The 122,789-nt window shown below is 42.3% G+C and overlaps 3 protein-coding genes and 1 long non-coding RNA gene across 6 annotated transcripts; 2 read left to right on the forward strand and 2 right to left on the reverse strand.

The window, feature by feature from the left end:
- Positions 1 to 14,870: 14,870 nt before the first annotated feature.
- LOC137342564 (uncharacterized) lies at positions 14,871 to 29,376 on the reverse strand. 2 transcript variants are annotated; one of them, XR_010967289.1, is made up of 5 exons: positions 29,189 to 29,376; positions 25,628 to 25,713; positions 19,675 to 19,778; positions 18,824 to 18,970; positions 14,871 to 14,993 (listed from the first exon to the last, which is right to left on the reverse strand). It is a non-coding gene; the product is annotated as an uncharacterized lncRNA (long non-coding RNA). The 2 variants fall into 2 exon arrangements; XR_010967290.1 differs by lacking the exons at positions 25,628 to 25,713; positions 29,189 to 29,376 and adding an exon at positions 20,329 to 20,907.
- On the forward strand, positions 20,716 to 34,126 carry LOC137342563 (palmitoyl-protein thioesterase 1-like). Its single transcript, XM_068006525.1, has 9 exons — positions 20,716 to 20,884; positions 23,724 to 23,830; positions 25,002 to 25,129; positions 25,329 to 25,399; positions 26,636 to 26,738; positions 29,206 to 29,296; positions 29,707 to 29,805; positions 31,084 to 31,155; positions 33,722 to 34,126. Exons 1-9 carry the CDS (start codon positions 20,764 to 20,766, stop codon positions 33,842 to 33,844), a joined length of 915 nt encoding a protein of 304 aa, XP_067862626.1. The 5' UTR covers positions 20,716 to 20,763; the 3' UTR covers positions 33,845 to 34,126.
- Positions 34,127 to 42,614: 8,488 nt separating this feature from the next.
- On the forward strand, positions 42,615 to 69,278 carry LOC137342565 (palmitoyl-protein thioesterase 1-like). The gene is made up of 9 exons (XM_068006527.1): positions 42,615 to 42,744; positions 43,742 to 43,851; positions 44,353 to 44,480; positions 44,617 to 44,687; positions 46,952 to 47,054; positions 49,723 to 49,813; positions 62,511 to 62,609; positions 64,024 to 64,095; positions 68,010 to 69,278. The coding sequence occupies exons 1-9, from the start codon at positions 42,624 to 42,626 to the stop codon at positions 68,130 to 68,132; spliced, it is 918 nt and encodes a 305-aa protein (XP_067862628.1). The 5' UTR covers positions 42,615 to 42,623; the 3' UTR covers positions 68,133 to 69,278.
- Positions 69,279 to 70,261: 983 nt separating this feature from the next.
- Positions 70,262 to 120,168, reverse strand: cap1 (CAP, adenylate cyclase-associated protein 1 (yeast)). 2 transcript variants are annotated; one of them, XM_068006528.1, is made up of 13 exons: positions 120,075 to 120,168; positions 108,209 to 108,335; positions 102,781 to 102,881; positions 100,806 to 100,883; positions 93,903 to 94,046; positions 92,304 to 92,389; positions 90,742 to 90,847; positions 87,028 to 87,196; positions 83,835 to 84,007; positions 82,022 to 82,145; positions 80,887 to 80,969; positions 75,090 to 75,230; positions 70,262 to 72,590 (listed from the first exon to the last, which is right to left on the reverse strand). In XM_068006528.1, exons 2-13 carry the CDS (start codon positions 108,324 to 108,326, stop codon positions 72,507 to 72,509), a joined length of 1,407 nt encoding a protein of 468 aa, XP_067862629.1. In that variant the 5' UTR covers positions 108,327 to 108,335; positions 120,075 to 120,168; the 3' UTR covers positions 70,262 to 72,506. The 2 variants fall into 2 exon arrangements, with proteins under 2 accessions (XP_067862629.1, XP_067862630.1); XM_068006529.1 differs by lacking the exon at positions 120,075 to 120,168 and adding an exon at positions 119,918 to 120,039.
- Positions 120,169 to 122,789: the final 2,621 nt, after the last annotated feature.

The raw sequence follows: 122,789 nt of genomic DNA on the forward strand, positions 1-122,789 counted from the left end.
CAATTTGAGTTTTGATTTGGACCCTTCAACTCTAGGTAATAAGGGATACCAATGGAGGGTTGTGATATCATAGCAATGCTGTACATTTTTATTATATTACAGGATGGTTAGCACCACATGCTCAAACACTTGCATCATTTCAAAGTAAATTCATTGCATAAATTGCTTCAAGACAACACTTGCACTGATATAGGTTTTGAGAAGGCTTTTGAAACTGGAAAGAGTGTTGACAAGACAGAGAATTGTAGGGAAGCAGCTTGAGAGCAGGGCCAACACAGTTGAAGGCTTTGGTACTGATAGAATGAGGGACCGTATAGTGAGAAGAGGCAGATTGAAGGGCTGATACATGGGGATGGAGGAGGATGCATAGGCAAGGTGGGTTGAAGCTGTGGTTGGATTTGTAATTGAGAACAAGGATTTTGATTTCATTGCACTGAACACAGGGAGTGGTGTAGATTCATGAGGACAGAGGTGATGTGTAAGTAGGACATTGCGGGATAGCATTTCCAAGGTGTGATAAGGTGGCATTATATAAATGCAAGTTTTTTTTCAGTTCTCTAACAGCCATCCAAAGGCCCCAAGTTACTGGCTTTTGCATCTGTCGTGATTGAGCTGCTGCAGCCCTCAGATTACGCATTGTTGGAAACAGGAGACATTTTGTAATAAGATTTCTGTTTTGGTTTCTCTCTAACATTGTACTTTTCCCCACAATGTTACAGAGTATCAAATGAACAAGTCAGTATCAAGTCAGTCTTTGATTTCAAAAGTTGAGCAAAGAAATAGAATTATTTGCATAATTGTAACAAATCATTTAAAACAACCCCTCTTCCGTTCTAATCTTAGCTCATCATTTGAATCAATGTCTTCAATTTCTGAGTTTTATGTCAATACAGCTACAGAGTTAACATTCTATGCTCCAATGTCAGCAGAAATGTTACATATATATTCTTTCACACCTTAAACCTCACTGTATTTACATTGCTCCTGCTTTGCCCCTCACTACTGTAATTTGAGTGATCAAAAGATTTTTAAAAGTTTCTTTCAAAACAGAATTACTTAAATATATTTTTTTTTAAAAAAAGAAGTGGCTTATTTTCCTAGATTAGGTTACAGGTGATGACTATTCAGTAGTTAACTGGCTGAAGCAGCTCATCTGCAACAAAATGGTTGACTGTGATTTTAAGATCCAAGGTGTGTAAAAATACATGGTTAAGAGGAATTTCTGATTTGCAAGTTGTTCAGCAAAAAACTAGATTCCATACCTCAGTCGGCCGGTTTTTGATTTGAAAAAATAAATTCTGACTCCTTACTGCTGCAGTAGAAGTGGGGGGGGGGGGTCCACAATAGGTTGGAATGAGAATATAATTGGTATATTTTTGATTCCGTTACAAGCCCAGTGAGGACCTGCATCTAAATAAAAACACATTTTTCCATCCATCTTAGATATACAATTAGCATTTCGAACTGGAATGAAATTTCTGATGTGTTTAACTTCGCTAATAAATCCAATAGGTAGTTCAGAAGAAACTTCATTACCCAAAGAGTGGTAAGAACATGGAATGCCCTACCACAAAGAGTAGTTGAGGCATTTAAGGGGAAGCTAGATAATCACATGAGGGAGGAAGGAATAGAAGGATGTCCTAATAGGGCTAGATGAAGTAGGCTCGTGTGGAGCATAAATGCCGGCATAGACCAGTTGAGCTGAATGGCCTGTTTCTGTGCTGTAGTTTCCATGTAACTCAATGTAAAAACAGAATTGCATTGTCCAGATAACATGCAGTAATCACAAGTTAAAGTAAGATCTTGTTTTTACATACAAAATTTATTAATTCTACCCCAAATGAAAACTATCGTCAAAGTAACACAGAGTAGGAGGTTATAAACTTCTAAAACCATTCTATGTTCAGTTGAAAGAACCTCAATTTTTCTCTCAAACTCCCAAATATTCTGATTATCTGAGAGATGGCAAATTCCTTTCCAAATTATGACTTCAGATTGGCATGCTTAACAGTGGCAGTGACAAAGTGGAAATTAAAAGCAAAATGCTGAATGAGTGTAGAAAATTACATGCAGTAAAAAATGTTGAACCCCTTGATTGGATTAATGCTGTGTAATGCACTCTGAAGCCATGTAGTCGTCTCTATACAACTCTTATGGAAGGGCCCGGGTTCACACGTACACATACAGATGAAGCATTATAACTGAAACATTAACGTCTTTTCCCTTCAGAGACACTGACTGACCGGCTGTATATTCCCAGCATTTTCTGATCGCAGTTTGTTTACTTGACCATTTAATTTCCCTTTTGTTGGCTGACTCTATTCCACCTAACAGCACATTCACACAAGTTTCGCATTGTTGTAAGGCAATTTTAGCTTCGCACTAACATTAGACTTATGGAAGCTTTGGGTGCACGTTAAAGTGAACTGGAGTGATACTGAGACTATCTCCTTCAGAGAGTCTCGTTCCTCTTGACTCCAGGCCCAAATTCTGGATTCAGACTCCATTTACACTATATGGTAAAAATTATTAGTAAATTCTGATTTCTCTCCCTGTATTTTAACCAGATACAAGGCTGCCTTATAATAAAGGATTATTAAACTATATGGATTGGGGTTTATTCTTCTGTCTAGGCTGGACAAACAAAGGATCATAACAAAAATCTAATTCTTCAATCCATTCTGTTTGTTAAGACCATAGACATAATTGTTAATATGCAATTTTGTATCAACATTTTCCAGATATTTTCAACTCTGTACAGTTCTGGTCACCCTATTATAGAAAGGATATTATTAAACTAGAAAGAGTGCAGAAAAGATTTATTAGGATGCTACCGGGACTTGATGGTTTGACTTATAGGGAGAGGTTAGATAGACTGGGACTTTTTTCCCTGGAGAGTAGGAGGTTAAGGGGTGATCTTATAGAAGTCTATAAAATAATGAGGGGCATAGAAAAGGTAGATAGTCAAAATCTTTTCCCAAAGGTAGGGGAGTCTATAACGAGGGGACATAGATTTAAGGTGAGAGGGGAGAGATACAAAAGGGTCCAGAGGGGCAATTTTTTCACTCAAAGGGTGGTGAGTGTCTGGAACGAGCTGCCAGAGGCAATAGTAGAGGCGGGTACAATTTTGTCTTTTAAAAAGCATTTGGACAGTTACATGGGTAAGATGGGTATAGACGGATATGGGCCAAGTGCAGGCAATTGGGACTAGCTTAGTGGTATAAACTGGGTGACATGGACATGTTGGGCCGAAGGGCCTGTTTCCATGTTGTAACTTCTATGATTCTATGAACTCTGATTCTTAGAATGTCTGTTCTCACTGCAGTTTAAAGCAGGTTTTTTTAAAAGGCCAAAATAGAAAACATAATTGGTTATTACCACAAGGCTATGAATCACCTGGGGGGCTGCAAGGAACTGTGGGTGTGAGATTCTATATTGCAATTTATTTTTTCTTTTTAAACAACCTTCACTTCAAGTAAACACTTTTGAAAGACTAGCATTTTTTGAATAAAAATAAATGTATGGAATTGCATTGTCTAAATATAACAGGAATCTCTAAAGGAGGATAAGAAATACTCTGCACCAGATCATCTTTAGAGTGCATTTATATTCCAACTATAGGCCCCGATTTTAAAAGGGAGGGCAGTAATGGGCAGCGCACCCGGAGAGTCTGCGGACGTGGACGGCAGGGCCTCATTAACATAAAAGTTCCCAGAGTCCCACCCGACATCTGGCCAGATCCACTACCTGGTCGGCGTGAGAGCGGTAATTTGGCGGCAGGAGGCCACAGCTCGAGACCATGGGAACAATCCCAGGCAGACAGTGGGAGGAGGGGTCTGGAAGCGATTGGGGATTGGGGAGGGCGTTTCCACTGCGATGTGGGAGGCCCAAGGACTCCTTGCGGGACTTGGGGGGAAGGGGGGGGGGGGCAGTACTCCTGCTTCTCCTGGCCCACGAGGAGTTCTAACAGAAATTATTTTTTAAAACTTACCATGGCCTCTTTTGGCCAGTCGGCGCCTCCCACCGTGGTTCTGCTGCCGGTCTGCGGACAGTGCAGGACTCCCCGACTTTGTTAAGATTACGTTGTGGCATCAATGACGCCATCGGGCTGCAACTTTTGAATGTTAAGTAGGCCCCCGCCTGCCTTTAGCAGGAGCCTCAGCTGACTTGAAAGTCAAAGATATGATGATGCCAGGCGAGAATACAGTGACCATGGGCCAGTAAGTCAACTCGGCCTAATTTTAACCCCTCCCATGCACCATTCTCGCTGGGTGAGGGAGGGTTAAAATCCCAGCCAAAGTGTTAGTGCAAAGTGGCTTCATTACAGTGATCGTGTAAATTCAGTCTGAATCTTGAATCATGGCCCAATCCGAAATTGGAGTGAAGTGGAATGAGAAATGAATCTTACCCCACTTTGTAGTGGATCAAGTTGGATCTTAACACAGGAGTTACACTGCAAAAAGTTAACCGTTGGTGCAAAGCCCAAATTTCTTGGCACTGACACTAAACTTGCAGTATAAAAGAACTCGGACTTACGCCCTCGTAAACAATTGCCCAAGTTTATGAATTGAGAAATGCAACACCTGTGCAAGGTTCAAAATCAGCTCTGCAAATTAGAATGCTGATATAAAGCTTTAATAATGAAAAGTTTTAAAAACATGCACACACACATATCCATCCCAGAGCCAATAAATGAAGAAAGTAGCTGTTTAAAAATGGGCCCACAGACAACCTGTAGTTCCAATGTGGCAATCGGATCACGCCCGAAAACAGTTGTGCAGGGGCAGGGCGAAGACTACCTGTGGCAGTTAATACCAATGCAGGCAGCCCACAATATCTTTGCTGCCTGCTGATTAGAATGATTTGTGCATGCAGCCAGCCCTACACGCACTATTCATTGGCTGCATGGGAGAGGGGCGATATTGGGAGGCCAGGACGTTACTTAAAGGCAGCCAGCATCTGAGTAAAGGAAGAGGTAGTAGAGATATTGGATAGGATGAAAATAGATAAAGAAGAGGTATTTAAAAGTTTGGCAGCACTCAAAGTAGAACAAAGTCACCTGGTCCAGATGAGATGCATCCTAGGTTGCTGAGGGAAGTAAGGGTGGAAATTGCGGAGGCTCCGGCCACAATCTTCCAATGCTCCTTAGATACGGGAGTCATGCTAGAGGAATGGAGGATTACAAATGTTACACCTCTTCAAAAAAGGGGAGAGGGATAAACCCAGCAACTACAAGTCAGTCAGCCCAACGTTGGTGGCGGGGAAACTTTGAGACACAATATTCCGGGGCAAAATTAATTGACACTTGGAAAAATATGGGTTAATAAATGAAAGCCAGCCATGGATTTGTTAAAGGCAAATAGTGTTTGACTAACTTGATTGAGTTCTTTGATGAAGTAATGGAGAGGGTTGATGAAGGCAGTACGGTTGATGTTGTGTATATGGACTTTCAAAAGACATTTGATAAAGTACCACATAATAGACTTGTTAGCAAAATTGAACCCCATGGGATTAAAGGGTCAGTGACTGCATGGATATGAAATTGGCTAAGGAATAGAAAGCAGAGAGGAGTAGTGAACGGTTGTTTTTCAGACTGGAGGGAAGTGTGCAGTGGTTCCCCCTAGGGGTCGGTGTTGGGACCATTGCTCTTTTTGACATTTATTAATGACCTGGACTTGGGTATACAGAGTATAATTTCAAAGTTTACACATGACATGAAACTCGGAAATGTAGTAAACAGTGTGGCGGATAGTAACAGACTTAAGGAGGACGTAGACTGGTAAAAAGGAGACACATGGTAGGTGAAATTTAATGCTGTGAAGTGATTCATTTTGGTAGAAAGAATGAGAGGCAATATAAACTAAATGGTACAATTTTAAAACGGGTACAGGAACAGAAAGACCTGGGGGTGTACATACTCAAGTCTTTGAAGGTGGCAGGACATGTTGAGAAGGCTGTTAAAAAGGCATAGAGATCCTTGGCTTTATAAATAAAGGCAGAGTTCAAAAGCAAGGTAGTTGAGCTAAACCTTTATAAAACACTAGTTAGGCCCCAGCTGGAGTATTGTGGCCAATCCTGGGCACCACACTTTAGGAAGGATGTCAAGGCCCTGGAGAGGGTGCAGAGGAGATTCAGTTACGTGGAGAGACTAGAAAAACTGGGGTTTTTCTCCTTAGTACAGGGAAGGTTAAGGGGAGATTTGATAGAGGTGTTCAAAATCATGAAGGGTTTTGATAGAGTAAATGAGGACAGAGATTTAAAGTATTGACAAAAGAACCAGAGGCAACATGAGGAAACATTTTTTTAAAAACGCAGCGAGTTATGATTATCTGGAATGCACTGACTGAAAGGGTGCTGGAAGTAGATTCAATAATAACTTTCAAAAGGGAATTGGATAAATACTTGAAGGGGAAAAATTTGCAGTGCTACGGGGAAAAAGCAGGGGAGTGGGACTAATTGGATAGCTCTTTCAAAGAGCCGGCACAGGAACGATGGGCTGAATGACCTCCTTCTGTGCTGTATCATTCCAAGATTCTAGGTGCATTCTGGCTGCAAAAACTGTACTACAAGTTCTGGAAGAAATGGCTTAAGGAGGGGGCACCGAGGTTCTCTGATGCTGCACTGAAGGCCTTGGTGTAGGCAGTAGAGAGGAAGAGGGACATCCTTTTTCCTCCCCAAGGGGCAGGAAGCCCTACAGGTATCTTCTGAGGAAGCAGTGGGAAGAGATCGCTGAGGACATTGCCCCAAGAACATGGCTGCAATGCAGGAACAAATTCAATGATTCAACTAGATTTGTTAAGGTAAGAAGAGTAAAAAAGTAAGGCTGCCACATCATAAGACACGGACACAAAGTAGAAACACTTCTATTTTATACACTAGGGGACCAAAAATTTGTAGCCCTTCCAGTGCACTCCCACATTTCTGGTGAGTGTGTTGGAAAGGCCAGGAACTAGATGCTGGCTTTTTCCACCATTTTCCACAGGGTCTCATTTGAGGCACAACCTCCATCCACTCCAGAGGGACGCCAACAACACAGGGAGCATGGCCTAGGGAAGGAACTCCTAGGCCAGGAGTTTCCTCATCCTTAGCCTGACAGAACAGTTGCGGACATTACACCCAGCAAAAGGAGGCATACTGGCTGCTGCAGGAACACAAGTGGGGCATACCTAGGAGTTCAGTGCCGGGTAATGGTCTGGATCCATGAAGGTTTTTTCAGCTCCCTCATGAAAGTGGGCCATTTGGTCATATAGCCACCTTTCCCCAGGACTTTTGGCATCTGGAACCTTCCGAGTAATACACCCTACAGAATACTTAAAAACTGTGTGTTTAAAACCAGATGACAACCCTAAGAGTTGGCGAAGATTAGCTAGTCTCCCACAGAGAGATTCATCCAATACCACCACTGCATCATTCAGCATCAAGCCCAAGTACTGTGATCAGGGAGCTAGCAGCAAACCACTTCTATAATTGTAGTTATGAAGAGTCACTCCCATGAAAAACCGAATGACATACAATGGAAATTTCGTGTTCAATTTTCAGAGCGAGATGAATTCTAAGCTGTTTGATAAATTGTTTAACAAGAGCACACGTGCAACACACTGTTAGAAGGAATGAAAAATACATAATGAAATTTCCAATGCTACAAAGCTCATTTGGATGAAGCCAAATGAAAAATACTTGGCAACCATTGGATAGAATTAGCCAACACTGTACTCTTAAATCACCATGATAATCATTTTTTAAAAGAACTATAGCCAGCTGATCTAGTTATCCATCACTGCACATTTGGCTGGGTTAGTTATTGCTTAGAAGGACCAAATGACAACCTTGAAAAATGAGATTCCTAAGCTATAAAAAGCAACCTTTCGACTTTAAGAAAAGATGGAGCATTGTGCAGGACGATCTGTGTTGTTGAAACAAGAGTAGAACAGCAAGTATTACTGAGTATATTTGAACATTTCACTTGATAGCTTGTGACAGAATTAAGACTTATTGGGCTCGATGTTAGCAGGGCTGCGGGTTCTCGGCGGGGGGGCTATCGGGCGCGTGGGTAACGCGCCCGGTGAAATTAGTCAGCTTCCCGCGCGATTGTAGCATCCATTCCACTAATTGGATCCACTTACCTGCTCCTCCGGGTTCCCCACTGCTGATCTGTGCGTCGGGCGGGCTGCGCATGCACAGTAAACTCTGTCAGCTGGAGGAGCTCTATTTAAAGGGGCAGTCCTCCACTGACAGATGCTGCAACAAACAGAAAAAATCACAGCATGGAGCAGCCCAGGGGGAAGGCTGCTCCCAGTTTAATGATGCCTCACTCCAGGTATCAAAAAATGGGGTGAGGAGGAGGGGCAGGACAGAGATCTTCCACACGGCGGGCGGGAGGAAGCGGCCTGCCTCTGCCACCAGGAAGGCCTGGCTCGAGGTGGCAGAGGAGGTCACCAGCACAACCAACATATCGCCCACCTGCATACAGTGCAGGAGGCGCTCCAAGGACCTCAGTAGGTCAGCCAAAGTGAGTACACGTAGTCTTTCCCCTACACTCCGTCTGCCACATCACTGCCCCCACCCCACATCTCCTTCAGCACTGCCAACGCTACTCTGTCACATCACCCCTCATACCCACTCAAACCTCATCCTCATCTTATCTGCACCTACTCACCTCGCCAGTACTCATCCCGCCACTACCACTCAACCCAATCCTCATACAATCTCATGGCTCGATCTCATACTCACCCTCTCGTGCATCTCTTTCACGGCCAGCCTCACTCAACCTGCCACTACCTGTGCTGCAGCCACAGGGCATGTATCACATATGTGCAGTATGCAGCATAAGGCAAATGTGTCGTGAGCATGAAGGGGATGCACAAGGGTGTTTGAGGGTTTGTCATAGTTGTTACTTTTATTGAATTTCTGACCAACTCACATTTCATATTATGTTGGCACCACTACTGCCATGTCTTCGCGAATCCTGTCTGGTTTGTGCAATAATGCCCTCTCCTGAGGATCTCTATGAGGACCCACAACTGATGCCACCCATTGTGTCACTGCAGAGTGGGTGTAGGTGTATTTGCAGGGCTCTTTTGCACAGACGACTGAGAGACATCGGCGATGTCCCCGGTTGCACCCTGGAAGGATGCGGAGGAGAAGTTGTTGAGGGCAGTGGTGACTTTGACAGCGACAGGTAAGAAGATGGTGCTTGGGCCAGCCAGGAGCAGCTCGGCATGAAAGAGGCTGCAGATGGCCACGACTACATGTCGAGTGACTCTGAGCCTCTGTGTGCACTGCTGCTCAGAGAGGTCCAGGAGGCTGAGCCTCGGTCTGTGGACCCTGTGGCGAGGGTAGTGCCCTCTGCAACGCATCTCTCTCTGCGGTAGCCCTCCCTCCTGCTGTACAGGTGGATGTGTCACAGCACTCTTATGTGGAGCTCCACGTGTCAGAGGTGGACGGCGTGGATGGCGAGGCTGTTGATGCTGTTCGCCCTCCGAGGAGGTCATGACTGCAGCTACGGCGGCCCCTATCCGCAAGATGTATATCTGAGGGGGTCCGCAAGGTAGGTACATGTATCCGGACCCCGGGGTAAGTGTGCAGGTTGGTGACTTTGACTGTCAGGAGGAGGGTGGTGGAGGCCAAACTTTATCCCAAGTGACAGAGTGGCCTCCTGCAATGGGTGAGGGTCCCCCCCCTGTCAAATGGACCTTTGCAGCTGCCACAGGCTGACAGCTGCAACAGGTCCATTTGAACTGGGAGTGTTTCTAAAATCCCACCCCTCCTCACATAATCCCTTAATCAGGTCAGTTAATGACCTGAACAGGCAAAATAAATACCTTCAAGTGGAACCCCGCTGGCTTTAATTGCCTGCGGGATTCCCACCAGCGGGGGCTGCGCGCGCACGCCGGCGCGTCAGCGGGGAACCCGGAAGTGCGCGGGTTCGAGGCGGGCTCCGGGATTTCCCGATTTTCGGGGGCCCCCCGCCAGGAACGCACCCGCTGGCGGGTGCTAAAATGCTGCCCATTGTAACAATTCTATGTTTTCAAACAGCATATTGCTCATACAAAACAGACAAGATAATCTAGAATGAACAGGCATGAGCCACACACTCTCCCCAACTACGTTCAGCAGCATAGACGAGACAATGTTAACTTTGTGTCACTGTTATCCCCGCTAACCATATTCACCATCTGAAAATTTTATTAGTCCTCATACAACTTGAATTTATATAGCATTTTTAAGGTAGAAAAATATCCCAAGGCACTTCACAGTAGTGTAATCAGACAAAAATCAATGTCGAGCCAAAAAAGGAGACATTGGGAGAGGTGACTAAAATCTTGGTCAAAAAGGTAGCATTTAAGGAGGTGGCGAGATTCAGGGCAGCAATTCCAAAGCATAGGGCCTAGACAGATGAAGGCACTGCCGCTAATGGTGAGGCGAAGAGATTTCAGGATGCACAGGTGGTCAGAATTGGAGGAACGCAGAGATCTCAGAGGGTTGTAGTGCTGGAGAAGCTTACAGAGATAGGGAGAGGCAAGGCCATGGGCGGATTTAAACACAAGGACAAAAATTTTAAACTCGAGATTGCAGCACCTGTCCCTCAGCACGTTGACTTCAAAATCCTCATTTTCATCTACAAATCCCTCCATGACCTGACTCCTCCCTACCTTTGCAACCTCCTCCAGCTCTACATCTCTGCTTGTACTCTTGTTCTTCCTTCATCTGCAGAATTTTCAGCTATCTTGCCTCTACACATGAACTTTCCATCTTGCTACAACCCTCCACTTTCAAAAGCCTCCTTAAAATCTGTGTTTTGGATCACGCTTTCAGTCACCTCTCAGTGTGACCCCCAGCTGCAAAATCCTCAGACATTTTGCTGTGTTAGAGATGCCAAATAAATTGTTGCTGTGACAGTTGGCTTCAGAAGCCCTGGGCTGGGGAGAGGGGTGAAAAATCAACCAGGGCTTCTGATTACTATTCAATAATATCTTCTGGAAATTATATGCAACCATATGGACAATAGCTGAAGAAAAGATGAGGTGATCACCTTTCACAGTTGAATAGCTGCTGATGAGCATTGTTGAGGCTCATTTGGGTCATTTACCAGAAGGCTGTTATGATCTGTGGAACTATGTTCCAGGATGTCGACTGGAAATGAGGTGAGAAAAACTGAGGATAAAAATGGATTTCAGACATGGGTATAAATGTCAGCAATTAAAATAAAACTGACCTAGAGGTGCCAATACCTTAAATGGGTAGACTGGGAAAAAAGCTTTTTCCATCGAATCAGAGTGACCTTTGCCCTGCTGGGGTGTTATATCCAGATGATTGATGCTGATTCCAGATGAGTTGAGGTCTCCGAAAGTAGATGAAAGCACCAGCAGTGCAACAAGCCAACACATAATTACACCCGACATAACCCATAGCAATGAGGAATTATGCTGCCATCGTCATAGCTAAACAGGAACAACAACTTCTTTATCTAAAGCTGTATAAAAAGTGGACTGATGTGGGATACAATGATGTACGTCACCTCGGTCAGACCCTCCTGGTTTTTAGATTTACAGGAACTGAAATTTTACATACATTTATTCCTGGTCTGTTAACAAGGCATTTATTCACTTTAAAACTAAACATATATACTTAAACAATAACTGAAGTGTGTAAAATTCCAGAGTTCACTGTGCTCTATAAAGATGTATTGGATGGCATTTAAAAGTTTACAAGTATCTCTTACATTACTATAAGCCTTAGAAAAATTAGTTTAAAATGAACCCTTTGAGTCTTCTTGTGTTCATAGTTTTGCTTCCTGTCACATAGTCATTAACACTTCAATAATTCTGTTTGTTAAAAGCACACAGGTGCAGTACAATTCAGATACTCAACATTTGCAAGGTCGTAATATTAAGACACTTCTATCACACCAAAATCTAGACAATTTTCTTTCATACATTTGGATTCCCATAAACAAGCCCTTTAAACCAGTTTCTTCAATGCATAGGCCAGTTCTTCTATTCAGATGTTTAAAAAAATTCTGGCAGTTATTCAATCTAACAAAAATAATATTTTCCTTTGCTCTTCTAAAAATTAGTCTAAAAATTAGAGCCAGATCTTTCAGGAGCGAGATTAGAAAACATTTCTACACACAAAGGGTGGTAGAAGTTTGGAACTCTCTTCCGCAAACGGCTATTGATACTAGCTCAAATGCTAAATTTAAATGTGAGATAGATAGCTTTTTGGCAACCAAAGGTATTAAGGGATATGGGCCAAAGGCAGGTATATGGAGCTAGATCACAGATCAGCCATGATTTTATCAAATGGCGGAGCAGGCACGAGGGGCTGAATGGCCTACTCCTGTTCCTATGTTCTGGTGGTATTAACTTGTTGCAGTATTGGTCAACAGTGAATGTTAGCAGGTCATTCAACCAGAGAAGCATCACATTTGCGCCCAATTCTGTCCTTACCCAATGTTGTCATTTGCACACTTAGGCCCCGATATTTATGGGCAGGCAGAGAGGAAGCGCGGTAGCATGGAGGAAATCCAGCAAGGCCGGGAATGCGGAAGTCCTGACGAATTTAATGGCAGGACCTCATTATAATTTTTTTCCCCATTTCCCGCTTGGCAGCCAGCCAAATTGATGGGCTAGCTGACTGCCGGGAGGGAAAACCAGCGGCAGGAAGCCACAGCCGGGGAACCCTCGGGGACGGTCCCAGGCAATCGCAATCGTGGGTCAGGCATCAGTGGGGTGGGGGCAGCAATCGCGGGCAGGCTTCAGTTGGGGCTGGAGTGGTGGTGGGGGGGGGGGCAGGGGAAGGCCGCTGATCACGGCCTGGCCTAGAGGCCGCAATCGGCAGAAGGGAGGCCGAAAGCTTCCTTGAGGGGCTGGGTGGAGTCCTTCTGCTCCTTCTGGCCCACAAGGAGTGCTATGAAAAGTACTTACCTTCTGGAGCTGGCAGTTCCCGTCTCCATTTCGCTGGCGGGATTCCCGAGCCCCGGGAAACATGGCCAGCTGCAGTTGAATTTAATTCAGGCTCCCAATTGCACTGAACACACATGCGCAGTTTGTCATTATTGCGGTGGCGCTTTTTACAGCAAGCGAACATTTATCCCTCTTCCAGCAGATTAATGGGTCATTCATCTTATTGGTGTGTGCAGTACTGCTGTGTGCAAATTGGGTGCTGTATTTACTTATGAAACAGAGACTACACTTAAAAAGTGATTCATTGGCCATAATGTCCTGAGAACAGGAAAAGCACTATGTGCATGCAGGCATATTCTTTCATTTGTGAGCTTCAATAGTGGGAGGCTGTGTGCCTGTCACAGGAATACCTGGTAGTGTAGCATGGGATGGCTTCATAGGGGAGGGTGCCAGCATTTGAAAACAAGAGATACTAGTTTGGTGATCAATGGGAATACACTTCACCCTTCTTAAACTGAAGTTGCTTAATTTGAATTCATTATTAATTCCAATTGAAATCATGCAAAAATATGGCTCCTGTGCTGTTTTATTAAAATTGTTTAATTCAAACTGCTGAATAATTTGAATTAACAGGAGTAGATCGTATTTCATTTGCTCAGTCTCTCAGATAAATATAGCAGCTGTACAAACACATTACATCTCTTGTTCTGAATGCTACCAGTGGTATGTTAAAGAAAAGAAAGACTTGCATTTATATAGCTACTTTCACATATTTAGGGCATCCCAAAATGCTTCATAGCAAATTAACTAGTGTTTTCAAGTGTTTTGTATGCAAACATGGTAACCAACCTTTGCCCAGCAAGGTCTCAAACAGTAATATGATGAATGACCAATTAATTTATTTTGCTGGCATTAGTTGAGGGATTAATGTTAGCCAGGACACCAGGAGTACTTCCTGCTCCTCTTTGAAAAAATGCCACAAGATCTTTTCCATCCACCTGAGAAGGGCAAGGTCTCGGTTTAACGCCAGATTAGAAGGATTTTGAATTCAATTGTCCAGCATCCATTTAAAATGAGAAAAAAAACCCCATAATTTTGGCCAATTTTACATTTTTCGTAGTGAAAACCTAATTTATAGCAACGCAATATATTTTGTGGACTGGGTTTTAGGAAACATGGAGACCAACGCACATGACGTAAAGGCAGACAGGGCAGGGGTAAGGTATTGAGCTGAGTTTGGATGTTTCAATTGCTGTTAATGAAAATGTCAAAAAAATGAATATTCATATCCATAATACTCAGATTGGAAAAAAAACATTTTAAAGTCAAGACTTTGTTTATATATAACAAATTTTTGGATAACCCACTCAATAACAAAATATGATCTCTGCCTAATGTTACCATCAGATAAATGGAAACTCTAAACAGCAATAGCTATTTTTACCCATATATGTTCAATATTGGTATTCTACTCTTCGTCTCCACCAAACTGGTGTGAAAGATAATGGTCAGCGGTTGCAAAATTCCAGAATATACCTTCTACCGTCCCAGATACCGTGCCAAATTAGATTTAGGAATTATATAATTATGGGTACACACAGGATGTGTGTCTTTGCTGATTTTTAGGATATTGTTTTAAATTTCCTTTATTCTTTCTTGAAAATGGAAACTTCGGTCAGAGGTGCAGCTCCTTTGGTGCTATCTGGTTTCTTGTCCAAGCAGCCATCTCTTACTTATGAGCCTGGATAGTGAGCGTTGGTAGGTTATTCGATTGCTGGTAGCCACCGGTGAGCCTGATCATCCAGCAACCACAGTGGAGAGTTTCCAGCAGCAGTCACTTAAAAACACGAGCAGTAATGCTGGACAATTTTCCCCTTCTTTAGCTGACCTCAATGCATTTATTGGTGATAGCACTAACACTATTGGCTGGTTCAGTTGGGTCAACAGTCATGTACTTACCCAAGTTTGTGAATGTTTTCCGAACAGCAACGGTTGAGAAGATTCTTTGCTTCTTGAGGCAATCAACAAGTTGTCTGCCGAGGACCGCAGCCGGCCACCCAGGTATTGCAGTGCAGAGAGGAGGCCATTCTATAACAGGACACAAGTACAAGTTAAATGGCACAACAGTAAAAAAAAAAGTTATTACAGAACAATGAAACCCATATCAAAGTGTGAATGAAAGTGCTACAAAAAACAGTTGGAGACCAAAATTACATCATGAAACCTATGGAGTGCAAGCATACAGGTTCACACCAGTGATTGCCCACACAATGACTTCTCCATCTTGGCTAAGCTTTGTGGGGAGGTGGAGGAAGAGGTTGACAGCGTGATGTTTGACCAGGGAGGGCATCATAGCAGAGCCTGTTCTCACACATACCTTCCAGAGATCACTTAATAGTAATCAGGAGCAAAGATTTGAACTCCCTATCTCAGGAGCATTGAGGTTATTATAGTTCCCAACTGCTGCTGCAGTTGAAATCAGCCAACTCATCAAAAACAGGAATTGGTCTGGCACCTTCTCATCTATATAGCTTCATGTTATATCAGATAGTGACTTTTAAAAAAAAAGTTTGTTTGGTCAGTCTGGAGCTGCCATCTTTTGCCCATTTAATAGATGATAGGGGTAACACACGCCACTGCTGTGCATTATTGCGTCCAAGGAATCTGCGCACTCCAATTATGTTTTCATACAATCCACTTTGTGGATCATAGTAGTCATCACACTCTTTCAACACACAGGCATCTTATCAAATTCATGAAACCTATCTATAAAATTGCTTGTGGGTGGTCACACAATACAAGTTGAAGCTGGTCTTAAATGTATTGTTGGGACTATCAGATGGTCACTATAACTTGCTGGTGTCTTTAGATAATCCATTTGTACCACACGCCATTTCCAGACCAAAGGGTAAGCAGTTAACCTCCACCCAAAGCTCCTGACAATGCTTTTTTCAAATGGACATTATAAGATTCACAACAGTTGGCATTTACTTGCCTTCTGATTTTTTCCATCAATCGCTCTGTGGAAATGCTTCACCTTGATTTAGCAACTAACCTTCATGGTACTACTGAAACCGGCAATTTACTGAAAAGGAAATGGTAGGCACGAGCAGACTTTTTACCACTCTGTGACATAAAACTCGGTGCTCCAACCCAATTGAGCCAATTTTACATAATTTATCTAGTGAAGTTTAAAAAAGTGAAAGGACCCCATTCGGTTTTGATCAACAAGTAAATAAATCAAACCATAGATTGAGGCCAGATAAGTTCTCTGTAGCAACTTTCATGGCTCATTTGGCAAAGGCACTGAAGCATTTGTGAACCTTGTTCATGAATGTTGACAGGCTATCTGACTGTTGGAGGCATTACAGCTAAGCCTGATCCTGCCCTCAACTTACTTCCACACATGCGGACACTCAGAAGTCACTGGATAGCAATCAGAGCTCTGTCTATTTCTCTCTCCTAACCTAGGGACGCAAAGGACAATTGCAATACCACTGCCCCACTGAGACCACTCAGCTTACACAAGGCACTGAACCTAGACATTCCTGGCATGTGTTTTGTTACTTACTGTATAAATTGACAGCTATTGAGGAGCCACTCTGCAGGAGGCAGGATAGGAAGAAAGTGGAAAGAGGGATGAAATATAGCTCAGATTTAAGATGGCGCTCGTTGGAGTGGTGGTTGTGGTCTGAAACACGGCTGAAAGGAGGACTGGAGAGTCATGTGACCAAGCATATGAACAGGTCTGGCATCAGAAGTGTTAGCTGGCATAGAACTACAAGGGCTGGGTATAACCAGCCACACTGATTATCCTACTGCATCAGTTGAGGTTGTTAGACTTCAGGAATTACTGTATAGAATCTTATGCCTCATATGGCTGGTAAATACTTGATTTTAACCACAAAAAAAAATTGAATAAGTATGGAGTGGAGGGAAGAAAGGGAAGGAATTCAGGCAAACAGGCAGAAAGGGAAACACAGTCAAAATTAATTCTAGATACAAATGCTGCCTCCCAGTACTGCACCTCCAAAAGGCATACTGAACGTGAACACACGCAAAGAAAAGTTGACTTTAAGCTCTGAACATAGTTTATATCACTGGAAAAAGCTGTAAATAAAATCACTAGTTTTATGAGCTGTTGGTCATAATCAAACAGCCAGTAAACTGAAGTCATTTTTAAAGCTGCAGATGCTCTGATAAGAATTTCCACTTCAGTTTTAGAAGCCACAGACTAGCAAGACTGTGTGAAAGCAACACAGAGGAAGCAACTTTGTTTTTGGGGTTGGGGGGATGGGGGAGTTGGAAAGCTATTATCAGCCTTCCTAAAAGGGATTATGTATTTTAACCTGAAAAAAATTATCACTTCATACCAGCTGTAAACTATTTATACACAGCATCACTGCATCCTTGTGATAATAAATATGTTGGGGGCAAAGCTTCATTACCACAAATTCTTGTTTTACCAAATTGCTGTACTTGCAGTCTGTCCTAAAGCCTCGTAAGTACAGTGCTCAACCTGAACCAGGAGAACTGGAACACCTCTATTCCATCCACAAGAGTGACCTGAGCTCTTGGTGGCTCACCACTTTAACCCCCTTTGCATTCTGGCCCCATATCTTTGGATTTGTATGCTTCAGAAACAACATCTCCTCTTACTCTCTGCAGCCTTCTGGTTTGAACACATTTTTAGAACTTGTTTATAAATTGGAGAGCCAAGTGGTGAAGGATAGAAGACTAGAGCCTCGTCTTCAGTTACTTCCAAGCCTTTATTCACAGACCTACACATCACATTCACCCTAGATCAGCTCTCTTATAAATGGATACAAGAGAGTTCCCAATTGATACACACCACCTGAATACAATTAACAGTAATTGATATAAATCACATGGATACAATTAGCAGTTCGATCTTCCATTTTCTAATATTTCAGTTATAATTGCAGACCTGCATTTGGAGGCCTACACTCTCCAATTTACCCCCCCATTTCTCACCTGTTCCAAGGGTAGACCTCTCACTGTCTTAACTATTTTAACTTATTTTGTGTCTTCAACATCTGTCTATTGCCTGTTTCAGAATATCACATTTTTTTCTGACAATCTCCTACTTTTGGAACTTTGGATTTTACAATTCTAGCAATGTTATTTGTTTGTGTTTTGCTTCCTCCCTTTTATTTGATTCTATTTAGAATGAACTCGCATTTAGATAGCACCTTTCATGACCTCAGGACATCCCAAAGCACTTTACAGGCAGTACATTATTTTGAAATGTAATCATTGTTGTTATGCTTGTTCATCTCAATCTTCAGTTGTGAAGGATGTTGTTCAAAATGCTAATATCTTTCGCTCTACAAATGCTAACCTCCCTGATGGGTATTTCCAGCATTTTCTGTTTTTGAGTCAAATTAATATCTTCAGTCTAACTAATGTCTCTGGGCTTTCTGTATTGAACAGTTTGCTCCTTTAGTACTATTGCTCAGTTGCTTTAATTTTCAGTTCCTTTAATCAATTCTGAAAAAGTAGCTATTTGCTATGTAACATTTTTGGAATCAGAAAATATGTTAAGTTTCAATGAGGATTTTAGCAGTGAAATTCACTTGGGATACTGTGACGGGGCCTCTGCTTCGTATTCAGCGATAGCATCACAAGTACAGTACCAAATATGTTATGTTCCCTAAAGTTTTCAGTCACAGTCACAAAGCTAGCTGCCACTATAATTAATTACTTCATTGTTGAATCTTGGCCCTTCAATGTCTGGTGGACAATGAAGGTAGTGTATATAGCTAAGCCATCAAAGGGGCATTTTTTAAATTTTCACTGGTGTGAAATTGTTTTAGGGAAAGCAGGATAGATGTGCTTCAGAGCACTAATGCCACATAATGACCATTACTGCTATCACTAGGTAGTGGGTTATTTACCATTTTTGTATTTAGTTTGGTCGAGGAGTGGACTGTGTTCATCTGAGTCTTGTCTGCGCTGGTAGTCATCTTGTGAATTTTCAGTAGGCCATTGTTTCCTCTCCAGTTTGCAGAGAACAGGCTAAAATCTCTAACAGCATCCTTGTCCTGGAAGACAATCAACACTATCAATGCAATGCAATAGATCTTTAATTAAACACAAAATAAGTTGAAAATCTTTGAATATATTTCAACCTCAGCCCATTTAACTCTATTCCAACCCAAATCAAAAAGAATAGAGCAAAAACAAAACACTATTGTCCCTCCCCTCTCCCCCAAGTTAGCCTCTTACATCCATGTTATTCATACACTCAGCAGATCAGGAAGTAAGCTTAGATGCTGTGAATACTGCTCTTCAATCATTCCAAGTGCCACAGATGGGAAAGGTGATGGCAAAAGGTCATATAAAGCTGTAAGTTTATCAATACGGTCTACTCCGAATGATTCACACTTTTTTGCACTAAAATTTGAACAAATCAGTGTAAATAATGTGGGAATTTAGTCACCCCTCCAAGGCAGATTCAGTATTCCAATGCCTGAAACAGTCAGGTTGCACCTCTCCAAAGCACCATTATTGATTGGTCAGCTCATTAATGAGACAGAGAACTAGAAGTGTAGTTTATTGTTGAGATCTTTGCGCTCAGCTCCAAATAACCCCACAAGCCCATGTTCTAAAATGTAGGGTGACAAACTGCAGGAAGCTTACCAGTGATCTGTACTTCAGATTTTGATTTACCCATAGCTTTGAATCCCCTTTACAATTCTGATTTTCTCCTGCTCATTAAGCATCTCCATGCCAGTTGAAAGGATACCTGCATGTCGAACCATCAGTGGTGTTCTGCAGCCACAGGAACAGAAGAAATTTCCACACCATCCACTTCTTTGAGAAAGTATATTTCTGTTCACTCAAACTGATCTGCAAGAAAGCAGTCGTCCACATTTAAACTGAAAAAAGTGTGAAATCTACCACGATGACCCATTGCACTTAAAGTGTCTAAATATTTTGGCACGGAAATTGCGCTGAGCAGCGAATGGCCATCGCCTGCCGCTCATAAATAACTAACTCATCCACAAACTTTAAGTACAAGTTAACTTTCCCTGGCTTCTCTGAGCTATGAGAGTGGGGAAAGGATCGCTCTCTCCCTTCAACCAATCAGTTTGAAGCATCCTTGCCAAGCCTCGCAGTCAGAGCCAGGAAGTGTCAGTTAGATTAGTAAATTCACCATAAAATCAGTTAGAGAAGTGAAATAAAGAGCGGGTAAGGTTCAAAGACAGAGCTAAAAGAGACAAAGAATAAGTAAAAATAATAATTTTAATTTTTTTTTAAATGTCCACAACAATTAATTTCGGGAGGAATGAGACGCCACATTTTTAAGTTAATTTTCAGCGCCAGAGAGGTTATTTGGCAGTCATTAATATGTACCACACCGTTAGAAGTTAGTTTGTACCAAAAAAAACAGGCGTACCATTTTTATGGGGAGATTAGTTTGTTACCAGCTGGGGAATGCAGCAAGTTCACGCTGGTCCATTCATTCAGCTGGCGAGATCTCTAACACAAAGCTTTCAAAAGTGTAGGGCAAATGGTAGAGCAATTTCCACGTTTGACTGCACACGTGCGCTCTCTGGAACTTGCTTTTCCGTTTGCTCTCAAATAACGGCGAGCCCTGTTAGCCTCGCTGTTATTTCGTGAGCAATTTCTGGGTCATATGTATGTGGAAATTGCCTAATAGACAATTGTGGAGTACCTTAAAAATAACGTTACGGTTAAATAAAATTGTTCAACACCACAACTCCTCCCCCAGTTGAATAAAATGAATATTTCACTTCACAGCCCAAACAATCCACCGGCTCACTGTCCCGAGATCACATGACAACCACGCGGGTCATGTGACTTGTGTAAGATGGCGGCGCAGGGAGGAGGGTGGTTTGTGCTGCTCTTCTTCTTCGTCTTGGAAACCGTGTCATGGAAGACAGCCCGGAACAGCACGGAGCCACCGCCGGTGGTCATTTGGCACGGGATGGGTAAGAAGGAGACAAAAAAAAAATCAAATACATTATTTGTACAATCGAATATACTTTAGAAACGGAGTGAACTGGGAGCTGGCTGATCGTGGAAGCACAGCGACTGTTTCTACCGCTGTTCGGTTCATGGACAGAGACGCGATTCGTTGTTTGCATTAAATGTTTGGAAAAATTGCAATGTCAAAATGCACAAACAATTTTTCTGTTACAGATCTTATGTAAATCGCTGATTCAAAACACACGCAAAACACTACATTGCAATTATTTCGATGTTTGCTTTAGAAACATTCTCGATTTTATATGATAAACCTACTGCTTTACAGTTTTTGAAATAAAAGTATGTCTTAAATAAACTTTTATCAAAGGCATTATGTTACTTCAATCTGCCTCGTGGGATCAAGTCAGGCAAATCCTATTACATTATAATCACACGGTGAGGAGATATGGGACGAAATATAGAAGTGAAAGCGGACTTTGTTTAAGCAGCAGCAGGGCAATAAAAATCTAATCAATTTTTATTGAAAGTACACAAACTATTTTGCATAATAGCTTGGATGCATTGAATCGTAGAAAATTTACAGCACAGAAGGGGAGGGCATTTGGCCCATCATGTCCGCACCGGCCGAAAATGAGCCTAATCCCACTTTCCAGCACTTGGTCTGTAGCCTTGTAAACAATTTTACAACACCAAGTTATAGTCCAGCAATTTTATTTTAAATTCACAAGCTTTCGGAGGCTTCCTCCTTCCTCAGGTGAATGATGTTCACCTGAGGAAGGAGGAAGCCTCCGAAAGCTTGTGAATTTAAAATAAAATTGCTGGACTATAACTTGGTGTTGTAAAATTGTTTACAATTGTCAACCCCAGTCCATCACCGGCATCTCCACATCATGTAGCCTTGTAGGTTGTGACACTTCAGGTGCATATCCAAGTACTTTTTAAATGAGTTGAGGATTTCTGCCTCTACCACCCTTTCAGGCAGTGAGTTCTTGACCCCTACTGCACTCGGTGAAAAATTTTTTCCTAGCTCCCCTCTAATCCTTCTACCGATTATTTTAAATCTGTACCCCCTGGTTACTGACCTCTCTGCTAAGGGAAATAGGTCCTTCCTGTCCACTCTATCTAGTCCCATCATAATTTTGTACACCTCAATTAAATCACCCCTCAACCGCCTCTGTTCCAAAGAAAACAACCCCAGCCTATCCAATCTTTTCTCATAGCTAAAATTTTCCAGTCCTGGCAACATCCTCGTAAATCTCCTCTATATCCTCTCTAGTGCAATTACATCCTTCCTATAATGTGGTGACCAGAACTGTACACAGTACTCAAGCTGTAGCCTAACTAGAGTTTTAAACAACTCCAGCAAAACCTCCCTGCTCTTATACTCTATGCCTCGGCTAATAAAGGAAAGTATTCTATATGCCTTCTTATCTACCTGTCCTGCTACCTTCAGGGATCTGTGGACATGCACTCCAAGGTCATTTAATGTATGCCCTTGCCTTGATTGCCCTCCCCAAATGCATTACCTCACACTTCTCCGGATTGAATTCCATTTGCCACTTTTCTGCCCACCTGACCAGTCCATTGATATCTTCCCGCAGTCTACAGCTTTCCTCCTCACTATCAACCACACGGCCAATTTTTGTATCATCTGCAAACTTCTTAATCATGCCCCCTACATTTAAGTCCAAATCATTAATACATACCACAAAAAGCAAGGGACCTAGTACTGAGCCCTGTGGAACCCCACTGGAAACAGCCTTCCAGTCAGAAAAACACCCGTCGACCATTACCCTTTACTTCCTGCCACTGAGCCAATTTTGGATCCAACTTGCCACTTTCCCTTGGACCCCATGGGCTTATACTTTTTTGACCAATCTGCCATGTGGGACCTTGTCAAAAGCCTGGCTAAAATCCATGTAGATTACATCAAACGCGCTACCCTCATCGACCCGCCTTGTTACCTCCTCAAAAAATTCAATCAAGTTAGTCAGACACGACCTTCCTTTAACAAATCCATGCCGACTGTCCTTGATTACTCCATGCCTTTCTAAGTGACAGTTTATCCTATCCTTCAGAATTGAGTCCAATAATTTGCCCACCACCGATGTTAGACTGACTGGCCTGTAATTATTCAGTCTATCCCTCGCTCCCTTCATGAACAACGGTACAACGTTAGCAGTTCTCCAATCCTCCGGCACCACGCCTGTATCCAGTGAGGATTGGAAAATGATGGTCAGAGCCTCTGCTATTTCCTCCCTTGCTTCTTTCAACAGCCTGGGATACATTTCATCCAGCCCTGGTGATTTATCTACTTTCAAAGATGCTAGTCCCCTTAATACTTCCTCTCTCGCTATGTTTTTCCCATCCAATATTTCACATTCCTCCTCCTTAACTACAATGTCTGCAGCGTCCCTCTCATTTGCGAAGACAGATGCAAAGTATTCATTAAGAACCATACCAACGTCTTCCGCCTCCACACATAGGTTACCTTTTTGGTCTCCAATAGGCCCTACTCTTTCCTTAGTTATCCTCTTGCTCTTAATGTATTTATAAAACATCTTTGGGTTTTCCTTGATTTTACTTGCCAATATTTTTTCATCCCCATTTTATATGCAGCATTTATAACTTATGAAAGGAAACATTGCATAGCGTTTTACTTTTTTGACTTTATAAACATAACTCATCAAAATGCAGTTTTATCATTTGCATATGATTCTACCTCAACCAAGGTAGATACACTTCCTCAAACAACAAAACCCATTTGAAGCATTAATGTATTCAAATAGGTGATACTTCAGTCTTGTTCTGCTTTCAGTACAACTTATTGATTAATTTTAGGTGACAGCTGCTGTAACTCACTTATCATGGGATTTGTCAAATTGGTGGAAGAAGGAATCCCAGGAAGTTATGTTTTATCCTTGGAAATTGGAAACAATCTTTCTGAGGTATGTCTAAATGAGGAATGAAGAGCTTGAATGAATTCGACTAGTAACAATTGTGATGCAAAATTTTAAATGCTGTTGTTATAAAAAAATGTATTGCTCCTAGCAGCAGTATGGCAACTTTTTTTGTTGAATTACTCAAAACAAGTGATCTGGTGCTGTAGAGTTCATTACGGTAGCTCGGCTCTACAATTTGCTAGGGTGGTATACAAAAATATTAGAGTTTTCTAATTGGTTAAGAAGCTGAAAAATATATGTTGTACCAGAAGTTGTGGTTACCTGTTATATTGAGGAACTATTGCACTTTCTTCAGTAGGGTTCCTGCTCCCGATTCCTATCCAGTGATCCCTAGTGGAATTGTGTGGGTGGGATGTATGTTAGAGAAGATCAGGCTCAGCTGTGTTTCTCCCCCTTCCCATTGTGTAGTGTCATTAAATTCAGCCAGGTTCTTCATGAATGCCCATTTGAGCAAGGCACAGGAGAGTGCATGCACATAGGGAACCATGCTTCAGAAAGAAAAGCTGTAGGAAAAATAATTTTAATAAACCCTCTTTTAAATCCACATTTTATTTCCTGTTTCATGGTATCTCTAATGTGAGAGGGGAAAATTCAGATTAGTGTTGGATTTCTGTACCCCATAATTTTCTCCTCTCCTAAAGGTGCTGACTATTACCAGGATATGGTTCCTTGGGCACAGCAATCCTACGTACCTTGCCCAAGTGGCTATCACTTATGTGTGAATCTAGACGGTGTGTTGGCATGGTTTTGACTGGAGTGCATTATAGCAAAGTCTGATGCTTTCATCCATATTTGCATATTGTCTGACACAGGTTACTGGATGGCGATTAGGAGCAAGATCCTTGGACGATCGATTTCAACTGCCTGGTCTAAGTACACTGAAGCCATAGTACCCTGGCTGAGAATAACTAACAGTACAGACAGGGAAGTGGACCTGTGGTTCATTGCCATAGTTAATCCTGCTTTGACAAAGCCAGTGGTTTTTGCAAAACCCAGAAAATCAGACAAAGCATTAATTTCTGTGTGTTAATTATTCAATCACTAAATATCAAGTAAAATACTGATTTTCAAAAATAAGGAACTTGTGGTCTAGACTCATCTACTGTTAACGATACAATCACTCACAGATCTCTATACATTGGAAACTTTTTTTTAGGACGTTGAGAACAGTTACTTGATGAATGTAAATGACCAAGTAGAGCTGGTGTGTAATATATTGTCCAAGGACAAGAAGCTACAGAATGGATACAATGCGATGGGCTTCTCTCAAGGAGGCCAGTTTATGTAAGTGTGACCAAATGGGGCCTACAGTATGAAAGAACGTGCATTTGTATAGCACTTTTCACATCCTCAGGACATCCCAAAGCATTTAACAGCCAATGAAGTACTTTTTAAAAAATTGAGTCAAAAAAAGGGGCTTTTTATGGTTTTGCTGTTTATTTTGCATACAGATCTTTCTCACATGGTTTTCAATCCATTATAGGAGAGCTGTGGCACAGAGGTGTCCTTCTCCTGCAATGATAAATCTCATCACGTTTGGAGGCCAACATCAAGGTAATATTTACTAATTCAGTTTACTCCATTTAAGTGCATATTTGTTCAAATGTATAATTTTCAAAGGCTGAAACCCTTACATTATTGTAGTTGTATGACCAACCTATTGTATTAAAGTGAGTGGCTGCAACATTTCATAGGTATTGCCTCTGAAGGTGGCAGCCAAAGTCAAGTGACTAAGTACAATGGAGCTCCAATAACATTACGCAACAGCCTCACTGTACTTACACTGAAGTCCCTCGTCCTGTTAGAGCAAATCATTGCTTCTCAACCTTTTTAAAATTTCAGCTGAAACTGCCTTCTCCATTACTACCCTGTAATGAAGTTGAAAGTTAGCACAGGGAATAAAGAAATATTCACAGAAAGTTTCACTTCTCAGTTACAAGATAAGATGTTGACATGCATTCAAATATCAGCCTGATACCACCAACCAGCGACTGAACTGCCTGAAGCAGCCTTCATGAAAAATTGGTGCCACTCTGCATCAGCGTCCATTAAGATCAGGTGTCACATCGAAGCATCATGTCTTGTAATCAAGCGCGTACCTGCCCCCATTCAGCTATAAAAATTATCTCTGGCCTCCCCCATTGCTTCTGACCATTATATTCAGCTATTGGCATCCTTGTCCCCTCCCCCACTGACCACTAAAATACAAAATGTGACCCTTCCCACTCCACTGAACATTGAAGTTGGCCCTGGAATACTCTTTTTCTCCGAGACCATGAAATGCAGGCAGCATTTTGAAGCAGCCTCTGATGAAATTGGATACGTCACCCAAAACCTCCAATGCAGCACTAAGTATTGCTACCCAACCCATCTCTTTCCCTCCCTCCGCACACCCAGCATTGAGCAGTAAAATCTGCCCACCTCCCCCCCACTTAGAGGAAAATACAAGCCCATTTTCCTGCCTTTCCCCTACTGAGGTACTTTCCTTATCGTGGCTAATTCCTATCCTCCCCCACCTCTTCCCTCCCCATATCGGCTACTTTTTAATGTGGACTGCAAAGTTTAAAAAAACTATTCCAAAACTAGTTTAACTATTAAATATTTATTATGTGCTAGTGTACAAGGTGACTTGGGGACAGACCTCTGAATAAACTACAGTATGAATACACCAGTATGTTGTGCCCTGCAGACTTCCCCTTGAATCAAGGTTATTTTTAATATGGAAAGAAAAATAATCATTTCAGATCTTCCCTTCAGACTAAGGTCTGATTCTGTTTTTCTCCCCACTAGGAGTGTACGGTTTACCCCGCTGTCCTGGAGAGAGTTCCGACATCTGCAACTGGATAAGAAAAATGCTGAACTTGGGTGCTTACACTAATCCAATTCAAGAGCAGTAAGTATATCAGTATTAAGAGTTTTTAAGATAGTACGGTTGGTCTAGTGTCATTCATTCGCACAGTCAATAATTATGTGAATCGTGTGTCTGATGATTATTTCACAGCGAACTAAGAAACAATCAGTAAATAGCTCTAGTACTGAGAAAGCAAATAGGCTGCTTAATGCCATGTGTCCATTTTCAGTTATGAAGATGAAACAGTAAAAACCGCACTCTGAACAACTAGCAAGAGGTACAATTAAAGTGAATTTGCATAACTACAGTTGTCCCTCTTTTGCCATCTTATTAAAATTCATTGGTTAACAGTACAAAACAGATTTCAGGAAGGAAAATAGTGCTTGACAAACCTGATAAAAGTTCTTTAAGGAGGTGACGGATGTGGTGGATGGGGGAAATGCAGTGGATGTGTACATGTTCTCAGAAAGCCTTTGACAAAGTACCCCGCAGAAGCCAATTGGAGAAGATTCAGGGGGGGGGCGTGCAGAGGGGAGGAAATTTGATTTAAAAACTGGTTACAAAGGAGGAAAGAGAGTAGGAGTTAAGGACAGTTTCTCAGAGTGGTTGGTAGTTGGTAGGGGTGTCCCACAGGGTTCTGTTCTGGAACCGCTTCTGTTCACTATGTATATCAATGATGGGGCAAGAGGGAGTGTAGTCCAAACTTGAAGATACTAAAATAAATAGGAGGCATATTAAATAAATGAGGAGCAAAGGAAACTGCAGGTGGCTGATAGAATTTAATGTCAGTAAAGGTGGACTTGCTTTAAAAAAAGTAATAATTATAGCTTGAATGGGAAAAAGCTGGTAAGGTTGGAGAAGAGGAATTTGGGGGTTCAGGTTCCAAAGACAAAGCCATCAAAAAAGCTAACAGAATACTGGGTTTTATGGCAAGAGGAATAATATATAAAAGTGGAGAAGTATTGATGAATCTAATAGAAAACCCTAGTAAGAATACTCTACTCAGTTCTGGGCTCCACCCCACAGGAAGGATGTTAAGATACATAGAGGGTACAGTGCAGATTCATGAGGACATTGCCTAGTATGAGGAACTATAAATATGAAAACAGACTTGAAAAATTGACGTTTTTGTTAGAACAGCAGAGAATACGGAGTGGTTTGACAGAGGTGTTGGAAATTATGAATGAAACGAACAGAGTAGATAGAAACTTTGCAATGATGGATGAGTCCAGAATGAGGGGGCATAGATATAAGATAAAATATAAGAAATTTAGGACAGAGAGCGAGAAACTTGTTTACACAAGAGCATTGTGAGGCTGTGGAATGCATTACCTGAGTTAGTGATCAAAGCAAGTCAACACATACAAATAGGTTAGATAGGTGGACGCAGAAAAAGGGAATAAAGCGATATGGGGACAGGGCGGTAAGGTGGGATTAGGAATACTCCTTGCGTAAATAAACACCAACACAGACTGGCTGGGCCAAACGGCCTGTTTTAGTGTTGTAATTTCAATGTAAAAAATTTAACTTTTTTTAATGTTTGAGAAGTAATGAATAAAAACTACATTGAAATTAACTTTGTGGAGATGTTCCAACTTTCTTAAACAAACAAATGGCCTACATTCATGTTCATTTCAGTTTTTGTTCAGGACTTCCTAAAGTAAATCCCCATATGCAATGCATGACCACATTTTATGAAATAAATGAAGAGGGACGGGGGTGGGGGAGGGGAGGAAATTACCCAGGTCAGCAAAGGGAGACACGAGTGACTCAATAATGTCACTTCACAGATGGTATCCTCTTGCTTAAATTCTTATTAGTTTAACTCCTTGCATCACAAATCATTTGCAGTCACAACAGCAGAATTTTGAAGAGAATCATTTAATTTTAAGGCATATTCTCTGCACAGGAATTTGCCATGAACTTTGTAAATTCAATCATCAGATTTGGTCATTTAGAATGTATACATTAAAAAATGCCAAACATGGCTCATTAATTTAATGTCTGTAGTTATTGAAATGTATCAATGGCTGGAGAATTATATTGCTCTTGGTGTTAATTAGTTTATGATTTTAGTGCTATGGAGTACTTCTCCACTTTTATATATTATTCCTCTTGCAATTGATTGAGGAGACAAACTTTTTTCACTTGGGTGCTCTCAAAAGGTCCTTGAACATTTTGTAAGCACTTTAGCCATCACTCCCATTTTAACTCGCTTCAGACTGCTTTCCACCCTGTCCACAGCACCTTGTCACTCTCAACTTCTGTAACCACTAATGCAGCACATTATCCCTCTTTGAGCTCCCTCCGCAGTCAACATAGTTGATTATTGCATCCTAGCTCCTCTGTTTCACCTATGAGGTCCACCTGCATGGTACCAACCTCACATGTTTCCACCCCTACTTGTCCCAAAGTAACCATAAAGGGTTTGGTGAATATGAAACTAGTAATTTTTGTAATTGTTTAAGACTCAATTAGGTCCGTTTACTTACAATTGCTTTCCTGTTAGTTTGGTGCAGGCAGAGTACTGGCATGATCCCTTGAATGAAGAGCTGTACAGGAACAAAAGCGTTTTCTTAGCAGACATTAATCAAGAAAGGGTATGTACTCAATGTTGCTTAGTGAAATAAACTTTACTGACTAGATGAATTTTTTTCCCCCAATATGGTAACTTGTATGGGAAATTGTAGGCTGTGAACTGCATCCATTAAATGTCAGCACAGCATTCGGAATCCAACAGGCTGTGCCACCGTCACCCCAATCATCGTATCCTTTCAGAAGTGTAATTTTGCCTTCATTTTTGTCTTTCACTGCATTCCTATATCTGCGTCCCTGGTTGCCACTTTTGCTGTTCATCATTTTAATGGAATTGTTTTGCCAGAGTCTTAATGTACCAGCTGAGTCTCAACATGTGCAGAAATAAATAGAAATCAAATGATATTTAAGCCTGGGTTTTAAGTGCTGTATTTGAGTGGAAATCAAACAATTACTGTCACTAATTTTGTTACAGGGCATCAATGAAAGCTATAAAGAGAATCTGATGAAATTGAAAAAGTTTGTAATGGTGAAATTCTTGAAGGATTCCGTGGTTGACCCAGTTGATTCAGAGGTGAGGATGGAAACTCTTGACTCTTCACCTAACTTATTATAATTGCTGCTACAATTATGGTTGCAGTTGTATCTAGAATTTTAATTCTGTAAATGACAGTCATTAAGACACTTTTTAATTTCAATTATTTTTGTATCAATTTGTTTCCACATTTTTATTATAACTGCTTGTGGGAAGTTACCAAATCTATAATGAGGAAGCTATCAAATCTATAACATAAGGAAACCAAATTGACTCAAATAGACAGATACTGGCATCCATGCATTCAGCTGTTTATCCCCCAAGCTCTGGATATCTCTCCCTAAACCCCTCTATCTCTCCTTCCTCCGTTATGGCTTTTCTTAAAACCCACCTCTTCAACCAAGCTTTTGGTCACTTCTCCTTGGACTTCACATTCATTTTATCCCTTACACCTCTGCGAAGTGCCTTGGGACTTTTTTTCTATGTTAAGGCGCCATATAAATGCAAATTGATGTTCTAATTCCGTGTGCCCACCCTGCTCCCATATCCGTTTATCCCCATTGACTTCTGTTGAGTATGGTACTCTGCTTAAGTGAGGGAACGAGGGGTAAATGAGGTCTCTTTCGGTTTAAAGTGGCTGTATGATGTCACAGCTGGGAATGGAAATTTCAAAGCAAGTCAATCCTCCATGGCAGGCTTGGTAATCCGATACACAAGTCAGGCAGCTCTGCAATGCTTCTAAACACTATTGATGATTGACCAACCAGCCGGCTTGGATTACTGAAGGAACCTGAAGGGTGGATGCATCACTGGGGGTGGGATGCTTTCAGATAACCCAGGAGGCCAAAGCTGTAATGGGTTAGGTAGTCCTAGTTTAACAAGCAAGGGAAGCTTACCCATGATCAATTAGCTGAAACCCTAACACACAGCTGGGTTCCTCTTAGCCTGGGCTCTGCTAACGTGCACATAAACTCTATGGGCATAAGTGGGATATGTCCCAACAAGATTGTTTGCATCTCAGTCTGACAAACAAAAATCCTACAGAGGATTTATCAGTAACTTGAATTGGAAGCCCAAATATGGTGATGCATTTCCATGTGAACCAGACAAAAAAAATTGCCAAACATGTAATTGTCATCCATTTAGAAAAATGTAATGATCTGCTTTTCTCAAAGTAGAGCTGAACAGTTTTAGAATCATACCATTTCAAAACCCAAGCCATGACACAAGCAGTGCAGTAACAACAGTGCCTCCTTAATAAGTAGTTCCATTTTAACAAACCCAACACTAAATTATCACTCTTCATCTCTGTTCCAGTGGTTTGGTTTCTACAAAATTGGCCAGGCGAAGGACACTTACAGCTTGCAGGAGAGTGCTCTTTATCAAGAGGTAAGATTTATTATGATGTTACTTACATGCTTTGTCTCTTCTATGTTGTAGCAAGGCACTTCCCTTGGGGAACTGGATGATATAATGGGTTAACACGCTGTTCCTTTTCTGCAACCTGTGTTTGAATCTCTGACTGTAAAAACCCCATGTGAAATGAGTCTAGGCAGTCTCAAACCAGTTCCAAAAAGACCCACCACAAAGCAAGTTACAGTAAGATAAAAAGGGGGCTATCCAAATGAAATGGAACTGTAGATCAGCAATGGGAAAGAAACAGGAAATGGAAAGGTTACAAATCAGATTTGTACCTGTAAGAGGAAAAAAAGGAATGTATTAAAGACAGAGGTACCATGGATAAATGGGGAGATTAGATCAAATTTGAAACTTAAAAAACAGCATTTAGCACCTACAAAACAGATAATTAAAAAGCTATCACAAATATAAATAAAGGAATGCTGCAAAAAAGATCAGAAAAGCTAAGAGGCAGTATGAAAGAAAGTTAGCAAAAAATCCAAGGACAATAAAGTTTTCTTGTAATAAGAGTCAGGGTTGGGCTTCTAAGTTGAAGGCAGCAAGTTTTCAGTGGAGAGTGAGGGAATGACAGGAATTTTCTCTGAATGGAAAGGTGTGGTGAGTGGTGTTACACAGTGGTCGGTGTTGGGCTGCTTTTATTTACAATATAAACAAGTGATCTGGACCTGGCAATTAAGGGAATAACATCAAAATTTGCCGATGACACTAAATTGGGGAGTCGTGATTAAGGTTGTGAAAGAATTCCAGAATGTCATTAGTGAGTTAGCAGGATGGGCAAATCTAGTTTAAAGTTAAAAAAATGAAGTAATAAATTTTGAAACAGGGAAAGGGAAATCCACCCTAAATGGTAAGATTTTAAATGGAGTACTGGAACTTAGGGACCTTGGTGTGTATTTACACTAGTCAAAAAAAAGAGCCAGTCCAAGTAACAAAGAGGCAAAATGAACCCTTGGTTTTGTAACTAGAAGCATAGAATACAAAAAGCAAGGAGGTAATCTTAAACTTATACAAAACCTTTAGCCACAGTTAGAATATTATGTACAGTTTTGGGAACATTATAAGGAAAGATATATCAGATTCACTATGATACTAGGGTGAGGAGTTAGTTATTTAGAAAGAACTAAATTAGGGCTTTTTTCAGTAGAGCTGAGAAGGTTTAATGGGTGACCTGATATCAACAAGATTATGGTGAGGTAAATAGCAATAGTCATTTCCATTGGCCACTGAGACAGTCCCTTAAAGTCAACATGGATTTCTGAAAGGGAAATCATGTTTGACAAACGTACTGGAGTTTTTTTGAGGATGTAACTGGGAGAATAGATAGGGGAGAACCAGTGGATGTGGTTTATTTGGATTTTCAGTAGGCCTTTGATTAAGTCCCACACAACAGGGTAGTGTGCAAAATTAAAGCACATGGGATTGGGGTAATATACTGGCATGGATTGAAAATTTGTTAACAGACAGGAAACAGACGGAATAAATGGGTCTTTTTCACAATATATATCAATGATTTGGATGCAGGGTCGGACATTTAGGACTGAGATGAGGAGAAATTGCTTCACTCAGAGGGTGGTGAACCTGTGGAATTCTCTACCACAGAAGGCTGTGGAGGCCAAGTCACTGAATATATTTAAGGAGGAGCTAGATAGATTTCTAAACACAAAAGGCATCAAATGGTATGGGGCGAGCACGGGAATATGGTATTAAGATAGAGGATCAGCCATGATCATATTGAATGGCGGAGCAGGTTCGAAGGGCCGACTCCTGCTCCTATTTTCTATGTTTCTATCTATGAGGGTGCAAATTCTGATGGAGACCAGTGTACCAGGTCACCTTGGTTTTAAATGAACATCTTTACCACACAATATTAGAAGTAGTAGGTTAGTCTTGTAAAAGCCATACGGACATACTGAGGTACCAGATTTAAGTTTTGAATTTAATTCTTACCTTTTGGAAAACATTTTGATGTTTCATCTCAGTCCTAAATGTCCTACCCTGCATCCTGAGACCGTGACCCCTGGTTCTGGACCCCCCAGCCAGGGGAAACATCCTCCCTGCATGCAGTCTGTCCAGCCCTGTCAGAATTTTATATGTTTCAAAGCCATACGGACATACTGAGGTACCAGATTTAAGTTTTGAATTTAATTCTTACCTTTTGGAAAACATTTTGATTGCAACATGTGAGAGCTTCTCTGTGATGGAGTTTTGCCACCAATAGTTCAATTCTTAGCCTGTACTGAATTTCCTGATCTCAGCTGAAGTAGTGTTGTGGTGGCATGGGTTCCTGCTTATAATCACCATTATGCAAATCCCGCTGGAAGTGCAGATTGTGCAAGGACAGGATTTGGCTTGGCTGGAATAGGACATGCCAGTCCCTGTTCAGACTCAGACATGAATAATGGCCAGATGAGTAAGGTACTAGGAGGATGACCAGTGCCCACATACCTCTACTGGCAGGAGTCCCATTTTTTTTTCCAGGAAGGGAGAGGTTTGATGGAAAACTCAGCGAGAAAATTAACATTTGTTTTGCTCATAGGATCGATTGGGGTTGAAGGCGATGGACAAGGCGAGCAAACTGGAATTTCTATCTGTGGATGGGGACCACCTTCAGTTCTCAAAAGAATGGTTCAACGCCAACATAGTTCCTTACCTGAAGTGACCCTTTTACTGAGCCAGTAGCTGTTGACTAATTGATTCACCCCAACATTAACACAACTAACATTATGGGCATGATTTTGACTCCGAGCCAGGAAGGAGGCGGGGGGGTCAAATTGCGGACAGGAAACCCGGAAGTTCTGGTTTTTATTTTAAATTTTTTTTGTCGGTTTGCTGTCTGACTGTCCAGCCTCATTGACATGCTGGTCTCAGTCGGACGGGAGAGCAGCCAGGAAGAGGACATGTTCAGATCAGTCTTTGTTTCTATGATGAGCATGGGGTGGGGGGCATAGGTTGGCACGGGGGTAGTCAGTCATGGGGGGAGGGATCAGGGGTCAGTCACGGGGTGGGGGGGAGGAGATCAGGGGTCAGTCACAGGTTAGGGGGGGCTGTCAGGATTGGGGGTTCTCTATCGTTGGGGGAGGGGATCAGGGTTGAGGGTCCACGCTTTTGGGGGGGGGGCTGCGATCATTGTGGGGTGACTACAGGTAGGTTTGTTGGGCCTGGGGGAAGCACTCCTGCTCCGCCCAGCCCACAAGCTATGCCAGAGAGGCACCTACCTGTTAGTCTCGGGCCTTCTTTCATGAGGCGTAAAAGAGAAGGCCCGGGAATCCTGGCCCCCCCGGGATTGAAATTGGAAACTGTGGGAAAATGGAGGCCTAACCCGCCTCCTGAGAGCAGTTTGGTTGCCCACCCCTCGTCCTGCCCCGATGAAAACTGGAAATGGGCGGGTTGGGGGTGGGTCTGAAATGGTTACAATTTTGAATGCCCTCCTGCCCCCAACCCACCTGTTTTTCACTGTTAAAATTGTGCTCCATGTAATGTTAAGTTTTGTAAAACACTGGCCCATTATTCAAGTTTGAAGTAGTTTCAATTCCAAGTAATATGAAACTTTCATAATACAGTGTACTCTTAATTAAAGTCAACACAAGTCAAAACCTCAATTCAAATTTTAGCACTAAATTCATTTTTTTTTGTTATTTACGTTGCTTAACTCAAATTGCTAGATAATTCAATTTGTAATGCAAAAAACTTCGAATTCAGCTTTAGATTGCACCTTTCAACGAAGCTGATGCAAAATGAAGGCAAATAACGGTTTTGAAAACCGTATACAAGAAGTAACAGAACCACATGGTTCAGGAATGAGCCATACCGAACAGAAAGGTGTTACCCATCTGATGAGTTAGCTCATCAAGCATAGCTTTACGGTATTTATGGGCCACAGTCATTAAAAATCAGCCAATGTTGCTGTACCTGATCACTACCCATTGACCCCCACCCTTGCTGAAAAAAGTGCATGTTGGATGAGAAAAGGATCAGCTTTGGTTTTGATGACCTCCACAGTTGAATAACTGACTGACACTCTAAGCTCACACGAGAAAGACAAGACTAGAAGAGGGCATTGTGTTTCACTGGCAAAATTACATTAAACATGGATAATGGGCAGTACCATTTGTTAAAGGTGGACCATGACTATTTCTTCTAAAGATTTTCACAGTAGAAATCTGACTGGATAAAAATATTTTTACATACATTAGAAATCCCAATTTTGACTCTTCCATAGAATATATTGCCAATTCTGTTTATCGCATTAACCCCTTCATATTCAACCTGCCTAACAGTACTAACCTATTCCAGGTTGGACCGATTAGTTATGTAACATTTCTGTAAACAAGATTTTTACAAAAACTTAGTCTAAAGGGCATTAAACATTAGCTGACACTACACATGCCTGCCAGGTGTAATTATAGCTCAAACAATTTAATGGTGAAATTAAGTTTAAGGTGATGCTGAAATGGCACTTGAAACATTTGAGGGGAAGCAACTTTTGTTCGGTAATCCTGTAGTTTGAGGCTGCACACAGTGAATTTTTTGGCAAGGCATTTGTTGTTACTTCCTACCTTTAAAGATTGATTCTTCTCATTAGCAGGCCCTCACCAAGGAGAGAGATTACTTTTACTCTCTACATTTTGCAAAAAATCATTGGACCAGAAATTGATGCAATGGCGCATCTCGCACGAATGACATTACTTGGACTTTTTACCTCACTGTTCACATCGCATTAGTTTTTCGCTGCAAGTTGCTGGAATGTCGAATCGATAGTGGCGCACCTGGGACTTCATGAATGTCGTGCCCAATGGTCTAACTCACTGACCAACCACAAGGCACTGTAAAAAGCTGAAAACAGATTTCCTAACTCCGTTAACATAGAAACATAGAAAATAGGAACAAGAGTAGGCCATTCGGCCCTTCGGGCCTGCACCGCCATTCAAAATGATCATGGCTGATCGTCTAACTCAGAACCCTGTTCCCGCTTTTTCCCCATATCCCTTGATCCCTTTAGCATTAAGGTGTGGCACTGAGAGTTGAGTGACCTGTAAATTCTGAAATGACCATAAATCAATTTTAAAAAGTTACTAACATTTAAAAAAAACCTAGTAATTACCGAAGTAATTAACATTGTTTTGCATATACACTTTAAAGGTATGCATTACTTTTGTCAGTTCTTCCTTAAGAGAATGCACAGTTTTTTTGTTCTCATCTGCATTAATTTGTTGAATGTTGTTTAAACTATTGCACTAAATAAAAGTTCCACCGTTTCATTTTGAATCTTGCCTGTCCTTGCTTTTTGTTCGAGCCACAATGGGGAATCATTCCATGGACACATTCAGGACTTCCTGGTCCACACAATTCTGCTGGTGAAGTCCTGGGGGAAGGGGGAGAAGGCAACTGGTGGCTATCATTGTCCGAATGCCTGAGCCACCAGCTACCATCTAGCCACATCTGCCCTCTGCAGCCATGCTTTCCTGTGGGGAGGGGGGAGGGGGGTTGGGGGTGGGGGGCGACAACCCATGGCCCCAGTGACATCTGGGTTGGGATCTTCCGAATCCACTGGCATCTCATCTGCCAGTTTATGGATTAGCTCTTCCTGCAGTGCAAAATTGTGCAGTGCACAGCAAACCACCACGATCTTTGACACTTTGCTGTAAAACACCCCCCAAACTGTCTAGGCACCGGAAGTGATTTGAGAATCCCTATTGTCTTCTCCACCACTTGACTCGTGTACACGGTTATACCTTTCCTGTGCTGCATTATTTGTGATGCGGAAGGGTGTCAATAGCCACGGCTTCAGTGGCTACGCCTTGTCCCCTAAAATCCATCCACCTCCTCGTCCCTCCCCGGTGAACAAGTCATGGATGTTGGAGTGATGAAGAACGAAGGCATCATGAGCACTTCCCTGATGCTCTGCATTAACACACAGTTGGGCACCGCAGATGGGCATCGCAGGAATAGCAACCTGTCATATTTATGAATGTCATGGCACGTGGGTTCCATCGATGGCCCCCTGCATTCTGGGGATGCCAGCAATCCTGTGGACCTCTCCCGTTGCTGTGCTGGGGACATGTCATACCTTATGAACTCTGATGCCCTGTGGAATATGACATCTGTGACCTCTTGAATGCAGGCACTCGTGCCGCCTTTGGTAATGTTGCAGATGTCACCGAAACCCTTAAGAACAATTTACTACCTGGAGAGAGAATCCACAGTTTCAATGTTCCTTTTCTGGACCTCCAAGGTTGAGTGTCATGTGAGGACCATAAATCATGCCATTGACAGGATCATCTACGATGTGAATTACCAGCCCTAAGTGGCTGCTGTGGGAATAATTTGCATTAACATTGTAAATCCAGTAATTTCATGATCACAATAAACTTCAATGGGGAGCCTCAGGGCGAGAAGATACTTTTATCGGCTTTGGCGCGGCTAACGGTGGAGCCCTGCGAATCGTCCAGCAATTTGTGGAGATTTGGAACTCGTGGCATATCTTTTTTACACGGTAAATTGATGGATTTTTTTCTGAATTAATTATGGCTAACAGTGCGAATGGGTCATTGTTTTCCCAGCAATTTCTCACCCAATAATTTTGGTAATGCTATAATTGATTTGAACGTGACAAATTGATACTGTTTCACAGCAACTGTTCCACTGCACTGAATCCCAAGCTTTTAATTTCTTACAGCAATTACAATGAGGCTTTGCTTAGCTTTTTAACATTACTAACCATCGTGCGGTATTAAAATCATTATTATGCTGTCTCCATTGCAACTAGAAATATAACTTTATTGAGATTATCTTTAAATTTTCCTTCCCAATTATGTTTTTGTAGTTTTCTCCCCAATTACTGCTTAATGAGAAACAGCAGCAGCTCTGGCTTTTAAAATTATTGTAGTTTTTTTTGGAAGGAAAGAGAAAAATTACTGAAGGTATGCATTCTCCCTTAACATCATCAAAATTATGTCCAACATTGAGGATGCTTACTTAAATAGCATCTCTCCCACATATATCTATCCTTTAATTTGAATGATCCAGTAAGAGTATATATATTTCATCCAGACACCGTTGTCCTAAATAACTGCTTTTCAGTAATGCACGTTACATTGGGTATGTGGAGTACATCCTATGGCAGTGACATTTCCACCTCAAACATTGTTAGGACAATTTGATTGAAGTACTAGAGGTGCCATGAGACACACACACCTTCCTGACAGCTTATGCTGTCCAACAGGATCAAGGTGAAAAATAAAATTTAAAATTAGACTATTGTAAACAGTCACAGCCAACATCAAGTTTAAACAAAAACCCTCCAGATTTACAGTTGAGCTGTTTATATTTTATGTGCATCCATTGCAAATTTATAGTGATAGTTCAACTCGAGTGTGAAGGGGTCTGCGCTGGTAATTTAGAGGTGATTGATTGTAATAATGTTGTTAGTTACATGATGGTATTTTTCCAAACCAACTTGCTAAAAGGATGTTACTGTGATGAATGCAGTACTGGTCAGTTTGGAGCTGCAGGAATTTCACACTAACAAGTTCTGCTTCATTCTACAAATCATGACCTATTTAGTGTCCAATATTAATTGTATTTGATCATGTGCTTGTTTTTCTAATAAACTTTCCTAAAGTCATATCTGTTTTGTACAAGTACCATCATTGTCTACTTATTTATAATGTAGTCTATTCCCCTTTTAACTTTTGCTGTATCTCCCCCAATACCACGTTTCATATCTCAGCTGTGAAGGCAGGTTGGTAATCGCAAACTCACTCCATAATCAGCTGCCTGGAGATGTGCAAGAGCTCCCCTCCATGCAGTACATCCCTACAGCTGAGATTAGGACATCAACATGTCAGAAATCTCAAAAGAAAATTCCATGCGCGCACTAATGAACTGCACTATCTTGCCACACGTCTTAAGATAATTACTTGGGCTGGCAGTATATCAGTGATCCAGAAGGAACAAATATTCAGAACCTTGGGTTTCCAAAAGGATTTAGGTTAGCACATTGCCCCAAGTGTTTCAAGCTTTTTGCTAATTCAAGATATCACAGTGGTTAAGGGAGGAGGTAAGTGCATTCAGAACCCTCGAGAATGACAGCTTGTGATTTTCCACTCTGCACTCAGCAGTCTACGATTTTCAATCCATTCATTTTAACTGGCTGAAAATCGCAGGCTGACAAGTACAGAAGTGGAAAAACACGGCTAGAATGGTTTTCTGAGGCAGGAACGAGAAGTGCAGTCCTTTCACTCATGGGATCTGGAATCAAACCCAACCTCATCTAATGGGATGGAAGTCTTCTCTCTGCTAGGTATAATGATTCTACATAGTGAATTTAGTGATTTTGATGTGTTTTAGTTTTACCCATAGCCATAGCTGGTCTGTAGCCTTGTAGAACGTCTGCATCTGGTAAATTCCCACCACCTCCACAAATTTGCAAATTTACAAGCACTGCAAATATCTCCCAACAAATACCCACAGAAATCAGACTTGTAAATACATCATAATCACAGCAGAGTTCAATGGCCCATTCAGAAATCGTAATATTCATCATGTTAGGCCCCAACTACTGCCCCACCCGTTAGCACAGTACAGTACTTTCAAAATAAAAATTGAAATGAAACATAATGCATCTAAAGCTGATGCATGGAATGTATTGAAAACAGAAGCACTAAAATTGAATGCGTGAAATAACTACTCTGCAATGCTTTTTACTGTATATGAGAACAGACGGTTAGGAATTTTCAACCCTGCACCCATTAGCAATCAATGGCATCTCACATTGGCACTCAATCCTCACTGCACTACCTTAGCAATTAAATCAGGCTGATACTATGCTGCAAGCTACTTGTATAGATCATCCATATAGCTTTTACACAATAAAAATGTCATATTGCACAGAATGGATTCATTATGTACTTACTGGGCTTCAACAGGCTGACTTCAGGTAGCAACTGAAGCTGAAATCACACATTTGTTTTATTGGTGTAGACATGAAGTCGATTAAAAGTCGCCCGTTACTTCTCTGGGCTCCTCTTCAGCTGTGAATACCCTTGAAGAAGATAACTTCATTAATTCTCCTATGGTAAAAAGACTTTCCATAAAAATAATTTTTGTAAGATGGTCACTGCTTTGGAACTTAACTGAACTATTTTCCTATCCCTCCCCTCCTAAAAGTTATGATGTGGAGATGCCGGTGATGGACTGGGGTTGACAATTGTAAACAATTTTACAACACCAAGTTATAGTCCAGCAATTTTATTTTAAATTCACAAGCTTTCGGAGACTTCCTCCTTCCTCAGGCAAATGTTTCAAGAGCTCCTTGAAGCCTACGCATTTGCGTAGGCTTCAAGGAGCTTCAAGGAGCTCTTGAAACATTTGCCTGAGGAAGGAGGAAGTCTCCGAAAGCTTGTGAATTTAAAATAAAATTGCTGGACTATAACTTGGTGTTGTAAAATTGTTTACAATCCTAAAAGTTACTTTAGCAAAAATGGGTGATTAAACCTGAATCTTCAGTTGTTATGGGTCAGTTCCACATTGGGCAGCAAATATACCAACTGAACCATTTGCACAATCCTAACTGAAATTTTAAATTAAGCCCTGATAAAATTCAATACCAGATGAATATTTTTTGGGCCTCCCCTGATGGCTCAATAGGAAAATGCAATACACCCTCACAAAGATTAGGAAGGTCACAGCTTGCTTCTGTAATCTGTACTGAGTTAGTTTATCTCAGCCAGGGTGCAGAGTGTTCCCAACCTGGGAAAAAGGAGTGTGGATGGAAGAAGCCAATCCTGGTTCCTGCTCCTGATTGCTGTTCAGCAATACTTGCACATGTATTTGTTGTGGGAGACCAGGATTGTGCTTGGGTGCAAGTCAATGACCTCCCTCGGGCCAAGTAGCCCACCAACTCATTGTCACACATGAAGAATGGTCACTTGGGCAAGGTACCAGCAGGTTGCTAGCCTTTGTGGAAACATATTCCCCCCACCCCCATGACTCAGTCTCCTGATCGCCATCAAGTGACTTCACCTGGAATGTCAATTTACATGGATGCTGGATCAGAACAGGATAAAGCTTGGCAGTGATGCCCTCCAGGTAAGATAACCTACTTATACTGTCTAGTCTCACTTATAAAGAATGGCAACTTGAGTACCTGCTGCTGTTCCTGGAACTGTACTAAAAGGGAGAAACAAAATCACCCATCTTAAATCTATACAAACAAATGCAGTATTAGGATGTATTGCTAAGACTATCCAACATAAAACAATATGCACTATATTGTCCTTATGTAAGATCTTGGTTAGACCTCATCTAGAATACTGTGTCCAGTTTTGGTCCCCTCACTTGGTGGGTCGTATAGATGCTCTGGAAAGGTTTAGAGGAGCTAAAATGATTTTAAAGGCCCTTAGTTACCATGATAGGCTGAGAGAGCTGGTTATTCTTACTCTAGAAAAGCAGAGACTTCAGGGAGATTTGATTGACATTTTTATAATAATGAAGGGACTAGTTCATGTGGATAGACTATTTGAATTAGGTTAGGGAGAATCAGGGGGCATGCAGTTAAGTAATTTAAGCATAGAACTAGGTTAGATGTCAGGATTTTTTTCTTTTCACAGAGGGTCATTAACATTTGGAACAAGTTAGCAGTTCATGCAGAATGTGCAAGTGATCAAAAGGGAGCTGGATGGGTTCCTGCCTGTGGCTATCGTAACGTACCAAGGGTAGGTGGGGTATTGGTTGATGTGCCTCGTGGTCACTGTGGTCTCCTGAACTCGTTTTCATCAACTTCAGGGGTTCGGATTGGAATTTCCCAGATTTTGGCCCCCCATGAATTGTCCTAGGGTTTTTTTCCCCTTTCCCACGAGATTACTTGGCTGCTGGTGGTTGGGGGTGATGGGAATCATGATGCTCAGTTGCACCATGGCTGTGTGGGACAGGACCAACTGGTCTTTCCTGTTCATTTTTGGACGATTGTTCTGTTTATGCTTCTCAAAACATGATAAACCTATGAAAAACAAAAATATAAATACACAACTGGGCTCAATGTTTAGAGGAACCCGAGCTGCTGCTGACTCAATTCAAAACCCACAACTTCCACAACACCTGCTCCTTTGAGAAAATATATTTACGTTCACTCAAACTGATCAACAAGAAAGCAGTAATCCACATTTCAAGAGAAAAAAGTGGAATCTACCATGATTACCCATTGCATTTGAAAAATGTCTAAATAAGATGTGAAACTGCCAAATAGATAATTGTGGAGTATCTTAAAAATAACGTTACGATTAAATAAAATTGTTCAACACCACAACTCCTCCCCCAGTTGAATAAAATGAATATTTTACTCCACAGCCCAAACAATCCACCGGCTCACTGTCCCGATTGAGGGCCACTCAACCAACGAGATCACATGACAACCACGCGGGTCATGTGACTTGTGTAAGATGGCGGCGCAGGGAGGAGGGTGGTTTGTGCTGCTCTTCTTCTTCGTCTTGGAAACCGTGTCATGGAAGACAGCCCGGAACAGCACGGAGCCACCGCCGGTGGTCATTTGGCACGGGATGGGTAAGAAGAAGGAGACAAAAAAAAAATCAAATACATTATTTGTACAATCGAATATACTTCAGAAACGGAGTGAACTGGGAGCTGGCTGATCGTGGAAGCACAGCGACTGTTTCTACCGCTGTTCGGTTCATGGACAGAGACGCGATTCGTTGTTTGCATTAAATGTTTGGAAAAATTGCAATGTCAAAATGCACAAACAATTTTTCTGTTACAGATCTTATGTAAATCGCTGATTCAAAACACACAAAACACTACATTGCAATTATTTCGATGTTTGCTTTAGAAATGTTCTCGATGTTATACGATAAACCTGCAGTTGCTGCTTTACAGTTTTTATTAAGAATACAATTATGGTTTTAAACCTTTTATAAAGGGCATTCTGTTACTTTAAGCTGTCTCGTGGGATCAAGTCAGGCAAATCCTATTACAGTATAATCACGCGATGAGACACGAAATATAGTAGTGAAAGCGGACTTTGTTTAAGCAGCGACAGGGCAACATATTTTGCATAATAGCTTGAAAGTATATACAGCATTTATAACTAATGAAAGGAACCATTGCATAGCGTTTTACTTTTTTGACTTTACAAACATGCTGCACTGACATAACTTGTCAAAATGCAGCTTTATTATATGCATTTGATTCTACCTGGACCAACTGATGCACACTTCCTCAAACAACAAAACCCATTTAATGCAGTAAAACTTCTTTACCCAGAGAATGCTACCAATGTGGAATTGCTACCACATGGAGTAGTTGAGGCGAATAGCATAGATGCATTTAAGAGGAAGCTGGATCAGTACACGAGAGAGAAAGGAACAGAATGTAATGTTAGATGAAATAGGATGGCAGGAGGCTTGTGTGGAGCATAAACACTGGCATAGACTCATTGGGCCGAATGGCCTGTTTCTGTGCTGTAAATTCTATGTAATCTATTCACATAGCTATGGTGATACTTCAGTCTTGTTTTGCTTTCTGTATAAATATTTAATTTTAGGTGACAGCTGCTGTAACCCTCTTAGCATGGGATTTATCAAGAAACTGGTGGAACAAAAAATCCCTGGAATTTATGTTTTATCCTTGGAAATTGGAAACAGCATTGCTGAGGTATGTTTTAATGAGGGATAATAAACTAGAATGAATTATAATTGTGATCTAAAGTTTTAAATGCTATTACAAAATAGTTTTATTATTCCTAGCAGCAGTACAGCAACTTTGTTGAATTACTCAATACAAATGACCTGGTGCTGTTGAGTTCATTACAGTAGCTCTGCAATTCACTTGGGGTGGTGCACAAAAATATTTGAAGGGTTTTCTAATTAATTAAAAAGCTTAAAAAATATGTTGTACTAGAAGTTGTGATTATCAGTTACAATCAGGAACTATTGTACATGTAGCACTTTCAGTACAGACGGGGAAGTGAATCTGTGGTTCAGTGCCATACGTAACCCTGAAAATTGGACAGAAAGCATTAATGTGTGAATGTTAATTATTCAGTGACTAAATTCTGATTTTCGAAAATAAGGAACTTGTGGTCGAGAATCAACTACTGTTAACGATACAATCCTTCACAAAGATCTCTCTGCATTGGAAACTGTTTTTCTTTAGGACATGGAGAACAGTTTCTTCATGAATGTAAATGACCAAGTAGAGCTGGCGTGCAACATCTTGTCCAAGGACAAGAAGCTACAGAATGGATATAATGCGATGGGCTTCTCTCAAGGAGGTCAGTTTCTGTAAGTGTGACCAAATGAGTCCTACTGGCAATTAAATACTTCTTTTTAAAAAAATGCAGGCAAAGGGGACTTTTTATAGCTTGGCTGCTTATTTTGCATACAGAACTTCTCACTTGTAGTTTTGTGTCCGTTATAGGAGAGCTATGGCACAGAGGTGTCCTTCTCCCGCAATGATAAATCTCATCACGTTTGGAGGTCAACATCAAGGTAATATTTACTGGTCCAGTCTACTCCATTTAAATGCATATTTGTTCAAATGTATAGTTTTGAAAGGCTGAAACCCGTACATTGTTATAGTTGTATAACAAATCCATTGTTAAAGTGATTGGCTGTAACATTCCGTAGGTATTGCATCTGAAGGTGGCATTGTCAAGGTCACGTGTGACTAAGTACAGTTGGGCTCCAATAACATGATGCGACAGTCTCACTGTACTTACTCTGAAGTCCCTTATCTTGATAGTTAGAGCATGACCTTTTTAAAATTTCAACTGGAATGGCCTTCTCCATTGCTACCCTGGCATTTCCGCTGTGGATTTGGAAGTTAGCACAGGGAATAAAGAAATATTCGTGTGGAAAGCTTCACTTCTCAGTTGCGAGTGAAGCTGTTGAAGATTGAGTTCAAAGATCAGCCCGATAACACCCCCCAGCGATTGAACTGCCTGAATCAGCCATCACGAAAAATTGGTGCCACTCTGAATCAGTGTCGATTAAGATCAAGTCGAAGCAACAGGCATTGTAATCAAGCATCTACCTGGCTCCACTGAGCTTTAAAAATCAGCTCTGACTGTCCTCCATCCCAACTGACCATGATAATCATCCACCATTGACCCCACCCCCACAGACCATAAAGAACGAACTTGCAATTATATAGCACTTTCTTGACCTCAGAATATTCCAAAGCGCTTTACAGCTAACGAAGTGTAGTTACTGTTGTAATTTAGGAAACTTAGTAGCCAAATTGCGCACAGCAAGGTCTCATGAACAGCAATGAGATAACGACCAGATAATCTGTTCTTTTAAAAAGTGATGTTGGTTGAGGGATACCTATTGGCCAGAAGGAAATAGTTCCATGGGATCTTTTACACCTTCAGTACGACACTGAGGTGTCAGCCGAGATTACGTGCTCACATCTCTGGTGTGGGACTTGAACCCGCAAACTTTCTGACTCAGGTGAGGGTGCTACCCCCGAGCCATGGCTGACACTTTAAAATAAGAAATTTTATCCAGCACCCCTCTGACTACACTGTACATTGAAATTGGCCCTGGGATATCCTTTTGCTTCCTGTAACCATGAAATGCAGGCAACATTTTGAAGCAGCCTCTGGTGAAATTGGATTTGTCACCGAAATCCTCCAATGCAGCACTAAGTATTGCTACCCAACCCCTCCCCTCAGGAAAATACCAGTCTGTTTTCTTGCCTATCCCCCACTGAGGAGCCCCACCTCTTGCTCCCTCGACCCTAGTCCCACCAAATTGCTGATCACCTAACTTCCCTTCCTGGCCCCTATGTCAGCTGATATTGTTAACAGTTCCTTCTCCTCAGTTACTGTCCCCTTCAAACCTTCTTTCCCTTCTCAAAAAATCCACCCTTGACCTCTCTGTCCTTGCAAATTACCGCCGCATCTGCAACCTCCCTTTCCTCTCAAGTCCTTGAACGTGTTGTCGCCTCCCAAATCCATGCCCATCTTTCCTGCAACCAAGTCCCGTTCACCCATCATCCCTGTGCTTGCTGACCTATATTGGGTCCTGGTCCAGCAACAATAACTGTTTTAGAATTCTCATCCTTGTGTTCAAATCCCTCTATGGCCCCACCCCTCCCTATCTCTGTAACCTCCTCCAGCCCTACAACCCTCCAAGATCTCTGCGCTCCTCCAATTCTCGTCGCTTGCGCATCGCCGATTTTAATTGCTCCACCATTGGTGGCTGTGCCTTCAGCTGCCTCGGCCCTAAGCTCTGGAATTCCCTCCCTAAACCTCACCGACTATATCTCTCTTCCTTTAAAATGCTCCTTAAAACCTCTCTTTGACCAAGCTTTTGGTCACTTGACTTAATATCTCCTTATGGGGCTTTGGTGTCAAATTTTGTTTGATAACACTCCTGTGATGTGCCTTGGGATGTTCTACTATGTTAAAGGCACTATATAAATGCAAGTTGTTATCCTCCCCACATCTTTATGTGGACTGCAAAGTTCAAAACAAAACTGCCCCAAAATAAGTTTAACGACTTATTAATAACATGTTGGTGTACAAAGTGACTTGGGGACAGATCTCTGAATAAACGACAGGAAATCAAACTGAATACACCAGTATGTTGCACCTTGCAGATCTCCCCTTGAATCAAGGTGTTTTTTTTAAATACGGAAAGAAAAATAAAGTAATCATTTCAGATCTTCCCTTCAGCCTAAGTTCTGATTCTGATTCTGTTTCTCTCTCCTCTTTCCACCCCCACCCCCAACCCCCCCCCCCCCCCAGGAGTGTACGGTTTACCCCACTGTCCTGGAGAAAGTTCCCACATCTGCAACTGGATAAGAAAAATGCTGAACATCGGTGCTTACACTAGTCCAATTCAAGAGCAGTAAGTAGATCAGTATTAAGAGTTTTTAAGCTAGTCCTGTCTTGTGTCATTCATTCACATGGTCAATAATTACATGAATCATGTGTCTAATGATTATTCCACAGTGAACTAAGAAACAATCAGTAAATATTTATAATGCTATGAGAAAGCAAATAGGCTGCTCACGGCCATGTGTCCATTTATGAGGATAAAACAATAAAAGCCACACTCTGAATAACTAGCAAGAGATACAATTAGTGAATTGCAGAATAGCTGTTCCTCTTTTGCACTCATTAAAATTCACTCTGGTTAATGATACAAAACAGATCTCAAAGGAAAATCGCGCTTGACTACTTGATAAAAGTTCTTTGACGTGACAGATATGGTGGATGGGAGAAATGCAGTGGATGTGCACACGGCACCAAAAAGCCTTTCACAAAGATGTAACAAGCCATTGGAGAATATTCAGGAGCAGCAAATTTGATTTAAAAACTGGTTTGAAGGGAGGCAACAGAGTCGGAGTTAAGGGCAATTTCTCAGCGGTTGGTTGGGGTATCCCATGGGGTTCTGTTCTGGAACTGCATTTGTTCACTATGTATATCAATGAGGGTGCTAGAGGGACTGTAGTCCAAACTTGAAGATACTAAAATAGGAGGCATAGTAAATAAATGAGGACCAAAGGAAACTGCAGGGGGGGCAGTGGTTTGGGTTAAAAAGTGGCAGATAGAATTCAGTGTCAGTAAGTGTGAGGTGGTACTTGATTTTAAAAAAGTAATAATTATAACTTGAATGGGAGAAAGCTGGTGAGGTGGAAGAGGAGGAATTCTGGGGTTCAGGTTCACAAGACAAAGCCATCAAGAAAGCTACCAGAATACTGGGTTTTGTGCCAAGAACAATAATATATAAAAGTCAAGCAGTATTGATGAATCTAATAGAAAACCTGAGCAAGACAACAGTTGGAATACTGTATCTAGTTTTGGACTCCACCCTACAGGAAGGATGTTGAGACACAGTACAGTGTGGATTCATGAGGATGTTGCCTGGTATGAGGAAATATAAATATGAAAAGACTTGAAAAATGACATTTTCGTTAGCATGGAGGAAAATATGGGGTGGTTTAATAGAGGTGCTTGAAATTATGAAGGAAACGAACAGAGTAGATAGAACTTTTCAATGATGGAGGAGTCCAGAATGAGAGCAAGAAAACTTTTTTTTTGTTTTACACAGATGGTTTTGAGGCTGTGGAATGCGTTACCTGAGTTAGTGATCGAAGTAGAGACGATGTCAAAACAAGAATAGGTTATAAAAACAGAAAATGCTGGAAATACTCAGCAAGTCAGGCAGCGTCTGTGGAGAAAGAAACACAGTTAACATTTCAGGTCGATGACCCTTTGTCAGCTCTGACGAAGGGTCATCAACCTGCAAAGTTAACTGTTTCTTTCTCCACAGATGCTGCCTGACTTGCTGAATATTTCCAGCATTTTCTGTTTCTAGTTCAAATTTCCAGCATCTGCAGTATTTTGCTTTGATAAGAACAGGTTGGATAGGTGGTTGAAGAAAAGGGGAATAAAGGGATATCGAGACAGGGCAGGAACATGGGATTAGGAATACGGCTTACGTGGAGGATGAACAGCAGGGCCTGAAGGCCTGATGTAGTGTTTGAATTTGCATAGAAATTATAGGTAAAAACTTAAGTTTTTTTTAAATGTTTGATAAGTAATAAAAAAAAACGACAATGAATAAAACTTTGTGGAGATGTTTGAGTGGGGCTTGCTCTCTGTTTTGATTTTCTCTAAGAAACAAATGGTCTACTTCCATTTCCAATTCAGTTTTTGCCCAGGACTTTCCTGAAGTAAATCTCTCGTTGTCCACAATGACGACCGTTTGCAGTGCATGAGTCCATTTTATTAAATGGGATGGGGCAGGGAAATGAACCAGATCAGCAAATGGAGAGGCAAAACAAGACCAAATAATTTCCATTCACAGTTATTAACATGAGAAATAGCAGCAGGAATAGCCTACTCCCGCCATTCAATAAGATCATGGCTGATCTAAAACCTCAACTCCGCTTTCCCGCCCAATCCCCATATCCCTCGATTCCCCTAGAGTCCAAAAATCTCTCAGCCTTGAACATATTCCACGACTCAGCATCCACAGCCCTCTGGGATAGAGAATTCCAAAGATTCACAACATACTGAAACATATAGTCATTATATTGCTCTTGGGGTTAATTAGTTTATGATTGTAGTGCTATGGAGTATCCATGTGTAATTGGATTGAGGAGACTTGCGTTTTTTCACTTGGATGCTCTCAAAGGTCCTTTGAAAATGTTGTAAGCACCTGGCTCGATGCTCATTTCACCTATCACTCCCATATTGAATCTCTTCAGTCCACTTTCCACCTTGTCGACAGCACTGAGTCACCCACAACTTTTGTAACTACAAACGTGGCACATTATCCCTCCTTGTCCTCTTCAACCTTTCTTTCTGCATTCAACATTGTTGATTATTGCATCCTATCTCCACTGTTTCTCCTATGAGGTCCACCCCCACAGCACCAACCTCACATTTCCTCCCCTACTTGTACCAACATAACCATAAAGGGTGTGGTGAATTTGAAACTAGTCATTTTTGTAATTGTTTAAGACCTATAAACTAATTCAGTTCACTTACAATTGCTTTCCTGCTAGCTTGGTGCAGGCAGAGTACTGGCATGATCCCTTGAACGAAGAGCTGTACAGGAACAAAAGCATTTTCTTGGCAGACATTAATCAAGAAAGGGTACGTACTCAATGTTGCTTAGTGAAATAAACTTAACCAACGAGATGAATTTTTTTCCCCAATATGGTAACTTGTATGGGAAATTGTATGTTGTGAACCATAAGAGATAGGAGCAGGAGTAGGCCATTTGGCCCTTCGAGCCTGCTGTGCCATTTAATGAGATCATGGCTGATATGATTTTTACCTCAATCCACTTTCCCGCCTTTTCCTCATATCCTTTGACTCCCTTGCTGATCAAAAATTTGTCTAACTCAGTCTTGAACGTATTCAATGATTCAGTCTCCACAGCTTTTTGGGGTAAAGAATTCCAAAGATTCACGACCCTCTGGGAGAAGAAATTCCTCCTAATTTCCGTCTTAAATGGGCGACCCCTTATTCTGAGACTATGCCCCCGAGTTTTAGATTCCCCCATGAGGGGTAACATCCCCTCAGCATCTACCCTATCGAGTCCCCTCAGATCTTGTATGTTTCAATAAGATCTCCTCTCCTTCTAAACTCAGAGTATAGACCGAACCTGTTCAATCTTTCCTCATAAGACAACCCTTCCATACCCAGAATCAACCTAGTGAACCTTTTCTGAACTGCCTCCAATGCAAGTATATCTTTCCTTAATTAAGGGCACCAGAACTGTACGCCAGGTGTGGTCTCACCAGCACCCTGTACAGTTGTAGCATGAGTACGGTAGCATAGTGGTTATGTTACTGGACCAGTAATCCAGAGGCCTGGACTAATAATCCGTCAGCTGGGGAATTTAAATTCAATTAATTAAATGAAATCTGGAATTTAAAAAAAACTAGTATCCGTAATGGTGGCCATGAAACTACCAGATTGTCGTAAAAACCCATCTGGTTCACTAATGCCCTTTAGGGAAGGAAACCTGCCGTCCTTACCCGGTCTGGCCTATATGTGACTCCAGACCCACAGCAATGTGGTTGATTCTTAATTGCCCCCTGAAATGGCCTAGCAAGCCACTCAGTTGTAAAATCGCGCTAAAGAAAGTCGTAATAAGAATAAAACCAGACAGACCAGCTGGCATCAGACCACTAGGCACCGGACACGACAAAGGCAAAACACCAAGCCGAGTCGACCCTGCAAAGTCCTCCTCACGAACACCTGGGGACGTGCCAAAATTGGGAGAGCTGTCCCACAGACTAGTCAAGCAACAGCCTGACGTGGCTGAAAGGTATGATTCTGTGAGTATAGCCAACATCCCAGACTCTTCCATCACCATCCCTGGGTATGTCCTGTCCCACCGGCAGGACAGACTGACTGGAGGTGGCAGTACAGTGATATACAGTCAGGAGGGTGTGGCCCTGGGAGTCCTCAACATTGACTCCAGACCCCATGAAATCTCATGGCATCAGGTCAAACATAGGCAAGGAAACCTCTTGCTGATTACCACCTACCACCCTCCCTCAGCTGATGAATCAGTCCTCCTCCATGTCGAGCTCCACTTGGAGGAAGCACTGAGGGGAGCAAGGGCACAGAATGTACTCTGGGTGGGGGACTTCAATATCCATCACCAAGAGTGGCTCGGTAGCACCTCGACTGACCGAGCTGGCCGAGTCCTGAAGGACATAGCTGCCAGACTGGGCCTGCGGCAGGTGGTGAGCAAACCAACACGAGGGAAAAACCTACTTGACCTCGTCCTCACCAATCTACCTGTTGCAGATGCATCTGTCCATGACAGTATTGGTAGGAGTGACCACCGCACAGTCCTCGTGGAGATGAAGTCCCATCTTCGCACTGAGGACACCGTCCAATGTGTTGTGTGGCACTATCACTGTGCTAATGGGATAGATTCAGAACAGATCTAGCAGCTCAAAACTGGGCATCCATGAGGCGCTGTGGGCCATCAGCAGCAGCAGAATTGTATTCCAGCACAGTCTGTAACCGCATGGCCCGGCATATTCCTCACTCTACCATTAACAATCCAGGGGATCAACCCTGGTTCAATGAGGAGTGTAGAAGAGCATGCCAGGAGCAGCATCAGGCGTACCTAAAAATGAGGTGCCAACCTGGTGAAGCTACAACTCAGGACTACATGCGTGCTAAACAGCGGAAGCAACATGCTATAGACAGAGCTAAGCGATTCCACAACCAACGGATCAGATCAAAGCTCTGCAGTCCTGCCACATCCAGTCGTGAATGGTGGTGGACAATTAAACAACAGGAGGAGGAGGCTCTGTAAACATCCTCAATAATGGCAGAGTCCAGCACGTGAGTGCAAAAGATAAGGCTGAAGGCGTTTGCAACCATCTTCAGCCAGAAGTACCGAATGGATGATCCATCTCGGCCTCCTCTCAATATCCCCACCATCATGGAAGCCAGTCTTCAGCCAATTCGATTGACTCCATGTGATATCAAGAAACGGCTGAGTGCACTAGATACAGCAAAGGCTATGGGCCCAGCAACATCCCGGCTGTAGTGCTGAAGACTTGTGCTCCAGAACTAGCTGCGCCTCTGGCCAAACTGTTCCAGTACAGCTATAACACTGGCATCTACCAGACAATGTGGAAAATTGCCCAGGTATGTCCTGTCCACAAAAAGCAGGATAAATCCAATTCGGTCAATTACTGCCTCTTCAGCCGACTCTCAATCATCAGCAAAGTGATGGAAGGTGTCGTCGACAGTGCTATCAAGAGGCACTTGCTTACTCACCAATAACCTGCTCACCGATGCTCAGTTTGGGTACGGCCAGGACCACTCGGTCCCAGACCTCATTACAGCCTTGGTCCAAACATGGACAAAAGAGCTGAATTCCAGAGGTGAGGTGGGAGTGACTGCCCTTGACATCAAGGCAGCATTTGACCAAGTGCGGCACCAAGAAGCCCTCGTAAAATTGAAGTCAATGGGAATCAGGGGGAAAACTCTCCAGTGGCTGGAGTCATACCTTGCACAAAGGAAGATGTTAGTGGTTGTTGGAGGCCAATCATCTCAACCCCAGGACATTGCTGCAGGAGTTGCTCAGGGCAGTGTCCAAGGCCCAACCATTTTCAGCTGCTTCATCAATGACCTTCCCTCCATCATAAGGTCAGAAATGGGGATGTTCACTGATGATTGCACAATGATCAGTTCCACTCGCAACCCCTCAGATAATGAAGCAGTCCGTGCCCGCGTGCAGCAAGACCTGGACAACATCCAGGCTTGGGCTGATAAGTGGCAAGTAACATTTGCGGCAGGCAAGTACCAGGCAATGACCATCTCCAACAAGAGAGCATCTAGCCACCTCCCCTTGACATTCAACGGCATTACCATTGTCAAATATCCCACCATCAACATCCTGGGGGTCACCATTGACCAGAAATTTAACTGGACCAGCCACACAAATACTGTGGCTACAAGAGCAGGTCAGAGGCTGGGTATTCTGCAGCGAGTGACTCACCTCCTGACTCCCCAAAGCCTTTCCACCATCTACAAGGCACAAGTCAGGAGTGTGATGGAATACTCTCCACTTGCCTGGATGAGTGCAGCTCGACACCATCCAGGACAAAGCAGCCCGCTTGATTGGTACCATCCACCACCCTAAACATTCACTCCCTTCACCACCGGCGCACCGTGGCTGCAGTGTGTACCATCCACAGGATGCACTGCAGCAACGCGCCAAGGCTTCTTCAACAGCACCTCTACCACCGAGAAGGACAAGAGCAGCAGGCACATGGGAACAACACCACCTGCACGTTCCCCTCCAAGTCACACACCATCCCGACTTGGAAATATATCGTCGTTCCTTCATCGTCGCTGGGTCAAAATCCTGGAACTCCCTTCCTAACAGCACTGTAGGAGAACCTTCACCACACGGAGTGCAGCGGTTCAAGAAGGCAGCTCACCACCACCTTCTCAAGGGCATTGAGGGATGGGCAATAAATGATGGCCTTGCCAGCGACGCCCACATCCCATGAACAAATTTTTTAAAAAAAGGCCAATATTCCGTTTGCCTTCCATTGGTTCCTCTTTATCCACCCTGCCCGTTACTTCCTCAAAGAACTCGAATAAATTTGTCATACACTATTTCCCCTTCATAAAACCATGTTGACTCTCCTTGGTTGTATTATGATTGTCTTTCCCAATGTCCTGCTACTACTTCCTTAATAATGGATTCTAATATTTTCCCAATGACAAATGTTAGGCTAAAGTTACCTGCTTTCTGTCTCACTTTCTTCTTAAATACGGGTGTTTGCGGTTTTTCAATCCGCTGGGACCTTCCCAGAATCTCATGAATTCTGGAACATTACAACCAATGTAGCCACTTCCTTTAAGACCCTCTGATGCAAGCCATCAGGTCCAGGGGACTTGTCAGCCTTTAGACCCATTAGTTTACCGAGCACTTTTTCTCTCGTGATAGTGATTGTTTTTAATTCCTCCCTCTCCTTTGCCCCTTAATTATCTTCTATTATTGGTATGTTATTCGTGTCTTCTACTGTGAAGACAGATACAAAATATCTGTTCAATTCCTCTGCCACTTCCTTGTTTTTCATTATTTCCCCAGTCTCATCCTCTAAGGGAACAATGTTTACTTTAGCTACCCTCTTTTTATATACTTGTAGATGCTTTTACTGTCAGTTTTTATATTTCTTGCTAGTTTACTCTCAATTTATTTTCTCCCTATTTATTTTCTCCCTCTATTATTCTTTGTCGTCCTTTGCTGGTTTTTAAAGTTTTCCCAATCTTCGACCTTACCAGTAATCTTTGTCATGTTGTATGCTTTTTCTTTTAACCTGATACTATCCTTGACTTCCTCAGTTAGCCATGGTTTGTTCACTCTTTTTGTGGAGTCTTTCCTCCTCACAGGGATATATTTTTGTTACGAGTCATAAAATATCTTTTTAAATGTTTGCTCTGCTTATCCACCATCATACCATCTAATCTGTTTACCCAGTCCACTTTAGCCAATTCCACCCTCATTCCTTTATAATTGCCCTTATTTAAGTTTAATACAGTGGTTTCAGACCCAAGATCCTCGCTCTCAAACTGGATGTGAAATTCTACCGTGTTATGATCACTGCTTCCCAAGAGATCCTTCACTTTGAGATCATTAATTAATCCTGTTTTGTTACCCATTACCAAATCCAAAATGGCCTGTTCCCTGGTTGGTTCCCAGAAGTATTGGTCTAAGAAACAGTCCCTAATACACTCTATGAACTCCTCCTCAGGGCTACTTTTGCCAAATTGATTTGTCCAATCGATGTGAAAGTTAAAAATCACCCATAATTATTGCAATACCATTTTTACAAGCCCCCCTAATTTCCTGATTTATATTTTGCCCTATAGTGTAGCTACTGTTAGGGAGCCTATATACTACTCCCATCAGTGATTTCTTTCCCTTGCTATTTCTTACCTCCACCCAAATTGATTTGACATCTTGATCTTCTGAGCCAAGATCATTTCTCACCATTATACCAATTTTATCCTTTATTAACCACCTTTACCTTTTTTTCCTATCCTTCCGAAATGTTAAATAACCCTGAATATTTAGCTCCCAACCTTGGTCACCTTGCAACCAAGTCTCTGTAATGGCCACGAGATCATACCCATTCGTTTCTATTTGTGCCGTCAATTCATCTAATTATGAATGCTGCGCACATTCAGATAAAGAACCTATAATTTTGTCTTTTTACTATTCTTTCCTACCCCGGCCCTATTTGCTAGTGCGCTCTTATGTTTGCATGCTCTGTCCCTTTCTGACACACACACTTTATCATTACCACCATCACGTAAACGTGACTCCAGGATGGTTTGTTGCCTCCCTGGTGCCAGGGTCATGGATGTCACTGAGTGGCTACAGGGCATTCTTAAGGGGGAGGGTGAGCAGGCAGAGGTCGTGGTCCACATTGGGACCAACGACATAGGTAGAAAGGGAGATGAGGTCCTGCATCAAGAATTTAGGGAGCTAGGTAGCAGGACCTCAAAGGTTGTAATCTCTGGATTACTCCCAGTGCCACGGGCTAGTGAGTATAGAAATAGGAGGATAGAACAGATGAATGCGTGGCTAAAGAGTTGGTGCAGGAGGGAGGGTTTCAGTTTCCTGGATCACTGGGCCTGCTTCTGGGGAAGGTGGGACTTGTACAAGTCGGACGGGTTGCACCTGAACCAGAGCGGGACAAATATCCTTGCGGGGAGGGTTGCTCGCACTGTTGGGGGGGGTTTAAACTAACTTGGCAGGGGGATGGGATACAGAGTGGAGCTACAATAGGGGGTGATGTGCAGCCAAATACAGAGAAAAAAAGTCAGCTTGGAAGACAGGGCAAATGTGAGGGCAAGGCTGGATGGCATCTATTTTAATGCAAGGAGTCTTGCGAATAAGGTGGATGAACTGAAGGTGTTGATAAACACATGGGAGTATGATATTGTTGCTGTCACAGAGACATGGTTGAGGGAGGGGCAAGACTGGCAGCTCAATATTCCGGGGTACAGAATCTTCAGGCGAGTCAGAGGGGGAGGTATAAGAGGAGGGGGGGTCGCAATATTAATTAAAGAATCAATTACTGCTATAAGGAGGGATGATATATTAGCAGGTTCCTCTAATGAGGCCATATGGGTGGAGCTTAAAAACAAAAAGGGGGCAAGCACTTTGATGGGAGTGTACTATAGGCCCCCAAACAGTCAGGGGGAGATAGAGGAACAGATATGTAGGCAAATCTCAGAAAATTGTGCAAATAATAGGGTAATAATAGTGGGGGATTTCAACTTCCCCAATATTAACTGGGATACTCAGAGTGTAAAAGGCTTAGAGGGTACAAAATTCTTAACGTGCATCCAGGAGAGCTTTTTGAGCCAGCATGTAGAAAGTCCTACAAGAGAGGGGGCGGTACTGGACCTAATTCTAGGGAATGTGGCCGGCCAAGTGGAAGAAGTGCTAGTAGGTGAGCACTTTGGTGACAGTGACCATAATTTGGTGAGATTTAAGGTGGTCATGGAAAAGGACAGGGAGGGGCCGGAAATAAAGGTTCTAAATTGGGGGAAGGCCGATTTTAATAGGATAAGGCAGGATCTGGCCAAAATGGACTGGGATCAGCTGCTTGTAGGAAAATCCGCATCGGAGCAATGGGAGTCTTTCAAAAGGGAGATTGAGACCATACAATGGCAACATGTTCCCGTAAAGGTCAAGGGTGGTTCCAAGAACTCCAGGGAACCTTGGATGTCAGGGGATATACGAGAATGGATTAGGAAAAAAAGGAGGGCTTTTGGCAGATACAAAAGGCTAAAGACGGAGGAAGCCCTAGAGGAGTACAAAAAGTGCAGGGGGATACTTAAAAAAGAAATTAGGAGATCAAGGAGGGGCCATGAAATAACACTGGCGAGCAAAATAAAGGAAAATCCTAAGATGTTTTATAAGTATATTAAGGGTAAGAGGATGACTCGGGAAAAAATAGGGCCCATTAGGGACAAAAATGGCAATCTGTGTGTGGAGCCGGCAGATGTAGGAGGGGTTCTAAATGAATTTTTTGCATCTGTTTTCACTATGGAGAAGGACGATGTAGACATAGAAATACGGCAGGGGGACTGTGATATACTCGAACATATTAACATCGAGCGGGAGGAGGTATTGGCGGTTTTAGCAGGCCTAAAAATGGATAAATCCCCAGGCCCGGACGAAATGTATCCCAGGCTACTGTGTGAGGCAAAGGAGGAGATTGCGGGGGCTCTGACACATATATTCAGAACCTCTCTGGCCACAGGGGATGTGCCAGAGGACTGGAGAACCGCTAATGTAATACCATTATTCAAGAAGGGGAGTAGGGAAAAACCGGGGAACTACAGGCCAGTGAGCCTAACATCAGTGGTAGGAAAATTATTGGAAAAAATTCTGAAGGACAAAATTAGTCTCCACTTGGAGAAGCAAGGATTAATCAGGGATAGTCAACATGGCTTTGTCAAGGGAAGATCATGTCTGACTAATTTGATTGAATTTTTTGAGGGGGTGACTAGGCGTGTGGATGAGGGTAACGCAGTGGATGTGGTATACATGGATTTCAGTAAGGCCTTCGATAAAGTCCCCCACAGGAGACTGGTCAAGAAGGTACGAGCCCATGGAATCCAGGGTGCCTTGGCACTTTGAATACAAAACTGGCTTAGTGGCAGAAGGCAGAGGGTGATGGTCGAAGGTTGTTGTGACTGGAAGCCTATGGCCAGTGGGGTACCACAAGGATCGGTGCTGGATCCCTTGCTGTTTGTGGTCTACATTAATGACTTGGATATGAATGTAAAAGGTATGATCAGTAAGTTCGCTGATGATACAAAAATTGGTAGGGTGGTAAATAGCGAGGAGGATAGCCTCAGTCTGCAGGACGATATAGATGGGTTGGTCAGATGGGCGGAACAGTGGCAAATGGAATTTAACCCGGAAAAGTGCGAGGTGATGCACTTGAGGGACTAACAAGGCAAGGGAATACACAATGAATGGGAGGACCCTAGGCAAGACAGAGGGTCAGAGGGATCTTGGTGTGCAAGTTCACAGATCCCTGAAGGCGGCGGAACAGGTAGATAAGGTGGTAAAGAAGGCATATGGGATACTTGCCTTTATTAGCCGAGGCATAGAATATAAGAGCAAGGAGGTTATGATGGAGCTGTATAAAACACTGGTTAGGCCACAGCTGGAGTACTGTGTGCAGTTCTGGTCGCCACACTACAGGAAGGATGTGATCGCTTTGGAGAGGGTGCAGAGGAGATTCACCAGGATGTTACCAGGGCTGGAGCGCTTCAGCTATGAAGAGAGACTGGGAAGATTGGGTTTGTTTTCCTTAGAGCAGAGGAGGCTGAGGGGGGACATGATTGAGGTGTACAAAATTATGAGGGGCACAGATAGGATGGATACTAAGGAGCTTTTTCCCTTCGTTGAGGGTTCTATAACAAGGGGACATAGATTCAAGGTAAAAGGCGGGAGGTTTAGAGGGGATTTGAGAATGAACTTTTTCACCCAGAGGGTGGTTGGAGTCTGGAACTCACTGCCTGAAAGGGTTGTGGAGGCAGGAACCCTCACAACATTCAAGAAGCATTTGGATGAGCACTTGAAATGCCATAGCATACAAGGCTACGGACCAAATGCTGGAATATGGGATTAGAGTAGACAGGGCTGATGGCCGGCGCGGACACGATGGGCCGAAGGGCCTCTATCCGTGCTGTATAACTCTATGACTCTCCTGTACTACTTCCTTGTCTTTTCTCTATCAATCTAAACTTCGCCTCATCTGAACCCTCCCCCCTCTATTTAGTTTGAAGCCTTCTCTACTGCCCTAGTTATTTGGTTCGCTAGAACACTGGTTCCAGCATGGTTCAGGTGAAGCCCATCCCAACGGTACAACTCTTTTTTTTTTCCCCCAGTACTGGTGCCAGTACTGGGAGGAGGCTCTGCAAACATCCCCATCCTCAATGATGGCGGAGTCCAGCACGTGAGTGCAAAAGACAAGGCTGAAGCGTTTGCAACCATCTTCAGCCAGAAGTGCCGAGTGGATGATCCATCTCGGCCTCTTCCCGATATCCCCACCATCACAGAAGCCAGTCTTTGGCCAATTCGATTGACTCCACGTGATAGCAAGAAAAGGCTGAGTGCACTGGATACAGCAAAGGCTACGGGCCCCGACAACATCCCAGCTGTAGTGCTGAAGACTTGTGCTCCAGAACTAGCTGCGCCTCCAGCCAAGCTGTTCCAGTACAGCTACAACACTGGCATCTACCCGACAATGTGGAAAATTGCCCAGGTATGTCCTGTCCACAAAAAGCAGGACAAATCCAATCCGGCCAATTACCGCCCCATCAGTCTACTCTCAATCATCAGCAAAGTAATGGAAGGTGTCGTCGACAGTGCTATCAAGCGGCACTTACTCACCGATGCTCAGTTTGGGTTCCGCCAGGACCACTCGGCTCTCCAGACCTCATTACAGCCTTGATCCAAACATGGACAAAAGAGCTGAATTCCAGAGGTGAGGTGAGAGTGACTGCCCTTGACATCAAGGCAGCATTTGACCGAGTGTGGCACCAAGGAGCCCTAGTAAAATTGAAGTCAATGGGAATCATGGGGAAAACTCTCCAGTGGCTGGAGTCATACCAAGCACAAAGGAAGATGTTAGTGGTTGTTGGAGGCCAATCATCTCAGCCCCAGGACATTGCTGCAGGAGTTCCTCAGGGCAGTGTCCTAGGCCCAACCATCTTCAGCTGCTTCATCAATGACCTTCCCTCCATCATAAGGTCAGAAATGGGGATGTTCGCTGATGATTGTACAGTGTTCAGTTCCATTCGCAACCCCTCAAATAATGAAGCAGTCGGAGCCCGCATGCAGCAAGACCTGGACAACATCCAGGCTTGGGCTCATAATTGGCAAGTAACATTTGTGCCAGATAAGTGCCAGGCAATGACCATCTCCAACAAGAGAGAGTCTAACCACCTCCCCTTGACATTCAACGGCATTACCATTGCCGAATCCCCCACCATCAACATCCTGGGGGTCACCATTGACCAGAAACTTAACTGGACCAGCCATATAAATACTGTGGCTACGAGAGCAGGTCAGAGGCTGGGTATTCTGCGGCGAGTGACTCACCTCCTGACTCCCCAAAGCCTTGCCACCATCTACAAGGCACAAGTCAGGAGTGTGATGGAATACTCTCCACTTGCTTGGATGAGTGCAGCTCCAACACTCAAGAAGCTCGACACCATCCAAGATAAAGCAGCCCGCTTGATTGGCACCCCATCCACCACCATGAACATTCACTCCCTTCACCACCGGCGCACTGTGGCTGCAGTGTGTACCATCCACAGGATGCACTGCAGCAACGCGCCAAGGCTTCTTCGACAGCACCTCCCAAACCCGCGACCTCTACCACCTAGAAGGACAAGGGCAGCAGGCACATGGGAACAACACCACCTGCACGTTTCCCCTCCAAGTCACACACCATCCCGATTTGGAAATATATCGCCGTTCCTTCATCGTCGCTGGGTCAAATTCCTGGAACTCCCTTCCCAACAGCACTGTGGGAGAACAGTCACCACATGGACTGCAGCGGTTTAAGAAGGCGGCTCACCACCACCTTCTTGAAGGCAATTAGGGATGGGCAATAAATGCTGGCCTCGCCAGCGACGCCCACATCCCGTGAACGAATTTTTAAAAAAATCCCCCATGAATCGAAACCCACTTCTCCCACACCAATCTTTGAGCCACGCATTCATCTCTCTGATCTGATTTACCCTGTGCCAATTCGCTCATGGCTCAGGTAATAATGTGGAGATTACCACCTTTGTGATTCTGCTTTTTAATTTAGTCCCAGCTGCTCAAACTCCCTCAGCAGAACCTCTTTTTTAGTCCTACCTATGTCATTGGTACCTACATGGACCACGACGACTGGATCCTCCCCCTCCCACTCCAAGTTCCTCTCCAGTCCAAAGGAGATGTCCTTAACCTTGGCACCAGGTAGGCAACACAGCCTTCGGGACTCTCGCTCTTGGCTGCGGAGAATAGTGTCTATCCCTCTAACTATACTGTCGCCTACTGCAACCACATTCCTTTTTACTCCCTCCACTTGCATGGCCCCCTGAACCATGATGCCATGGCCAGTTTGCTCATCCTCCCTGCACTCGTCCACAAGGGCTGCAAGAACCTCGTATCTATCGGACAAGTGCAGAGGCTGAGACTCCTGCAGTGCTACCTCCTGGATCCCCGTCCCTGTCTCACTCGCAGTTACACCCTCTTGCCCCTGACCATGTGCCAATTCTGCAGTATTTAGTCTTAAGGGGTGTGACTGCCTCCTGGATCAAATTGTCCAGGTAACTTTCCCCCTCCCTGATGCATCACAATATCTGCAGCTTGGACTCCCGCTTCTCAACTTGGAACCGAAGTTCCTTGAGCTGCAGACACTTACCGCAGATGTAATCACCCTGGACAAAACTGTCTGGTAGCTCCCACATATTGCAGCTGCAACACATCTCCTGCCCTGTCAACTATTTTATTTATTTAATTGATTACTTCAATGCCAATCAAATTATTTTTTTTTGGTTGAACCAAGTACTGGCCTTGTTTAATTTATTAAATTAAGTTTAGTTTTTTTTTTAAATTAGTTTTATGCTGTAAGTTACTTAGCCCACAGTCCTAAGAAGAAAATAGAAGAGATACTCACCACCAATGACCTACCTGCCATACCAGTGACGTCACGCTGCAGTTTTGTTTTGTTGTTGCTGTGACCTGCTCTCGGTACGCTCCTCTCCGCTCTGCTGACTAATCAAATACACTTTAACCCTTACTGCACCAAATCCCCTCACTCACCAAATTCCCAATTATAGACTCTGTCGAAACCAGACTCTGTCGATAGCTACTACTCCGTGCTCCCTTACTCTGTATGTTAGCAAAACCCTTCTGAATTTGCGCTAGCTAGAATGTCAATCGCCTGAGTCAGCCCCAGCCCCATTAAATGTCAGCACAGCATTAGGAATCTAACAGGCTGTGCCACCATCGCCCCAATCATCGTATCCTTTCAGAAGTGTAATTTTGCCTTCCTTTTTTGCCTTTCACTGCATTCTTATATCTGCGTCCCAGGTTGCCACTTTTGCTGTTAGTCATTTAGTGGAATAGATTTGTTAGAGTCTTAATGTAGCAGCTGAGTTTCAGCATGTGCAGAAATAAATAGAAATCAAATGATATTTAAGCCTGGGTTTTAAGTGCTGTATTTGAGTGGAAATCAAACAATTATTGTCACTAATTTTGTTACAGGGCATCAATGAAAGCTATAAAGAGAATCTGATGAAATTGAAAAAGTTTGTAATGGTGAAATTCTTGAAGGATTCCATGGTTGACCCAGTTGATTCAGAGGTGAGGATGGAAACTCTTGACTCTTCACCTAACTTATTGTAATTGCTGCAGTTGCACCTAGAATTTTAGTTCTGTAAATGTTAGTAATCATCAGGACACTTCTAATTTCAATTGTTTATCAATTTGTTTCCACATTTTTATTTTAACTGCTTGTGAGAAGTTACCAAAGGTAGCTATCAAATCGATAACATAAGGAAACCAAATTGACTCGTAGACAGTTGTTCGTTGGAATATTTCCTTCCTGGCTCCTATGCTGGCTGACATTGTAAACGGTTCCATCTCAAGTACTTGTTCCCCTCTGTTTTAGAAGTGCCATCACCGCCTCCTCAAAAAAGAACCCTTGACATCTCTGTCCTTGCAGACTATCACCCCATCTCCAATCTCCACTTTCTCACCTCCCAAAGTTGTACCCATCTTTCCCTCAACTCTGTTTGAAACACTCCAATCAGGTTTCCGCCTTTGCTGCAGCACCAAAAGGCTGACAAAAATGGCCCTAACCAGTCACAAATGTCCAGCTAAATGGGGCTACTCTTACTTAGCTGATCCTGGCCATAGCTGTAGGAATGGCTTTTCTTCCCAGCCCTGCGCCGTTAACTCATGTCCCCCAAGGATCTAGCCAAGGTCCCCTCCTCTTCCTCATTTAAGTGCCACACCGTGCCATCATCCGTAGAGATGGGGGTCAGCTTCTACATGTACGTGGACAACACTCAGCTCTACTTGTCCATCACCTCTCAGTACAGAGGCAGTGGAAGTGTCCAGTCAGACTGCTTATCCGACATCCAGTCTTGGATGAGGTGCAGTTTCCTCCAGCTAAGTTTTGGTAAGACCAAAGCCAGAGTCTTCAGCTCCTGCCACAAACACTGTACCCATCCCTCTCTGTAGTCACCGTCTCAGGCTGAACCAGACTGTCAGCAATCTTGATGTCCTATTCGACCCTGAGGTATGTTTCCAGCTCTACTCTCCATCACAAAGACTGCCTGCTCCCAACTCTGTCAGTGCCTACCCCTGCCCATCTGCTGTGGAAACGCATCTTGCCGTTGATATGTCTGGACTCAGTATTCCAGTGCTCGTCTCCCGTCCTCCTCCCTCTGTAAATTTCAGCTTATCCAAAACTCTGCTGCCCATACCCTATTCCACATAAAGCCACACTCACTCCTACCCTTGGGTCCTGGTCCCCCCAATTCCTCAAATTTAAAATTCTCATCCTTGTATTTAACTCCTGTCATGGCCTCACCCCTTCCCTATTTCTGTAACCAGCCCATATTCTCAAAGTAAAGCTGAACAATTTTAGAATCACATCATTTCAAAACACAAGCCATGACAAAAGCAGTGCAGTAACAACAGTGCTTCCTTTATAAGCAGTCCCATTTTGACAAACCCAGCACTAAATTATCACTTTTCATCTCTGTTCCAGTGGTTTGGTTTCTATAAAATTGGCCAGGCGAAGGACACTTACAGCTTGCAAGAGAGTGCTCTTTATCAAGAGGTAAGATTTGTTACCATGTTACTTACGTGCTTTGCCTCATCTATGCTGTAGAAAGGCACCTCTCTTGGGGGACTTAATAATAGTAGGTTAACACAAAGTTCCTTTTCCGTAACCTGTGTTTGGATCTCTGCTGACTGTAAAAAACCCTATGTGAAAGGAGTCTGGGCGGTCTCAAACCACTTCCAAGATGACCCACCACAAAGCAAGTTACAGTAGGTAAAGAGGGCTCTCCAAATGAAATGAATCTGTAGATCAGCAATGGGGAATAAACAGGAGATGGAAAGGTTACAAATCAGATTTATACCTGTAAGAGGAAAGAAAGGAATGTATTAAAGGCAGGGGTTCCATGGATAAATGGAGAGATTAGATCAAATTTAAAATTTAACAGCAGTTAGCACCTACAAAACAATAAAAAAAAGTTTTGAAAACAGAACAGAAAAGCCAAGAAAAAGTTAGCAAAAAAACCACCAAGGACAATAAAGCTTTCGAAACATAGGTACAGGGGTAAACTGTTCAGCCCCTCAAGCCTGTTCCACTATTCAGTTAGTTCACAGCTGATCTGTATCTTAACTCCATTTACCTGCCTTGGTTCCGTAACTGGATGGATATTGCCTGTCAAAAATCTATCAACCACAGTTTTGAAATTTTCAATTGACCTAGCCTCAACAGCTTTTTGGGGGAAGTGTGTTCAAGATTTCCACTACCCTTTGTGTGAAGTGCTTCCTGCCATCACCCCTGAATAGTCTAGTTCTAATTTTAAGGTTATGCCCCCTTATTCTGGGCTCTCCCACCAGAGGAAATAGTTTCTCAATCCACACCATCAATTCCTTCAATCATCTTAAACTCCTCAATTAGATCACTCCTTAATCGTCTGTATTTAAGGGAATAAAAGCTTAGTCTATGCAGCCTGTCCTCATAATTTAACCCTTTTATCTCAGTTATCACTAGTGAATCTGCACTGCAACCCCTCCAAGGCCAATATATCCTTTCTTGCAGTGTCCAGAACTGAAGGCAGTACTCTAAATGCAGTCTAACCAAAACTTTATATAAGTAACAAATTCCACCCCTTTGTATTCCAGCCTCCTTGAGGCAAAGACCAACAGTCTAATAATAAGTGGTAGGATACTGGTGTAAAACTGGGAACAACATGGATACCAAAAACAGAGGGACCTTGGAGTGCATATTCACAGATCCCTGAAGGTAGCAGGACATGTAGATAAGGTGATTAAGGAGGTATACAGGATACTTTCCTTTATTAGCCAAGGCACAGTATATAGGAGCAGAGAGGTTATACTGGAACTGTATAAAACAGTAGTTAGGCCAGAGTTAGAGTACTGCATACAGTTCTGGTCACATTACAGGAAAGATGTGATTGCACTGGAGAGGGTACAGAGGAGATTTACAAGGACTGGAGAATTTTATCTATGAAGGAAAGATTGGATAGGCTGGGGCTTTCTTTGGAACAGAGGAGGCTATGGGGAGCTTTGATTGAGGTATATAAAATTATGAGGGGCCGAGAGTGGGTAGGAAGGACCTATTTCCCTTAGCAAAGAGGTCAATAACCAGGGAGCATAGATTCAAAGTAATTGGTAGAAGGATTAGAGAGAAGTTGAGAAATCTTTTCACCCAGAGGGTGGTGGGGGGTGGGGTCTGGAACTCACTGCCTGAAAGGGTGGTAAAGGCAGAAACCCTAATCGCATTTAAAAAGTACTTGGATGTGCACTTGAAGTGCCGTAACATACAAGGCTACGGACCAAGAGCTGGAAAGTGAGATTAGGCTGGCTTGCCTTTTTCTTTTGGCCAGTACAGACACGATGGGCCGAATGGCCTCCTTCTGTGCTGTAAATTTCTATGATTCAGTCCATTAACCTTGTAATTTTTTTTTCCTGTCCTCTAGCTTTGTGATTTCTGTACTTGGACCCCTAAATCTCTCTGCTCCTCCACAGTTGCTAGCTTCTCACCATTCAGAAAATACTCTGATCTATCTTTTAGGTCCAAAGTGAATGACCTCACACTTCCCCACATTGAACTCTTATCTACCACAATATTGCCCACTCATTTAATCTATCAAAGTCCCTTTGCAACTTTCTGCTCCCATGTACACTATTTACTATACAACCTAACTTAGTGTTGTCAGCAAACTTCGATATACGGCTCTCCATTCCTTCATCTAATCATTTATAAATATAGTGAAAAGCTGAAGTCCCAGTACAGATCCCTGGGGGACACTAGTCACATCCTGCCAATTTGACAGACCCACTATCACTACTCTGTTTCCTACCTCTTAACCAATTCGCCACCCATGTCAATAGGTTCCCTCCAATTCCTTTCTTGTTCTAAGTCGAGGTTGGGGTGGGGCTTCTAAGAGATGAAGGAGGCAAACTTTCAATGGAGAGCGAGGGAACAACATGGATACTAAAATCATTGCTTTGTCTCAATTTTCTGAGTTGGTGGCTATTAGGACTGTGGAACTACCAACGGTGGGAATAAGAGTTACTCGAGGTTATTATTGAAAGCAAAGTAGTACTAAAAGGTTACTTCAATTTACATAAATCACTTGGAATTAATGGTTTACACCAGAGCGTGCCAAAGAAAGCTGGGGAAGAAATTGTGCAGGATCGGGCTATAATTTTCCAAAATTCTATGGAAAGGAGGGTGATAAGTATGACATCTCTTTAGAAAAGACAGGCAAAAGTAATGGTACATGGTTAGAGAAATGGTTGCATGACAGAAAATAGGGTGGGATAAAATGGAATTTTCTCAATGGAAAGGTGTGGGGTTCCACAGTGGTCAGTGTTCGGCTGCTTCTATTTACTATATACACAAGTGATCGGGACTATCAAAATTTGCTGATGACACTAAATTGGGGAGTAATGATTAAGACTGTGAAAGAATTCCAGGAAGACATTGGTGAGTTAGCAGGATGGGCAGATCCAATTTAATGTAGAAGAGTTAAATAATACTTTTTGGAACATGGAGAGGAAAAGTAAACATTTTAAATGGAGCACAGGAACTTTGGGATGTTGGTGTGTATATGTATGCATGGGTCATTAGAAAGAGGCAGTACAAGTAAATAATTCCATAAAAAAAGACAAACTGAACCCTTGGGTTTGTAGCTAGAAGCATAAATACAAAAAGCAAGGAGGTAATCGTAAACCTGTACAAAACCCTCGGCTGCCGTTAGATCATGATGTCGAGTTTTCAGAACATAAGGATTTGAAAACAATGGAGAAGTTGCAAAGATTCACTCGGGTGATACCAGGGTGAGCAATTACTTGGAAATAATTAAAATTAGGACTTTTTTTCTGTGGAGTTGAGGTTTAATGGGTGACCTGATATTGTCTTCAAGATCATGAGGTAAATAGTTTCCATTTGCCAGTGAGACAGTCATGAGGGTGCAAATTCTGATTAGGAGACATGAGGAGACCAGTGTACCAGGCAGCCTTGGTAATTGGAGCAAAATGTAAATGGTTTCAAATGAACATCTTCACCACACTGTATTGGAAATAGGTTAGTCTTGTAAAAGTGATACGGAGGCACTAGTTTTTTTTAAATATAAGTATTACATTTAATTCTTACCTTTTGGAAAAATATTTTGATTGTACAAACTGCATTGAGTGCAACATGTGAAAGTCCCAAGTTCAATCCTTAGCCTGTACTGAATTTCCTGATCTCAGCCAAAGTAGTGTTGTGGTGGCACAGGTTCCTGCTTTTGATCACTATTTAGCAAATCCTGCTGGAAGTGCAGATCGTGCAAGGACAGGATCTGGTTTGGCTGGAATAGGACCAGATGCACAAGGTAACATGGGGATAACCAATACCCACATACCTTTAACTGGTAGGAATCAGCTGTTTCATGGGTGGAGGCTTGACAGAAAACCCAAGGAAAAAGTGAACATTTGCTTTGCTCGTAGGATCGATTGGGGTTGAAGGCGATGGACAAGGCGAGCAAACTGGAATTTCTAACTGCAGATGGGGACCACCTTCAGTTCTCAGAGGAATGGTTCATCACCAACATAATTCCCTACCTCAAGTGACCCTTTCACGGAGCTGTCGACTAATTGATTCACCCCACCATTAACACATCTAACATCGTGTAATGTTGTAAGTTTTGTAAAACAGCTTATTATCCAAGTTTGAAGTAGTTTCAAGCTTCTTGCTAATCCAAGATACCGCAGAGGTTAAGGAGGGGGAAAGTGCCTTCAGAACCCTCGAGCAAGGAGAATGGTTACTTGTACTCTTCACATCTTGCAAAAGCTTGATAATGCTTTAATTGATTTGAATGTCACTAACTTCTTTCTCACAGCAACTGTTCCACTGTACTGAATCGCAAGCTTTTTCCTGCATCAGTTCCAATGAGGCTTTGCTTTTTAGCAGATTACTATCCACAGGACAGCACTAAAATTATTAAAATGTTGTCATTTCAACTACAAATGGAATTTAATTGAGATGATATTTACATTTTCCTTCCCAATTACATGTTTTTAGATTTCTCCCCGGTTAATGAGAAACAGCTGCAGTTTTCTCAATTTCTGTAGTTTTTTTGGGAGGGAAAAAGAATTACTGAAGGTATGCATTCTTCCATAGCATCATCAAAATTATGACAGACATTGAGAATGCTCACTTAAATAGCATTTCTCACACATATACCTACCTTTAATTTGTATGGTTCAGTAAGAGTGTATTTCGTTCATCCAGGCACTTGTCCTAAACAACTGCTTTTGGGTAATGCATCTTGCATTGGTATGTGGAGTATAGCCTGTGGCAATGATATTTCCACCTCAAACACTGTTAAGACAATTTCAAGTACTAGAGATGCCATGACATACCTTCCTAACAGCTCACGCAGTCCTACAGGATCAAGGTGAGAAATCACAATTCAGAATCAGACTATTGGTGTTTACAAGTTTTTAAAAAAAAACTTCGTTCAACATGTGTGCAGGGATCAGCACTGGTAATTTAGAGGTGATTGTAACAATGTTGTTAGTTACATGACGGTATTTTTCCAAACTAACTTGCTAAAAGGATGTTACTGTGACGAATGCAGTACTGGTTAGTTTGGAGCTGCAGGAATTTCACACTAACAAGTTCTGCTTCATTCTACAAATCGTGAACCTATTTAGTGTCCAATTTTAATTGTATTTGATCATTTGCTTGTTTTTCTAATAAAATTTCCCATCATACTTGTTTTGTGCAAGTACCATCATTGTCTACTTATTTATAATGTAGTTTGTTCCCCTTGTAACTTTTGCTGTATTTCCCCCACCCCTCCCCCAATCCATGTTTCATATCCCAACTGTGAAGGCAGGTAGGTAATCTCAAACTTGCTCCATAATCAGCTGCCTGGAGATGTGCAAAAGATCCCCTCCATGCAGTACATCCCTGCAGCCGGGATTGGGACTTCAACATCTCAAAAGAAAATTCCATGCGCGCACTAATGAACTGCACTGTCTTGCCACACGTCTTAAGATAATTACTTGGGTTGGCAGTATATCAGTGATCCAGAAGCAATAACTATTCAGAACTTTGGGTTTCCAAAAGGATTTAGGTTAGCACATTGCCCCAAGTGTTTCAAGCTTTTTGCTAATTCAAGATATCACAGTGGTTAAGGGAGGAGGTAAGTGCATTCAGAACCCTCAAGAATGACAGCTTGTGATTTTCCACTCTGCACTCAGTCTACGATTTTCAATCCATTCATTTTAACTGGCTGAAAATCGCAGGCTGACAAGTACAGAAGTGGAAAAACACGGCTAGAATGGTTTTCTGAGGCAGGAACGAGAAGTGCAGTCCTTTCACTCATGGGATCTGGAATCAAACCCAACCTCATCGAATGGGATGGAACGCTGCTCTCTGCTAGGTATAATGATTGTACATAGTGAATTTAGGCAAGAAGGAAACCAGTTCCTAAAAACCCCATGAATTCCTCATAATTCAGTTCAGATAGTCAGCAAGTGCAGCCAAAACCAACAACTTTTTTTTAAACTTAATTCAGTTACTAGAAGTTGACCAGTTCTAATCAGTCAATGTAGTACCCAATTTCAACTCAGGTATTTAGATGCATTTTAGTTTTACCCATGGCCACTGATTGACAATTCCAACTGTCATAGCTGGCCTTGAACAACTGAAGGAAATGGCAACAATCACAGAGAAAAAGTGTGACACTTAATAAGCAAGTTGGCAAATTTTATTTTGCAGTTTAATTCCTGATGTACATAAGATAGCATAGTAACCACAAGCAGCAAGAACTGTGTTTGATCCCTCTTGTACATTACTGAAATTCTGCAGATCGATATTGAAACATTGATATCAGGTTTGGAACATACAATACAGTAACTAAGTTATCACACCAAAAGATAGGCTGTTAACATCAATCTGCTAGTTGCACGATCGATATCCTGTATGATGGAGGGGCAATAACTTAAGAGCACAAGAACTGCTCACTGAGCAAGTTCATTTTAAATTTATACTCACTGTATTGTAGATTTCATGTAAAATAATGACAACTCATGAGTTCAAGGCAATTATATTAATCTCAATTTAGTTGGTTCAATCTTAGTTTATAATTTGCTGTGGCAGCCTTGTAACCCAATTGCAGCCATATATAAATCACGGTATATATTTATTGCGCCTGGTAAATTCCCACCACCACAAATTTGCAAACTTATAAAGACTGCAAGTATCTCCCAATATATCCCCACAGAACTCTGACATGTAACTACACTGTAATCACAGCAGAGTTCAGTGGCCCATTCAGAAATCATAATATACACCATGTTAGGCCCCATCTATTGCCCCACCTATTAGTACAGTACAATATTGATTATTTTCAAAATAAAAATTGAAAAGCAAAATGCACCTAAAGCTAATGCATAGAATATAATGAAAACCGAAGCACTAAAAATGAATGTGTGAAATAACTACTCTGCAATGCTTTCTACTGTGTGAGAGTGGAATTTATTTTAAATTGAAACAAGAGTCTGAAAGAAATAAAATGACTCATACATAGTGCAACCAGTGCTGAAATGTTAATATCCAGAAACAAAATAGCCTTATCCATTTACTGAAACACTGGAGTAAATTAACACGTTAAGAGAGGAATCCACAGTAATTCAACCCTTTGGGGCGATGGAATGATTTCTAGACTGAACTTTATAGGAGAAGGACCCTCTCACAAGGTAGGCACCAAAACTCAGGGAATGCATTACAGATGCTGTACACAATTCTGCAGGGACTGAACCCTGAGAGAAGGAAGAGCAAAGTTTCAATATTTAATTATTTTTTACCCACAACTGAGGACAAATCATGTCAGGGTCCCAACTGTTATGCTAGGAATAAAATTCAGGCCAAACAAACTGTAGAAGTACAACTAGTGATGCCACGTTGGAAAAGTACAAGATGGATTAAGATTAAGACAATTTTCAAAGCTGAGAAACATTAAAGTTAGAGGATGCATTTTCACTAGAAATGCTCACGAGTTTGGAAGGCATGGAACGCTTTAGAGAAAGTCAGTCCACAATAACCTATCACTGCCCACATCTGCAGGAAATGAGACTGATACATTTTAAATCATTTTCATACTTTCAAAACCAGATCCACAAGATGTGAGAGCTAACGGCATAAAAATAAGATATTCAGGATCTTATCCTATCACTTACAATTTTTGGTCTGGTTCCCAGAGGACCATGGATTTGTTACAATTGTGCACATTGTTCATGTATAAAATGCTACATGGTTTCAAGGATAAAAACAATCCCAGCAGTGCAGTGCTGTTTCACCCATAACTTACAACTAAAAGCAATGGCTGATCCACAGACCAGTCCCCACAGCCAAATTTGTCAAATCAAGAGGCACAGAGTAAAATTAAATGAAAAAGACAAATGTGTAATTGCATATCAGAACTCCCCTATGCCTTGATGGCAGATCTTCAAGATTAGAATGGTATCCGTGCATTGCAAGTTTTAGAAATAATTTCCTGGTTTCTTTAAGTAAGTTGTGAGAGAAAGGAGAAAGTCTCTCTTCTCCCCGACCCCCAGGAAGAGCTCAGCAATTTTAGTTTTTAGTAAAATTGCATTTTGGTGCACTATACTCACATTCATAGGAGCTCTCTCCAATTATTTCCATCTCTAACACTATAGATTCATGAATATGAATTCATACTGCTAGAATCTGAGACCAGCCATCATGCTCTAATCCAGCTACTTTAGGCCATTTTATACTGGAAAGGGTAATCCCAGTACTTTTGAGGTATATGCTGTAGCAGATTAAGTACCTCTCGAGGAGTGATAGGACCAGTTTAAGAGTAGAATGTGTAGAAAGTTAGCTTGTTGCTTCTACAGATTAATCAGGCTCATCATTACTAGCGACGACATTAAGACCACGCCTGTAGTTAAACGTTCCCAGGATCCACACACTTAACAGGATATTTCTGTTACTGTAGTCACCAGTTTCTGCCCATTCCAGACAGTCTTGAATTGTTCTGGGACAGGGCACTCAACCTATTAAAGAAAAACTAAAGTCAACACTTGTGGCTAAAGAGATGCTCGAATTTAATTTTTTTTTAATACATGTATTTTCATAAAGATCAATAATCATGCCCAAGTTATGAAGATTTTCTACTTTACGGCCAGTGACAGCATCATCACATCATCTAATTTGGCTCAGAACACAGAAAATGTAGGGATAATGAAAAGTCAGTCATGCTCAGTCATTTAGGTTCACTTTCAGGGTGTGGGGAAAAAATATTTCACCTGCTGTTAATGCAACAAATTCCAAGGTGTGTTTCACAGTTGAGGACCAAACTTTTATGGGTGGAGTTTAACCACACTATTATGCTAAGTCCTGTTGTGGGACAAAGTAAAAGTAGAGGACAGGACTCTGGTCCATCTGACCAGCCCGAAATCCCAATACCCTTTAACTGCCCACTCAAATATGTATTCGATGCTCCTGTAAATTTTTCCACACCATCTGCTTACCTGGGAAGTCTGTTCAACGTGTTCACCAACCTCTGCATAAAAATTAAAATACAAGCTTTCCTTGCACCTACCCTCTTCTGTTTGAGCCCTTGTTTCCAGTTCTGGAGCTTGGAGCGATCTCAAACACATTACCAGGGTTCAATTCATCTATTCCCTGAAAGTACTTGAATATCTTCCTTGAACCTTCTCTCCTCCAGAGAAAACAATTACAGGCTTTTCAATCTCCCCTCATAGTTCAGATAACTCCAAGGCAGCTATACCAGTGCTTCATACAGCTGATCACTTTCTGGGATTGGAGTTCTATTCCTTGGCCTGTACACCTCAATCCAGTTAAGCTTTCCATTACTGGTGCTGTTCCTTGTGCTGTTGGTTCCAGTGAGCTACCTGCCAATACCCCCTGATCCCTCCCCTGCATTGCATCCTGCAGCCTAAAGCCACTTAGTTAGTATACTTACTATTTCCCACAGCCTCACTGCCATACATTTATTCACATTAAATGCAATTTGCCACTCACCAACCCACCTTCCCAACTGTCCAGATCCTCTTATATTTGGTTTGCCTCTTCCCCATTATTTTGTCCTCAGCTCCAAATCTTTCATATACATTGTAAACAGCAATGCCCGCTGCTATGTAAACAATTTTACAACACCAAGTTATAGTCCAACGATTTTTATTTGAAATCTACAAGCTTTCGGAGGTTTCCTCCTTCCTCAGGTAAATGTAAAGAAGGAGGAAACCTCCGAAAGCTTGTAGATTTCAAATAAAAATCGTTGGACTATAACTTGGTGTTGTAAAATTGTTTACAATTGTCAACCCCAGTCCATCACCGGCATCTCCACATCCCTGCTATGTAGACACAGTTCCATTCACAACTACCTTACTCTTCCCGCTCTTGCCAATTTTCAGTCCACCTCAGAAGCTTGCCTCCTATTCCATGCCTTCCTACCATCTGGACTAATTGTGAGATACGGTACCAAAAACCTTGCTGAAATCTAAACAAAACACATCTACCAGAATTTCTAATGTCAACCTGGCCTGTCATTTCCTTGAAGCACAATTTTTTTTTAAGGTAAGCCTCCCTGCAATAAATCCATGCTGTTGCCCACTTGTGATATCATCGATAGAGGTGTTTCATCATCCCATCTTTTCAGGATGCCATCTAATACTTCACTCAACAGATGTTAGACTCAATAGCCTGGAGTCAACACTGCCCTTTTTTTGAAACAAAAAGGTTGACTCTGTTAGCCTAAGTTCCAATCCTCAGGCATCATATGTTCTAGTAACCTGCCCTCCCCTTGGACCTGAGAGAGTTTGTTCTTCACTCTGGGTCAAGTACATACACAGAAGCAGAGCTACTTTCAGTTTCTGACCTCAATGACGGAAACACTGTGGAAGTTTAATAAGTATGCAATCATTCAATACTTCTCCTTACTGCACAATATTGGCTAAGTATCAGTTACAGCAGGAGGCAAGCAGTAATAACCTCTTACCGTGCCTCAATTCAATAAGATGCAGCAAGCCAATTATGCTGCATGTTTGTGTGCTAATGTTCGACACCAAACTGCCGCCTGTGGGCCATATGTGGCCTTCTAAGGCTGGGCAATCTGGCTATTGAAGTCCAGACGACCATGACTGGTTTGTCTTGTTTGAATTTTGAGGACCTGGAGATTGGGAAAAGGCTCTTGCCTGATTAGTGGACAAGTCCTAAATCAGCAACTTGAGATACATGCAAATTAATGAGAACATGGATTACAATTTGATATGTAGGTCCCCCCCCGCCACCCCAAGGCTCCAAGGTAGGAATCTGTGCGATCTCCAAAGGTAAAAAGCTTGAATACCTGTTCTACACTGGCTATTTCTAAATCATGTCTGGGGTACATGTCACATGGATGGAAAGAAAAATGTGAGGGCACATAAACTGATTACTGTTGCACACTTAATGGCTCACAAAGTCATTGGTTCACCCTCTTCCACCCTACAGAATTTGTGTATATAAAAAAAAAGGCAAAGAACAGTACTTACAAAATCATCCTGAACAGGAACCAAGACGTTCATCTCAGAGGACTTGGCACTGACAATCTCACAACTGAGAGAATCCTTACTAAGGTAGATATGGCAGCCATCAGTCTTATTGACGGATATAGTTGGCACTTTACCCAACACCTGCAGAAAAAAAAATTAGAGAACCACTTTGGAATATGGATTTTGCAGACAAGCAGCGTCTGAATGAGAAACAAGTCAGAAAGGCTATTGGAGATGGTTAAACTGAGAAATTAAATTCATCAATTTCTGCAATGTGTGTATAAAGATCAGTGACATAGCTTGGAAAATTGAATTAATTAAACTGTGCCATGTTTCCTTATGCATCAACCTAATTTGATTGAAAATGGACCTTTTTCTCACTGACAATTGGAGATTTTAGGATTCCCAACAAACCTGAAAAATCACTAGACTGAAATCAGTTTTTAACCAATTTCCATTAATAAATTGTTTGACTTTTTTGGGGCAGTGAATCAGTAAAAACAGATTTCCTCCCCAGTTTGAGGGGGAAAACCCCACTTGGATCTTCGCATCTGTTTCTTACCAAGTATCAGATCCAGAGATGCTCGTGCTTCGGATCAGTGATGTCATTTCACAAGTTACGTGCTGTACAATGTGTTGACAGCACGGATGTGATGTGCACGCATCTCTGGACGTGATTTTCAGTACGAAGTAGTTTTTTTAAAAAAGGGACCTGGATCATCTTTAGCTGTGATGACTAAATTCTTTATACTGCAGAAAATGTCAGTCTTCCATCCCGAGTTAGCTTTGGAGCAAAGACAGCAGTGCACTGACAATTGCCACCAATAGTTCCCTAAAGATTAAAGTTGAAGACTGATGCAGGTCAGAAAAGGCATTGTTTGCTGAAAGCAAGATCGCAACTGTTGCCCACGATTGTGGCTGTTCCCCTTTTTGTAATCTCCAACAATTTTTAATCTTATCATAGTGGTCCGAAATACACCAATAAACAGGTTCTTCAATTTAACTTTTAAGAATAAAATCCATGGGTTAAGTGTGAACCTGATGGTTAGCCCCATAAAAATAGTGCCTGTGAACTATGTGAAAAAGTGTTGTCATTTAGCTTGATTACCACTATTTTTCAAAAAAAGTTCCTTGCTTCTTTTCTTGAGCTTGAGTTTTTAAATTGGCAATTACAACTAATTTGTAATGATCCTTAAAAATCTGGCTATTCATGAGTAAAGTTACATTAGCAATCACAGATTTCAATATATATAACTGCATGCTTATAATAAACTTGATATCAATGCAACCTAAATTAGATTTTCTTATTCAACTCTTTGGCCTATGTAGTTGCATACATTACAGGACAAAATGGGTCACCCATTCTTGCAAACTGTAAGCTTGCTGTTTCTTGCAATGTTCTTTTCCTGAGTTGAAAGCTTGCAAGACATTTTCTTGTCTGTTTTCACCTACGAAGGAAGGGATTCTCTTCTTTTTTAGAAATTTCTTTCCTTCATCCATTAAGGATAATGACTCAAACTGATAAGCATTTCCATAAACACCAGCATCCCTTTGGCACATTAGTCCAGTGACTATTCATGTTACTGGTGGCAGGTTATTTAGCCACAGGGGCATCACGGTGTAGCCTGAACTGATTGTCACCCAATATCTGTACATGCACTTTCCAGCAGTGATCAAGAATAAGAACCTGAATGAATTTTTTTGTTTCCTTAGCTCTAGGCTAGGATAATTTAACTCACCACAGACCAGGATTAAACCTGAGCTGTACATTTAGTACCACATTTTCTCTCAGCCGTCATGAGGATCATATAGCTAATTCTGCAAAATTCTATTCACTTAACTTCCAAAACAGCAAAAGGAAACTAGTATTTGTTGGCATTTCTAATTTCCCCATGTGGCAAACAATAATCTCCATCAGATAATGTATTGGAGATTGTTGCTTAATGTGATGGTAAGTGGAAAGTACCCACTCTTCCATTTCCAAAGTTAAATAGGTGAATCAATTCTCAAGATGGCTTAATAGCTACATGCTGCATATCTGGTATGTTACTAAGACAAGGAGACCAGAACATCCCGGACGGACCACCCGGCATCGGACCACTAGGCACCGGACACGACAACGGCAAAACATCAAGCCCAGTCGACCCTGCAAGGTCCTCCTGACTAACATATGGGGACTTGTGCCAAAATTGGGAGAGCTGTCCCACAGACTCGTCAAGCAACAGCCTGACATAGCCATACTCACAGAATCATACCTTTCAGCCAACGTCCCAGACTCTTCCATCACCATCCCTGGGTATGTCCTGTCCCACCGGCAGGACAGACCCACCAGAGGTGGCGGTACAGTGATATACAGTCAGGAGGGAGTGGCCCTGGGAGTCCTCAACATTGACTCTGGACCCCATGAAATCTCATGGCATCAGGTCAAACATGGGCACGGAAGCCTCCTGCTGATTACCACCTACCGTCCTACCTCAGCTGATGAATCAGTCCTCCTCCATGTTGAGCACCACTTGGAGGAAGCACTGAGGGTAGCAAGGACACAAAATGTACTCTGGGTGGGGGACTTCAATGTCCATCACCAAGAGTGGCTCGGTAGCACCACTACTGACCGAGCTGGCCGAGTCCTGAAGGACATAGTTGCCAGATTGGGCCTGCGGCAGGTGGTGAGCGAACCAACACGAGGGAAAAAACTTACTTGACCTCGTCCTCACCAATCTACCTGTCGCAAATGCATCTGTCCATGACAGTATTAGTGGGAGTGACCACCGCACAGTCCTCGTGGAGATGAAGTCCCGTCTTCGCACTGAGGACACCATCCAACGTGTTGTGTGGCACTACCACCGTGCTAAATGGGATAGATTCAGAATGGATCTAGCAGTTCAAAACTGGGCATCCATGAGGCGCTGTGGGCCATCAGCAGCAGAATTGTATTCCAGCACAATCTGTAACCTCATGGCCCGGCATATTCCTCACTCTACCATTACCAACAAGCCAGGGGATCAACCCTGGTTCAATGAGGAGTGTAGAAGAGCATGCCAGGAGCAGCACCAGGCGTACCTAAAAATGAGGTGCCAACCTGGTGAAGCTACAACTCAGGACTACATGCATGCTAAACAGCGGAAGCAACATGCTATGGACAGAGCTAAGCGATTCCACAACCAACGGATCAGATCAAAGCTCTGCAGTCCTGCCACATCCAGTCGTGAATGGTGGTGGACAATTAAACAACTAACGGGAGGAGGAGGCTCTGCAAACATCCCCATTCTCAATGATGGCGGAGTCCAGCACGTGAGTGCAAAAGACAAGGCTGAAGCGTTTGCAACCATCTTCAGCCAGAAGTGCCGAGTGGATAATCCATCTCAGCCTCCTCCCGATATCCCCACCATCACGGAAGCCAGTCTTCGGCCAATTCGATTCACTCCACGTGATATCAAGAAACGGCTGAGTGCACTGGATACAGCAAAGGCTATGGGCCCCGACAACATCCCAGCTTCGTGCTGAAGACTTGTGCTCCAGAACTAGCTGCGCCTCTAGCCAAGCTGTTCCAGTACAGCTACAACACTGGCATCGACCCGACAATGTGGAAAATTGCCCAGGTATGTCCTGTCCACAAAAAGCAGGACAAATCCAATCCGGCCAATTACCGCCCCATCAGTCTACTCTCAATCATCAGCAAAGTGATGGAAGGTGTCGTCGACAGTGCTATCAAGCGGCACTTACTCACCAATAACCTGCTCACCGATGCTCAGTTTGGGTTCCGCCAGGACCACTCGGCTCCAGACCTCATTACAGCCTTGGTCCAAACATGGACAAAAGAGCTGAATTCCAGAGGTGAGGTGAGAGTGACTGCCCTTGACATCAAGGCAGCATTTGACCGAGTGTGGCACCAAGGAGCCCTAGTAAAATTGAAGTCAATGGGAATCAGGGGGAAAACTCTCCAGTGGCTGGAGTCATACCCAGCACAAAGGAAGATGGTAGTGGTTGTTGGAGGCCAATCATCTCAGCCCCAGGGCATTGCTGCAGGAGTTCCTCAGGGCAGTGTCCTAGGCCCAACCATCTTCAGCTGCTTCATCAATGACCTTCCCTCCATCATAAGGTCAGAAATGGGGATGTTCGCTGATGACTGCACAGTGTTCAGTTCCATTCGCAACCCCTCAGATAATGAAGCGGTCCGAGCCCGCATGCAGCAAGACCTGGACAACATCCAGGCTTGGGCTCATAAGTGGCAAGTAACATTCGCGCCAGATAAGTGCCAGGCAATGACCATCTCCAACAAGAGAGAGTCTAACCACCTCCCCATGATATTCAACGGCATTACCATCGCCAAATCCCCCACCATCAACATCCTGGGGGTCACCATTGACCAGAAACTTAACTGGACCAGCCATATAAATACTGTGGCTACGAGAGCAGGTCAGAGGCTGGGTATTCTGCAGCGAGTGACTCACCTCCTGACTCCCCAAAGCCTTTCCACCATCTACAAGGCACAAGTCAGGAGTGTGATGGAATACTCTCCACTTGCCTGGATAAGTGCAGCTCCAACAACACTCAAGAAGCTCGACACCGTCCAAGATAAAGCAGCCCGCTTGATTGGCACCCCATCCACCACCCTAAACATTCACTCCCTTCACCACCGGCGCACTGTGGCTGCAGTGTGCACCATCCACAGGATGCACTGCAGCTTTTTCCCTTTGTTGAGGGTTCTATAACAAGGGGGCATAGATTCAAGGTAAAAGGCGGGAGGTTTAGAGGGGATTTGAGAAAGAACTTTTTCACCCAGAGGGTGGTTGGAGTCTGGAACTCACTGCCTGAGAGGGTTGTGGAGGCAGGAACCCTCACAACATTCAAGAAGCATTTGGATGAGCACTTGAAATGCCATAGCATACAAGGCTACGGACCAAATGCTGGAATATGGGATTAGATTAGACTGGGCTTGATGGCCGGCGCGGACACGATGGGCCGAAGGGCCTCTATCCGTGCTGTATAACTCTGACTCTATAACTCGCCAAGGCTTCTTCGACAGCACCTCCCAAACCCACGACCTCTACCACCTAGAAGGACAAGAGCAGCAGGCGCATGGGAACAACACCACCTGCACGTTCCCCTCCAAGTCACACACCATCCCGACTTGGAAATATATCGCCGTTCCTTCATTGTCGCTGGGTCAAAATCCTGGAACTCCCTTCCTAACAGCACTGTGGGAGAACCGTCACCACACGGACTGCAACGGTTCAAGAAGGCGGCTCACCACCACCTTCTCGAGGGCAATTAGGGATGGGCAATAAATGCTGGCCTCGCCAGCGACGCCCACATCCCGTGAACGAATAAAAAAAAAGGTTTAACCTCAGTCATATGAATAAGCTGATCTCAGCTGGGCAGTTAGCACAAAATGAGCCTGAATGGCCCTAGATTATGACGTCAAAAATCTGCCAGAGTGCCTGCTCCTGGCTACTATTTGGTGACCGTGTGTTAGAAAATATCTGTGTAAATATCAGGGAAGGACAGTGAATTGGTTTCACCTGCGATAGCTCAGTCCCCTACCTCGGTTCATGTGATTAGCCACCTGCGCAAAGTAGCGGAGGGGAACCAGTGCCCAGGGAACCAGTCAAGTGTCCAAAATCTAGTAACTTGCTTTAAATTGTCAATATAACTTTGGCCACTTCATGTTAGCTCAGTGGCCTCCCTTCATTAGCTTCACACACTCTCCATGTGTTAGCTGAGCAAGTGCTTGCTCTTATTTCTTTCAGATCAGGTTGCTCAGCAAGTTATTTTTCTCCTCGCCTGCTTCAGTTACCTGAATCTTCACATCCCTGGAATTAATGATCTCCACAATTCCAACAACATCATCAAAAACTAGGCCCAGTTTCTTACAGTTATCTGTTTAAAAAAAAAAGCAACAAGATCTCCGTCAGGGTGTAGAAAGCTGCATCACAACAAATACTATGAAATTCCACTAGCATTTGAGGCTTACACAATCTGGTCAGGAATAGCTAGTTACCTGTTACAAAGGTCTTCATTCTTCTTTAACCATTGATTACACAATTAATCCCATTAATAAAGCTCTGTACATTGAGGCCAATTGTAGCACCCCTTTGGGTGGATTGACTTAGGTCAGCTAATTCACCAGATGGCGAGAATTCAACCTAGAACCTCCTTCATCGGTGTGGCTCAGTTACTCATTGGACAAGCTTGCTGAGGTATAGGGAGGTCCTCGTCACCAAGGTGGCCACTATAAACGCTGGCATTATACTCTTAATTTATAGGCTTTAGATTAGATGCAAAAATAAACTTCAGTACGTGGTTGAGCGGTATGGAGATGGAAGTAAACATGAACAACAGCAGTGGTTTTATATAAAGAAGAAATTATACGCAAGCTTTCCATTTGATCAGAATTAAATGTGAAAATTTAAAAATAGTGGACAAAATGAGGCAAATCAAGACAAATTTACTTCAAAATTGTTACAACACTGAAAATGATCAGTTTTTTTTTGCATGCAATGAGTTTCTCAACCTACAGCTGAGATCAGGTGCTTGCTGACAATGAGGAAATTGAGGGAGAAGTCATCTCAGTCTGTAGCAGTGCACCTCCTAGTGGTGAATTACAGCATGGCCAAGCAGCAGGCTGTTCTTGCCAAGGACAATGAGGGAAAGCCCAGAGAGAGAAAATAAATATTCAATTTGAAGTATTTTTTTCTAGATACTATAAGTATATCTGGATTTAATCAGCAATAAGCCAGTGAATGAACTGAATTTGAGAGACAAGTCACTAAACTGACTTACAGTCTATATTAATTCGCTCGCCTGATGAAAGGAAAACAAGCCACCAGAATTTTTATGACTGTTGAGCTAAAGCATTCCTGATATTGGGAAAAATAATAAGGCTTTTAGAAAGCAGCTTGAAGATCTAATCTTTGCCCATTTCTGCTTACCAACAATGATGGAGTTGATCTTGCCTTTGACGTTCAGGGTGCTGTGCGCACACTTGTACACATATGCAACATGCTTCAACTCTGTATCTTGAATCACCAGGTTATTGGCACCCTCATGATTTTCCTACAAGCAGAGAACAATCATATTTTTATTTTTACTAGCTGTCTTGACGATTACTAATGTAAAGCTTCCATGTAACTAAAAGGTGGCGTGGGAGAGCTTTTTAAAAAAATGATCCCATGTACTGGAGGATGGTTACTCATTCATTAAGTAGCGCATGCATGAATGCTAGTTAAATTGCTGGCCAATCTTCCAGTGTTCAATTGAGGTCCTTCTGAAATGAAAAATGTGACTATTTGATGTGAAAAACTGCCAAAAGAACACATCTGTAACATGCAGAGCTCGAGATTACTGGGAGATCCCAACTCCTCCTTTCCTCCAGCCAAAATATCCATAAATGCTGTCAAATTTTTTGCAACGTTGCCTTCTTTCTTCCCCCCGCTCCTGATAGCTCCTTACCGAGGTACAGTTCCATGCTCCCAGTCACCCTCTGGTACCTCATCCAAGTTGCCACTATTCATTTGCAAGTCTGCACAGTGATTGTCAGTTGGCTATTTTACCATGAGGGCCAAGTCAGATCCTTTAGTCACCAGTCTTCCATAGATGCAAACTTCCAGCAGGTGGATCTCTGGATAATCAGGCACAGGGGCCCTGGCCAATTTTTCCAGTGAACCACCCCCACCAAATGTCAGGAATTTAAACTTAGCTGGTTCTCAAGTTTGTTCTTAAATTTACATATCACTCCTACTACAGCCCCATCTGCTGCCTCATTCACGCCAGTCACCTCAGACTCGATTACTCCAACAATCTCCTGGCTGGCCTCCCATCCTCCATAAACGTCAGTTCCTCCAAAACTCTGCTGCTCAGTCTAACCTGCATCAAGTCTTGTTCTCCCATCACCCGTTCCTGCGGACCATCACATTCCAGGTCTCCCAACACCTCAAATTTAATATTTTCATCCTTGTTTTGGAGATCCCTCCAAAACCTTGCCCCATCCCACCTCTGAAAGCTTCTCCAACCCTGCAACTGCCTCCAGAATGCTCCATCTGTTCCTGTTCTCATCTGACATCCACAGATGTACGGTAGCATAGTGGTTATGTTATTAGACTAGTAATCCAGAGGCCAGGGCTAATAAACCGGGGTCATGAGTTCAAACCCCACCATGGCAGCTGAGGAATTTAAATTCAATTAATTAAATCTGGAATTAAAGAAAAACTACTATCAGTAATATTGGCCATGAATCTACCGGATTGTCGTAAAAACCCATCTGGTTCACTAATGTCCATCAGGGAAGGAATCCTGCTGTCCTTACCCGGTCTGGCCTATATGTGACTCCAGACCCACAGCAAAATCACCCTTGCAAGCCACTCAGTTGTCAACAAGGTGGCTCACCACCACCTTCTCAAGGGCAATTAGGGATGGGCAATAAATGCCAGCCTTGCCAACGACACCCACATCCCATTAAAAAAAAACAAATAAAGAAATGTGCACTGACATGGAGTCACAGGAACAACTCTTGGGGCATAATACTGACTACTTTTTCCCTAATTATGTTCACAGGTACTGAACTCCAGTTGCTGTTCCAGCTGAAATCAGCTATCTAAGCAAATACCAGGAATTGAACCAAAGACTCTTTGGTATGCTTCGCATTATGGCACAATTGATGATGCAGTGACCCACGAGGTCCTCAGGGGTGTTTGTTCAATCCTTCTGAAATCATACAACCTATTATCCAAGAACTTTAAGACTTACCACTCTCCATTTCTTTCCCTCCAATTCTAGCATGGGTGGCTCTTTCTTGGCTGCTGGCTTCACTGATGGAACAGCTGCTTTGAATGGCTTTGGGCCAGGATGGACAGGTGCACTTTGGTTTCTCAATGCAGGGTTCTTGTGAGTTTTAGAGCTGTCCGACACGTGCTTCAGTCCTGAATTAATGAACAGATGTTTACAGCATAATCCAACATATATTTTTCTTGACATCTTCATTCATCTCCAGCCCTATGTATCTTAACCCCATTCACAGAAGAGCACCCTCTACAACTGTTCCAGTCCAGCTACAACACTGGCATCTACCCGACAATGTGGAAAATTGCCCAGGTATGTCCTGTCCACAAAAAACAGGACAAATCCAATCCAGCCAATTACCGCCCCATCAGTCTACTCTCAATCATCAGCAAAGTGATGAAGGTGTCGTTGACAGTGCTATCAAGCGGCACTTACCCACTATTAACCTACTCACCGATGCTCAGTTTGGGTTCCGCCAGGACCACTCGGCTCCAGACCTCATTACAGCCTTGGTCCAAACATGGACAAAAGAGCTGAATTCCAGAGGTGAGGTGAGAGTGACTGCCCTTGACATCAAGGCAGCATTTGACCGAGTGTGGCACCAAGGAGCCCTAGTAAAATTGAAGTCAATGGGAATCAGGGGGAAAACTCTCCAGTGGCTGGAGTCACACCTAGCACAAAGGAAGATGGTAGTGGTTGTTGGAGGCCAATCATCTCAGCCCCATGGCACTGCTGCAGGAGTTCCTCAGGGCAGTGTCCAAGGCCCAACCATCTTCAGCTGCTTCATCAATGACCTTCCCTCCATCATAAGGTCAGAAATGGGGATGTTCGCTGATGATTGCAATGTTCAGTTCCATTCGCAATCCCTCAAATAATGAAGCAGTCCGTGCCCGCATGCAGCAAGACCTGGACAACATCCAGGCTTGGGCTGATAAGTGGCAAGTAACATTCGCGCCAGATAAGTGCCAGGCAACGACCATCTCCAACAAGAGTGTCTAACCACCTCCCCTTGACATTCAATGGCATTACCATCGCCGAATTCCCCCACCATCAACATCCTGGGGGTCACCATTGACCAGAAACTTAACTGGACCAGCCATATAAATACTGTGGCTACGAGAGCAGGTCAGAGGCTGGGTATTCTGCGGCGAGTGACTCACCTCCTGACTCCCCAAAGCCTTTCCACCATCTACAAGGCACAAGTCAGGAGTGTGATGGAATACTCTCCACTTGCTTGGATGAGTGCGGCTCCAACAACACTCAAGAAGCTCGACACCATTCAGGACAAAGCAGCCCGCTTGATTGGCACCTCATCCACCACCCTAAACATTCACTCCCTTCACCACCGGCGCAGTGGCTGCAGTGTGTACCATCCACAGAATGCACTGCAGCAACTCGCCAAGGCTTCTTCGACAGCACCTCCCAAACCCGCGACCTCTACCACCTGCACGTTCCCCTCCAAGTCACACACCATCCTGACTTGGAAATATATCGCCATTCCTTTGTCGTTGTTGGGTCAAAATCCTAGAACTCCCTTCCGAACAGCACTGTGGGAGAACCTTCACAATATGGACTGCAGTGGTTCAAGAAGGCGGCTCACCACCACCCTCAAGGGCAATTAGGGATGGGCAATAAATGACGGCCTCGCCAGTAACGCCCACATCCCATGAACGAATTTTTAAAAAAGTATTTGAGCTTTTTAATCTTTGTAGGCCATGACATGTTCAACCATGGAGCCTCATGAACCACGCAAAAAGTTTAAATTCATGTTTTCCATTTATATAGATCTCAAAGTTGCAGATACTAAAAGGTCTTGGTATTTCAATTTAGGATTTATCCACTGATAAGGCACTAGCACTAAACACCCTTTTCCAAATCTCCTGATTACAGGAAATTCAATAAACCAATGAATAATACAAAAATACAAATAGGATGAGTTAGCTCGACTTCATGGGCCAGATTTCCAGGGCTCAAAGGAGGTACAAGCGGTCCATGGGCCTCAATTTGGACACCCGGCTCTAGTGCACGAGTGTGCTATTCTCATTTCCTGTATTAGTTATACGTGCAGCATCTTCATACTAACGTTGTGGGTCCCCACTGAAAAGTTTTTTCCCCAATGGTCTGTGCTCAGTTCAGAGAGGTCCAAGTGAAAGTGTCAACTCACCCACCCTCCATTTCTGTTTTCAAGTGACTGACAATTTCTAAGAGTAACTCATGCAAAGTTAATTCTGCAAATATTTTCACATTTGCATTGTCCTTGTTTTATTAGACAAACAGAATCTCCCACCTTACTGCTTCTCTCCTCAATGTAGCAGCTTATGCTGGAGTCCTGTTCAATGGGTGCTCGCAGAATCGCCCACGTTTCAAGCCTTGAAAGTATGTCAGCAAGCTGTTGAACAGTGATCGCAGCTGAGCCCAATCCTGTTCACACATACACTTTCAGGCAGGGATTATTAGTGATCAGAAGCATGAACATATGTAGGTTTCCTCCCCTCCTTTAGTTTGAAGGATGTGGCCAACTGTAGAGCCTTATCAGTCTGGCTGCAACCAGCTGATCCCACAGCCATCAAACCTGGAAGCTTCCTGTTGTATACAGTTCAGCACAACACCAAGCAGTGCACTACCAAATCTTCAGGGCACTTATCAAACAAGCTTTTTAAAACTTGCACAGAATAGAGAAAATGTATTTTGGTGATAAAACCAAGTATTGAATTATCAGTTAGTTTTAATAAAGTAATATTGGAATTTGGCAACCTCTCAATCTCAGTTTTTGTTTTAATCCAGGGGGCAAGGGGAGGAGGGAGGGGAGAAGGAGATTGGAGGATAATGAGAGCATTCCAGCTTTCACACATTATTCAAATAGATGCTTACTTGATGCAGGCCTACCAGTGTCCATGTCACTTCCCTTAAAGCTAATGGATACCACACACTTATGTAAAAAGTAGTACATGAATTCACCAATAAGCCTTGTTCCAAATAAATCCTAATTACTACTCCTCTCAAACAAGGGAAAACCCTAAAGCTGACATTACATCTGAGCACAGTCTATCCTGTTTATGGTCCAACTGTTAGAACTCAAATGAATACTGTAGCCCAATTACGTCCGGGTGGTGATTTCAGATTAAGTACCAACAAACCCTAAATGCAGTGTATTACTTACTACTTGTAATTCCTGCTCCCTTATTAAGGTCAGCAAATAGAGCTGATCGTGTACTGGTCGTGTCATCCTTGGGAGAAGCCACTGGAGGGGGAGGTGGTCCAGGGGGAGGAGGGGGAGCTCCTCCTGATGAAGGTGGTACACAAACAGAAGGTGCTGTTGCTTTAGGACCCTTGAAAGATGAAAATGGGAAAAAAGTTAATCACTTTTCAAAACCATAGGTTAAGATAGAAGTGCTTCTCCAAGAACACTATTGATGAGATGTGGAGTAGTTTAAAAATGACACCAGGTACAAGGACATATCAATTTCAGCGATCAATTGCATTTGAAAAGTGAGCAAAAGACCCATCCAAAAAAGATAGAGAAAATTCACTGTAATTAAAAATCTACTGCTCACTATTTTCTTTTTTCCTTTGACCCCTCAAATTCTCATAAGGTGCAGATGTTTGCAGGACATTTGTGCTAAGTTCCAGTAATTGCATATTGGCTCAACAATCAAGTATGTGGCTTTGCCCTCACCCCTTAAATGTCACAATTTGGTCACGTGGGTTGAGCAGAGGCAGAAGATTGAGGAGGGGAGAAAGTTGACTGCTCCCAAAATAAAGCAGGTTAAATAATACTCGCATTTTCTTTCAAGTTTTGAACAGCTAACTTATGATTTTCTTTCAAGACATAAATGAGGAAAAATATGATGGCATTTGTTACAGGTCTCCCCCTATAAAAAAAACTTTGCTGGAACTGTAGTAGATGCAGTACATAAAGGCTCAAGATGAACCCTTGATAAAAGCTACCTTAATTTTACAAAGTTGTTTGGAACCAATGAGCATTTAGATTCATTGAATTTTATAGTACAGGTGGCGGCAGTTGGGTCAATCATACCTGTATCCCTTCACAGAGCTATCCACTTCGTGCCCTACCTTTAAATTCTTGTTTCATCCATTTCCCTTTTAAAAGCTATTACGTACTCTGCTTCCACCATTTTTGGTAGGACGTTCCATGTTCTAACAACCCTCTGCTTTAAAAAAAAACCCTCTGCTTTAAAAAAAATCCTCTGCTTTCGCTCTTTTCCTCTTCAACTTATGCCCTCCAGTTACCAACTTAGCAACCAGTGGAAACAGTTATTCCCTATTTATTTTATCAAAGCCCTTCATAACATATCAGATCTCTTAACATTTCCTGTTCTCATGCGAAGAGCCCCAATTTCTCTAGGCTACCCTCATAACTAAAGCCTGCATATTTGAATTTGTCAAATTTCTAAAAGAAATGAGTGCAGTGAACAGAGCTTTTACAATATATCAAGGTTGGGGTTAGATGAAGAAAGTTTTTACACTACACAGTAGAAACACCAGATGGTGCAATCGCAGTGTAAATTCCTGTTACAGGACACCCAGAAACAGCCAATTGTATACATCATATTAATAGCCATGAAATTCATTACTGATTAAAAGAATGAGTCATTTCTAGTGACAACCTAGGGGTACACAGAGCAAAACTGAACAGCCTTTGGCCTGACGATTAATAATCCACCCTCCACAAAACCATACCATAGACGTTTACAGCAGAGAAGTAGGCTATTTGGCCCATTATGTTGGTGCAAGAACAATCCAAAAGTAACCCCAATGCCCTGTTCTCTTCCCACATCCTTGCATCCGGCACTGCTTTAAATATTTATCCTATTTTGTTGTGGGACCTTGCTGTATGCAAATAAGCTACTGCATTTGCCTACATTAGCAGTTGTAAAGTGCTTTGTGCCATCCCGAGGCAGGAAGGTGCTAAATAAATCCAAGTTTGTTCTTTTTTCTGTACAGAACTACGAGGCATTAGTATTGTTCTCAATAAAAACCGATTTAAATGCCCTACCAGTATCAGAGGCTTTCATTGGAGGGGGAAATCACATTTTGCTATCAATTAGCACCAGAGCTCCATAAGGAGAAAGGAAGCAATAACTCAAAATCCCCTATTTGGGGGGGGGGGGGTGGTTGGGGACATGGAGAAGGTGGAAAAAATATTACAGCTATATTGATGCACACTAACCATAAAATGAGACAATTACATCTGATTCATGCTACTCCTGAATTAGGAATTGTCTTGCAATATTGGGGTGGAGCAGATGGGCAACAAGAGCAAGAGCATTCTGTTCCACAGCACCTTATTCCAAGTGAATAGTTCAAATCCCAAGGGCCACTCACCATGATAATATATTGAAAAATGGTCAGTATTGTTTCAACACCTTCAGGTCCACAAATTCATGACTTAAAAAAACTGTATTGAGATTAGTCCAGTTCCATTCATTTCTAACAAAGCCAGTTGCAACAAAGTGTACATTCTCCAGCACTGATCATTTCTCTTACAAGGGCATGTTTAGTATTTTCTGCAATTGAAACCACCTGTTAAGTGATGAAGTTCATTGCACGGTTAATAAAAGTCATGCAAACTGCCACAAACCAGACAAGCTCCCATTCAGAGTATGGCCCCTTTTTCTCTACCTATATCTAGGGTCATTTGTTCAGCTACTAAACTCCTGCTCTTTAATGATCTACCCAGTTCCCTTATATTCCTTGCCACTCCCATCCTTGCTTTCAAAAATCTAGACAAAACCACTATGCTTCTGGATCCCAATCCTCCCTCCATGCTCTGTCCCACCTCATCACTTTCCTCCTCACTGTAAAGTGGTTTGGAGACTTATTGCATAAGAACCACTATATAAATTCAAGTTGTTATTCAAAACTGCCCAGAGCTATAACCAATCTTTTGATCCTGGAGCTAATGCAAGTTTAAACTCAACCAGTTTCAACCCTACAGGTAGCTTATTTCATGCATTTTCCATCGCGGTCAGAGATAATGTATGCAGAATTAATTTTACATGGGGGATTTCGTGAACTCTCTGCTTTTATTGAGAATGTCTAAAAGCCCATACCATTCAAGTTTTATTCAAACCATTATACACTTATAAAAACTCTCATTTCCAGATTAAGAACATTTATTGCAATTAACTGCAATCCATGCTGCCATTCCTGCAAGTAGAGAATGGATCCCCGAAGGATGGTCAGTGTACCTGTTTCCCCATGTGCTCCTATTCCCCCTCCCCCTCCAAACAAAATGTCATTTTTAGATAACTTGAAAGTTCAGAGTAATCATTTACTTAGAAACAAGTCTTTTAGCTTCCCTAGGAGTAAATACACAACAAGCACAGTATTAAACCAGAATATCCCAGGTTTAGTTCCCAAATTTGTACTGTTACCTCATCTTAGGGTAGGGAGTAATTGGAATGCAACAACTGCCTCAGCAGCCTTGGGCTGAGGGGAGGGGAAGAAGTTGTTCCAAGTTGCTGTTCTTTCTGTGTAAGTCTAGACAGCAAATGTTGGCAGGCTATTTGATCACAGCAACTAGGGGCAAGAATGAGAAGCAGGAGCAAGAATGAGAAGCAGGAGCAGCCAAGGATGACATTGCAGTTAGCCCGTATCATCTTTCCGGATGCCCACATGGGAAATTTCAAGCAGGGACCATTGGATAGCAACGACTGCATTAACCATCTGATTTTCCCAATCCCAGGGCACTGAGACGAACTGTAGCATCCCCTTTACTTGCACCAGCTGAGGTCATTGAACTCAGTGCAAATCTGGTCTGTGTGGCTCAATACGATAGATAGTGCAATTATCTAGTGAGCCAGAGGAGTTCAGCAGCAAATGGTTCCATACAGAAAACTAGGACACTTACAGTCTTGCTCCATGAAAGCCCAGTGGTGTGATTTGTTTTGATGTAGGCTTGCAGCTCAGTCCAGAAGCTTATATAGGCCTTAACCCATTCCACATGCCTTTTGTCACTAAAATTAAAAAAGTTAAAGTCATTCGTTAAAATATCATCTCTTTCTACAAGCTTCCCCTTCCCTCTACCTTCTCTCCTCTGTGCATCTCCCACTCTGTATATCTTTGTCAGACACCTAGTATATCTCACCTACGTCAGGGAGGTGAGAGGCAAGCAGTTTGAACTGGGAAGGAATTATGGGCAGAGGAGGGGCACCAGGACCTGGATTGGGAGCCACATGGTCTCCCCATCACTGTCATTCTGTATCTAGTGCCACAGTCCAGACCAATACTGGCTTGCCCTGGAGTTACTGCCACACCACGTGGTTGAGGAAAAAAAGAGCAGTCAGAGCCTCGGAATTAAAATTCTCAAGTGGGAAAAAATTAAAATGTCAATACGTGTTAGATGATCCTGGACAATTTATCCTCTACTGCTGTTGCAGATGGACCCTGCCTTTCCTTTGTAGTTTTTTTGCAATATATTTGCGATTTTGCATTATTGCTCGAGGCAGTTGGGGATGGTTTACCCAAACCCCCTTTTTCCACCCTTCCCCTTGTTGCCCCACCCCGCCTGATATGAGAGGTGTCATTTTCGGAGGCAAGTGGGGAGGGCTGGTCGCAGGGTAGGAGCAGGTTGAAAGCGTAGAAAATGGTTCTGGTATCTACATATGGGAGATTTAATATGGTTTGCACAGATGAATCAGATACGAACAACTTGGCATACCATGAGGGACACAATCTATTTGTGCAGGAATTTATTGAAATATTATACTTCCGTCTACAATAAAGAACTTAATGAAATATTAAATGGAAAAGTTACCTACAAAAAAAAAACACCTTGGAAGCCCAGACCAAAATACTGCTGCCATTTTGATAAGAATCAGATGATACTTGCCAATTTACTATGCTATCCTGGCATTACACCCTGTGAAAGTAACATTATAGATACTGAAAAGTTCTAAAATTAGAATATTCATCTCCAGATCACCATATGCTTGCTGTGGCCCTGCTCAGAGTGACACTGGGTATGGCCTGAGAGCAGACTGGCCACCAACAAGACTGAGGTAGTTGGGGGTGGGGGGGTAGAAAAGAAAAAAAGATGCTTTTATGAATTGGAAGTTCCATAATCATTACAGGGTTATCCAAATTGATGATGTGTATACAGAATGCATCAATTGTGAAAACATCCCAATATTCAAGATATTTAAATTAAGTATGAATTGAACATTTTGGCTGGCTGTTTTACATTGTTCAGCATGTTGATACGTGAAAACTATATATAACTTAGAAGATCTGTGGTTCCTGTTTAAATTATAAAAGAGACAGGGGACGTTTGAAAATTATACAGGAGTTGTCGTTATGCTAGTCTGTGGAAAATTACATGTGCAGAAAATATTAACGGATTTGCACAGCTGATAAACTTTCTGTAAATCCAAAGGAACCCGAGGGGAACATGATAGTAAATGGTAGTCATACGTGTCTTTGTAGTCCTTCAGAACCCTATTGGTGTAAAACATAGCGGCATCGGTCATCTCCTTAACGTGAGGGCCAGGTTTGGGAGTCTAGAAAGAAAAAGTTCTCATTAATTGCTGTATAAAGTGCCTTTGCTCTTTACAACAGGAATGCCACAACTTTACAATCTAATGTACTCAAACTGTATAAGCAATCTTCAAGACTCCAAAGGGAAAAGCATTCCCATACAGTCCCCACCACTTACACCGTCCATGCTCATCGCGGGTAGCCGCCTATATTGGGCAAATAGCACTAACCATTTTCCATTACTTGTCGACTATTTCGGGCAGTTCAAAAAGTTCACACCTCGCTAATCCTCTATTTACAGATTTTAAAAGTTCAGCTGATTTCAGGCAAAATCAGCTCTTCAAGCAGCTGTTCACACCTCATTGAAGTGCGATCACCTTAGTATTAAGATTCTTAGCATTGGTATTGATTCGGATGCAACTGCTAACAATTACAAGAGGCAGTTACTAGATGAAAACTTCAGGCATTCTGAATCAAGGCTGTATTTTTTTTAAAAATCTGCATGAGAAATTTTTCCACCACATACAGAAAAATATCCTGATGGCCAGATGAGGTTTTCGGTGCAGATCACAACAACTTGCATTTACATAGTGCCTTTAACATCGTAAGATGTTCCAACGCTCTTCACAGGAGCGTTATCAAACAAAAGTTCACACCGAGCCACACAAGGAGATATTAGGACAGGTGATCAAAACTTGGTCAAAGTGGTAGGTTTTGAGGAGCCTCTTAAAAGGAAGAGAAAGGTGGCAAGGCAGAGAGGTTTAGGGAGGGAATTCCAGAGCTTTGGGCCTTGACAGCTGAAGGCACGGCCGCCAACGGTGGAGCGATTAAAGTCGGGAGGTGTGCAAGAGGCAAGAATTAGAGCGCAGAGATTTGAGGGTTGTAGGTCTGAAGGAGGTTACAGAGATAGAGAAGGGTGAGGCCATGGAAGGATTTGAAAACAAGGATGAGAATTTTAAAAATTGAGGCATTGCCAGACCGAGAGCCACTGTAGGTCAGCGAGCACAGGGGTGATGGGTGAACCGATTGGTTACGTTCGACCAAGGCATGCTGTTTCATTGCTACAACCTATTATGGTTTTATTGCCCACCGCGTATAGCGGGTGAATCACAATAACACCAATGTGCCCGCTATCGGCGGTGGGGACTGTACTAACAAATACAACAAAGTTGCAGGGTACTTTCATTTTGCTGATTGCTGCTTCTCTCCTACAGACTGGACCCTCTCTTTTCCATCTTACCCACTCAAGTGATTCTCATGTGAGTCCACCTAATCCACAGACAGTGTCAATTTACAACTCCAATACTGAATGCTAAGTTATGAATAGAAATTTATTTTGTTCACTTTGAAGGGGAAGTTTAAGTAAATCTCCAGGTCAAGTAGTTATTAAAAAGTTCAGATTTGAAAAATGAGAAAGTCACTTATCAAAAGCAAAGTAAAAATCATGAATGCATGCGATACCAAATTAGGTCACTGTCTGCCTATTAACACTACTGGACAAGACTGCTTGCTTAGTTGAACAAGTAGAATACTTACAACAGCCAACCATCCCAGACCAGGAATGCTCTCACTAATGGCTGATAGATGATTAAACTGTTTGCTTGCACGGTTTTTCTCTCTGAATTCTTGGATTTGCAGAATTTTATTGGAGAGAGGCTGAAAAAGTTGGGGCAATTCATTCTGCAAAAACAAAGGCAGATAAACAATGCTATCATTGCAGAAAGCATTAGCATACAGCAAAAGAAAAAGAATGTTAGCAAGTCAAATACAGGAGGAGAAAAAAAAGCAAAATACATTTTTTTTTAAAAACGCTGTTCACAGCATGCAGTAAGCCCAGCTGCAGGTAATTATATATTAGATGGCTGCAGACTCCCACGGGTCCCAATTTGAAAACTCTCTGCTCCAAAACAAGTGTGACGTCCTTGCCAAAAGGGAAAACAATTTACTCTCAACCCTCTGAAAAGGACAACGCTAGTGCTTGTTGCTAGCAGGTGAGAAAATGCATTCCAGGGTGACTGGTTTTCATATTCTCCCTCTTTTCCCTGCAACCCCCCCCATCCCTTCAATTTAATAGTCCAGGTTAAAAGGACCTTAACTGGTTACGGTGTTCATCTCACCACATCCTGCTAAGGAAGAATCTATAGGAATGAATAAAGTACATCATCCTGAGCTGCTTCTGGGTTGTTATGTGCACTATTACTATGCATATATAACTATTGCTAGAAAGTCATACCACAAGCAGGTGACAAACAATTTCAAGTTATACACCGCTTCAAAATATGTTGTGGTGCTTTTATATATGATTGTGCTCTAAGACTTGACTAGATTATGAAATTTATACCCTCTAACGCATGGATCACATATAGGGCTCTTAAGTTACATGCATACTGGCACCAGTTTAGGTTAGACTCTGTGAAATCAGCCAAGAGCTTCCTGGTATTTACACTAAATCTGACTCCCTTAACCCCCCTGCAAAATTATGGACCCAGGAAAAATAATTCTGCTGTTAAGATATGGGGCTGGTTTAGTAGTGTAAACACTGGGAGTGAGCTCATGGACAATAGTTTCCCATAAATGGGTACAGTAGCCTAGTGGTTATAGTACTGAACTAGTATCAGAAAAATGATCTTGAAAGCTTGCAGATTGCCATGAAAATATAACTGATTCACTAATGTCCTGCCACCTCTACCCAGTCTAGCCTACATGCGACTCCAGTCCTACTATATGGTTGACTCAGTGCTCTAAGGATAATGAGGGATGAGTAATAAATGATACCTGGTCATTGACGCCCATATCCTAAGAACAAATTTTTAAAATTCCAACCTAAATCAAGCATAGTAAAAAAAACTAACAGCACCACAAACAATGCATATATTACAGGGCATAAATCTCATGATAGTCTTCGCAAAGCATTACTGTATATTACTCACCATTGGTTAAAAATCAGTTTTTATTCAGTTATTGGTTGAATATTTTCATTATATTAGCTGGGATAAAACTTTAATGCTGTTTTAAATAACAGTAATATGCAACATTCTCATTAAAGTTGTTTTGAAATAAATCCCACTGCCGTTCATTAAATCTTCTTGAAAATGCAGACTATAATGGAAAAAATGTAATAAAAAAGGTACTGTGTGGCACAAACAGTAAACGACCCCAATAAACGGTTTAAAAACTCTGGCAAAGGATCATAATGCATCTCAAAGCTGCAACTATAATATTTTCATTACTATGTACAGAACCTAATTTGCAGAGTCAACCTCCAGCAGAGCCTTCACCAATGCAGACACAGGCTAATCCAAACAACACTAATTAGAACTACGTGGCAGCCCACACCAAAAACTGACACTAGGTCACCTCCATTATTGCCTTCTCAACAGCTTTAATTTACAGGAAATTCATTGGTTCTGCTTTAACAATGATTCCCCCATCGGGAAAGGTTGTTTCTTTCTGACTTTTTTTTGCTAGTTAGCTTAGCAAAAACCTAGAAACTCTCAGCACAGCCAGCCATTCGGCCCATCGTGCCTGTGCTGGCTCTTTCAACAAAAATCTCATGTACACGTATTTGTAAATAAGAGCAGCCTTTTATCAGCTTTTATTCAAGCATAAATGCAAGACAAATCCAAACTGATGCCCAAATAAATTTAAACTAAGCTTATGATAGGCCTAAATGAACCCATATTTCAGTAGAAGAGCTTTGTTTGCTAAAACCATGGCTAAACACTAGGTCATTGTTCCCAATATACTTAATGCAAAACTACATCCTGGATACCAATCAAAAGCAAAATACTGTGGATGCTGGAAATCTGAAATAAAAACAGAAAATGCTGGGAATATTCAGCAAGTCAGGCAGCATCTGTGGAGAAAGAAACAGAGTTAACGTTTCCTGCCATTTTAATTCTCCATCCCACTCTGTCCGCAGCCTCCTACACTGTACCAATGAAGCTCAACGGAAGCTCGAGGAACAGCACCTCATCTTTTGAAAGGTACATTGCAACCTTCCAGACACATTGATTTCAATAACTTCAGATCATAACCACTGCTCCCATTTTTTCCAGACAGCAGGAGTTGGTAATGGTTCTGCTGTTACCGTTTACAGCTCCTCCAGACCCATATTTTGTTTCTTTACTTGTCCCATTACCACCCTCCTTGCCTTGCACCATCATCCCTTTTGGTCATTTAATCAGTCCTGCCCACCACCCTATCACAGACCTTCCGTCCCCATCCCCATCCTTCCCCCCCCCCCCCACCTCATTTGCCTGGCTCTGTACTTGCTTAAAAACTGTTAAATCTTCAACAACTTCCAGTTCTGATGACCTGAAACGTTAACTCTTTCTTTCTCCACAGATGCTGCCTGGCTTGCTGAGTGTTGCCAGCATTTTCTGCTTTTATTTCTGGATACTAATGCCACATTGGCACCCTTTCTCTTCCTGTTACCTGCCACTAGGTCCTTTGCAGCAGGAAAGCCACTGTTAATGTCAGTGTTGTTGAAATTTTCATTTAGTAACTGAAGGGGAAAATATCAGTCTATCTTCCAAGGAACTGTAGTCATAAGGCTTAGCCAACACCATACACAGCAATGGAAGGGGAAAAGTAAAAAAGAACAGATGTCACACCTATCGAGCAGAGAGCTTATACTGCCAAACACAGTATCCAATTTGCAAAGAGTTTTGTGAGCATTAAACTCATACAAGATCCAGTTGCAAAACAGGCTGCCATTCTGAAAACTGTTTGTAGATGGAATTTGAAGACAATTTTTGTTCTGTTTTTATTTAATGCATCGTATTGCCTTGTTTCCCTGCAAAAAAAATTGTATTCTATAAATAAAGAGTACCTTTATATACTAGTGTAAAATATAGCTCAGATTTTACAAGATGCAGTCCACCATAATGTTGCTGATTGTTGAAACATTTCACATAGTTTTCATTCAGCAATGAGCATTCTAGGTGAGGTATACCACAAAAACAGACTCTTGTATTTTAGAATTGCCTATAAGGAACCATTTTGAGGTGACCCAACATTTTAGAATGCAATATGTAACCTAGTCAAATGTATATTTTTGGTTTTATTTTAAAAAATCAAATGCATCAGGACATGAAAGGCACTGGCTGAGAGAGACCAGATTAACCGCATCAGTAAGCACTTTACAGGTGATTGTGACTGCAACTCATAATTAGCAGCTATTTTTAGTCTTGCGCTACACCTCAATTAGTCTCCAGTGGGAACCTCGGCGAGGATAAACAACCAAACATTTAATCACAAAGCTCCTGATCAGTATTACAGTTCATTTATCAGGGGTGTCACAGTTTTAACAAGCTACCTGAAAATACTTCCAGTTACAGAATCCCCTGTAAAGTACGCACTGAAGTATGCCCCTGCTGGTGCCTCTCACACTGATGGTTTTTTTTGGCCAATTGCATCATAAGTACACTTACTCAAACAGTTCAACTTTAAAGGCTTAAACCCCCGATTTGTAATGAGATCAATAATTTCCCCTCGCTCGGGAAGGTGATGACTCATCCTGGGGTAGTACAAGAACCAGACCAAGAATGCCCAAATTCAGTTTTGCTTACCAACCACTGCAGCCAGAGTATCATAGAATCAAAGAAAATTTACAGCACAGAAGGAGGTCATTTGGCCCATCATGTCCATGCCGGCTGAGAAACGAGCCACCCAGCCTAATCTCACTTTCCCACATTTGGTCCATAGCCCTGCAGGTCACAGCTCTTCAGGTGCACATCCAGGTATTTTTTTAAAAATATAAAATGAGTTGAGGGTTTCTGCCTCTACCATCCCCTCAGGCAGTGAGTTCCAGACCTCCACCACCCTCTGGTTGAAAAACTTTTTCCTCATTTCCACTCTCATCCTTCTACCAATCACTTGAAATCTATGCCCCCTGCTTATTGACCCCTCCGCTAAGGGAAGTTGGTCCTTCCTATCCACTCTATCTAGGCCCCTCAATTTTGTACACCTCAATCAAATCATCCCTCAGCCTCCTCTGTTCCAAGGAAAACATCCCCAGCCTATCCAATCTGTCATCATAGCTAAAATTCTCCAGTCCTGGCAACACCCTCATAAATCTCCTCTGCACCCTCTCGAGTGCAATTACATCATTCCTGTAATGTGGTGACCAGAACTGTGCGCAGTACTCAAGCTGTGGCCTAACTAGTGTTTTATACAGTTCCAGCATAACATCCCTGCTTTTATATTCTATGCCTTGGCTAATAAAGGAAAGCATTCCATATGCCTTCTTAACCACCTTATCTACCTGTCCTGCTACCTTGAGGGATCTCTGGACATACACTCCAAGGTCCTCTACACTTTTCAGTATCCTCCCATTTATTGTGTATTCCCTTGCCTTGTTTGCTCTCCCCAAATGCATTATCTCACACTTCTCCGGGTTGAACTCCATTTGCCACTTTTCTGCCCACCTGACCAGTCCATTGATATCTTCCTGCAGTCTACAGCTTTCCTCAACACTATCAATCACACGGCCTATCTCGGTGTCATCCGCAAATTTCTTAATCATGCCCCCTACATTTAAGTCCAAATCGATAATGTATACCACAAAAAGCAAAGGGTCTAGTACCGAGCCCTGCAGCACCCCGCTGGAAACAGCCTTCCAGTCACAAAAACACCTGTCAACCATTACCTTTTGCTTCCTGCCACTAGCCAATTTTGGATCCAATTTGCCATATTCCCTTGGATCCCATGGGCCTTTACTTTTTTTAACCAATCTGCCATGTGAGACCTTGTCAAAAGCCTTGCTGAAATCCACACAGACTACATCAATTGCACTACCCTCATCGATCCTCCTCGAAAAATTCAATCAAGTTAGTCAGACACGACCTCCCCTTAATAAATCTGTGCTGACTGTCCTCGATTAGTCCGTGCCTAAGTGACAGTCTATCCTGTCCCTCAGAATTGATTCCAATAATTTGCCCACCACCGAGGTTAGGCTGACTGGCCTGTAATTACTCGGTCTATCCTTCACTCCCTTTCTCAACAATGGTACAACATTAGCAGTCTGCCAATCCTCCAGCACTACGCCTGTATCCAGTGAAATTTGGAAAATGATTGTTAAAGCCTCCACTATTTCCTCCCTTGCTTCTTTTAACAGCCTGGGATACATTTCATCCAGCCCTGGTAATTTTTCCACTTTCAAAGATGCTAATCCCCTTAATACTTCCTCTCTCACTATGTTTATCCCATCCAATATTTCACGCTCCTCCTCCTCCTCAACTTCAATCCCTCTCAGTAGACTGAGGGCTGAATTCAAATGGAAGTCCCAGAGGTGAAGAGTCAGAATTTTAACCCACTTCACCCAGCCTTGTAAGCAGAAAATCAATTCTAATGGTAACAAATGCAAATCAATTATTGACAACTGGTACCCAATTGTGCAGGAGAGCGCTTCTACATTTCTAACCCAAAATATACTTCTGGTATTGCAAATGTCTATACAATCCTTACTTTTCTAATGCTGAATAGTGTGAAAGATTTTACAAACACTATCTGGTATCCCCAGACAGCTGTGTGCGCAAATGAGGCACATGATGCAGTAATGAGCCATATAGACCTGGAAAGGCCGACTTCAATTCTTGATCTGTGCTAAATAATACATGAGAAAAACAAAAGCTTGCATTCATATAGTGCCTTTCACGACCTCAGGACATCCCAAAACGCTTTACAGCCAATGAAGTATGTTTTGAAGTGTAGTCACTGTTGTAATATTAGGAAACACAGCAGCCAGTTTGCACACAGCAAGGTCCACAAACAGCAATGTAATAATGACCAGGTAATCTCTGTTTTAGTGATATTGATGAAGGGATAAATATTGACCAGGACACCGAGGATTCCTTTGCTGCTCTTCAAAATAGTGCCGTGGGATCTTTTACATTCACCTGAATAGGCAGACGTTTTTATTTCTCATCCAAAAGACAGCACCTCAGACTGTGCAGCACTCCCTCAGTGCTGCATTTGAGTGTCAGCCTAGATTTTGTGCTCAACTCTGAGTGGGACTTCAACCCACAACCTAACTCAGACATGACAGTGCTGCCACTGAGCCATGGCTGACACCCTAACAGAAGTCTCTGCATGATTCTCTAACTGTCTCCAGCCTCTATTTTGCACCTCCTTGAATGCACATGATCTTTAAATCATGGTATCTGTACTCTCAAAGATACTTTTACTCTCACCCTACTGGATGCACACCATCAAATCACGTTCAAAACAATTCCAAATAAAGGAATTAATGGAGCGGGCTGGTTATAAAATATTTAACACAATTTGTAAGTGATAAATACAAAATATTACAAAAGTATGAATAAAATGAGAATGATTATTGGATCTGAAAACAATCTGCCAGTTATAGGAAACAAATTTCTAGATTTGAAATGTTACCCCAAGCAGATACAACACCCATCAGAACTTTCTACCTACCACTGGAGGCTGCTGGCATCTGGAAGCAGTCACCAAGAATGCTCTCTCCATTTTCAGAGCTTCAGCCACCATGTCAGCCTAAACAAATAGTAAAGCAAAAAATGGTAAATACTCCACAAAATCTTATCAGACGCTTAATCCTCACTTGCATAAATCTAAGTTTAGGTTCAAACATGTTATGATGGTATTTCGGTTTGTAACGACATGCCAATTTTCTGCCATCAAATTTTATATTGGCTCAGTGTGAATGGGGACACGGATGCAAAACTGAAATCTATGCCCTGATGTTTTTTTGGCATTGAACATCCCAATTTTGCTGCTCAGCATTCCAACCACTGGCAGCTATTTATTGAAAAAGTTCAATCTGATGATTAATCATACTAACATCAAACTGTCTTCATTGCCATTAGAAGAGAAAAGGCTTATAAAAACAAATTTGAGCAAGTACTTTCATGCACAGTTATTTGAAAGGCAAGGTTTATAACACTTTTCTAAACACCAGACCATCCACAATGCCTAGGGAAGGGTACCACTGGCCTGATTGAACAGGCTACTCACCCCGCTAACAGCCAGAAAAGATGACTACTTGTGTGGTCACTGTGCTATTGCCGCACAGGCACTGGTAAAAATTCCATCTTCAGTTGGGTTTCAGTAGCTATACCTCCTTTCATTTATAAAGCTCCTGCTAGCAGCAGTGCTATAGTAAAAATGAAGCATTTTTGTCTATGGTGTATCATGCTGTTCATTTCTTACTATCACTGTACATATGGGTCTAAAAACCAGGTTTGCTCACAGAAACGGTGCAACTTGTTCGGATACAAATCCAGTAAATAAATAAATAGCACTGCTCACAGTGAGTTGAAGGACACATTGCCGTACATCAATGTGTTAACAATACACAATTTCTCATACTCATTTCTGTCAAGCTTCAAGGAGCTCACATTCTTGTGCCTTTAAAAATTGCTTTAGCCCATCAATTTTGATTATGGGCATTCACTTTTCTAATTCTCGCTTCTATCTTTCTTCCCCCAGCCAGGTAGACACTTTAAACCGGTCTTGATCAAACTGAACAACCTATCAAACGATCCGACATAAGTAGGCCAGAGTAACTCCGTGGACAGTCAGCAACATATCACCAAGTAAAGTCTTGTGTCTAGTCTAGGTCACATTGCAGTTTGTCACAGCAGACAATGCTTTGAATCTGCAGCATCTTTGATTTATTTATCCACTTTCTGATTAATATATCAGTTTGTTAGTTTATAGCCTAAGCCACGGCTTAACGAATTGTTGATTTTACCATTGTCTGAAGTGGAGAAGATCACAAGAGTATGTGATAACTAGTAGGCAAAAAACTGCAATGAGGGCTTCAATCATCCTTTTTCCTTTCCTTGAAGGCACTGACTCAGTGGGGTACAGTTCCATAGGCACTCATTATGTACAAGCTTAAATATTGTGTCAGCAGACTGGTCAACATAAGCTGCTATGTCAACATCTTCACAGCAGCCCTCACCGATTACAAAGTGGGCTTGTCCATCTATCCGCACCCCTCCCACATGGGTTACTAGACTGTGATTATGAGCAGGAGTGTTGGATTTTTCACCTCCTTAGCACCAGGCTGCTTCAGACACTGCTCTACTGGAGTTCAATTAACTCAACATATAACAAGGATTGAACCTTCGACTTTTAGTGTGTTGGTTCAATACAACACCAGCCAGTGCATTTACCAACTGAAACATCAGAAAGAGCTCCAAAAGAATGTTTTAAACAAATTTTCCTCAAAGCTACTCATACGAGGTCAACTGCAGTCACTGTCTTGCCTACTTTTACTAGCACGATGCAAAATCAATAATATAAAGTCAGATCGTACGGATGACCACCGCCCGCCCCCAACCTAAATGTTCTGTTATCAGGAACTATTAATGTGACATGGCTGCTTGTAATTCAACAATCACTTTTAAAAAACAGAATTACTCACATGTTTCTTAAGATCACCACCAATCTCTTCGCTTAGTTTGCAATATGCTGCCACTGGCCCAGTAAGCAGTTTATCAAATGCCTCTACATAGGGAGCAACCACTGTACAAAAATGAAGAGACAAACCCAGACTTAATATCTTAAACAATATCAATGCAAAATAACAATTCATATATACACATTTAAAATTACTTGAGATTAAAGGATACACATTGCCTACAAGAATACATTCATCTAAACATGCAATTAAATGGCTTCCACAGGAATTTAGAATCAAAGCAAACTTTTGATTTTATCGTATTCAACCATTTATTGGGCAAGTATGCAGGTATATACACAATTTGAAATCTGGTTGCATTTGTTTATCCAAATTAGTTTTGAATTCATACAGGAGCCAATTCAGAGGAAATGGAGTACAGTAGATGTAGCCTGTTGCACCATATTCTTTATTTGCAGTGATTCAGTGCTTTGAGTAAAGACCTGGAATTAGTACACCATTCAATCATACTGATTTTGCCATCTCAGCCTTGCTGTTTATGAAAACAGAACATGGCACCCCTCCCCCAGTACTATATATGCTTCATTTTTAAAGTAAAAGAACTGCCCTGAGTGAAAAGTTTGCTGTCAGAACATATTAACATCTGTACCCACGCTGAAACACTTATGTTTCTCTTCCTTTTTTATAACTTCTATTTCCTTCTTTAAAAAAGTTAGGTCTGCCTTCTTAAACTGTCTGTGCAATTCACTTCAGAAAATATTCTAGCAGTCAATTATATCTGATTAATGCTGTGAACATTTAATTAGCCAATCTCTATCAAGATTAGTGATTTTTTAAAGTGAGCACCCTTGCTCAATCATGATGTGGTCAGTAACTGATCTCAACAGAAGCATTTCTCACTTGCTTGAGCAATTTGGCAAACATATTCAACCATTGCAAAATAACAACTGAATTTCAAGTATAGATACCAGAAGAAATCTCTCAGTATGGTTAAGAGTATTTGTAATCGAACACTCTTATTGGAGCACACAATTGTGCTAAAATACTTCACAGCTGGAACTAACCCAGCAGTCTACCACCGCATTTTTCTAAGACATATCAACCTTTCATCATTATTTTAATAATGTGCTCAGTTCTCAGTTTATTGTCCACTAAACATGGACTAAAAGCACACCAACTTCATTCACTGAAGCACAGTCTCATGTTCAAACATAATGTGAAAGATATTTGACTGTTTACTGTGCCACAGACAATCCTGCAAAAGTGTTTTGACAAAAACAAGTGACATCTATTCGACTTAACCGGGCACTGGCCGTTCTATTTGCATACAGAATTCTTCAGACCCCGCCTCCTCCCAGAACAAAACTACAAGTCCCAGATTCAAAACAGTAGTAGTGGAAGCTTCCTATTATGTGTGCTCAGAGTCGTGCATAGTAATTTTATGACCATGTTGAATGTACCCTGCTTGTTCAGATAACATTTTTTCCAGGCTAAAATCAGAAAAATAACTACCATTTGTTTTTCTTCATTTTAGCAGTCTTGTAAGCAGGATTTGAACATGCTCAAGTACCACACACCAATATCAGCCTACCTTATAATAGGTAACCTGATAGCTTTAATCATATATCAGCAAAGCCCCTTTCCTAAAATCTGTATTAAAAACCATTATTTTCTCAAGTTTTAGAAACTTTAGAAGAAAATGAGATCATGCACGATGAGTGATAATGAGAAGATGGATAAAACAATTGGCTAAGGAACAGGAAACAAAGGGTGGTTTTAAGTGGGGTAGTTTCCTAATAGGTTGCAGTCATAACTGGGGTGCTCCAGGTTATTTACTGTGTTCTCCATTCATGATCTGAATGAGGGCACAGACAGCACAATAATTAAATTTACAAATGACATAAATTGAAGAGGTAAATGGACTGTAACCTGATTTGGATGGATGTGAGCCCATGATGGACAAATGATGATCAATGTAGACAAGTGCGTAGTAATTTATATAGGGACATGTATTAAGGGCATAGAGTATACTGACTGGGTATTGGTTAAAAGAAGAAAGATTTGGGAGCGATCATTGACCTTTTCCTCAAAGTTCGAGCACAGCATCAGTAGGTCACGGCCAAAGAACACAGGGTCCTCAGACCACAATATTAGTGTTCTATAAGGCTTGGTACACCCTCACATAGGTCACATTTCCAGTCATGGTCTCTTACCCCAGGAAGGACATTTTAACTCTGGCATTAGATCGCTGAGCTTTCAATGTAGACTTGATGCTTATGATTACAGCACATGGAAACGAAGAGTAAATTACTCTGGAAAATCAGCGGATCTGGGCTGCCGTGGCAATGGGGTCAGTGAGGAATTTTTAAACAGAGAACTGCCGAATTGACAATGGGTGTCTGGCTTGTTGCCTCTCACAGGACATGAGGGAAGGGACAGTTGGAGTGTGGGGATGAAACCAGCTCAAGAAAGGTGGCAAGAACGAATGGGCCAGATCGTCCTTCCTCACCCTGGATATGGAAACATATTGGCTGTTAGTTTGCTGAATACTATATATTGCACAAAAATCTAGTGCCCCGATGAAGTTCATATTTTTCCATCTCCATTTGTTGCACTTGTTTTTAAAAATCAACAACCTGTATTCATACAGCACCTTTAATGTAGTAAAAAGTCCCAAGGTGCTTCACAGGAACATTATCAAACAAAATTTGACATCAAGCCACAAAAGGAGATGATGATGACCAAAAGCTTGGTCAAAGAGGTAAGTTTTAAGAGTGTCTTAAAAAGGAGAGATAGAGAGGCAGAGGTTTAGGGAGTGAATTCCAGAGCTCAGGGCCTAGGCAGCTGAAGGCACACCCGCCAATGGTGGAGCGATGATAATTGGGGATGTGCAAGAGGCCAGAATTGGAGGTGCAGAGATCTGAGGGTTGTAGGGCTGGAGACGGTTACAGGGATTTTTTTTTTTAATTCATTCACGGGATATGGGCGTCGCTGGTGAGGCCAGCATTTATTGCCCATCCCTAATTGCCCTCGAGAAGGTGGTGGTGAGCCGCCTTCTTGAACCGCTGCAGTCCATGTGGTGACGGTTCTCCCACAGTGCTGTTAGGAAGGGAGCTCCAGGATTTTGACCCAGCGACAATGAAGGAACGGCGATATATTTCCAAGTCGGGATGGTGTGTGACTTGGAGGGGAACGTGCAGGTGGTGTTGTTCCCATGTGCCTGCTGCTCTTGTCCTTCTAGGTGGTAGAGGTCGCGGGTTTGCGAGGTGCTGTCGAAGAAGCCTTGGCGAGTTGCTGCAGTGCATCCTGTGGATGGTACACACTGCAGCCACAGTGCGCTGGTGGTGAAGGGAGTGAATGTTTAGTGTGGTGGATGGGGTGCCAATCAAGCTTGCTGCTTTATCTTGGATGGTGTCGAGCTTCTTGAGTGTTGTTGGAGCTGCACTCATCCAAGCAAGTGGAGAGTATTCCATCACACTCCTGACTTGTGCCTTGTAGATGGTGGAAAGGCTTTGGGGAGGCAGGTGAGTCACTCGCCACAGAATACCCAGCCTCTGACCTGCTCTCGCAGCCACAGTATTTATATGGCTGGTCCAGTTAAGTTTCTTGTCAATGGTGACCCCCAGGATGTTGATGGTGGGGGATTCAGCGATAGTAATGCTGTTGAATGTCAAGGGGAGGTGGTTAGACTCTCTCTTGTTGGAGATAGTCATTGCCTGGCACTTATCTGGCACAAATGTTACTTGCCACTTATCAGCCCAAGCCTGGATGTTGTCCAGGTCTTGCTGCATGCGGGCTCGGACTGCTTCATTATTTGAGGGGTTGCGAATGGAACTGAACACTGTGCAGTCATCAGCGAACATCCCCATTTCTGACCTTATGATGGAGGGAAGGTCATTGATGAAGCAGCTGAAGATGGTTGGGCCTAGGACACTGCCCTGAGGAACTCCTGCAGCAATGCCCTGGGACTGAGATGATTGGCCTCCAACAACCACTACCATCTTCCTTTGTGCTAGGTATGACTCCAGCCACTGGAGAGTTTTCCCCCTGATTCCCATTGACTTCAATTTTACTAGGGCTCCTTGGTGCCACACTCGGTCAAATGCTGCCTTGATGTCAAGGGCAGTCACTCTCACCTCACCTCTGGAATTCAGCTCTTTTGTCCATGTTTGGACCAACGCTGTAATGAGGTCTGGAGCCGAGCGGTCCTGGCGGAACCCAAACTGAGCATCGGTGAGCAGGTTATTGGTGAGTAAGTGCCGCTTGATAGCACTGTCGATGACACCTTCCATCACTTTGCTGATGATTGAGAGTAGACTGATGGGGCGGTAATTGGCCGGATTGGATTTGTCCTGCTTTTTGTGGACAGGACATACCTGGGCAATTTTCCACATTGTCGGGTAGATGCCAGTGTTGTAGCTGCACTGGAACAGCTTGGCTAGAGGCGCAGCTAGTTCTGGAGCACAAGTCTTCAGCACTACAGCTGGGATGTTGTCGGGGCCCATAGCCTTTGCTGTATCCAGTGCACTCAGCCGTTTCTTGATATCACGTGGAGTGAATCGAATTGGCCGAAGACTGGCTTCTGTGATGGTGGGGATATCGGGAGGAGACAGATGGATCATCCACTCGGCACTTCTGGCTGAAGATAGGAAGGGGCGAGGCCTTGGAGACAAGAATGAAAATTTTAAAATCAAGGCTTGCCAGACCGGGAGCCAATGTAGGTCAACAAACACAACGGTGATGGGTGAACGGGACTTGGTGCGAGTTAGGATACGGGCAGCAGAGTTTTGGATGAGCTCAAGTTTACAGAGGGTGGAAGGCCGGCCAAGAAAGCATCAAATGTACCATTTCTCTCATCACTTCAGCTGCCTGGGCCCTAAGCTCTGGAATTCACTCCCTACCCTCCACTTTGAACCAAGCAAGCCACACGAGGGAAATGCTGTATTCTGGAGTTGGACCAACAGTAGCACCAAAAAGTCCATGTCCGTAACAGATGCATTTTGAAGGTAAATTGTATGTCTTCATCCATGTCCCAGATTAGATTAATTATAGCAACAAGGAATTCATGTCTACTATCCTGGCCAAGAACCATGCTTTCTTAAGATTAGTACAGCTGGTCAATTCATAAGGCAACCCTAAGTCTTTTAAGATCACCATATGTAAAATCAAAGCTTCCAATTGCCACACTAGCAAGCTTAAATCAAAACATGTAGTATCTGTATTAGTGTAACTATATCTATGTACATCAACTAACATCTCTAAGGTAGAATAGACTGATCCAGCCACAGCCAGGTCATGCTACTCAATCACAAAGCAACAATAATGCAGACACACAAGCAACGTACGGACACAAGCCATTCAATCACACGCGAATTAAGTGATCGTGAATTTTTAATCCTTTCAAACATTCAAAATATTTGTTTGCCTTTACCATCAGATCCACCACCCGCATCGCCAGAACCAGCACCGTGACTACCGGATTGTTCTACTGCCTCCAATCGTAGCACAGCTTTCTCCATCCTCTGTATAAGGGCTTCCAGGCCTGCCATTGTTCAAACCTAAAAGGGAGAACAGATCAATAAAATGAGTCAAACAATGGAGTGGTCATCAAATTTTAAAAAGCCACATTGCTTGTAAATGTTATGCCACCTCACCGATGTGTGGCACTCCCTTTCAAAAATGATTTATCAAGTTGGAACATAGCAACCCTGTTCCATCTGTTACTTTGCAGTACTCATGAAGCTGTATTCCCTCCATGTTACTAACACAAAACACAGCAAAACTAGTTTTCCCTTTTTATCATTCACAAATATAAACAGTTTATTAGATTAACTGTGGTCCACAGTTAATCTAAACAGATATTCTAGGTCAGTGGTTAGGTATATTTTCAAACCTTCATTGGAGATTTGACAGCAAGGCCACTTAAAACCAGCTTTCAGGAACATGTCTCAAATGTTGCTCTATTTAGTTTGTACAAAATACAAGAGAAGGGACTACTACTATTATTACCATTGGCATAGTGCCTTTAACGTAGAAAAACACCTGATGATGTTTCAGAGGCACAAGGAAAAAATGAACGTGGGTCAAAGAAGGAACTATTAGGAGGGAGAGTCAAAGAGGTGGGCTTTAAGGAGGGACTTAAAGGAGAAAAGGGAGGTGGAGAAGCAAATAAGTTTAGAAAGAGAATTCAAGAGCTTTGGGCCAGGGGGTTGAAGCCATGACCATCAATGTTGGGGGTGGGGGGCGGGGCGACATGCACAAGAGGCCAGAGTCAGAGGAACAGAGTTTGTAGGGCTGAAGTAGATTGCAGAGATAGGCATAAAAGGATTTTTAAACGGAGTAGAATTTTAAATGAAGTTTTGGGGGACCAGGAGCCAATGTAGGTCAGGTGATGATGGGCAAGCAGGACTTGGCACTGGATAGGAGATGGGCAGCAGAGGTTCCAATGAGCTGAAGTTTACGGAGAGTAAAGGACGGGAGGCCTGCCGAGGTCATTGGGAGACTCATATCTGGAGGTGACAAAAGGCCTGTACGAGGGTCTTGGCAGCTGGACTGGGGGCAGAGGCGGGTGCCGTAATGGAGGTGGATGTGGATGGCTTTTGTGATGGCGAGGATGAAGGGTTGGAAGCTGAGCAGGGGTTAAATAGCATGCCGAGGCTGTGGACAGTCTGGTTCAGCCTGAGAGAATGGTCGGGGGGAGGATAGAATCAGTGGCAAGGGGATGGAGTTTGTGCAGGGGCCGAAGACAACGGGCCAGATTTTGCTGCAATAATAATGGTAACTTCAGCGGCCGCACATGTGCATTAAAAGAGGAAACCGGGAAGTTGCTGCTTGAGATGCGATGCTCATCCAAAAGCTGCGCGAAAACGGCATCTCGTCGGCTCACTCACCATTCAAAGGTATTGAACAGCGTGAAGTTCCTGTGCTGACGTCATTGATACGGACTAAACTCGCCAGGAAAAGTTAGGGCTCGTCCACTCCAGTGTAAGCATCCTTTTAACGGCTTGGTAAGTCTTAATTACTGCCAAACCACCTCTCTGGCACTGAAAATTAACTTTTACAAGCGAGTCGTCTCATTCCTTCAGCTTTTAATTATTGTTGGCCATTTTAAAAAAAAGTAAATACATTTTTAAAAAAATATTTTTCTTTGTCTCTTATCTCTGTCTCGTAATTCAATATTTCTTTCTCACTTCATTTCACTTTCTGAAACTGATTTGACACTGAATTCACTATTCTAACTTGCACTTCATGGTTCTGACTGCGCTATTAACAATTCTTCAATCTGATTGGTTTAGAGATATACAGTTGCTTGCCCTGTTCACAGGTCCCAGGTGCTGTTTGGCTGTCCTGTTGACAGTAACTTTCGTGCAAAAGCTCTCAGAAAGTCTTTGGTCAATTGCAACTCTAATGAACGGGTTTGCCGCTCACAGCAAAATTGGGCCCAATAGCTTTGGCCTACCCAATGTTTAACTGGAGAAAACTGCAGAGCTGGGTGTCATCAGCATACAGGCGGAAGCTGACCCCATTTCTGTGGTCAATGTCGTCACGCTGTAGCACGTAGATAAGAGGAAGAGGCCAAGGATCGATCCCTGGAGGTTTCGGGAGGTAAAGATGGGGGAGGGGGCAGGAAGCGAAGCCGTGGCTGGAGATGCTTTGGTTATAGACAACTAAGAGTGGAACGAAGCAAGGGCAGTTCCATTGAGGTGGACAATGGAGGAGGTGTTAGATGCTGTGATCGACTGTGTCAAAGGCTACAAGGAGGTTGAGAAGGACAAGGAGACACAGTGCACCATGGTCACAGTTACAGAAGAGGTCATTTGTGACTATTAGGGCCATTTAGTGTTGTGGCAGGGTTGGAGAGATTCAATCAGGGAGTTGCAGGAGAGATTAGCAGAGATTTGGGAGGCAACAACACATTCAAGGACTTAAGATATGAAGGTTGATGACTGGCTGATAGTTTGCAAAGACAGAGGGTCCAAAGTGTTTTTTTTTTGAGGAGGGGGTGATAACCGTAGTTTTGAGAGATAGGCAGACAATACCAGAGAATATGAAATCATTTACAATGTCGGCTAACATGGGGTCAAAAAAGTTTGATGCTGAGCAGTTTAGTGTGAATAGGATCAATGAACAGGACGTGGGTCTCACAGACAAGATGAGCTTGGAGAATGCATGGGGGTGGATGAAAAGGAGTAGGAGTGTCATGGGTCCAAGGCAACAGCAAGGGGAGGAAGAAACTAACAGCAAGGGGAGGAAGAAACTAACAGCAAGGGGAGGAAGAAACTAACAGCAAGGGGAGGAAGAAACTAACAGCAAGGGGAGGAAGAAACTAACAGCAAGGGGAGGAAGAAACTAACAGCAAGGGGAGGAAGAAACTAACAGCAAGGGGAGGAAGAAACTAACAGCAAGGGGAGGAAGAAACTAACAGCAAGGGGAGGAAGAAACTAACAGCAAGGGGAGGAAGAAACTAACAGCAAGGGGAGGAAGAAACTAACAGCAAGGGGAGGAAGAAACTAACAGCAAGGGGAGGAAGAAACTAACAGCAAGGGGAGGAAGAAACTAACAGCAAGGGGAGGAAGAAACTAACAGCAAGGGGAGGAAGAAACTAACAGCAAGGGGAGGAAGAAACTAACAGCAAGGGGAGGAAGAAACTAACAGCAAGGGGAGGAAGAAACTAACAGCAAGGGGAGGAAGAAACTAACAGCAAGGGGAGGAAGAAACTAACAGCAAGGGGAGGAAGAAACTAACAGCAAGGGGAGGAAGAAACTAACAGCAAGGGGAGGAAGAAACTAACAGCAAGGGGAGGAAGAAACTAACAGCAAGGGGAGGAAGAAACTAACAGCAAGGGGAGGAAGAAACTAACAGCAAGGGGAGGAAGAAACTAACAGCAAGGGGAGGAAGAAACTAACAGCAAGGGGAGGAAGAAACTAACAGCAAGGGGAGGAAGAAACTAACAGCAAGGGGAGGAAGAAACTAACAGCAAGGGGAGGAAGAAACTAACAGCAAGGGGAGGAAGAAACTAACAGCAAGGGGAGGAAGAAACTAACAGCAAGGGGAGGAAGAAACTAACAGCAAGGGGAGGAAGAAACTAACAGCAAGGGGAGGAAGAAACTAACAGCAAGGGGAGGAAGAAACTAACAGCAAGGGGAGGAAGAAACTAACAGCAAGGGGAGGAAGAAACTAACAGCAAGGGGAGGAAGAAACTAACAGCAAGGGGAGGAAGAAACTAACAGCAAGGGGAGGAAGAAACTAACAGCAAGGGGAGGAAGAAACTAACAGCAAGGGCTGAACAAAAGGTCTCAAACTTGGTGACAAAAAACTCCATGGCTCCTCACACTTGTTGGAGGTGGTGGAAGGTGCAGGGGCTTAAGGATAAGACTGGTAGTAAAGGAAAGCCAAGGGTTACTTTCGCTCTCCCAAAAGATTCTGGAATAGTGGATGGTTTGGGCAGAGGAGAACGAGACCCGAACGCACTTGATGTGATCCAGCCAAATCTAGTGATGGATGTCTAAGCCAGCTGTGCACCAGATATACACAAGTCCACACCCCTTGGATTTGAGGGAAGGAGATGGGGCCGTACTAAGGGAATCACTGGGATGGAAGAGTGTAAAAGTTTAGTTGGGGATAAGAGCAGTGATGGGAGGAGAGGGAGCATTTCAGCAAATGACAGTTGCAGAAGTGTTGCAGCAATTGAAGCCCAAAGGCTACGCAGTTGGCAGTCTGAAAGTACAGTTGAAAGTGATTTGGGGGTAAAGGGAATAGAAAGGAATCTATATCCAATTTCCTACTGCAAAATGTACCATGTCTTTCACAAAGTCCATCTTCCTTTCCCTGTTTTTTCCTGCTTAATGCAAGACATCTGCCTGCATGTGAAGAGTACTATAGAAATGCAGTAGTTGTAAATGGACCTTTTAAATATGGAGCAGAATCCAATTAGAAAAGCCAGATTCTACAAATATTTTGGTTTTAAGTAGAATCAAACATTTAAGCCAAGTTATTTTCAAACTTGCATATATTTGAATATGTTAAAAGGATTTAAGATGCCCAATGGTTGAAGCTAAGTAAGCCAGCAAGTAACAGCCATTCAGATTAGATAGGTTCCAAGATGTCTCACCTGTGCTCGGTTCGCTCATCTTTGCTAAGGAACAATTTGCTTCGGTGTCTGTTAGGTAGGGAAGAAACAACCAAGGTTTCTGCTCTGTAATTGTGTAAACATGATTGAAATTGGATGTGATACCCTCTGCAGTCGAATAGCTTATCAATACTAGTTGTATAGGCTCACACATGAAGAATGGCGATTTGGGGGAATTATTAGAGGTTGCTTGTGGAATTATACTCCAGAAGAGGGGAGAAAATCAGTAGAACAGGACAAAAGGACAACACACAATTTTCAGTATTCAATTCAAAATACCCATCCATGCATAGTAAATTTGAGTGCTGCAAATTTTACAGGCATCACCACCCTTGCTCCCATGACTTCAGATAAATTAGACAAATTGCATCACTAGATTTGATGCCTTGGATTTGTATTTACTCATTATTTGCATCTCAGTTAATTAGAGTACTGATTAATACTCAACATAATAAACAACTTCCCTCACTCAGACCGATTATAGCAATGGAAGTTGGGGAACAGGGAGAAAAAAGACAAGGTGTGGAACTTGCTGCTGTAATTAGCTCACTGGAATTGACAAGTCCTCCATGCCTTCAAGAAGAATAAATTATATCAGACCATGCAGCTGCATTTGACTGCAGAACTTTTAATTTGACCTCAACAACTTAAATTTATACAGCCACTTAATCACAGAAAAAGAGGGGGATATTAGGAGCGGTGACCAATAGCTTGGTCAAAGAGATGGGATTTAGTCTTGAAGAAGCAAGGGTTAAGGAACGAAGGTTGGGGGGGGGGGGGGGAAAGGACAAAAAGCCCCCCTCGTGTAAAAAAAGACGTGCCATTTTGCTAACTACAATACTGTGACACAAATTTATGAGGTTTATCTATTCACAGAGTCTCGATGCATCCACCTCCACAAGGGCTGAGGTACAGTGGAACATGAGGAACTGAAAAGTTGCACAGGCTTAAGGGGATATGTATCGACCTTTCCTATCGAAATACAAATGGAACAAAGAAAATCAAATTTGTATCTTTCACAATCAGAGCTGTCAATTACCTGTAGGATTTAAAACACAGACGTTGCCACGGTTTACACCCTGTGGTGTTTCAGCAGCCTCACAGTAGACTGGCTATAAGATCCATTCATACCTGATTGTAAATTGCTTTACCTCAACTAATTTCAGAACAGATCAACCAGGTAAATAAGGCTGCACTAAAAACATTATATTAAGTTTCATTCATATCTTTGCAGCATTGCATCCGACAGAACAGCTACGTTCCAGAGAGGGTTAAATGTGGATTCTCACACAATATTGTGTAGTGCATTATTATTTTAAGAACAACCTATTTTAACCTCAAATGCCAAACAAAATAGACTAGACAAAGTACTCCACTTTTGTTACAGATGAATTCCACAAAATTGCATCCCAACACTCCACGGCAATGCTAGTCGGTGCCTCAGGATGCTGCAATGCCCTTAACATAGTTATACTTTTTATTAAATGTGGGGGCAATGTGATAGAAGTTGTTTTACATCTAAAGTATTTTGTTTGTACATCTTCACAGAACCTACTTCAAATGGATACTCCCTGATAAGAAGCTGGTATCATGTTTCAATATACAATAGTGCCATCCTGACACATTGATCCAGGACTGTGGAACTACTGTTGGCCTTTACTCAACCTCCTGTACTAAGTTTTTAAAAATTAATTCTTGGGGTGCAGGCGTCGCTGGCCAGGCCAGCATTTATTGCCCATCCCTCGTGTACATGAAACAATTCTAGACAATGATCCAAAGCAAAACACTGTCTAAAAAGCCTATTTTTATTCCTAAAATTAGAATAACCTTGAAGCTACTTGCAATGGTGTTAATTCCTCCTTACAAACCAACCAAATTTTTAATTCTCCCATTCCTTCTTTGCAGAGTTAAGACAGAAACTCAGTAGGTGACCCTATTTGCTCAGGATCCTTTAATTTTTACCCCATATTCAAAACTGACCCTTTATATTGCTGCCCTTCTCACTGAGTTGACTTCACAACACCTCCCAGGAAAAAAAAACCCTTGGATTCGGTCTCTCTCTCTAAGGCTGAATTCATGACATAAGTTGCTTTGGGGATTACTAAGAGCTCCAAAGCCAATATAAAATTTTAGGCCCAAACATTACAACCCCTGATACATGAAAATGTATTTAGCATTTCCTTGTTGGCAGGCTACTTTACCATGAAGGTTATCACACATTATAGCAGAGTCACACTGTAGGGACTCGTAAACAGCTCTACCCTGTGACATGATACCCAGCTCCACAAATATAATTATCTCTACCCAACTCCCTTATTAGAAATGCTTTTAGTTTAACTCAGTTGGTAGCATTCTCTATCGAGCCAGAAACTTGTGGGTTCAAGCCCCATTCTAGGACTGAGCATGTAATCTAGATCGACACTCCAGTAAAGTCCTGAGGGAGTGCAGCGTTATCGAAGGTGCTGCTCTTGAGATCAGGCAACAAATCTAAACCCTATTTCATTGTTCCAGTGGATGTTAAAAGATCCAATTAGGAGAACAGGATGTTTTTCCAGTATCCTGATCAACGTTCCTCCCTCAACTAACATCAAAAACCAGATTACTAGTCATTCATCTCATTGTCATATATAGGATCTTGCTGCATGGAAAATGGCTACATAACCATCAGTGCATTCCAAAGTAACTGATTGTACATCAAGTGATTTGAGATTTAAGGCATCATGAAAATGCAAGTCTTTCTTTCTATCACAGCTAGCAATATGAATTTCGCTCTCAAGTGTTTCCACCCAAAAGAGGTTCACAGCAAAGCTCCAGGTGGTATCAGAGTTACCCTGAAAGTATTTTCTATTTTAATTACACAATTATCCCCAAAGATTATAAAATTCACTGCTTACTATGAGGAAATACTGTAGCAGGTTATACCATTTTATTCAGTGAACTGAAATGCATCACTAATTAAAACTAGAAGTGGTTGTGAATTTTTCATAAGTAATCCATTTCTACAATACTTCAGCTTTTGTGGTCTTCCTGTTCAAAGGGATGTGTAACAGCCAACAAACTCTAATCAGTACAACAAAGTACATATTACAGGAAGTGAGACACTTCAAGAATGACTGGTCTCAGGATTTAACTGAATTCGCTGAGTCAAAGTGTTTCAATTGCGCATGCCTGACTACATTTTGGATAGCAGAAAAAGTCTTAACAGAATCCATTACAGTTTTTAAAAAAGGAAGTGAATGAATATTTGAAAGAATTTTACAAATATAGTGAATGGGCAGAGAAATGGGACTAAATGGATAGTTCTTTCAGAGTGCCAGTGCACACCCAATGGGCCAAATGGCATCCTTCTGCAACGTAAGGCTCTATGATTCAGGATGTTTTATTTCACCTCACATTGATTCTTGGTTGGGGTATGCTTCCATGGGCAGTTGCATTCCTGTACCTCAATCAAGTGGCTATTGAATACATGGGAACCTCAACGAGGTATCCGGCCTTGCAGAACATCATAGTGGAGCCCAATTCTTCCCTCGTCCATCATACAGCGGGGGATGGTTAAATGGGCATCAGAAATGGGCCCTGGCTGATTTACACCTCCCTAACGCAGGGAGACTAAGACCAATTGATGACCCAGCTCAATTTGATTCAGGGGATCAATCTGGGACTTGTTGACCATATGGCTCAGCTACTCACTGGATAAACACTGCCATCAAGGGAGTCTACCTGGCTTTCTTAAAGCAGTTGGTGAAACCAATCATGCAAAAAGTACATGACCATCATACTGGAATAGTTTACTACTTCCCCAAAGCATGTTCTGAAACACATGCTAGATTGTAGTTAGCACAATCTAGTCAGGGAACATACATACCAGGACATGCTCATGCAGCTGCCATTAAAGAAATGTGTTACATTCAGTGCACACAGCGGGTTTGTGAAATCAAGCCACTGATTTCCAAATCCATTTCATCAAATTAACTTTCATCTTCAGCTCTCATCAAAACTTATGCTTCTGTTGTGCTCATTGTACAGTCAGACTAGGCTACCAATTGAATCTTCAAAATCATGGAGTATAATTCGTATAAATAAAATTGAAGAAACTCTTCAGTTTAATAAAATGCAACCTAACCAGAGAATCTTTTTAGGTGACCTTTCACTCAATAATCAATTATTGTTTCTTTTCCAAATTACCCTTCAAGGTAGTGAATCAGGCTGGCACACAGTCTCACGGGCAATGTCAGCCCTCCAGCACTGAGCAATTCTTGAGAGCACAGCTATTTAATCATGGAGAGCATCACAGACAAGTCCAATCCTATCCTTGCAGATGCAGAGGAATTGACACCTGTAGAACCATACCACAGCGAAAGTCACTGCCTTCAGATGATGGGAGAATGCTAGCAATATTTCCTTAAAGCCCTAGTACTGCATTACTCATAAGTGTGAATAACTACCAGTATTCTTGAAAAACATGTGGAAGAAAATAAATCAGGTTATATTTTAGATTCCTATTGGACTACTTCATTCTGCAATATAGGAAAAGAAAACTAAAATGGGCTTGGAAGCTTCAGATATTTTCAGAATTTGATGTACCCTACAGTTACAAAGTTCAGCATGCCCCACCCAATTTTACCTGCTGTTGCAACTGACCTTTTTAAAAGTACATTACATGATATCACGCTGCATTGATCTCACCTGTTGCAATCAGAAAATGCAATGAACATACAACCCAGATCTGTTGCACAACCCCAAAGAAACACAGCCAAATCTGCAAACATTATGGTTAAACAGAATTTAATCTGGTAATAAAATCTACAGGAAAATGAGTGGCTCACACTATGATCACTGCTGAGTTTAATTAGATACACTGTTCTTGAAGGAAACAACAAATTTCACACAATTGCATCATCCTGGGGCCCCCTTTTAAAAAAAAAACAAATAGTTCCTCTGGAAAAAAAGCACTTCTGCAACCTAAGCATGCAAACTCATTTCAGCTAAGGTTCCGTGATGATTCAACCACTTTTTAAAATATTATTGCTTGGAGCAATTGCTGATTTCATATTGCAAACTATATTTAAGTAAAACCTCTATCTTAAAAAAAGTAGTTTATTAATGGCTTTCATTCAGAGCTTTCGTAACATGACATTTTCTGCTGCCACATGTCTATCTGTAACGGTATAATTAACAATACATCTAATTTAAGCAGTATGCTTCTGCTCACAAAACCCTTTTGTCTTAAAATTTATCAAATGAAGCACGCACTGTTAAGCAATTCTGCCTCATGATTGGTAGACTTGATTTACAGAACTGTCCCAATACTAAATTATTTTACCTGGAAAAGGAAGGTTTTTCTTTAAACATATAGTATTTACTTCACCCAAAAACAAGCATACAAGTAGTCTTTCTCCTCCTTTAAAAGAGCATATGACTTCAGCAAGCCAGCCAAGAACTAAAGAAAGTTATAATTGAAGTGGTCCAGGTTAGTTCAACCAATTGACCACTCAATTGCCATAAGATTGAATTTACTGGAGCTAACTTAAATCGTCTTCAGCCAGTAAAATGTGGCACATTCATGGTAGGACGACTAGGCGAGACAGTCCAATAGGCTTTATTAACAAAATTGACATGCAACAGACCACATTTGATCCAATTAAAGTTTAGTTTTCTGATGAAGAATCACTGGCAAAAGGATGCCCATAAGGGTGAATGTATCTCCTAAAGACAAAGAACAAACTTGGGATCAAGTTTTCAGGCCAAGCCTCACTAAAAAGGAAAGCTTATTTTGTCAAAACCTAATGATGCTTGAAATCCATACCAGAACTCTAATACAACAGCTGTGAACTACCCAAACAGCAAGGATTTAACCTAATTTTCACTGGATAAAGCTGTAAGTGGTATACAGTATACCTGAAATCTTCTTGATTCTGTATGAGTAATTTCTACAAATTACACATGTACAACATGCACCATAAACTGTTCATCCTGAATTTTTTTTAAAACCTAAATTCCATCTCTGGCAAGTTAGGACAAGTAAGCAGAGAAGCATGATCAGGGCTTTCACAACATAAAGGAGTTTTAAACCTTTATTACTTTGCCACAGTGCCCCAGGCATCAAACCCTAATGCTTCATATTTTGAAAGATCCTCTAAATTATATTTCATCAATAGCAAAATACTGCAAATGTTGGAAATCTGAAATAAAATCTAAATTACATTTTTGTGCAATCCGATTATTTTAACCACAATACAACCTTAATGGAGCTAGGATTTATTTAAAATTGTACTTCCAAGTCTTTGATTCACAGTAGTACTTCACTCCATTAGGCTCCAAAAAAGTATGAGTTTTTTTTCCAGATATAGAACATTTCTACTGTTTATCCAGGTACAAGGGAGAGAAAACTCCACGCTCAACTGAAAAATACCCGCTGGATGACATCAGATCAAATCAACTCATGCCTATAAGTTCCACATCAAAAGACTAATTTTCCAGTACACTAAAGTTTTCAGGAACTCACAACAAAAATTAACCAGATTTCCTGATTTTATGCATTTGCTCAAGTTGCAGGTCAGCCAATGCTTTATTCTAGAGCTGGGCTCCCGAGGCTGCAGCTCGCTCAGGGTTAACACCTCCACAAGTATTGCCATCACCACACTAGACGCGTTTTAAAATGCACTGGGGCAGATTAACACAAATTGGTGGCTGAACAGTTCAACCACGGTCTCAAGTCTCCAAATTCCTAACGTATTGCTAATAACCTTGTCCACTGGAAGGAACACGGCGCTCGCCCTCCCCCCCTCCAAAAAAAAACTACCATACAAACCCAGCCCAACGCCTCCTCACTCATCCTACCCCGCCCGCCCAGTCAGGAAGTCAAGTAGCCAGCGACCCTTTCGCAAACATATTTAAACTCCCAAGTACAGAAACTGTATCTCTCCCCCTCCCCGACATTTAACGCAAACCTTCCCGTCACTATGGAAACCCCAGTCCTACCCCAACCTCCTCCCGGCCCCGCGTTCTTACCTGAGAGAGCGGCAGAAACGCGACCAAAAAAAACACACACACGGCCGCAGAATAACGAGTCTAACATATAGCGGGGGTGACAGCAAGCGCCAGAGGTCCCGTTAAAGCAGCTTTAAACACACAGCAGCAGCTCCGAGCCCAGCGCTTCACCACTCACCTGAGATCAAATCGCTCCCCCTCCCGTCGCCTGTCCGCCCCGGAAGTGCCGCCAATATCCCATAACACCCCGCGCCGTGCAAAGCCCTACTTCCGCTATATCCTAATAAGGAAAAAATGGCCTTGGAGGCTGAGTGGGTTTGAAGACGGAGGCTTGTTTGTCGGAAGTGAGAGAAACGATCATTGGAGAAAGGACAGTTTATATTTACCCCATTTATTATGTGAGCATTTTCTTTCTCCTGTCTCCAATTTAACAATAGTGAAGTCCGTGAAGTCGTATGGTTAAATTGAGCATTTGCCCCTGGTGTTGCTTAACAGGCATCCTGATCTCACTGTTTTACCAACTCACCCATTCCTGTTTATCTTTAAACATTTCCTGCGCACTGCCAAGAGCTAAATGCAGCAGCAGAAATTTTATTGTGGTGGCTTTCCGCCAAATACTACTTTGTGAATTGTTGATTATTCATAATTTATATTTACACAACGCCATATTAAAAGTTACTGAAGTGCAAAATGAAACCGAAAAAGGAGGCTTATGACGAAAATAAGGTTCATAATGCAGTTGAGAATCAGGCTGAATACAGAATTTACGGAGAACATCTAAAAAAGGGAATCAGAGGGGCAAAGAGTGAGTATGAGAATAGATTAGCAGTTAACATAAAAGGGAACCCAAATGTCTTTTAAAAACATAAATAGTCAAAGGATAGTCAAAGGAAGAGTGGGACTGATTTAGGACAAAAAAGATCTTGTGGAGGCAGAGGGCATGGCTCAGGCATTAAATGAATACTTCACATCTGTCTTCACGAGAGAAGAGGATGCCGCCATTGTAGCAGGAAAGGAGGAGGTAACGATATTGGATAGGATAAAAATAGATAAAGAGGAAGTACTTAAAAGATTGGCAGTACTCAAAGTAGAAAAGTCACCCGGTCCAGATGAGATGCATCCTAGGTTACTGAGGGAAATAAGGGTAGAAATTGCAGAGGCTCTGGCCACAATCTTCTAATCTTCCTTAGATATGGGGATGGTGCCGGAGGACTGGAGGATTGTAAATTTACACCCCTGTTCAAAAAAGGAGAGAGGGATAAACCTGGCAATTACAGGCAAGTCAGCCTAATGTCGGTGACGGGGAAACTTAGAGACAGTATTCCAGGACAAAGTTAATCGACACTTGGAAAAGTATCGGCTGATAAATGAAAGTCACGGATTTGTTAAAGGAAAATCATGTTTGACTACTTGATTGAGTTCTTTGATGAAGTAATGGAGAGGATTGATGAGGTTCGTGCAGTTGATGTGTATATGGACTTTCAAAAGGTATTTGATAAAGTACCACATAATAGACTTGTTAGCAAAATTAAAGCCCATGGGATTAAAGGGTCAGTGGCAATATGGGTACAAAATTGGCTAGGGGACAGAAAGCAGAGAGTAGTGGTGGACGGTTGTTTTTCAGACTGGAGGGAAGTATACAGTAGTGTTCCCCAGGGGTCAATATTAGGACCACTGCTCTTTTTGATATATATTAATGACCTGGATTTGGGTATAATTTCAAAGTTTGCAGATGACACGAAACTCGGAAATGTAAACCATGTGGAGGATAGCAACAAACTTCAGGACATAGACCAGTGAAATGGGCAGATACATGGCAGATGAAATTTAACGCAGAGAAGTATGAAGTGATACATTTTGGTAGGAAGAATGAGGAGAAGCAATATAAAGTAAATGGTACAATTTTAAAGGGTAGTGCAGGAACAGAGACCTGGGGATGCACATACGCAAATCTTTGAAGATGATAGGACAAGTTGAGAAGGCTGTTAAAAAAGCATATGGGATCCTGGGCTTTATTAATAGAGGCATAGAGTACAAAAGCAAGGAAGTTATGCTTATCCTTTCTAAAACACTGGTTAGGCCTCAGCTGAAATATTGTATTCAATTCTGGCCACCATACTTTAGGAAGGATGGCAAGGCTTTAGAGAGGGTGCAGAAGAGATTTACTAGAATGGTACCAGGGAAGAGGGACTTCAGTTATCTGGAGAGACCAGAGAAGCTGGGTTGTTCACCTTGGAACTGAGAAGGTTAAGGGGAGATTTGATAGAGGTGTTCAAAATCATGAACGGTTTAGCAGAGTAAATAAGGAGAAACTGGTTTCCAGTGGCAGAAGGATCGATAACCAGAGGACACAGATTTAAGGTGATCGGCAAAAGTGCCAGAAGCAACATGAGGAATCATTTTTTTTATGCAGCAAATTTTAATGATCTGGAATGCACTGCCTGAAAGGATGGTGGAAGCAGATTCAATAGTAACTTTCAAAAGGGAATTGGACAAATACAGGGCTATGGGGAAAGAGCAGGGGAATGGGACTAATTGGATAGCTCTTTCAAAGAGCCGGCACAGGCGATGTGCTGAATGGCCTCCTGTGCTGTACCTACTATGATATTATGAAAATACCCGTCAAAAATAAAAATATTGATCAAGCTTGATATCGCGTTCGTGCCCACTACCACACTTGCTTCTTTTTCATTTCTTAACAGTAGAAACCATTTTCAGTAGGATACTTAATAAAGCATATTTTGAGGGACTAAAAACTATAGCTTACACTGATGGCATAGTAAATAACGGCTGGGGATATCCCAACTCTTTTAGAGACCTCATACCAAAATGAGATACCAGCAATTTTAGAGAGACACTGGTTTCATTATTTGAACTAATATAAACAAAAATA

Source organism: Heptranchias perlo, chromosome 26 (genome assembly GCF_035084215.1).
Source record: "Heptranchias perlo isolate sHepPer1 chromosome 26, sHepPer1.hap1, whole genome shotgun sequence".
In the NCBI taxonomy this organism is placed as follows: Eukaryota; Metazoa; Chordata; class Chondrichthyes; order Hexanchiformes; family Hexanchidae; genus Heptranchias; species Heptranchias perlo.

What these genes read in the sequence shown, in the direction of transcription:
- LOC137342563 (XM_068006525.1), top strand. Translation starts at nt 20,764, where the DNA reads ATGGCGGCGCAGGGAGGAGGGTGGTTTGTGCTGCTCTTCTTCTTCGTC. An exon ending in TCTCAAGGAGGCCAGTTTAT is followed by an intron (nt 25,130 to 25,328) that starts GTAAGTGTGACC and finishes AATCCATTATAG; the next exon opens with GAGAGCTGTGGCACAGAGGT. An exon ending in TTGACCCAGTTGATTCAGAG is followed by an intron (nt 29,806 to 31,083) that starts GTGAGGATGGAA and finishes TCTCTGTTCCAG; the next exon opens with TGGTTTGGTTTCTACAAAAT.
- LOC137342565 (XM_068006527.1), top strand. Translation starts at nt 42,624, where the DNA reads ATGGCGGCGCAGGGAGGAGGGTGGTTTGTGCTGCTCTTCTTCTTCGTC. An exon ending in ACTAGTCCAATTCAAGAGCA is followed by an intron (nt 47,055 to 49,722) that starts GTAAGTAGATCA and finishes CTTTCCTGCTAG; the next exon opens with CTTGGTGCAGGCAGAGTACT. An exon ending in CAGACATTAATCAAGAAAGG is followed by an intron (nt 49,814 to 62,510) that starts GTACGTACTCAA and finishes ATTTTGTTACAG; the next exon opens with GGCATCAATGAAAGCTATAA.
- cap1 (XM_068006528.1), bottom strand. Translation starts at nt 108,326, where the DNA reads ATGGCAGGCCTGGAAGCCCTTATACAGAGGATGGAGAAAGCTGTGCTA. An exon ending in GTGGTGATCTTAAGAAACAT is followed by an intron (nt 100,884 to 102,780) that starts GTGAGTAATTCT and finishes CTATTTGTTTAG; the next exon opens with GCTGACATGGTGGCTGAAGC. An exon ending in GATCAACTCCATCATTGTTG is followed by an intron (nt 80,970 to 82,021) that starts GTAAGCAGAAAT and finishes TTTTTTAAACAG; the next exon opens with ATAACTGTAAGAAACTGGGC.